Genomic DNA, 144,179 nt, shown 5'->3' with positions numbered 1-144,179 from the left:
CAGGGGAGGGAAGCTGCGAGATTTTAAAAGTGTTCGTTTTGAAATCTTGCAGCTTCCCTTCCCTGGAGAGCTGCCATGCAGAGGGACGAGGGGGGCACGGCTAAGCACAGCTCTCCTTGGAGGTTGCTGCGGGCATGGCCTTCAGGAAGAGCTATTCTTAGCCATGTCCACCTCATCCCTCTTTGCATCGCTGAGCGTGCAAAGCCACATCTGAAAATAATTCCGAACAACAGGCAAGTTGTTTCAGTTCGGAATTGCTCCTCCCACTATTCCCGCATGGCTCGATCAAAAGGTAATTTTAATCCGAATTAATTACGATTTTAGAAACTAATGAACAAATTTACCCAAGCCTAATAATCAGCTTTGTTTTTCTTGACATGAATAGATACTTCCCTTATTCTCCTATCAAACACCATTTAATATTTCAATGTGGTCTGGGGAGAGGGATACTCTTCACCAAGTACCAAACTTTCTACCTTTATCTATGACTTTTGGAAAATCACAAAGCTGTTCTGCATTTTGCAGATTTTTTTGGTTGCGCATATTCATGTCATAGATTCAGTAACAAAACATGAATTAAATACAACTGAAATTTAAACTGAGCAAGCTGATTACTCAAAATACAATGCCAGTGTTGGCTCTGGAATTTGGAAAGGCAGAGAAAGAAGGCTGAGTATCCCTTATCCAGAATTTCAAAATGTAAAATACTCCAAAGTATGGCTGGATGGTGGAGAGAACGAACCCCTTTGGTGGCTCTATGTACACTGACTTTGCTTCCTGCACAAAGCCCCCCGAGCCCCCCCCCCCCCCCGGCTACATGCCTGACCGGTCTTCTCAACCTCCACAGAGGGACTCAGTCCGATTCACAGCAAAAGATTCATAAACAATGATTTAAAACATTGCATCCCATAATTCACTAAAACATTAAAATACAATCATATAATTACATTATGCCAAAACGTCAAAAAGAAGTCAAAAAGAACTAGTGCATTGTACTTACTGTCGTCAAAGTTTTGGTAATAAACAATAAAGTCTTTTGACATTGGTGTTTTCTGAAAAGGAAAAAAAAATGCATGACGTTATTTCTCATGCCGCTAAATAATCCACCGGAATAAATCAATGACCCATACATGTCCTTCCGCTCTTCTGCTTGCCTAGGAAAGAAATCTCATTCTAGGTTTCCCAAAACTGCAATTAAAAACTCAGTCATATTTAGCAAATTTGGATTTTAGGGGAATGTTTCACATGTTCCCCCCTTCTTTTCACTGATCAATTTCATTTTAAGGTCTAAGCCTCCCGGTGTTTCCAAAACGTGTGTTGAATCTAATTTGCAGGCTTCAAATGCAAATCATACCTGTAGCCAATTTTTAAAATGATAATGCTGTAGCGGTTTTTATGTCTACAAGATGTCAGGGCGTATGCGCACAACACCCCCCCCCCCCCCAATCTTTGGGCTTCTTGGTCTCTTCTTCCTCTCCATGTGTCACGAAGGCTCCCTCCCAAATGCCGGATGGTTCTGTCCAGCGCTGGCCCAGCCCCTCCCTCCTCCCCGGTGTGCTCCCTGCCGACCACCGCTGCTGCCTTCCTTCCAGTCCACCCGGGCTGCCCCACTGAACTTCCCCGAGGAGCTGCACAGGCAGAGAGTGAGGCTCCTGGTCCCCACAACCCCAGATTGAGCCGGGGAGGGGGCACCCTCAGTGGGACGGAGACTGCTGGTCGCTTAACATACACCCCCTCCATTTTGTATATGGTTTTGCCCTCCTCAGCCCCCCTCCCTTTGGACATGTTCACCCTTCTTCTCTCTCTCTCTCTCTCCTGCTTTGCACATAGGGGTTTGCCAGGATGTTTTACTATCCTGTGGGAGGTTTCTCTTTATATATCGACTAGCTGTGCCCTGCCATGCGTTGCTGTGGCCTATAGTAAAACTTATCAAAGTTGAGGTAGATACCTGGACTATTATGAAAGAGAGGTCCCTACCTATTCCTTCCCCCTTTTCCTCCCCCTTTCTCTCCTTTCTTCCTTCTCTACCTCTTTCTTTCTTTCCTTCTTTCACTACTTGGTTTCATCCTTCTTTCTTTCCTTCATTCCCTCCCCCTTTCTTCCTTTGCCTTTCTTCCCTCCCTGTTTGCTTCCTTCTTTCACCACCATCATAACAATAACAATAATGCAATGCATTGCCTCTGGGACCTGACACCTCTCCCATTCCCCCTAAAAGGGTCTCAGAGGAACAATAGCATAATAATAATAATAATAGAAATAACAACCTTTACCCGCCACGTGTTGCTGTGGCCAATCTTCCCTCTTTCTCTCCCTCCCTCCCTCCTTCCTTCCTTCCTTCCTTCCTTCCTTCCTTCCTTCCTTCCTTCCCATCTTTCCTTCTCCTCTTCTTTCTCTATCTCTTTCCTTCCTTCCCCCTTTTTCTTTCTCTTCTGCTGTCTCTCTTTTCTTTCCTTCCATCTTTCCTTTTCTTCTTCCTCTAACTTTCCTTCTTTCCTCCTTTTTCTTTACCTCCCTTTCTCTTTCTTCCTTCTTTCCTTCCTTCCTGTCTTTCCTAGATTTTGACAGGGCGGGAAGGGGCGGGGTGGGGTTTGGAGGTGGCCTGAAGTAAAAGGAGGTAAGATTGGGGCAGGGGAGTGATGGAGCGTGGGGTTGCGTGTGTGTGTGCAGCGGCGGGGGGAGTGATGGAGCCTGGGGTTGCGTGTGTGTGCGGCGGTGGGGGGAGTGATGGAGCGTGGGATTGCGTGTGTGTGTGCGGCAGGGGGTGTGTGTGTGCGGGAAGTGGCGCGGCGGGGCTTGGAGTGGGCATGGTTTCCGCAGAGGGAACGTTGGCCGGAAGGCCATGTGCGCGCGCGATGGAACTTGCGGCTGGGCGCCAATGCGCATGCTCAGTTGTTTTGCCGTTTTGTGAGTGTGTTGTGTTGTTTTTCATTTTGAGTAGATATGTTTGTACCTTGTGGGTTGTGTTATGGGCATGGGAATTTTGGTTAAGTTTCGTTGGGGTTTTTTTGAGTTTTGTTCTTTTGCCGTTTTGTGAGTGTGTTGCTGTGTTGTTTTTCATTTTGAGTAGATATGTTTGTACCTTGTGGGTTGTGTTATGGGCATGGGAATTTTGGTTAAGTTTCGTTGGGGTTTTTTTGAGTTTTGTTCTTTTGCCGTTTTGTGAGTGTGTTGCTGTGTTGTTTTTCATTTTGAGTAGATATGTTTGTACCTTGTGGGTTGTGTTATGGGCATGGGAATTTTGGTTAAGTTTCGTTGGGGGGTTTTTGAGTTTTGTTTCCTAGTTGGATGCCCCTAACAAATTTATATATATAGATGGAAGATTCAGGCTGGGAGGAAGGACTCTTTTCTACTAGACCCAAGTGACACCTTGATTAACAATAAAGAGCCTTGCTGCTTCAAAGCCTGGCATCTTCCTGCCTGGGGGAATCCTTCGTTGGAAGATGTTACCTGGCCCTGATTGGTTTATGCTGGAATTCCTCTGTTTTCTGAGTGGTGTGCTGTTATTTACTGTTCTGATTTCAGAGTTTTTCAATGCTGGTAGCCAGAGTTTGAAAAACAGAGAGAAGGAGACACTGGGATCGCTCCCTGGGAGGGCCCTATGGCCTATCTCAGCAGGAAATAACACGCGGACACGGCCAACGAGGAAGCCACACCCCTGCTATTCTCCCCAAAGGGTTAGCGGACAAAGAAAGAGATCAATATCCAGTGGAGCCACCACAAATATTACCTACCCACAACCATTACAAAATCACATCCAGTATATCTGAAACCTCCTCTTTCCCTATCCTTTCTCTTCCATTGAACCTGAGGCAGGCCAGGCAAAAAACACCAACAAAGCCCTCCAGGTTGATGGCCAGCCAGCCACATAGACTCACATGCACACCCATGACAGGTATCACACATCTGAAGAGACCCCAAGAGCCATCCAGCCCAACATTCTTCTACCATACAAGAAGACACCATCAGAACCCTCCAGGCAGATGGCCAGCCAGCCACAGAATTGAAAACACACACACATATACATACCCATACATAGACACATGATAGAGAACATACATCTGGAAGAGGCCCCCAAAGACCATCTACTCCAACCCTCTTCTATCATGCAATAATACACCATCAAAGCCCTCCAAACAGATGGCTAGGCAGACATAGATATAATAAACCATATACCTATCTGTCTCTACATCTCCACAGACAATGGAACATCAAAAACATTGTATACCCACAAGCAATATCATATCACATATATTAGAAACCAGTTATTTCTCTTTTCTTTCTTTCCTATTTCTCCACAAAGTGCCACGACAACACATGGCCAGGAAGGAAAAAGGGAAGAGGTAGAGAAGGAAGGAAGGAGAGACAGAAGGAAATAAGGGAAGGAAGGAAGGAAGGAAGGAGGAGCAAAGGAAGGAGAGAAAGGAGGGAGAAAAAGAGGGAGGGAAGGTTGGTCACACCAACGTGTGGCGGGTACAGCTAGTCATGAAATAAAATGTTAAATTAAGGCTGAGATCTTATTGGAAGCTGGCAGAGTGTACACTTCACTAGCTTATTTATACTGGAAGTCCAGAAAGCTCCTTTTCTCTTAGCTGCCAGGTATGCCCTTGCAGTCAATGGGCATCTGTGTTCTCTCCATTGTAGAGTTGGGAGAAGTACTGTTTAAGGATGTACTGTATACACCTCCTTGTACGTGCCTGAGAAAGTACTAAATTGGCATCAATCGTGGACAGACCATTGTTAACCACCAAGAGGATCCTGTCCTGAGTTTGCCTACAGTTCAGCCTGCAAAACCAGTATTCAAACATAGATTAAAATGTGATCTAAAGCAAAAGTTTCCATGAAAACTGGACAGTTTTGATAGCTTCTGGTAGCTCAAGTTCTTGACCATTCTTGATTTCCACACTTCTCATTAGTTCACTGCCTCTCGGCAAATATTCCAATTAGTGGGTTGTTGTAGGTTTTTTCGGGCTATATGGCCATGGTCTAGAGGCATTCTCTCCTGATGTTTCGCCTGCATCTATGGCAAGCATCCTCAGAGGTAGTGAGGTGACCTCACTACCTCTGAGGATGCTTGCCATAGATGCAGGCAAAACGTCAGGAGAGAATGCCTCTAGACCATGGCCACGTAGCCCGAAGAAACCTACAACAACCCAGTGATTTCGGCCATGAAAGCCTTCGACAATACATTATTCCAATTAGATTTTCTTTCCCAGCATACATTGGTAACTCATCTGCCATATCTAGAATAGTAGTAACTGATCTCAAATGCCTACAAACACAGACCTACAATTTCCAAGTTTTTCATTTCCACCAATGCCTTACAAGAGAGGAATTTCTTAACTGACCAAGGAGATAAAAATGGGCAATTCTACTTACTAGGCGCCTCTCAAACCTCCTCCTTCTTGCTGGCAATTCATAGCTGTCGTCACTACAAAAGAACAAAAGAAGATACTATAACAACACAGAAATCCTCCAGCTGCTTCCTGATAAAGCCAGCAATAGCCCTGCGGTTTTAACTGGTTTTAAATGTGGAAAACCCAGAAAACTGGACAAAAAGTTGATTGGATAGTATTATTTATTAGTAACCTGTTGATGTAAACATTCACATGACAAAGCACTGTGATCCAATTTGTGTAGCTTTCTCAAGACTGATAGGGTAGTTATATCTGTGGTACTTTTGAGGTGACAATTGCTGAAGCTTAATGCAGTACAAACCCTGGGGAAATAACGGTTTGAAAAGTACCTTGTGTTTCTAAGGAATTGTGACCCAATGCACTACAAAGAACTGGATGGTTTCTCGTTTGTTTTGAGACTCCCAAAGATAGAAAGAACACTGCGCCTAGTGCAGTGGTTCTCAACCTTCCTGATGCCGTGACCCCTTAATACATTTCCTCATGTTGTGCTGACCCCAACCACAACAATATTTTCGATGCTACTTCATAGCTGTAATTTTGCTCCTGTTATGAATCGTAATGTAAATATCTGATATACAGGATGTATTTTCATTCACTGGACCAAATTTGGCACAAATATCTAATACACCGACGTTTGAATGCTGGTGGGGTTGGGGGAGGGTTGATTTCGTCATTTGGGAGTTGTAGTTGCTGGGATTTATAGTTCACCTACAATCAAAGAGCATTCTGAACTCCACTAATGATGGAATTGAACCACACTTGGCACACAGAACTCCCACGTCCAACAGAAAATACTGGAAGGGTTTGGTGGGCATTGACCTTGAGTTTGGGAGTTGTAGTTCACCTACATCTAGAGAGCACTGTGGACTCAAAGAATGATGGATCTGGACCAAACTTGGCACGGATACTCAACATGCCCAAATATGAACCCTGGTGGAGTTTGGGGAAAATAGACCTTGACATTTGGAAGTTGTAGTTGCTGGGATTTCCAGTTCACCCACAATCAAAGAGCATTCTGAACCCCACCAAAGATAGAATTGGGCCAAACTTCCCACACAGAACCCCCCATGACCAACAGAAAATACTATGTTTTCTGATGCTCTTCAGTGACCCCTCTGACACCCCCTCAGGGGTCCCTACCCCCAGGTTAAGAAACACTGGCCTAGTGGTGTCTTCTGAGTTTAGGATTCTTTTTCACTACGCGATTGTAGTGCTATGATTTAATTTTACCTGGCATGGATCCATCCAATGGAAATCTGAGTATTTTAGTTTGGTGAGATGCTATATCTCTTGACAGAGAGCACTAAGCATCCTACCCTCAACTGCAGATCCCTGGGTTCCACGGAATATTATCATGGAAGTAAAAGTAGGAATTTAGTGCTATAATTGTTTGGCTTGGTTGAGCCAAAAAAAATGGCTCAAAACCCGTTTCGGATGTAGGGGGCGCTGGTGGTTCGATTCAGAATTGAATTCCGAATTTTTCTTTAAAAAATTTAGAAACTTTCCGAATGTTTTGAAATTTCTGAATTGCTTCGTTAAAGTTGATTTCACACCTTTAGGAGAATATTTTGACTATATGGGATTTGTGGTGTCTTTTCTGGCAATGCAAGGCAAACAAAGGAAACAAACAGCAGAGAGAGGCCTTTGTGGTTTTGGAAGTTGATTTCACACTTTTAGGAAGGATAGTTTGTGTTCAAAGAGTGGCTTGAATTGATGGGAGATCTAGATTATTGAGGCAATGTACAACACAGAGGCCAGGCCAGAGAGACCTGCTACAACGCTGGTGCTTTGTTTCCTCCATGCTGTTCCTTCCTTCCTTCCACCCACCCACACCACGCCACGCACCCTCACACCCCAATATGGGTAATATTGGCCAAAACACCTGGGGACCCACAGGTTGAAAACCACTGCACTAGTACCTCCACTGACTAAACTTGGATCTATGTCATCAAATAATGCAGTTTGAACTGCATTATATAGGCACTGCAGTGTAGACCCATATAATGTAATTCAATGCAGTTCAAACTATAACAGGTTTCCAACCTGTTTTTGACCAGGGACCACTTGACCACCGACCACTCTTCACCATTAGCACCAAAAGGGTTACAAATCAGTTTTTGGTCAACTTTAGATTTAGTTTGGTTATTTGTGATGCTGATTCAGAAAATTATATTGGATAGAGCACATCAGTTCTAGTTTCTGATACAGAACATATGTCATCAAGAAGTGGCCATCTGCTCGCCCACAGAAAACCATATTTAATCATCTAGAGCTAATGTGGTCTATCCAATGCAATTTTCTGAATCAGTAAACCAAATAACCCCAGGAACAGGCCTAAAAATGAAGACACCTATAAATTTTTTTTGTGTTATTATCTATGGATTTTGTTAATGCTCATGTAAAAAAGAAAGGGGAGGGGGCCGAGGTTGAAAAAAAAATACAAAAAGCAGAGAGCAAGACCAAAGAAACTGTCCTTAACAGTCCCTGGGGTTGTAGGGGTCCCCCCACCACCTCTGCTCTTGGGATGCTTCAGAGCCATGGCAAAAGGGAGAGGCACCTGACAAGCAGCCCCTGGACCCAAACATCAAGCCAAGACATCGTCGTGCCAACCAATGACAGCCTGCCCTCTTCCCCATGCGTGGACTGACCCACCGGCTCCACGCTCTTTAGTGATGTGTCTCCATGCCAACCATGGGGCAATTCTCTCCCTCTGCTTCTCTCTCCCCCCCTCGTGCGTGTCACCAGGTGAGTCTTATCTGCCAACCGAGAAAGCACGGGCGAGGGCAATGTGCTGGCGTCTCCTTCCTTCCTTCCTTCTCTCCCTCTCACGGACTTTATTTTAGGTCTCACGGCCCACCTATGGGCTGGGGCCCACAGGTTGGGTACCACTGTACTACACTGACCATATAATGCATTCAAAGGCCATTATTTGGCAATGTAGATCCAACACAGATGCTAACATGCTGCCACTGGAAGAAAGCATGGTCTGTGCTGGAGAGGAGAACATGTGTGTGTGTATTTTCAGTGCTTCTTATTAAAATAGTCCTGCTGTTAAGAATTGTGGGATGTGAAGTTCAAAACATCTGGAGGAGAACAGTTTGAGAAACTCTGCTCTACTACACTGATGACATTTGATGAATTGTCTTGCTTTTCAGGATATGTGTAACAAAATTAAGACGGCTGCAAACCCTGCTGTGAAATGGAGCAACCACATGTTCAATATGATTTTTTGTGTGTTTTCCTCTTGATGTTACCCTTAAAAAACAGTGAGGTGAGTCAGTCTGAAACACAGTCACTATGCAAGGTTCACCTAGTGTGTTTCATGAGCCATCAGGGATTACAACTCCCAAGTACTCCAACCACTACACCACACTCGGACATATCTCAAGAAATAAAATAAACATAATCAAACTATGGTACTGTTCACGCTATTCTAAAAAAATGGGTGTGCAGAAACCTCCTGTATTTATGAAGGGAATGCAATTCTTGGGTGCAGTTCAAATTATTTATGATTTGCTGCTCATCTAGAAAAGAAGGGGGAAGTCATATAAGGGAATACATCCTCTAACTACTACAACAACACATACACATACAAGGTTAAGAAAAGTGTATAAACTTACAGAACCAGCACATCGATGGCGTTGAAATTTTCTTTAATATTAAATTCCTCTAGGAGGCTTGGTGTTTTGCTGGGCTTGCGAGCCATCTGTAACAAAATATAGGGAAATATGTCAGCCCTGCATCAGCATCCCTTGTTATTTTCACTAATTTGTTTTTAAAAAACCTATAAGCTTATATAGGACCAAGCAGGGCTGCCCAGGGAATGAGAAGATAAGGCTGAGGCAATGGGCTCTCACAAAGCAAGCACCCTTCATGCATCACTTTACACATTGATCACCAGAGATGCTCCCAAAAACTTGTAACAAAATGTAGATAAACAAAATATAAAAATCTAGCCAAATTTAATACATTGGCTAATGAATGCACCACTTTCTTCAGCAGTCAGTGAACTGGCAAAAGCCAGCCTGAATAAAAGAGCCTTTCCCTGCCACTGGAGTGGATTTCCATAGTCTGGGAGAGACCACTCAGAAGGGCCTTCCTCTTGTCCATGTGAAATGTGCCTGTGGAGATGCTGGGCCTGAGCAAACCTGAAAGTCTGCACAGATTCATGTAAAGAAATGAAGCATTCATTATCAGCTGTGAACCTAGAAGATGACTTTAGTTGTGTTGTTACATACTTTAGTTGTGTTGTTACATATTAGCCCAACGCGACCATGCCTGCCGTGATCAACAGGGATCTGTTCCCTTGTGAATCAGGAAGTACCTGACTGACATTTCCATTCCCTTTTGTGAGTGACATCCATTATGACATGCAGAAGCAGGGTCCTTGCCTCAATTCCCCTCTCACAGTAGAAAATACCCTAAATAAGAACTGGATGACTTCCACAGTCCCCATATAGTATCTAGATTGAGGGAAGACATGGTGTCCCTCTATTTGGCTTTGGTCAGATTTCACCTAGAGTAGTGTGTCCAATTCTGGGCACCACAGTTCAAAAGTGATATTGATAAGCCGGAAGGTGTTCAAAGGAGGGCAACTCAAATGATCAAACATCTAGAGACCATGCCCTATGAGGAGCGTCTTAAAGAACTGGGCATATTTAGCCTGCAGAAAAGAGGTTGAGAGGCGACGCGATAGGCAGGTATAAAGATGTGAAAGGATGTCATAAGGAAGAGGGTGCAGGCTTATTTCCTTCTGCCCTCGAAACTAGGACTCAGAACAATGGGCTGAAATGACAGGGAAGGAGGTTCTACATGCTCACAAGGAAGAACTTCCTGACCATAAGAAGAGCTGTTCAGCAGTGGAACTCTCTGCCTCAGAGTGTAGTGGAAGCTCTTTCCTTGGAAACTTTTAATCAGATGCTGGATATCCATTCTCTTAGGGGAACTTTCATTGTGTTTTGCCTGAATGTCAGGGGTTTGGATTTGATGGCCCATGTAGTCTCTTCCAACTCAATTATTCTACTATTCTTTGACCCAGTTATTGCCTACTCCCCCCTCTCACCAACAACCCTGCAATTTAGCGGCCAGTGGAGTGTAAGGAAAGGGAACTATGTCCTGGCAGCTAGATGCAAAACAACACCATCCTCAGGACCTCTAGAGGACCCCAGGGGTGCCGTTATCACTGCATACACAGCTATAGAGAAATAGCTGGAGATTTCATCACTACCAAGTTCTCTCCACCAACCACTAAATGGTCATGCCAGTGATGTGTGTACTTCTATAGGTGATGTATGAGTTTCAAATGGTGGTGGTGGTGTGGGGGGAGAGATTACACAAGGTAGGCAGCAAAATCCTCCCTGTTGTGGCTGGCATTGGTCACTCATAGAACACCAGCCACTCGTCCCTTATATGAGCCTGCCCATATTAAATAATAATAATAATAATAATAATAATAATAATAATAATAACTTTATTTATATAACCACTCTGAGTCTTGCCGAGGGGTCTCAGAGCAGTTCCCAGGTAACATCACAAAACATGCAAAGTAAAACAACATAACCATAAGATTAACAAAACAACATAAGCATAAAAATTGTCGCCATAACAGACATAAATTAAAAATAATCCTGCCTGTTCAAGGCAATTTAAAAATTTAAAAGTCCGGGCCAAGATTTGTGCAAGCAACAATAATATTAGGTACGGGTCTGTGGTTGTTCCTTCCGGGGCCGATTAGAGGAAGTGATCTGGGGAATTGGTAGGAAGAAGAAGGCCGTATTCAACAATGTGTAAGACTAAGGTAGAACTGGTCTTGTTGAAACCACTGTTGCAGCTACGGTGTTGCTGCTTTATAGTTGGGGTTGTTTTTCGAACATTCAAACCCCCTTCTTGGAAGCTGCGCCCCGTTGAGAAAAGTAATACAATCCACAGAAGACAAACTTTCTTCCAATAAAGTAAATGTTTATGCAATAGTCACAAATAACAGTTTCAATCCATGGATCCCAATATTCTAGCAAACCTTCCTTGAGGTTTTACAGGAATCTATTCCTCTTCTTCTAGCTCTCATGAGAGTCTCTCATCTCATCATCACCATCAGCATTCTCTACTCCTTCTCTTCTCTACTTTCTACATTCTCAGTCTCTTAATTTGTAGTAGCTACGCTCTCACAGGTGGCTTGACTGTTGCTGGTCGTACAATGACTGGACATGATTCTTACAATCACTTACCCATTTTTCACTTAAGAAATGATCTAAATAATATAAAACTCTGACATCACCAGGTCTTCTAGCTCTTACGAAAGGAGGGGAGGGATGGGGCCTGTCTTATTTCCCTTGGAAGGGCGTTTCAGAGGAGGGGGGCTACCACCGAGAAGGCCCTCTCTCTTGTCCCCACCAACCATGCTTGTGACGGAGGTGCAGACACAAAATATACATGGGCCATTATTCCTAATTAGAACTATGTATGTAAGACGAAGTCATCTCAGATTAATGCAGTACAGTCTGTCTTGCAATTGTGCAGATGAGCAATAATGTGTGAAACACCTTTCATCATCTCAGCATCCGTAGAAATATGAATGCTTCTACCATAATGTGTTTTGCCAAGCTTCTTATCTTATATACCAGACTGCTGAAGAGCATACGCAGAGAGGTGAAAGGGGAGATAAAGTTTTTATGGCACCAGCTGAGGCAATCCAGAGCACTGGGAATGGGGGGGGGGGGGTTAAGGTCTGGTTTGGCTCAGACTGAGAAAGAGTTGGAAGCAATATTCTCCATCTTCAGCTGCACATACATCCCCCCCCCCCCATGCCTGCTTCAAACATATATCCACACATACATTCAACAGTGGAACTCTCTGCCCCGGAGTGTGGTGGAGGCTCCTTCTTTGGAAGCTTTGAAACAGAGGCTGGATGGCCATCTGTCAGGGGTGATTTGAATGCAATATTCCTGCTTCTTGGCAGGGGGTTGGACTGGATGGCCCATGAGGTCTCTTCCAACTCTTTGATTCTATGATTCTATGATACGTCCCATTGAATCATGCAGCATTCATTGGTAGTATTTCAGATTTATGGAAAATTTCAAAAAAATATTCCCCTTCCTTTATTTTCCTTATAACAAAGAAAACCAAAGTTCAGTAGCTCAGTGAATTTTGCAAATGCTCTTTGTCTCTCTCACACATACTCTCGGACTCCTATTTCCCACACAAAGAGAGTTGGTGTCTTTGGAGAAGGAGTCATAGGACCTCTTCACACACCATGCCGTTTCACCAGCAGGTGCCCAGCGTGCCCTCTCTCCTTTCCCCATCATATGGTGAGGATGGGACAAGGCACGTTGGCACCCTGTCCTCATCAGAGGACAGCAGCACACATTGCCCCCTTCCCCATCCCCAAGAGGGGAAAGGGGCCATTAAAACCCGCATGTGAAGAGGTCCATAGAGTCACAGAACTATAGAATCTATGAGTTAGAAGGAAGTTCTAGGGTCATCTAGTCCAACACTCTGCTCATTGCAGACTTTCCCTAGCAGATGTTGAGAGAAGGAGTTCAATGGTCCTGCTCTTAGGCAGAGGTAGGGATATCAAGAAGCTGTTTTAGATGTTGTGAAGGACCAACAAATTAGTTTTTATTTAATCTGCCAATGTTGCATTTACACTTCCAAGGTCTAAGCGGAAAAGTTTGAAGACTTTTTTACCCCACTCTCTGCTCCTCCCCGGTAGCATTTTGGCCATCTTCCGACCTGGGAGCCCCATCTTCCCATGGCATACTGACATATCTCTGGTTGTGCTGGTCCATTTAGTTTTCTTGGCTGGGGTGGTTTGCCATTGCCTTCCCCAGGGATCGCTCTTGGTCTGACCTCTCTGCCATGACCGACCCGTCTTGGGTGGCCCTTCACGGTTTCGCTTGTGGCATCATTGAGGTGCTCAAGCTCCAGCGCCATGACAAGGCAGCGATGCTTTGCCAATTGCATCTTCTGAAATATAGCCTACAGCACATGGGATTGATGATTTAGTGTCTCTCACCCAAGAATGAACCAAGGAGAAAAAGAAGGCCTGAAGGAGAGTAACTATGTTAAATATCCTCCAGCTTGTGCGAGATCACTGGGCCCTGACATTGGTTCCGATTGGATTTGTGGTGGGATGTCACTTTGACAGGAGAAATGATGAGCTTCTTCAGAAACAAAAGCAAATTATATCACAGGGAATTGAAACCTGGAGAAGTCGTCACATGGAGATAATGTTTCAAATGAGATGATTGTGTCATTGAGTGAAACAAAAATTGTTAGTCCCAGGCCATCTATTCAATTCATGACTTTAGCAGGAGCTTAAGAAGTTACTTTTAAGAAGAAACACATAACATTTTTTTCCCAATTATGAATGGATGTCATTGCATTTATTTTTCTTTAGAGTAAAATTCTAAAGTTTGCATTTCTGGAATTTCTTCTCTGGGGACATACACATGAGATCTTTTTTCCACCTTTAAATAAAAAGAAAATGACAACCAGCCTTAAAAAAAAGAAAAAAAAAGAATGAACCAGAACTAATGTCAGATAGATATATACCCAATTTGAGTGTTTGTTTTCCTGTGTCTTTTTCTGACTCTAGAATCATTTCACAAACTAAGACAGGATAGAGCTTACCACTTAAAAGGATGAAACTCTATATCTCCTATCCTCAGAATATTCGCTTTTCCTCAATGGGAAATACACTCCAACACTCGATACACTCGAAGGCAACCAATACACTCGAAGGCAACCAATACACTCGATGGCAACCATCAACTGATATTTTTTTAACTGTCTTTCCGGTGTCATCAGTTTCCATGGCGCTCCAGCTGAGGTCACCATGTGTCATTGTTAAATGCTGTGATTTGCTGTAGTGAAGGGCCAACTGCTTAGGTAGCCCTTCACTCAAGAAGATGAATGAGTGTAAACCAATGTATTTGTTCATTCAGCATATTCAGAAAAACATTGGTACAGCCATGCTTTCAGAACTGACTGGCAGGCAGTGCCCCCACAAACCAGTGCAGAAATGAACTATGAATGAATGATCTTGAGACGAGATGAGATGTTATGATGTTTATTGATTGTTATAATGTTATTCTTTTAACTAGATTTTAACTGTTTTTATCATGTTTAAGTATTGGATTTGCTTTGTTAACCGCTCTGAGGGCTGAGAAGAGTGGCATGCAAATATAGTAAATAAATAAATAATAAGTAAATGTGACTTTCTTTCTATCCCGCCCTATCTTCCTCAGGGGACTCAGGGCAGATTGCAACATACAGAGAGGTAAACATTCAATGCCATATAAAGATGCAAAACAACAGAAACAAAAAGATAAAAACCCAATTTACATTCACACAAGCAATTACAGCTCAGGATGGACCCATTTTTATTTACCGTGTCTAGATCAACAACACATGTGACATTTCTTCACCAGAAAATGGTTTGATCTTATTCTGTGGAAATATTATCTTTTGAAGTAATGTTTAAATCCTGGAATCATGATGTCAGGATCCAAATCTCAATGGATCAGGTCCAGAGGTAGACGAACAGAAGTTTCCCCATAGGAAGTAGCTTCTTGGTTATTTCACCCCACAACAGCCCACGGCTCTCACACCCAGATTGGTTCCGGGGTGTAAGGAACATTCTAGATTTGCAAGTCCAGGATACCGAAATCAAAGGAACGTAGTAGGTGGACAAGTGCCTTTCTAGTCAAGTAAGACAGCTCTGGATTCATATCAGTGTATCTTGTCCAAATATTGACATTGGACTTCTTCCTTTTGAAAGTTAGGCATGAATGAAGTGATTTAATTTTGTTTCAGTTGTGTCACTATTGAAACAAATATTAGACTTTGGTGATCAGATTGCTTCAAATACATTTCACCATCTTTTTACCATAAAGGGGTGACATGCACGTCATCTGACACCCAAGACAGGTAATCTGATTATTAATAATCAATTCTGCTTGGGGTCAGAGGCACCACGACACCAAACTGACATCAGAAGTGACAACATTTCTATTTTCATGTTTGCCCTTTTCACATTTGTGTTGGTTGTACGTGTACTAAGGGAACAAAACTGCTGTATTTTGCAGTTTTGAGAGTCTGGGTCCATCTGGGAATGTCTCTTTTAAAATAACTTGAGCAATTTAAGGGGTGTTTTGAGCTGGATTCAGCAGCTGCCAAATGGGTATAAGGGGATTCATGTAACCCCCATGACACATTTTTCTCACACCATTGTGATCAGCCAGGCATGAAATTTGTTGATAGTTGAATAAACAGATTATTCTTGTGGGCTGTTGTAGGTTATTTCAGGCAATATGGCCATGTTCTAGAGGCATTCTCTCCTGATGTTTCACCTGCATCTTTGGCAAACATCCTCAGAGGTAGTGAGGATGCTTGCCATAGATGCAGGTGAAACGTCAGGAGAGAATGCCTCTAGAACATGGCCATATAGCCCGAAAAAACCTATAACAACCCAGTGATTCCAGCCATGAAAGCCTTCAACCAAACATATTATTCTTGTTATTGCTTTTCCACTGTGATGCATCAGCTCATTATAAAATAAACAAAGTCATACAAATAAAAGTGATTTTTTTCCTGTGTGTTGCCCATCTAATCAATTCAGCTTTGAAATTTAATTATTAAATGGTGCAGGAAATACAAGGGTTGGTCACGAAGTCTATCCCATGAGGGATTCTGTTCAAAGATGAAGTTAGAATAGATTAGTATAGCCAAGATGTAGAATTATAACACTTTTATAACACTTTAACTACCATGGATAAATGATATAGAATCCTGGGATTTGTAGTTTGCTGTGGTACTAGAGCTCTACATAGCTGACAAAACTACAAATCGCAAGATTCTATAGCATTGAGACATGGCTGTTAGTCATTTCAAGATGCTATAATTCTGCAGCTTGGCTACTAAGTGCCTTCTCTTCAACATAGGCAATCTGAAACAATGGGTTGTTGTAGGTTTTTCGGGCTGTATGGCCGTGTTCTAGAAGCATTCTAGAAGCATTCAGAGGTTGTGAGGTCATAGACAGACCTCACAACATCCGAGGATGCCTGCCATAGATGCAGCAAAATGTCAGGAGAATATGCTTCCAGAACATGGCCATACAGGCTGAAAAACCTACAACAACCCAGTGATTCCAGCCATGAAAGCCTTCGACAGTACGTCAAACTAAAACAGTTAACAGCAGTGCACTTTCTGTTTTTGTTATACTTAGAATTGTATTTGATTCAAACATATGTCTTAAAAAACATGATCAGAAATATTTTTTAATTCTCCATTGAGCTAAGAAGCTCTCCGGTTGTTTGCTATCATAATTTTCGGCAACCTAAATTTAGGTATTAGTTCCAACTCACATAGGCTCATAAAATCAAGGGCATTTACATAGGTGTCGACACTGTTGTTTATGTCTTCATATCATTTTCGAGTTTTGTTGACCCTACAGTAAACACATTGGAGGGAACAACCTTGGAAATAGTTGTCCTGAGGGGGTCTACCATGACCTTCCTTTGAGACAGGCTCTCTATCCCAGGATATGTTCCCAGGTTTTCTGCTTTAAAGTGGATTATGTGAGTCTGCACTGCCAGATAATCTGAGATAAACAGAAAACCTGGGATCAGATCCTGGGATAGAGGACCTGTCTGGAAAGACCCTGAGACAGTATTTATTTATTTATTATTTATTTCGGTTACTTCTACCCCGCCCTTCTCACCCCGGAGGGGACTCAGGGCAGCTTACAAAGGCACAATTCGATGCCGGCATCAACATAACAATAGAATAAAACAATATGGCAGCAATTCAACAATTAACACTCAGTTTCTGCATTACAACAATAAACCCAATAAAACCAATAAAACCAGTTTCATCTAATTAACGCTCAGCGTTCGCCATCTCATAGTCCAAATTCCAATTCCACTTTGTCAGTCCTGTCAGTCCAGTCATCTGATTGTCCTTATCTAGTTGTCAGATTGTCAAACTCCGGGGTGGGACGTAGAGGGAGACGCGTTTGGACAGGTACGCTGGACTTGCCAAGGGCCACTCAGTGTGTTTCTATGGCTGAGTGGGAATTCATACCCCATTGTCCTGGGTTGTAATCCAATGCTAAAACCACGACACCACACTGACTCCCAAAAGTGTTGACTTACCATTCAGCGATTGGCTGAAGATGTCTGCTCTACAAGATGACATCATAATATTAATTATAGCAATGCAAACAAAAGTAAATCTCACCCTCTTTAAACACAGGGATTTCTTTCCATTCCCATTTTTATTTTGTATGAAGTTGTGCCACTTTTTTGTTTTGTTTTTGTTTTGTTTTGTGCGTTAGGCAGGCATGTGTACTAGCGCATAAGCAAACGTAATTGTCTTTAACAAAGTAGTGAGTTAATCCCATTGTAAACTGCAAAGAACAATAATTAAGAACAAGCACAGGCTTTCTTTTTCCAAAAAAATAAAATAAAGTTAAGAACCGAGCCATTCAGTAAGCAAAACATGCCTTTAATTTCTGTTCTCAAACAGCTTCACTTGAATCCCTTTGAAAGGGAGAATACAGACAAGGCAGTTGGATGGGTCCTCGGACTCTGTCCTGTGGAGCCCTTAGATCTTCACACTTGGCTCTCAGGGTTTCTGCAGTTAGGTTACTCACTGGAGTAATGAGAAAGCAGCAGCAGCAGCAAGGCCAGTTCACTTCCAACAGCCCCATTCTCCCCTGCCCTTTGAACTGAATGAAGGGGGCATGCCAAGCAAAATGTGTAAAACTCCAAGGTTCATGAAGCCCTTTATTGAAAACTTTTCAACAAGGACAACCCAGTTTTTTTTTTTTTTTGACGACTTGGGTGCTTTACCCACAAACATCAGCAGGAGGGAATCCAGTAATGGGAGTGAGGAGAGACATACCACCAAATTAGTATAGTTTTAATCTAGAGCAGGGGTCCCTAACTTTTTAACTGAGGTTCATGGTCCCTCAGTCTATTTGGGGGGGGGGAGGCAGACAATAGTTAGGAAAAAACCCAATGAATGAATTCCTATTCACATTGCACATATCTTATTTGTAGAAAGAACAATATAATATTTAAAATGAAGTACAATGTTAACCAACATAAACTTCCCAGTATTTCAATGGGAAGTGTGGGCCTGTTTTTGGCTAATGAATTAGTCAAGTCAATTTGGATTGTTGTTGTGTGCCTTCAAGTCATGTGAGACTTGGGGTGATCCAAAGTCTAAAGTTTAGGGGCCGGTGCTGGGTAAATTACCTTGGAGGGCCACATCCGTCATGCGGACCTTAGTTTGGGGATCTCTGTTCTAGGGGAGGATCTGGCAAGCCATTTCTGCGTATTCCTGGACTTAATTTCTTTTCTTTTTTTAAATCTGCAAGTCAATGTGTGATTTAAAGGCACACACACATCACAAATTATTTCAGATCTTGAATTTTAGTGATGCCACCTCCTTGTAAGAGACTGGGGAATTTCAGAGACGTGGTCTGAGCAGAGTATGATTCTCTGACAACAAAGGACAGAAAAACAGAAGAGCCAAAGCCTTAACTAATTGAGGATTCTCTTCGCATAACAATTAACCAGTAGACAAGAGAAAAGATCAGTCCTGCATGTCAAGGAACTACTGATAACCCATTATCCACACGTTTGTTCCACCCTCTTTTACAGCTAGTGCACATCTTTACATCTTGTGACAAACTGCATTCACTCTACAGTGTAGGTGCATCCTAGCTAAAATTATTGAATGGTCCAAAGGCAACCTCCCATCATGTGCCTCTGAAAAATTGGGGTGGTGGCAGGAGGTTTTTTCCCCCCACTTTCGCCATGGAGCCACCTTGGAAGTAATTTTACTGTGTATGATGGGATCTGGTGGACTTTGTGGCAAAGGTGGGGGGAAAAGCCTGCCCCTACTGCCAAAAATAAGCCTGTGCGAATAGGTACCAAGAGCTTACTCAAAATGAAAACCTGCAGCAAGAGTATAACCCCATCCAAAGGCTGAATCCCTATTTCCTGATTTACTTTTTAACTGACTAAAAATCTCCACTTTATTTAGTTTTGATTGCAGTTTTTGCCATCATTCACTCCATTATTACTTATTTTAAGGCAGTCTGAGTCCTTAATGTAACAAATATGTTACTTTTTCCTTGTGAATTAAGGTGCACGACTGTCATACTGTTTGCATTCCCCAGAATCGAACCTGCGACCATCCTGTCAACAAGCTCAGCAGCTCAATGCTTTCACCCACTGCGCCACCGGGGGCTCCATAACAGCATAGCTTTTCAAAAACAATCATCCTTTACAGCTAACATATAACCCCCCACCATCATCGGTTTAAACCTAATAATAATAATGATAATAATAATAATAATACAATATAGTAATAATAATTCCATATAACCCCCTTCATCATTACTTTTGACCTAGTGATAATATAATATTAATATAAGAATAATAATTCCATATAGTCCCCCTTTGTTGGGTTTGACCTAATAATAATAACATATCATCTAACCCCTACCATCATAGGTTTTAATAATAAGAATTCCATATAATCCCTCAGCATCAATGGTTTGATCTAATAATAGTAATATAGTAAGGTAAAGGTAGTCCCCTGACATTAAGTCCAGTCATGTCTGACTCTGGGGTGTGGTGCTCATCTCCATTTCTAAGCCGAAGAGCCAGCGTTGTCCGTAGACACCTCCAAGGTCATGTGGCTGGCATGACTGCATGGAGCGCCGTTACCTTCCCGCTATTGATCTACTCACATTTGCATGTTTTCGAACTGCTAGGTTGGCAGAAGCTAGGCTGACAGCGGAAGCTCACGCCGCTCCCCGGAATCGAACCTGCGACCTTTCGATCAACAAGTTCAGCAGCTCAGCGCTTCAACCCACTGCGCCACCGGGGGCTCTAATAGTAATATACTTTCATATAAAGTCCAACCATCACAGGTTTAGTGTAATATAATGCCCCAGCATCACTGGCTTTGACCTAATATTAATAGCAATAATGATAATGATAATATACATGCATATAGACTCCAACCCTCACAAGTATTAATGTAATATAATAATAATTTCATACAATCCCCCCCCCCCACCATCATTGGTTCTGACCTAAAATAACACCAATAATTTCATATAAACCCCCACTATCATTGGTTTTCACCTAATAATAGTAATAGTAGTAGTCATAATAATAATAATAATAATAATAATAATAATAATAGCTCATCTAAACCCCACCATCATAGGTTTTAACCTAACAATGATAATATAGTAGTAGTAATTCCATTGAGCCCCCGGTGGCGCAGCGGGTTAAACTGCTGAGCTTGCTGACTGAAAGCTCGGTGGTTTAGATCTGGGGAGCAGGGTGAGCTCCTGCTGTTAGGCCCAGCTTCTGCCAACCTAGCAATTTGAAAATATGCAAATGTGAGTAACAGGTACCACTCCGGCAGGAAGGCACTCCATGCAGTCATGCCAGTCACATGATCTAGGAGGTGTCTACGAACAACGCCGACCCTTCAGCTTAGAAATGGAGATGAGCACCACACCCCAGAATCAGACACGACTAGACTTAATGTCAAGGGGAAACCCTTTCTTTTTTTAAGAATCCCATATAATCCCCCACCATCATTGTTTTTGACCTGATAACAACAATATTCATCATCATCATCATCATCTCATTTCATATAAACCCCTACCATCACAGGATTTAATGAAATAATAATATAATAATTTTACAAAATCCCCACTGTTGTTGGTTTGGACAATTAGACCTATCTCTTGCATTAAAAGGGGAGGGAGGAACACAAGAGGAAAAGCCCACTGGATTCAATGGGGACCTAGTTATGTGCTTCCAAGGCCCTTTCCTCACAGCTGTATGAAATCCACACTGAACTGGCTGAGAGAGCGTGCCTTGCCCTACATGCAGATCCCTGGGAAAGTAGACGATGTGATGCTGAGGCGGCGGCACATTGAGGGGCCCGTCGGCGGGCAGGAGCAGTAGCATGTCGTGGGCCTTGGGGGCTCGGCACCCGGCACTTCCGGCAGGCACAGCCAAGGGAGCTTCACCTGTGGAGACACCAAGGAAGAGGAAGGACCTGAAAGGCAGCCTGTCAACACCTTGGTAGGCTCAGTGTGCCATCACAGGTAACTTCGTGTTAGTTTCACACTAGGCAGGCTCAGTGTCTGAGCTCTTAGCCTTTCCAGGTAACTCAGTTTCCTCTTGGCTTCATGCTTGGCGGGCTCAGTGTCCGAGCTCTTGGCCTTCCCTGGTAACTTTCAATTTCCTGTTGGCTTCACGGTTATGTAGGTACAATATGAGAGAGAAGGAGAGAGAAGAGGCATCCTCTCTTCTCTGGGCTCCTTTCCTTCCTCCCAATCTTACTTGCTAGCCTTAGCACAATCTTGAAAGCCAAAGAAGAAATGGAAGGGTGGGAGAGATGTGGAATAAGGTAAGAAAACCATCAAATTCTTCCTGTCTTCTATCTGGCTCTCATTTCCAGTAGAGATTGGGTACACCCCAGTGGCCGTGGTAGGCATTACATTTTCTTGTCATTCATCCACTGCTAGAATTCTTTCTTTCATCTATCTATCTATCCATCCATCCATCCATCCATCCATCCATCTATCTATCTACACACATATATATTACATTTCCATTTTTTCCACACACATACAAGGGGGAGAGGTTTAAAAGTCAGGTGAGAATGAAAAGGGGGAGAAAGGGGTTTGGGAATTCCTGTTAGTAAATTAAATCTTTGGGTTGTTGTAGGTTTTTCCGGGCTATATGGCCATGTTCTGGAGGCAATTTTTCTCCTGACGTTTCGCCTGCATCTATGGCAAGCATCCTCAGAGGTAATGAGGTCTGTTGCCTCCAGAACATGGCCATATAGCCCGGAAAAACCTACAACAACCCATTGATTCCGGCCATGAAAGCCTTCGACAATACAAATTAAATCTTTACCATATATAATATTTCACAGGGGGAGGAGACAAGAGAAAAGGCAATGTACATAGTTATGATTATTACATCTAATTTGTCATTTCCATTACACTCATTTTCATTACTTAAAGCAGGGCTCCTCCAACTTTTTAAACAGAGGGCCAGGTCACAGTCCCTCAAACTGTTGGTGGGCCGGATTATAGTTTGAAAAAAACATGAATGAATTCCTATGCACACTGCACATATCTTATTTGTAGTGCAAAAACATTTAAAAACAATACAATATTTAAAATTAAGAACAATTTTAACAAATATAAACTTATTAGTATTTCAATGGAAAGTGTGGACCTGCTTTTGGCTGATGAGATTGGATTGTTGTTATTATTACGTAGTTTCAAGTAGTTTCATACTTAGGTTGACCCTGAGCGATGGCCGGGTAAATGACCTTGGAGGGCCGCATCCAGCCCCCGGGCCTTAGTTCGAGGACCCCTGACTTAAAGTATTACAAGTTTGTTATGTCCTCTGTAGCAAAGAGAAAAAGGGATATCAATTAGTTTCAGATCTCATAGTTGTTTTCTTATAGGTTCTTGAGGGTTTTTTCGGGCTATAGGGCCATGTTCTAGAGGCATTTCTCCTGACGTTTCGCCTGCATCTATGGCAAGCATCCTCAGAGGTAGTGAGGTCTGTTGGAATTAGGACAATGGGTTTATATATCTGTGGAATGGCACTGCAGACTACTTCAACCAGAGAAGTCAGCCATAGCAGAGCACCTGATGAACCAGCCTGGACACAGCATATTATTTGAGAACACAGAAATGCTGGACCACACCAACAACCACCATGTCAGACTACACAGAGAAGCCATTGAAATCCACAAGCATGTGGACAATTACAACAGAAAGGACCATGAAAATGAACAAAATCTGGCTACCAGTATTAAAAAACTCTAAAATTACAATAGCAAAACAGCAGAGAGGAAACAACCAGGCACATCTTAACACCTCTCAACATAAGATTTTCCCAGGCTCAGCCAGGCCTTCAAATGCTAATGAAGGTGGTCAGTTGAAACATTCACACCTAGCTCCAGCAGAGAAGAGCTCTTTGCCCCACCCCAGCCATTCCACAGATATATAAACCCATTGTCCTAATTCCAACAGATCTCACTACCTCTGAGGATGCTTACCATAGATGCAGGCGAAATGTCAGGAGAAATACCTCTAGAACATGGCCTTATAGCCTGAAAAAACCCACAAGAAGCTAGTGATTCCAGCCATGAAAGCCTTCGACAATACATTGTTTTCTTATATCTTCTTGTATTCTATCATATTGTTCTTTCTTCTTTTCCAGCTTTCCTCTTTCCAAGATCATCTCAGTTATTCTGGTCAGATTGTTTCTTTTAAATCTTTATCTCAATCAAATTATTACTTAAGGAATCTAAAAATTCAAGATACCGGACTCCCCAGACACCAACCACCCAAGGAACGCTTTCATTCAGAGACCATTTCATCCTAGATGTTCTGTTTTTTCTCCAGAATGGACATCCCAATGTTCCTTTCTCTCTCCAAATTTGCATGACCCTGCCCACTGCCTCTCACTTAACCTTTTCCTAACCATTCCTATGGCACACAGCAAACAGGAACTGATCAGCAACTGAACAAGAGGTTTGGGAAGAACTCACCATGATTTAGAGGAGTTGTACTTCACCTTCATCCAGAAAGCACTTTGAACCCAACCATTGATGAATCTGCACCACACTTGCCACGGATGATGGAATTTGCATACTGCCACTCAGTTCCAGAGATTACTGCAACCCCCATGAATGATGGACCTGGACCACATTTGGCACACAGACCGCCCATGACCCACTCACTATACATCCTGGTGCAGTTTGGGGGAGGATGGAGCACAGAGGATGGGATATGCAGTATCTTCACTTGATTCAACTCCAACAGACGACTGCAACCCCCACAAATGACAGACCAGGATCACACTTGGCACATGGACTCCCCATGACCAATAGGTTTGGGGGGGGAATGACCCATCCATGCGGGAGTTGTAGTTGAACCTGAATCCAGAGATATTACCAAACTTCCCATAACAAACTATGCCCTTCTCAAGGAACCCGGGCATTGACGGGTCCCCAAGCTGATACTGTATAAATATAATGGCTCAGAATATGTAACAAAAAGGTCACATTACAAATAATGTTGCAACTGGTTAGTAACTCTGATAAAATACTGCAGTAATAAAGAGTCTCTAATGTAATTACAAAGAAAAGACAAGCAGAAAGGACCAAGGCAACCACAACAATAGAGCCGCTAACATCTTCTTTTTTTAAACTTATTTTTATTGAAAAGAGTTTAACAACATAGACAAACTGACAGACAAGACAAACAAATCGACATACAAGTTAAAAGGGCTACTACCTTGTTGGCAGAGTGCTTTCCTCTATATATATTACATTCCTACATAATTATCCATCCCTAATTTCGCAAATCTTGTTCAACCCTACCTACTTGCCTACCTACCTACCTAACCCAAGCTCGAGGGCAGGATGTCGCCTGTATCCCCCCTCCCCCCCCCCCCCGCCCTACGACGCATTACAATACCTATTCACATATCGACATATATACATATACATTCCTCTTAACTTCCCGGATCCTCAGGCGAACCTGTGTTTTATTTCGTTCCCACCTTATCTTAATCTAATAATTGGTCTTTGACCTAATTTTAACATCAATTCCGGGATTCTTCTTTCTTTCCCCTTTTAACAATATTTAAAATTATTTTTCTTTAAAAAAATTAACGAATTTCCCACTCTATCACTGTATAATGCAAAAAGAATAAATAAAAATGATTAAAAAAATTTTTAAAAAAAATTAACAAACTTGTTCCAGTTGGTGTTATTTGCTATTGTTCTGTTTTTCCTTATTTTCTGTGTTACGAAGTCCATATTCATAATATCCATAACTTTATTGATCCATGAATTGAAGGTTGCTGTATCCTTGGTTTTCCATACACGGGCAATACATATCCTCGCTGCCGTAGTCAGGTAAAAAAAAAAAGAGAGAGCCGTTAACATCTTGAAGTCCTCAAAATAAACAGGCATGTAGAAAATCCCAACTTCTCCAAAAGTAATGGGATTTTCAAGACAACTTAATTCATGCTCATAACGCAATATTTGGTCAACCAATACCATCTGCAGGCTTTGGGCATGAAGTCTCATAGGAGACTTAGTTCCTCTTTGAAGCATATCATACCCCCAACCCCAAATGGGACGAGCTAAACCGTACTTGGGCAGAACTGGAAGATTTTATAGAAATGTTAGAATCGCACTTCCCAAAACCTAATTTAATTGTTACAGGAGACTGTAAAGAGGGGTCGGGTACCATTGAGGCATCATTTTTAGCCAACCTTCCCTTGAGGTTTTGAAGCAGAGGCTGGATGGCTATCTGTTAGGAGTGCTTTGAGTGAGTATCCTGTATGGTAGCAGGCTGGGTTGGATGGCACTTGGGAGCACACATTTTTGCCTTATATTTTTTACTTTGTGGCCTATCTGTAAGGTTGCTCTGAGCCTCCTTCCGGGTGAGAAGGGCAGGATATAAATATGGTAAAGAAATAAAAAAAAAAACAAATGTACCAGTCCAACTTACATATAAATTCAGCTTAAGAACAAACCCACAGAATCTCGTTTGAAACTCAGGGACTGCCTGTACTTGTGTATAATATCCATATGAATACTGTTTCCCGTCTGCCTGAGATGGACATTTCTACCAACGCTATAAAAAATGAAAAGGCAGAAATGATAAGGGCATAAAGAGGAAAGAGAAACAAGTGATAACACCTAACATGTGATCCTGGATTCATCAATGAGCTTGGAGCCCCAGGTCTCGGAGGTGACCAGGGGAGCATTTGCACAGCTTAGGCTCGTGCGCCAGCTGCGCCCGTACCTTGGGAAGTCTGACTTGGCCATGGTAGTCCACGCTCTGGTTACATCCCGTTTAGACTACTGCAACGCTCTCTACGTGGGGTTGCCCTTGAAGACGGCCCGGAAGCTTCAATTGGTCCAACGCGCGGCAGCCATGTTACTAACAGGAGTGGGACACAGGGAGCATACAACGCCCTTGTTGTACCAGCTCCACTGGCTGCCGATTTGCTACCGGGCTCAATTCAACGTGCTGGCGTTGGCCTATAAAGCCCTAAACGGTTCCGGCCCAAGATACCTATCTGACCGCATCTCGGCCTATGAGCCCACCAGGACTTTGAGATCGTCCGGGGAGGCCCTGCTCTTGATCCCGCCTGCCTCACAGGCACGCCTGGTGGGGACGAGAGACAGGGCCTTCTCGGTGGTGGCTCCTTGGCTGTGGAACACCCTTCCCGTGGACATCAGACTGCCTCCTTCCCTGATGATATTCCGCAGGAAATTAAAGACTTGGCTGTTCAAGAAGGCGTTCGAACAAGAAGTGCAATAATTGGTAATGACGACAGGAATGGAACAACAGAAAATGATACTGGATTGTGGTTTAAACGATGAGACGTCGAGATTGGCTTTTTGTATTTTGATATTGTTGATGTTTTTGATGATGATGTTTTTTGGTTATTGCTAGATTGATATTTTAGATTGTGTCTTGAATTTTGCACCTTGTCCTTTCTATGTTATACACCGCTGTGAGTCGCCCCCGGGCTGAGAACAGCGGTATATAAGCAAAGTAAGTAAATAAATAAATAAATAACACCACAGAGGAAGATTTCGCTTTGAAACCTAACAGTAGGTAAGTTGAGGAGGAAGTCTTTCATTTGAAATGCCTCAAGGGTAGGTCAGTGGAGGGCGACAATTGGAACCTGTGAGCCACCCTCCGAGTGGAAACTAACTGTGTAAGTCCAAAAGGAAGACCGAGTCATCTCCCACTCAGTCCATAATCCTGCAACCCCCCCAAAGTTGCCAAAGGGAAAACCTTGCATCTAAAATCCTCTTACCCAGTTCCTCATAGATTTAATTTTAATTATGAATTAAAAACAGGTTTCAAATATGGAAAACCATCCAGCCTTTAATGTTGGCATTCTGCAGGGTGGAGAAAAGAAAACCCTTGCAAAAATGTTTCTTAAGGTGCAGTTGATTTTACAACGATATGAACAGGAACTTATAACCTTCTGTACAGACATAAAAGTTCTATGGATTGGCTATGAAAAACAGCATTTCATCATTTAGGACAACCTTATTATGAATATTAATCAAGAATAATTTCCAAATAACAAAAATTAACATAAAATAAGGCATGAATTTTTTTTCTTTTCCTAACAGCGTATACAATTAATCATTTTGAGAACAGTATCTAGGTCAGGAAAATACATTATATATTTTTTTAAAAAAAGAAAAGAGCAATTGTTGATGTCTTAACACAGTTTATACGTAAAATCATTAGAATGTTGGCATGAATATTTCTAATGAAAACCTTTTACCTATATATCTGCTCTTTCCTAATTAGCTTTGTACCAGGCAGAGAGCAAAAGAAGATCTTATCAGAAATACTTTCAAGATCCTTTGCTCATAAATGTGTGCTTTTCCTAATTGCCTTGAAAAAACAGCTTTCTAATCTCTGTGCTTTCAATTTAAAATGGGAATCCTATAGGTAATTCAGTCTCACTCTCTTTTTGTCAAACAGAAATGTAATCTCCCCCAATGGTTTCATGTAGATGTTAAACAACATGGGAGACAATACTGAACTTTGACCCAATAGGACAATAACTGTGGGACTCAGGAGGTGTCACCCAACAACACCTTCAATGGGTTGTTGTAGGTTTTTTTGGGATATATGGCCATGTTCTAGAGGCATTTTCTCCTGACGTTTCGCCTGCCTCTATGGCAAGCATCCTCAGAGGTAGTGAGATCTGTTGGAACTAGGACAGTGGGTTTATATATCTGAGGAATGACCAGGGTGGGACAAAGGACTCTTGTCTGTTGGAGTTAGGTGTGAATGTTTCAACTGACCACCTTGATTAGCATTTGATGGCCTGGCAGTGCCTGGAGCAATCTTTTGTTGAGAGGTGATTAGATGTCCTAGATTGTTTCCTCTCTGTTGTTCTGCTGTTGTAATTTTAGGGTTTTTTTTTTTTAATACTGGTAGCCAGATTTTGTTCATTTTCAGTTTCCTCCTTTCTGTTGAAATTGTCCACATGCTTGTGTATTTCAATGGCTTCTCTGTGTAGTCTGACATGGCAGTTGTGAGAGTGGTCCAGCATTTCTGTGTTCTCAAATAATATGCTGTGTCCAGGTTGGTTCATCAGGTGCTCTGCTATGGCTGACTTCTCTGGTTGAAGTACTCTGCAGTGCCTTTCATGTTCCTTGATTTGTGTTTGGGCAATGCTGCTGCGTTTGGTGGTCCCTATGTAGACTTGCCCACAGCTGAGAGAGAAACAATCTGGGACATCTAATCACCTCTCAACAAAAGATTGCTCCAGGCATTGCCAAGCCATCAAATGCTAATCAAGGTGGTCAGTTGAAACATTCACACCTAGAGTCCTTTGTCCCACCCTGGTCATTCCACAGATATATAAACCCCTTTTTCCTAGTTTCAACAGACCTCACAACCTCTGAGGATGCTTGCCATAGATGCAGGCGAAACGTCAGGAGAGAATGCCTCTAGAACATGGCCATATAGCCTGAAAAAAACCTACAAGAACCCAGTGATTCCGGCCATGAAAGCCTTCGACAATAGATTGAACACCTTCAATTATTTTAGTGAGATGAGCAGTCATCACAGGGCTGCATGTGAATGTTTCAACTGACCACCTTGATGGCCTGGCACTGCCTGGAGCCATCTTTTGTTGAGAGGTGATTAGATGTGCCTGATTTGTTTCCTCTCTGTTGTTCTGCCACCCACCTCTGCTTTTTTTTTTTTTTGGTCGTGTTAGGAAGCTCAAGTCACTTCTGTTGTGAGAGAATTAACCCTCTGCAAGGACGTTACCCAGGGGACGCCTGGATGATTTTTGATATTTTATCATCCTTGTGGGAGGCTTCTCTCCTGTCCCCGCATGAGGAGCTGGAACTGATAGAGGAAGCTCATCTGCCTCTCCCCGGATTCGAACCTGCGACCTATCGGTCTTCAATCCTACCGGCACAGGGGTTTAACCCACTGCGCCACTGAGGGCTCCACTTCTACTCTGAAAAGACCGCCTTCCTTTCTCGGCTCAGCCCCCCCCCCCTCCCATTTTTCACTTGGCGGGCAGAAGCGCGCGACCGCCAACCGTTACCATGGAGCCATTAGGACCCGCCCTGCCTGCGCTGATTGGCTAAACCCTCCCAAAGGGGGCGGGGGAGAGACGTTTGAAATTCAGCCTTCCGCATCAGCAGCAGCCGCTGAGGAATCCAATGGTAGTGTCGCGTACGGCGGGAAAGAAAGAATTGCGCAGGCGCAAACCGACAGTTTCCTTTTTACTTGTTTATCTTCCACTCTCGGTCGCCACCAGTTTAGAAGTGTGACTGGGCTAACAGAAGTGTGACTGGAGGCGCCTCCTTCTCTCTCTCTCTTCATAGAGGCGCCTCCAGAAGGAAGTAATGTCAAAATGCATGAATTGTACATTATAGGAGCACTCAGAGTCAAAGCAGCGGCAGATTGCGAGGGAGAGGGGCGGTGTGTGGACATCCCGCGGGTGAGGGGTGGGCTCTGGAGCCCGAGTCCGATCCTATTGGTCCCTCGAGATGCCAATCCGGTAACAGCTGGCGCCAAAGGGGGGAGCAAGAGGAATGAGGAAAGCGTAGGTTTGGGCTCGCTTTCTGATTGGGCGGGAAGTTGAGGCGGGGACTCGAGGAACGCCATTGGCTGGAAGTTTTGGCCTCAGGTGGCCGTGCAACGGTTGGGACCTGAGAGCCCGAGGCTGCTTTCGTCTCCCGGTATGGAGCGAGGAGGGCGGCCAGGCGAGGAAGAAGAGAAGGAGGGCGAAGGCAGCCGCCCTCCTCAGGTGCGCCCCTTTCCTCCTGGGTCTGGGGGTGTCTGTGACAGGGAGGGAGGGCTGCGGGGAAGGGAGCCGGGCCACTCACGCGCACACACAGCGCTTCACTCCCATTGGTTGGCATTCTGTGGAGTCCTGAACTGGTAAAGGTGGCCAGAAGCACCAGAGGAGGATTCCAGCACCCAGGATTCCATTGGCTGTTGCCGTGGTAGTTACCGCGGAATCACAGCAGTATAATGGCGCAGTGTGGAAGCACACGGTCTCTTCCTCCAATGAGCTCAGGGCACCTGCAGTCTAGATCTTGGAGTTCAAGTTGAAGAGACCCCCAAGGCCCATCTAGTCCAGCTCTCTTCGGCCAGGCATAAACACACAATAAAAGGACCCAGCCTCTGGGTTGTTGTAGGTTTTTTCGAGCTGTATGGCCATGTTCCACCTTGTCTCTCTCCTGAGGAATCTGTACAAGGACCAAGTATCAACAGTAAGAACTGACCAGGGAACAACAGACTGGTTCAAGATTGGGAAAGGCATACAGCAAGGCTGCATACTCTTACGGAACCTTTTAAACTTGTATGCAGAACACATCATGCGATGTGCGGGGCTTGATGAATGCAAAGCTGGGGTGAAAATTGCTGGAAGAAACATTAACAACCTCAGATATGCAGATGACACCACTCTGATGGCCGAAAGCGAGGAGGAGCTGAGGAGCCTTCTAATCAAGGTGAAAGAAGAAAGCGCAAAAGCCGGGTTGCAGCTAAACGTCAAAAAAACCAAGATTATGGCAACAAGATTGATTGACAACTGGGAAATAGAGGGAGAAAATGTGGAGGCCGTGACAGACTTTGTATTTCTAGGCGCAAAGATTACTGCAGATGCAGACTGTGGCCAGGAAATCAGAAGACACTTACTTCTTGGGAGGAGAGCAATGTTCAGTCTCAATAAAACAGTAAAGAGTAGAGACATCACACTGGCAACAAAGATCCGCCTAGTCAAAGCCATGGTATTCCCTGTAGTCACCTACGGATGTGAGAGCTGGACCTTAGGGAAGGCTGAGCGAAGGAAGATCGATGCTTTTGAACTGTAGTGTTGGAGGAAAGTTCTGAGAGTGCCTTGGACTGCGAGAAGATCCAACCAGTCCATCCTCCAGGAAATAAAGCCCGACTGCTCATTGGAGGGAGGGATACTAGAGACAAAGTTGAAGTACTTTGGCCACATCATGAGGAGACAGCAAAGCCTAGAGAAGACAATTATGCTGGGGAAAGTGGAAGGCAAAAGGAAGAGGGACCGACCAAGGGCAAGATGGATGGATGGCATCCTTGAAGTGACTGGACTGACCTTGAAGGAGCTGGGGGTGGTGACGGCCGACAGGGAGCTCTGGTGCGGGCTGGTCCATGAGGTCACAAAGAGTCGGAGACGACTGAACGAATGAACAACAACAATGGCCATGTTCTAGAGCAGGGGTCCTCAAACTTTTTAAACAGAGGACCAGGTCACGATCCCTCAAACTGTTGGAAGGCCGGATTATAATGTGAATAAAAACATGAATGAATACCTATGCACGCTGCACATATCTTATTTGTAGTGCAAGTATTTCAGTGGGAAGTGTGGGCCTGCTTTTGGCTGAAGAGAGGATTGTTGTCACCTAACAACCTCTGAGGATGCTTGCCATAGATCAGTGGTTCTCAACCTTCCTTAACCCCTTAATACAGTTACTCATGTTGTGATGACCCCCAACCATAAAATTATTTTTGTTGCTACTTCAGAACTGTAATTCTGCTCCTGTTATGAAATATAATGTAAATATATTAAATACAGAATGCATTTCATTTACTGGACCAATTTGGCACAAATATCTGATATGCCGACATCTGAATGATGGTGGGGTTGATTTTATCATTTAGGAGATGGGATTTATAGTTCACCTACAATCAAAGAGTATTCTGAGCTCTACTAATGATGGAATTGAACTAAACTTGGCACACAGAACTCCCACGTCCAACAGAAAATACTGGAAGGGTTTGGCAGACATTGACCTTGAGTTTTGGAGTTGTAGTTCACCTACATCCAGAGAGCACTGTGGACTCAAACAATGATGGATCTGGACCAAACTTGGCACAAATACTCAATATGTTCAATTGTGAGCACAAGTAGAGTTTGGGGAAAATAGACATTTACATATGGGAGTTGTAGTTACTGGGATTTATAGTTCACCAACAATCAAAGAGCATTCTGAATGATAGAACTGGGCCAAACTTCCCACACAAAACACCCATGGCCCACACAGAACGCCCATGACCCGCGCCGCCTGCCCTCTCCCCAGGCCGGGCCTACCTTCTCCCGGCTTCGGGACGGAGTTTCGCCTTGTCCTGAAGTTGGGAGAAGGCGGGGGAGGCGGCAGGCGGTGCAGCTTTGGGCACGCTCCGCCTGCCCTCTCCCCAGGCTGGGCCTGCCTTCTCCCGGCTTCGGGACGGGGTTTCACCTCGTCCTGAAGGCAGGGGAGGTGGCAGGCGGTGCAGCTTTGGCCACGTGCCGCCTGCCCTCTCCCCAGGCCAGGCCTGCCTTCTCCCGGCTTTGGGATGGGGTCTCGCCTCCTCCTGAAGCCGGGAGGAGGCGGCAGGGCGACGCACCTTTGGGGCCGCATTGCCTGCCGCTTCTCCACACCCCGCGGGCCGGATAAATGCCCTCGGGGAGGCGGACCTGGCCCGCGGGCCGTCGTTTGAGGACTCCTGGTCTAGAGGCATTCTCTTCTGAAGTTTCACCTGCATTTATGGCAAGCATCCTCAGATTGACTCAGCCTCTGCTTCAAAACCTCCAGAGAAGGAGACTTTTCCACACTTTGAGGCAGCATATTGCAGTGGATTATTGTTGTTGTTATTATTATTACTAGCCGTCCCCTGTCATGCATTGCTGTGGCCCCGTCTGGTGATCTGGAAAATAAAGTAATGAGAAAGTGTTGGTTTTTAATATATTCTTATTATTATTATTATTATTATTATTATTATTATTATTTACAGCTTTTATATTCTGTCCTTCTCACCCCGCAGGGGACTCAGGGCGGATTACAGTGTACACGTATATGGCAAACATTCAATGCCAATTTTGACATGCAAACATATACAGACATACACAGAGACTATTTAACTTTTTCTGGCTGCCAGGGAAGCTGTCGCTTTCATCGTCCATCTGCGACGCTGGTGAAGCACTTCCGCATTCCCGCATGCTTCTCTGCTGGAATGCTTTGCTGGAGTCTTCTTTATGGCCTCATAAATCAGTTAATTTAGCCTCCCCACACTTTAAGGTGGTACCTAATTTTCCTACTTGACAGATGCAACTGTCTTTCGGATTGCAAAGGTCGACAACAGGCTACACACAATTGGTTGGAAACCCACTCCAACCCAGGCTGGATTCGAACTCATGACCTTTTGGTCAGAGTGATCTTAATGCAGCTGACACTCAGCCAGCTGCGCCACAATCCCGGTGCAGCTATATGTAATTTATTTATGCTTGTGGATAAACAGTATTTCTTGCTGTTCCTTTGTCGGCGTTGATGTGGAGATTGTCTGGTTTGCCTACTCTGGAACATGCAACATATCATTGTCCTTCTTTAGGGTTCCCTTTCAAATCTATGATACTATATCTGTCTGTGTGAATCATATATATCCATCTATATCTATGGCTGGATGGCTCTTTGTCAGGAGGGCTTTGATTACATTTTCTTGCCCTGGTGAAGGGAGTTGTACTGGGCAGCCTTAAGGCAGCATTTCTGTTGGTCATGTGAGTTCTCTGTGGGAAGTTTGGCCCAATTCTCTCGATCTGGTTCAGAATGCTCTTTGATTGTAGGTGAACTATAAATCCCAGTAACTACAACTCCCAAATGTCAAGGTTTATTTTCCCCAAACTCCATCTGTATTCGTATTTGGACATATGGAATATTCGTGCCAAGTTTGGTCCAGATCCATCCTTGTTTGAGTCCACAGTGCTCTCTGGATGTAGGTGAACTACAACTCCCAGCAACTACAACTCCCAAATGTCAAGATTCTATTTTCCCCAAACTCCACCAGTGTTCACATTTGGGCACATTGAGTATTCTTGTAGAGTTTGGTCCAGATCCATAATTGTTTGAGTCCACAGTGATCTCTGGATGTAGGTGAACTACAACTCCAAAACCAAAGGACACTGCCCACCAAACCCATCTAGTGTTTTCTGTTGGCCATGGGAGTCCTGTGTGCCAAGTTTGGTTCAGTCCCATTGTTGGTGGAGTTCAAAATGCTCTTTGATTGTAGGTGAACTATAAATTCCAGCAACTACAACTCCCAAATGAAAAAATCAATTTTTTTTAGTGGTGGTCACTCCTTGGGTTAGTAGGTGTCTTGTGTCCAAATTTGGTGTCAATTCATCCAGTGGTTTTTGAGTTATGTTAATCCCACAAACGAACATTGCATTTTTATTTATATAGATTATTATTATTAGGATTTATAAGTAGAGTATAAGGGCCCTCTGGTGGTGCAGTGGGTTAAACCACTGAGCTGCTGCTGCTGAACTTGCTGACAAAAAGATTGGCAGTTTGAAGCCATTGTTCCTCGTCCTAGTCTCCAGGGCAGCTGAAACCAAGCCTGCTCCCTACTTCCTATGACTTCCCCTCACATATTTATACATGATCCTCATCATGTCTCCTCTCAGCCTTCTCTTCTTCAGGCTAAACATGCCCAGCTCTTTAAGCCTCCTCATAGAACTTGTTCTCCAGACCCTTAATCATTTTAGTCGCCTCCTCTGGACACTTTCCAGCCTGTCAATATCTCTCTTCAATTGTGGTGCCCAGAATTGGACACAATATTCCAGGTGTGGTCTAACCAAGGCAGAATAGAGGGGTATAAACATAGTGCCTAGACCTATAGTTGTCATTAGTGTTACATTCCATATAGCACTATTCCTCAAACGCCTGGTAGCATAGCATTTTTAAAGATTTTTCCTGAATATGAGGAGGGTCTAATGTCATTGGGAAGGGAATTCCATAAACGAGGGGCCATCACTGAGAAGACCCCTGTCTCTCGTCCCCACCAATCGTGCCTCCAAGGGTGGTGGGATCGAGAGCAGGGCCTCCCGGGCAAACTTTAACGCTCTGCCCGGTTCATAGACATTAACTTTTGCCAGAAAAAAGTCTGTCCATTAATAGTGAGGCCTAATTCTAAGTCTGTTAGGATCATTACCATTGATTATTACAACATTATTATGTTACAGTCTCCAGTGGTATAGCATTTACTTTATCTAACTACTGTATTTCTTCAATTCTAAGACACACTTTTCCCTACATAAAAATGGGGTGCATTTTGGCATTGCAGATATATCTTATGTATTTTTAGTGGTTGTGGTAGTTCTGAAATTAGGGTGCATCTTACAATCAGTGGCATCTTACAATTGAAAAAGGTGGTATTATGAATCTGAAGAATATGGAAATGCCAATAGCAATAGCTCAAGAAAAGGGACTGCTTAAACAATTTTTTGTAGCTAAATTAGTGCTTAGTTAATTTCTCCCACCCTGTTTCATCATCTTTTAATTGAATACGAGTTCTTTCTGTATCTTTCTTGGAGAAAACAATACTCATAATTTAATGAAACAGGAATCTGTTGTTTTCAGATTCTCAAACTGATGCAATCTAAGAGATGCCATGTTTCACAGTTCAGCAATGTGTAGAAATTTTTAGAAAATCAGTAAATTTGGTACAGTTCCATTATCTGGACAGAGGCCATAAGAGGGCGCTAGACAGAGAAGTATAGTCCATTTTACATGGGTAGAGTTAAACTATTTATTTATTAAGGATGCTTGCCACAGACGCAGGTGAAACGTCAGGAGAGAATGCCTCTAGACCATGGCCATATAGCCAGAAAAAACCTACAACAACCCAGTGATTCTGGCCATGAAAGCCTTTGACAATACATTTATTTATTTATTTATTTATTTATTTACGCCATTTATATGCCGCCCTTCTCACCCCGAAGGGGACTCAGAGCAGCTTACAAGATATATATACATACAATATATTATATTATTAGCATAGTACAATATCAGTATTATATATTACTATTTTGTACTATACTATTATATTGTAATATTATTAGTAATATTACATGTAATATAAAATATATAATTATAATGTCATATTTTTATTATTATTGTATTACATTATAATATATGTATATACAATACATTATATTACATTACATTATATTATTAGTATAGCACAGGAGACACGGTGGAACTGTCACCTGGTCTCCCCTCCCTTCACTCTGGCTCAGAGCATCAGTTGCTGCTACGGGTAAGGGCCCCTAACTGATGACATATGCTGGAGACAAGATGGAACTCTCCCCTGCCCCCACTCTCTGGCCCAGAGTGGCAATTGGTGCTGGGGAAGGGGTCCCCAGCTGATAACATGTGCAGGAGACAAGGTGGAACTGTCCCTTGCCACCCCTCTCTTCACTCTGGCCCAAAGCATCAGTTGCTGCTACGCGTTAGGGCCCCCAACAGATGACATATGCCAGAGACAAGATGGAACATGTTTTCCTGTTATTCCTCCCAACCATGTAGCTGGGGTCGAAACAAGAATTGCTTATGATATGGAAATGGGAAGGGCGGAATAACCAGCAAAAATGGGGGAAAGTGTTTTCCTCCTTCAACCCCCCCCCCCTGGAATATTCTCTATCTGTCACTCTCTCTTGGCCTTCGCCTGGATAATGGAACAGTACTATACATTTATTATGTAAACAATTTTCAGCTTAATTTATATGACCATGCTAATTTGAAGAACAGACTAAGTTTTACACATAGTGTATTTTATGGGTTGCTGTTAAGTTTTTCGGGTTGTATGCCATGTTCCAGAATATAATAATAATAATAATAATAATAATAATAATAATAATAATAATAATAAAAATAAATTTTATTTATACCCTGCCACTATCTCCCTGATGGGGACTTGGGGCGGCTTACATGAGACCAAGCCTAAGCACACAATACAATAAAATCGAAACACAAAACAACAGCAAATAAAATACATAAAACATAAAAATACAGTAAGCAATACAAATTACAATAAAATCCTTCACAGTTATAGTGACAGTGAGCACACCGCATGGATAAAATACTAAAAGCTAAAACTAAAGGCTAAAAACTCGGGGTGAGACAGAAATTGAGCAGATTGTTTGTGCGGGAGAAGCAAGGGAGAAGCAATATAAGATTGAGGGGGAGCAGCAATATAAGATTGTACGGTTACTCTCCAAAAGTGCAACGAAAAAGCCAGGTTTTGAGATCCTTGAAGGTTTCTAAGGTGGAAGCATTCTCTCCTGGCATTTTTTAAAAATAGTAATATAACTTTAGATTTATAAAGTAATACTATAATAGTACTGAAATTTTTAAAATTTCCCTCTAATTTAACAATACCCCAACATTTTTTAAAAGTCCTGGTTTTTCTCTGCCTTGTAGCCTTAACATTTTCAGAAACTATATTTTTAAATATGAATAATAAAGAACTAGACCAAATTTAGCATTATTCCATCAATAAAGGAAAGAATGGCAAGGCCAAAATTGCAATCTATGGCATTCAGATGGTAGGCAGTCTTACGAATTTCTGCTACCTTTTCGTCCATATAACTGAGGGTTTTGTGAATGCTTAGCTATATAAACGTATATAGGTGAAATATATGTTCTGCAGTGCTGGACCTAATTGCTTCTTTGCAAATAATTTCATTTCAGGAAGAAGAGATGATGGAATTTACAAAAATAAATCTTATGCAAAGTGAAAAGCCGGAATATCAAGAAGAATTGAAAAAGATTGACAGAAATAATATTCATAGGCTACAGCATTTGAAAGATGAACTGGAAGGGTGTCGAAGACAAGAGATTTCCAAACTGGAGGAGACTTATTTAAAAGAAGTGAATACAAAACATAAACCTGATCTTGAAAAAGATCTAACTACTGCTGATTCTGAGGTAGATGTTGAGAAAGTACGTTCTGTAATTACTAATTTAAGTGATAAACTGCAGGTACCCTGGTGCAAGGAGCTTGAAAACTGTTCAGAGGACTTCTTGAGGGAATCCTACAAAATTGAATTAAAGTATAGACCTCCGATAGAAGAAATTATTCTGCAACTTACCAATGCTGAAGTGTGTGATGGAAAGGCAAAAGAATCTAAAAATGAAAAAGAATGCTTACATGAAATTGAAAAACTTAACTCCTTTGTTCAGGAATTAAGTGAGAAATTGCTGCTTGAGGCAGAAAAAAACAAAGTTTCAAGTTGTAAATATGATAAAGCAATATCTGCCTATAACACAAAACTGAAGGATTTAGAAGAAGAAGAGGCATTGTTACAGCAGGTGTCAGAGAGACAGAAGATAAAACTTGAAGAGGTGCTGAATGGGCTGTGCCAGCATAAAGATGAATTAGTTGATCCAAATGTAGAGTTTTCACATACTTTCAGAGTGAGCACATTGGTAAATATGTCAGATGATGTCCAGAAAAATCTAAAGGAACTCATTCTGCAAAATGATTCTATAAGCTTGAAATCTGATAATTATTTGAAAGATAATGTGTCACAATCGGAATTAAGAGCTGTTGAAGATACAAAAAAGTTAGACAGCAATTTTGCGAGGATAGCACGAACAGCGATATTTAACAATTCTGTACATTTGGACCATAGAAATGCTTCATCGAATGTCTCTCACTTTAAGGACATTTTAGGTACTGACAGTGACAAAATAATGTGCTTTGGTGAGCAAATATCTTTCGATGTGTTACCAGAGACTTCCGGTGAAACAGACCTCAATTCAAAATCCAGCACATTTTTGGCATACTGTTGTTTATCACAGAATGAAAGAGAAGAATATAAAGATGCCAGTGCTGGTCAGGTTGACATCTTGAAGAGAGATACTGATTTAATGAATCAAATAAATGTACTTGATGAAGAATATCAAGGAATCCAAGAGAACATGACAGCTGAAATTGTTTATGTAAATGACCAAGAATCTTCTGTTGTTTATGAAGAGTGTGTCAGCCAAAGAATGGAAGAGTTGGAACCTAAAAGTAAGCATGGAAATAAAAGTGATCCGGAACCTTATGTTGAAGAATACAAGAACACAATGAAGGATTCAATATCTCTTATCTGGGAAGCAATGGTCCAGGACCTCCAGCAAGAAAAGGAAACTTTAATGATACAGTTGAAAATGCAAGAGCAATTGGTAAAAGATGTTCAGGAGCAAAAAATGGCATCTGACTCTGTCACCAGTGAAGTTCAGTCTCTGTTTGGACAACAACTGGCTATTTTGCAGAATCAAAGGGATCAAATGGAAGCTCACATTAATAGCCAGGAGGCCAGGAACAAGATGCTTTCTGAACTACTTGGTAAAAAAGCAGTGTTGGAAGAATTATTACTAAAAGAACAGGAAGACTTCATAATAGAAATAAGTAACAAAGAACAATCCTTATCATATTTGCGTAAGGAAAAATCAGCATTAGAAGAAAAAGTGAGAACACTTGATCAGAGTTTAATGTCATCGGAAAAAGCTTTGGAAGAAAATCTTAACAAAATAATGATTCTTGAACAAACAGTTGATGAACTGAGTGTAAAAATTGAAATCATTCAAGAATCACACGAGTTGGAAAGATTGGAGTTTGAAGTGAAACTGCAAAATAATAATTCAGAAATAGAGAAGCTTACCACTGAAATAATCCTAAAAGAAAAGGAATATATTGTAAAGGAAAATGAGCTGAGGGAAGAAATGGCTCATTTAAAAAATATGCAGTCAAAAGTTGAAACCTGCCTAGAGGAGACCCAGCAGAAATCAGTACAGAAAATAGAAGAAATACAGTCAGAAATGGGAAGACTTCACAAGGAAGAAATTAATAACATCCATTCACAGTATCAGTCTGAGCTTACAAATCTGAAATTGCAGCACCAGAAGACAGTAGGTATTTCTTCTGGCAAAAGAGCCAATTCTGATTATTATAGCAGACTGAACATGAAAACTGAACTTTCTCATTGGTGTATTTGATATATCATAATGCATATTTTGTACTTGTATTACATAACTGAGCTAGATACTTCTTGTTTTTGAATAAACCTGTAGCATTTTTAGAGTTGAGCTTTGAAATTATGAATTTCCAAGAAAACGTCTTAAGAAATCATCATTTAATATTAAATTTATTTGGTGGGCTCTAAGTCATTCTGGACTGGGTTTTTGAAAGTCTCTCTAACATACCATCATTTGTAATGTGAGAAGTACTTTGGCCTGTGGGCAGGTTTGAGGTTCCCAGCTTCAGAATTCTTGCTTTTATGAATATTTGTGAGGTACCTCCTAGACAATCCCTCCCCCACCCCGATTTCTCTGCAAAATATCCTCTTTGCCCTTCAAATATTATACAAACTCTAAACAATACTTCTACCATAATAACCTTACTTGATTATGGGAATACAAACAAAGCCAGGGAGGCTTCCCCAGTATAATAGGTGAGGTAGCATATGAAGTCTTAATTCTCATTTCCTGAAGTCCTGCTTTGAAACATTTGACTACCTTATGTTAAAAACAGGATGCTGGAACAAAATTGATCTATAATCTAATCCAGGGGTCCTCAAACTTTTTAAACAGAGGGCCAGCTCACATTCCCTCAAATTGTTGGAGGGTCAGATTATAATTTGGAAAAAAATATGATTGGATTCCTATGCACACTGCACATACCTTATTTGTTGTGCAAAAAACACTTAAAAACAACACAATAATTAAAACGAAGAACAATGTTAACAAATATAAAATTATTAGTACAGTATTTCAATGGGACGTGTGGGCCTGCTTTTAGCTGATGAGATAGGATTGTTGTTGTGTGCTTTCAAGTCATTTTAGACTTAGGTTGACCCTGAGGGCCGGGTAAATGACCTTGGAGGGCCGTATCTGGCCCTCGGGTCTTAGTTTGAGGACCCCTGATCTAATCCATTCTAAACATTTTTATGCAGGGGCTTTATTGTTTGCTAAGACATGTAAAACATGTGATGGATATATCTATATTCTTAAAAGTACAATTTTCTCCTAAAACATTGCATCTCTTTTTAGATTGAAGAATTAAACAGTCAAATCAAGGAGAGAACAGAAGAACAGCAACAACTAGAAGCAGTTAGAAAAGAACAGATTGGAATAATAAAAAAGGTGTTGTATTATTTTACACCCATTTTGTTAATGGCAGCTAGATCCATTATGGAAAAGCAACGTTTATTGATATGTTTTCCTATCCCTGCCTGGAGAAGAAGAAATGGTAAAACTCTCCCTGTAAATGGTAAAACTCTCCCTCCTTGCTATTGTTTAGAAGAAAAAAGATAACCAGAAATCTTAATAGTAAATGCCTATGAATGCTAATCTGTGTTATACCCCATGATCTGTAAGTGTAAAGTGTAGACTGCTACATTTTCAGGGTGCTTTGAGTCCACAGCAGAATCTATGGAGGTCAGCAAGTGTCGGGATGATTTTTTGCCATGTTCTCTTTGTCCTGCCATGTTATGTATGACCATATGGTTACTGTGCATGTCCACCATGCCGTCTATATTATATTGTACTATAGTATGTATTAGTTATTCAGTTATATTTTTATATTATACTGTATGATGACCATATATAGATGTTAAATACTGTAATGCTCATATGCGTAATCAATATTATGGTAATGTTTGAAGAAAATTGTTGCTGGTATGCCCAAAACTTCATTGGTTAGAAATATGAGCCTATCTTGTTTAGGCAGAGTTATAGGCCTTATTATGAGAGCAGTGTAATTCAAGGTTCTTCTCATGTGAATGCCAGAGAGAGTGGGAACAGGAAGTTTTATTGATTACCTGGGCAATGAAAGAAAAAGACTGAAAAGTATGTATATTGCATTTTGACTAATGGGGATTAGCATGTTTAATATTTGAATTGTGCTACCTGTAAATATATGGTGCTTACGATGCTTAGCAGTCCTGATAATGAATGGGATATAGTAACTTGTTTCTGTTTTATTAAACCTTTATTACTGTCTCTAAGTGAACTCATATCCTGAATTGGAGAGGACCTGTATCTGACAAGAGACAAAACTGTGGTGATAGACTTATACATACTCACCAGGCCACAAAAATTCTGTTACAGCTCCTCTGTTTCTTTTCCTGTCTCAATGAATAGGATTTTCTTATAGAACCATAAAATATGTTTTTCCCTTGGGAGTCTTTTTTTTTTGTTCTTTATAGTAGGTTCTATTGGACAAGTGGGTGCTTGCATGCATGAGTAAAGAGTTTTAATGCTTTCTTCATAGGTTCATGAACGAGAACATGATCGTGAAATAGGTGAACTAATAGTTCAGCATGAGGATGAAATGAAAGAGATGCAGACTGAATTAATGAAGGAGCAACAGCAAAAGTTAGACGAGTTGCAGCAACACATGGAAACTACACATCAAGAAGAAATGCAACAAACAGAGGCAAAGTATTAACTGCAGTGATACCTTGGCTGCTGCAAGAACTTTGTACCCATGGAGCTGGTATTCCCAGGTTTTACCTACCCACATCCAACAAAATATGTCTTCCCTAGAAATTTTCTTGGTCGTCTAGGTGATTCTATGGGATGCTTCTGATAGAAGATACCATAGGGTTGCCCTGAAAGACCTGGCAAATTCCTAAATTGGACATCTCTAGGAATCTTGTAAGTCCTCTAGGGCACATGTGTCAAACTCAAGGCCCGTGGGCCCAATCCGACCACCATGATTTTTCTGTGGCCCTCCAGATGCTGGACTATGACTCCTATATTCCTCATCAGAACTGATGGGAGTTGTGATACAGTAACATCTGGAAGGCTGCAGTGGTTCTGTTTAGTCAAGACAGTGGGATTTGAATTTAGATACAAGGCTTTTGAATATGATGCCTGACTTTAAAATGTCCTTCAACCTTTTCCCAACCTCAAAGCCACAAGTGCTATAGGGTACAATCCCTGTTATCTCCAGTACACATGGTGAATAATCAAAAGTGATAGGAATTGTCATTCAGTAACATCTTGGGGACCAGTTTGGGTAAAAACTAAAGAACACTGAGTACTATGTAAAAAAACTTATAGTTGGCTCTCTGTATCCATGGGTTCTCCATCCATTGATCCAGCGTCCCTTTGAAGGCAACCATAAGGCTGATATGGTCCTCAATGTAAATGAGTTGGCACCCTCGGTCTAATGTTTGCTTCCATTGGAACTTGCTTATTTCAATAAGGTTAATAATCCAGTTACTTGCTTCCGCAGTAAATTTAAGAAAGTATCCCTGTGGTTGTGGGGGCAAGGAGGCATACTGTACAAAAACAGCATTTCCCATCAAAAATAATCTAGAAGACACTACAGGGCATGTGTTAAGTAGTTTATATAAACCATATCATCATAATAGTTATCTAGTTCCCACATGATTTGTATAGCCCCCTTATCTTGCTGTGCACTCTCACCATCTGAAACGCGTATACCCAGACAGCAGTTGATACAGTGTTGTGCAATTTTATAATGAGCTGCAGAATTCATTGGAACCATATGGTTCATTTGGATTGTGAGGTACATGGGACAGAATACTGTTTTTCGCTGAGTTTTTTTAAAATTGAATTTCACAAGTAAAATGGTACAAACAATAGATGTTCAAACAGCCTAGGACACAAGTTAACAAAGAAGTGCACATCAAGAATAGAGGATAGAGTTTTTAACATTTCGGTAATTCCAGTTGAAAGAACTGTAAGCTATAGAACATATTTTGCCATTTGATATTACAGCCTTAGTATTATTATTATTATTATTATTATTATTATTATTATACTACATTTATACCCCACCCTTCTCACCCCAGTGGGGGACTCAGGGTGGCTTACAATCCATGGCATACAATGCCACATTACACATATAGTGTAACATAACATATGAATTTAAACAATTAACATATCAATTTAAACATACAATAATAAACATGAGATAATAATTCAAATATAAATACAATAACAAGCTTAGAAGTAATTCAAATAGAAATACAATAAAAAAGCTTAAAAGTAAACATACAATAATTCAAATATAAATACAAAAAAGCTTAAAAGTAAGCATTGAATCCCAACCAAAGTGGGCTGGTGGAAAAAGTGGTCAAAAGCATCAGGAGAGGCAGGGGAACCCTGAAAACGAGCGCCCGCACAGGTTTTCCAATGTCCAAATGATGGGCAGTGTGGCTATGGAGGCACACCGCGCAGCCAGGCAATGGGTGACGTGGCTATTAAAGTAGCAGCACGGCGAGGTTGTGGGGGCCATGTTCTCTCCCTGCTGGGTCAGTTGGCTGGAATGAGGGTGTGGCTGCAGGTCTCCTCGTGGGTAAGCCCAGGGCTGAGCAGCCAGAAAAGCTGGATGGCAATACTCAGGGGCAGGCACAACATAAGAATGTGGGTCAAGTCTTGCCATCAGAGCCTCATTTCTTCTGATGGTCTTACAATATTTTCTGCCTGCAATGGTTTAGGTCCAGTATCAAGGGACTAAGCTGATAATATTCTAAGCCGTCCCAGATGGCATAATTGGACCACATGATTGCACATTAAGAAATTGTTAATAGTTACACAAAAAGACAGGGGTTCTCATTATGGTGCTGTTTTTCTTCGCTGTAGATCCTACATAATCTTAAACTGGAATCTTTAAGACTAAGTGCAAATAATATACACACATCACAGCTGGAGCTGATGCAGAGTAATCTGAGAAAAGAGAAGGAAACTGCCCTAATGGAACTGCGTGAGATGCTCAAAGATAGGCATGCTCAAGAGCTAGCGGTTCTGCAAGGTCAATACCATTTTGAAGTGGAGCGTATAAAGGAACAGAATTGCAAGGAGAAAGAAGAGATGGCTTTAAAGCATCAGCACGACTTGGGTAACAATTCATTAATCTCTGCTAAATATTAAAATTGGTATAACATGTTATAACAGGTTAACTACTTTATAGATGGGTTGTTGTAGGTTTTTTCGGGCTGTATGGCCATGGTCATACATGAGAGAATGCCTCTAGACCATGACCATACAGCCCGAAAAAACCTACAACAACCCAGTGATTCCGGCCATGAAAGTCTTCAACAATACTTGATAGATATTTTACACTAGCCGCCCCCTGCCATGCGTTGCTGTGGCCCAGTCTGTGTATATGTGTTTTGTGTGTGTATATATGTGTGTATATATATTTGTGTATGTGTGTATATATGTAGTTTTGCGTTGTAATGTTTTATTTATTTATTTATTTATTGGTTTTTTAAGTGCCTTCTGCTGTGTTTTTCCATGATTTTTTGTGAGTGATGGTCACTCGTTGGCTTGATAGGTGTCTTGTGTCCAAATTTGGCGTCAATTCGTCCAGTGGTTTTTGAGTTATGTTAATCCCACAAACGAACATTACATTTTTATTTATATAGATTACTAGCTTGAGACAAAATGGATGCCAGTTCAGTCCTAGCCGACCACATATTGAAAATTATTGTATAGTGATGCATTGTACAATATATTCCGATTATGTAATATTTTATTATTAATTAAACAACAACAATAATTTACATTATTTTATGATGTGACTTACTTTTTTCAGAGCACCTGAATAAGATGTTGCCATGATAGTCAAATATTTTGTTTTGTTAATATAAAACCATATTTTAGAAATGTGTAATATGGTTTTATATTAACAAAACAAAATATTTGTTTGTAATACTTTCGGTAAGAAATGTGGATATATCTTAGTCTAGTAGAAGTTCTTATTAAAATAACTACAAACAAGAAATAATAAACATTCAGATCTTTGGAGAAATCAGAATATTTATGAAAATAATGTATTTGAAAGTAGAAAGTTTGCTTTCATGTATGTGAAACTGATTTTCTACTTGTAGTCTTATGTAATCTTTTTAATTTTCCAGATAATGAGAGGAAGGAAATAACTTTGAAAATGGAGGAAAAATATGTCCAGATGTTGGAGGTATTATGTTTAACCTTTTTAAATTGGTAGATCATAAAGAAAACTAATCAAAAATATATACTTGATTGTTAGATTGTCATGACATTTACTTTGTCTAGCCTTTCTCACTGTAGGGTAAGAATATGTCAGTAAAAACATGGTATGTGTAAACATTCTGAGATGTCAAATAAGGCAGTATGTGCTCTGTTTTAAAGGCTACTCACTGCATGATTTAGAAGAGAGCAAATCAGATAACTTCGTTTAGTCAGTCAGTTGTATTGGGAGATTTCTTGGGATCACTCCATAATTTACTTGTTTAGACCCATGATGGTGGGCTGCGACAGAACTATGAAGCCATGTTTTATATAAACTCACTGCTTTATATGATTGTTTGAATACTCCAAGTCCAAAGGTATTAATACAAATGCATTGCCAAATCCTTCTGTATTTGCTTACCCAGGACTAGCTCTAGATTTCTCCCATGTCCAAAGGACTGCAATTTGACAAATGCAAGATTCTCCACTTAGGCGGAAAAAATAAAATGCAAAGATACAGAATGGGGGACGCCTGGCTTGAGAGCAGTACATGTGAAAAAGATCTTGGATTCCTTGTGGACAATAAGTTAAACATGAGCCAATAATGTCACGCAGAAGCAAAACAAAAAACAAAAAACAACAACAATGAGCTGGGCATGTTTAGCCTTAAGAAGAGAAGGCTGAGAGGAGATACAATAGCCATGTATAACTATGTGAGAGGAAGTCATAGGGAGGAGGGAGCAAGCTTGTTTTCTGCTTCCCTGGAGACTAGAACACAGAATAATGGCTTCAAACTACAAGAGAGGAGATTCCATCTGAACATGAGGAAGAACTTCCTGACTGTGAGAGCTGTTCAGTAGTGGAACTCTCTGCCCCGGAGTGTGGTGGAGGCTACTTCTTTGGAAACTTTTAAACAGAGACTGGATGGCCATCTGTCTGGGGTGTTTGAATGCAATATTCCTGCTTCTTGGCAGGGGGTTGGACTGGATGGCCCGTGAGGTCTCTTCCAACTCTTTGATTCTATGAGATTTTAGCCTGCATAAATAGGAGGATAGTGTCTAGATCCAGGGAAGTCATGCTACCCCTCTATTCTGCCTTGTTCAGACCACACCTGGATTCATCCTGTGTCCAATTCTGGGCATTGTAATTTTAGGGAGGCATTGACAAGCTGGGATGTGTCCAGAGGAGGGTGACTAAAATGAACAAGGGTCTGGAGAACAAGCCTTATGAGGAATGACTTAAAGAGCTGGGCATGTTTAGCCTGAAGAAGAGAAGACTGAGAGAAGACATGATGAGGGACATGCATAAATTCATGTGGGGAAGTCACTGGGAGGAGGGAGCAGGCTTATTTGCTGCTATGGAGACTGGGACGTGGAACAATGGCTTCAAACTACAATGGCTTCAAACTACAAGAAAGGGAGAACTTCCTAACTGAGAGAGCTGTTCAGCAGTGGAACTCTCTGCCCCAGAGTGTGGTGGAGGCTCCTTCTTTGGAGGCTTTTAAACAGAGGCTGGATGGCCATCTGTCTGGGGTGCTTTGAATGAGATTTTCCTGCTTCTTGGCAGGGGATTGGACTGGATGACCCATGAGGTCTCTTCCAACTCTATGATTCTATGAATACGCTAGGTCCTCCAGTACAACTCTGTGGTAACTTCTGGTGAAAGCATAACATAGAATCTTCTAGAAGACCTAGAAAAATCCATAGAGACGACATATTTTGTCAGATCCTAGTAGGTGAATAGGTGAAACTGCGGGTAAGGAGACTGTATTGTGGTCACGTTTGCATTTGTTTTTGCCTTGGAACTGTAGACCTTGGCTCCTGCATTTCTCATTCCTGTGATATCTCACTATCTCTGAATTATTTGTTATTTTACTGATCAGTAGCCCCTCTCTCATAGAATCATAGAGTTGGAAGAGATCTCATGGGCCATCCAGTCCAACCCCCTGCCAAGAAGCAGGACAATCGTGTTCAAAGCACCCCCAACAGATGGCCATCCAGGCTCTGCAGACTGAATCTTTATCAACCCTTTGTTGGCTTCTTTGCTTTCACTTTACCAAAGCAATAAAAGCATTTGAGTAAACCTTGAGTTCTCTGCTCAGCTTTCTCCTATTTTTTGCATCTCTCTGTTGTCTCTTAACAGTAATCAACAAGATTTTAACCTGCCAAAACAAGTATCAGACATGTTAGAACCTAACAAGGAAGATGTTCTGAAATCTGCACTCCCTGTTTTGCTGGTTGCTGCCTCCACCTTGGTGCCCTAGGGCCATGCTCACTTTCCCTGCCTCTTTCTTCCCTTCCTACTTTCCCTGTTTTTAAAAGGAATGAGGAGAACAGCAAGGTGCTTCCCTTTGCTCATTCCAATGCCAAAAGCTAATGGCAAGTGAGGAAAGCTGTTTTTCCTTGCTGGTTCCAAAAGTACTACATCTGTGTCTCTCTCACCCACAGCTACTTTATTGCATGTCCCTAGCAGAATTGCCAGATCAGAAGCAGGGGAATAATTAATCTGCCAGCATCTAGTATTATTCAAAGTGCTGTAAAAGTGAGGAAGAAAATAAAGTGTCAGCTCCCACCTCACTTACTCCCTGAATCACCCCCACTCTGGGTGATTCTGGGAGATCTCTGGGTCATACGTTAGCACCAAGCTTAATTTTATGTTTTATTCAGTCATATGATTTTTGAAAGGTTGGTCTAACTGTGTGTGTATTTATTCTACTGCTACCCCTGTTTCCCACCATTTGGAAAGATTCTGCAGTTGCCTAATAGATAAATGGATAAGTGTACAGGTGTTCGTTTCTTGAAAAGCAAGATTTTGTGAAAAACAATCTGATTGGAAGAAACCACTGTCTTCAAAGAGAATGAATAGACATGAATTAAATTAAAGTTGCATCACACTATCTTGATTTCTTTTTAGAATCTTAAAAAAGAATGTGCATTGAAGGCAGACATCGCTTTAAAAGACATGTCTGAAGCGTTATTGGCCAAACATGAGATGGAATTAAGTGAGATGAAAAGAACACTGGAAGTGGAAATGGAAAAACTAAGAGGAGACTTGGAGACACTTTCTCTTCAAAAAGAACAGGGTGAAAGTAGGTACTGTATATATTCGAGTATAAGCCTAGTTTTTCAACCCCTTTTTTAGGCTGAAAAAGTTCCCCTCGGCTTATACTCGAGTCAAGGTTATTTATTACTTTACTTTGTTCTTAGTATCTTTTTATCACATGCGTTATTTTAATATATTTATTATTATTATTACATTATTTTACACTGTTTACTTTTAAGCTTTTTTATTGTATTTCTATTTGAATTACTTCTAAGCCTGTTATTGTATTCATATTCAAATTATTATCTCATGTTTATTATTGTATGTTTAAATTGATATGTTAATTGTTTAAATTCATATGTTACGTTTATTATTTATTAAAATTGGACTTATCTTGAAGTTTTCTTTTGGGATGGCAGGTGGAGCCATTCACTACAATTGGGTTTCATTATTATTATTATTATTATTATTATTATTATTATTAAACTACATTTATACCCCACCCTTCTCACCCCAGTGGGGGACTCAGGGTGGCTTACAATCCATGGCATTACAATGCTGCATTACACAGCTAAAAATTGGGACAGGAGGGGAAAGTTTTGATCATCACTGCAGGTAGAAGAGACTACCATCTCCAGCAATAGTGGGTGGGAAATCAATACATGCCAGGTAGTCTTATGCCTACATATGATAGTATACTAACCATTTTCTATATTATAATGGGAAGCAGATAGTTTCTTTCTAAAGAGATATAATGGTATCCAAAACATCCAGTTTTTTTTCGTGAATTAAACACAGTTTTAGGTCTACAGAAATTGTAGGTGCTCAAAACTGATTTGTACAAGACAATTTAACTTTATTCTGCTCAATTCCAACATCACCACCACCATCATCATCACATGTAGTACTTTCCAATTCACATCTGACAGCAACACTTTTCAAAAATTTGAAATGTGTTACTTTTCTTCTGTACCACTTCAGACATAATTCTGAATTGGAAATGGTTTTCTCACAGGAGGGACTGTATGTTTGTGTGTATTTTGATGGTTTGTAAGAAAATATTCTTCATAACAATCTTATTTTTAGCGGAGCATAAAAAGTTGGAAAACCAGTACCACCTAGCCATGAAAAAACTGCAGATTGAACATGAGCAAGAGGTGAAAGAGATGGCAGAGCAGAATAAGAAGCAAGAAAGAGAATTGCAACTGGAGGTAAATATGAATTTGTTCATGTTGACAGATACTGAGTAATTGACTTTTTTAGACTGAAAGTAGTTTGCTAAAGGTGTGATTTTTCACGTTTGGTTAAAACCTACTGCAAGGTTTTGGCTGAAAACATATACGAAGTAATGATGTAGAAAAGAGACAAAGAGAGGGTTGAAAAGAAATGGTTTATTATTAAAAATAATAATAAAATAAAATGAGATTTTAATTGAGAAAGGAATAATACAAATGTAACAGTAATAATAACAAGAGACAACTTATAATTTGCAAACTCAATTATAGTTGGCCCTCCACATTTGCAGGTTTAGCTTTAGCGGGTTAGTTATTTGCAGGTTGGATTACTATGGTCTCTGTAGGAAAGGTCTAGGCCCTCTAATGCAACTCTGTAGTCAACTTCCTGGAGAAATTGACCATAGAGTAGCCCTAAAGGACTTAGAAATTGGCTGCCAGTTTGCTACCAGGCACAATTCAAAGTGCTCACTTTAGCCTATAAAGCCCTAAATGATTCCGGCCCAGCTTACCTGTCCAAACGTATCTCTCCTTATGAACTACCTAGGAATTTAAGATTGCCTGGGGAGGCCCTGCTCTCAATCCTGCCTTCCTCACAAGCTCACCTGGCGGGGACGAGAGACGGCCTCCTCAGCTGTGAAACTCCCTCCCTAGGGATATTAGATTGCCCCCCTCCCTCCTGACCTTCCGAAAAAGAGAAAAAACTTGGCTTTTTGAACAAATGTTAGGAAGTTTAGCGGAATAAGTAATTATGAAATAGGAAGAATGAACATGGAATGACTGGACGATGCTGCTGGATAATGATTTCAACTGGACGACACTGTTAATTATATATTTTCAAATGGTTTATATATCCTTTTTAAATGTTGAGTTGAATATTTTTAACTATTTTTATGAATGTATGGCACTAAAATTGCTATTTCTGTGAGCCGCCTTGAGTCGCCGGAAGGCTGAGAAAGGCGGGCTACAAATGCCATCAAATAAATAAATAAATAAATTCTTAGATTCTTGTAATGTTTCCATTTTTATGGAACTGGGAAGCCCTGCCACTCGATATTGTAACTGGTGGTCAGCTGTTACCAACAGTGCTATGGATTTTGGAGAGGTACAAAGAGAAGGAGAAACATGCCAAGAGGAAGGCACATCAAGCAAACCCTTGTCGGGGTCACCTTCCGTCTAGAAATATATATCCTCATTCCGAAAGACCATCTGGATCCAGAATAGGTTTTTCCAGTCACTTATGAATCCCCCACCGAGACAATTATGGAAGACAGTTATTCTCAGACACGGATGATTGTCCTTGATTATCCATGGCCAACTTCTGCCAGAGATTCTCAAGAGAACACTTTTCTAGGAATTTCTAAACCCACCAATAGGATTTTTGAGGATTTAGAGATTTCTGAAGAGACGTTCTCTGAGACTAAAAATATAGCAGTTCTTACCTCAGTTTTCCCACTAACCCCTTTTATTGTGGAGAGCTCACTGTAATTTACCCTGTCTTCCATAGATACAGAAACTACAGGCAGAATCAGAACAAGAAATTAAACAGCTTTGGTCCCAACTGGATAGTGCACGGGCGAGTCGACAAGAATTAAGTGGTAAGTTTAGCCATCAGATACTTCTGCAAATTCTAGTCTCAGGTTGTTGGCTTCCTTGATTCAATTTAGGAAAAGCTATATGTCCAAATAACCTTATTTAAACTGCAGTAACATATGTAAATTTAAGATTTATATTCACCCTCTCTCCTGCCAGAATTGAAAGAACAACTGCTTGCTCGTACATCACAAATGGAAGAAATAGAGTGCCTGAAAAAGGATTTTCAGCTCAAGTGGGATAAAAAAAGAAGTGAACATGAAATCGAACTGGAACAATTAAGAGTTTATTTTGAACAGAAATTAAAGTCTGTGGAAGAAAATTACAGAGAAGAATTAACAATGCTGCATCAGAGGATGGAGGAAGCTAAGGATTACTCCCTGTTGGAGATAGAAAACAGCCAAGAACCACAAGTGGAGTACGGGTGACGCTTTCACTTAATATTACTCTATACCATTGCGTTTTCATTGTTGATCCCCATGTTAAATAGCCAGTTAAATATTTCTACATTTATAATAGTCATTCAGCCTATCGATCAGGAAAGGTAGTTGTGAATGGAGTACTCGCTTCTAGTTCTTCCCTTGTGATCTTGACTCTTGCAACTATTCAGGGCTTTGCCTTGTTTGTAACAATACCTATGTCAGTGAGGTGAACTGGCTTTGTATTGACCATGATAACTAAGATTTGGTCAGTTTGGAGTCAGTTTGTAAAGTCATGATACTATTTTGGAGAACCAAGCTAAATCTATATAAATAAAAATTTAATGTTAGTTTGTGGGATTAACAGAACTGAAAAACCACTGGACGAATCGACACCAAATTTGGACACAAGACACCAAACAACCCAATGTATGTCCTTCACTCAAAAAAATGATTTTGTCATTTGGGAGTTGTAGTTGCTGGGATTTATAGTTCACCTACAATCAAAGAGCATTCTGAACCCCACCGATAGAATTGAACCAGTCTTGGCACACAGTTCTCCCATGACCAACAAAAAATACTGGAAGGGTTTGGTGGGCTTGGACCTTAAGTTTGGGAGTTGTAGTTCACCTACATCCAGAGAACACCGTGGACTCAAACAATGATTGATCTGGACCAAACTTGGCACGAATACTCAATATGCCCAGATGTGAACCCCACCAAGGATGGAATTGAACCAAACTTGGCACACAGTTCTCCCATGAGCAACAGAAAATACTGGATGGATTTCGTGGGAAGTGTACTTTGGTTTTGGAGCTGTAGTTCACCTACGTCCAGAGATCACTGTGGACTCAAACAATGATGGATCTGGACCAAACTCTACACAAATACCCAATATGCCCAAATGTGAACACTGGTGGAGTTTGGGGAAAATAGAATTTTGACATTTGGGAGTTGTAGTTGCTAGGATTTATAGTTCACCTACAATCACAGAGCATTCTGAACCCCACCAACAATAGAATTGGGCCAAACCTCCCACACAGAACACCCATGTGGGCGACAGCAATGCGTGGCAGGGGACGGCTAGTCTATTTAATAAAAATAGGTATCTTCTATAGCTTTCTTCTGCACTAGTTTTTCCAGGAAGCGTTTTTGTATTACTTACTATTATGTCTTTTTCCTGGAAATACTAACTTTTTCATTAGTAGGCAAAAAATGAAGCAATAATAAATGCATGAAGCAAACACAAGCTCAACTTCTTGCAGTCTTTAAAAGATTAATTAAATACTAGCCTTCCCCTGCCGCACTTTGCTGTGGCCCAGTCTGTGTATATGTGTTTTGTGTGTGTATATATGTGTTTTGTGTGTGTATATATGTGGTTTTGTGCATGCATTGTAATGTATTTTTATTTTTGGCTTTTTCAGTTTCTTCTGCTGTGTTTTTCAGTGTTTTTATGAGTGATGGTCACTCGTTGGCCTGATAGTTGTATTGTGTCCAAATTTGGTGTCAATTTGCCCAGTGGTTTTTGACTTATGTTAATCCCGCAAACGAACATTACATTTTTATTTATGTAGATGAGGTAGTCTATAATACCTTGAGTGTAGCCATATTGGTTAATCTTGAAGAATTTTTATGGAGCCAGGAGCCATCTTTTGCTTGCTTAACAGCTTGCATAGCTAATGATCCAAAGAGAAAGGAATTCTATCTTAGTAGAATAATTTAATAGATAAAATGGACAAAGAAATGTAAAATAAAGAGGTAATCAAAAAATTTCCAAATCCACAAAAATCTTTATTTTTCAATTAATCGGATTTATTTGAATTAGATAAATGTATTTAGGATCAAAAGCAACTCATTCTAGAGAAATACATTCATGATAGAATGAGTTAAAAATAGAATTAAAGTGTTTTTATTAATAACACACAGAATATTTACAATATAATAAAAAATTACAAACTAAAAAAGAACACACGTGGAAAAGAAATCAAACAGTAAACAGAATGAGAGAAAAAATAAAGGAAGAGATGAGAGAGAAAAAAGAGAGTATATATATTGATTTCCATCTACTTCATGGTGTTGTATTAACCTTTCATAGTTCTAGTGTCTCTTCCTTGCATCCCCTTTCTCTGTATACTGCTTTTTCTTGTATTTTCTTTCTTACTCGTGTTATTAATTTGATCTTTTCACTTTTCAGATAGTTCTTAATAAGTTGCCAGTCTGTTTGGGTTTTTGCTCTTCCTTGATTTATTGTTGCGAAATAAGTCAGTATGTCCAAATTCATAATTTCCATTATTTTAAATAACCATTGATCAATCGAGGTAATTCTTTAGAGCTCCAATTTCTAGCATAGACTATCCTTGCCACTGTTCCTAAATAGTTGAACAATATCTCTCTTTTTTTCTTTCATTTTCTATATCCAGCATTCCCAGAAGGAAATATTTTGGTTCCATTACTTTACATGTAGCATTTTCTGTATTCTATCATAAATTTATCTCCAGTAGCATTTTCACACATCCACGATGAGTGGAAAAACATGCCCGTCCGTTCCCCACATTTCCAACATATGTTTGATGTATTTTTGTAAGAAATTGAACTTCTGTAAGAAGTTTTTATGGAGTGGTGTACCACCAGTACATCATTTTATACCAATTTTCCTTTAAGTCAATTGCATAGGTATATTTAATTTTGTGGTTCCAATTTTTTCCCCATTCTTCTAATTTTATAGGTTTTCCAATATTCACTGCCCATTTAACCATGCAGTCTTTGATTTGTTCTGTTTCCAGAGCCCATTCTAATAGTTTTTTTTAAAAAAAAAATAGTAATTACTTTCTTTTCCACTGTCATTATTTTATCCCAAAAGAAATCTTTTAAAATATTTTTAAACTTTTGATTAATTTTTTATTGTTTTCTAAATTTGTATCCCTATATGTCGGCCAACTTTGTCCATCTAGTTCTCTCCTTTGGCATGCCTCTAATAGTGATATCCGGGGGTGGGAGGGTTCAAATATAGTCTTTCTTTATATTTTTCCCAAGTTTTTATCAGAGAAGTTCGTATAAAGTGATTCTGTTTTTTTCCCCTATTTTTCTTTCTCAGTACCAGATATAGGAGTGCCAATTTTAATCAAGGAGAAGAACTAGTGAAATTTAAGTAAAGTCAATCAGTTTAATGGCTTCCTATTTCAATTTGAAGGGGAAATGGACATAGTAGTTAATGTCATTAATTAATTGCACTATATAATTTGCATTTAGATGGTCGGTTGACATGCTAATTGATAAGTTTGTCAGTTGCACTGTTCTTGTGTCCTACTAAATGTTGGCACCAAAACATACTACAATTTTTGTCAAGAGATTGTGAGTTCTGATAATTTATTTTTCCAGATTAGAGGCAAGCCAAAAATACTGGTTTTCTCAGAGATCGATTTCCCTTTTCTGTATGTAGATATTATCACATCTCACATATGGTCTGGCTCTTAGCTTTGTTGAGTTCATAGAATCATAGAATCCTAGAGTTGGAAGAGACCTCATGGGCCATCCAGTTCAACCCCCTGCCAAGAAGCAGGAAAATTGCATTCAAAGCACCCCTGACAGATGGCCATCTAGCCTCTGTTTAAAAACCTCCAAAGAAGGAGCCTCCACCACACCCCGGGCAGAGAGTTCCACTGCTGAAGTTCTTCCTCATCTTCGGATGGAATCTCCTTTCTTGTAGTTTGAAGCCATTGGGAGTTGGGAGTTTTGGCTTTAGATTTATCCCCATGTTTAATGTTCATAACACTGTCAGTCGTGTTTTTTTTCCTTTGCATTTTTTGTCTTTAAAAATACTAGTTAAAATTGTATTTTGAAACTTCCATCTTCCCGTACAGCCCATCCACCGCACTTTTAGAAGAAATGACTGAAAAAGAGAGACGGGATATATTTGATCAGCTAACACAGCAACTGGAACACCACAAGGTATTGAACTTTGAGACTTCTCCATTACCAGAGTTGTGTGGCTGTCATGCAGAAAATTAAAATATACAATGGCAATTGAATAACAATGAATTGTCAGTACATAATCAAACCAGCAGGAAGATCAGAGTGCTAAAATGTAAGAGCACATTGGTGTACGGGAGAATGAAGGAGCCAAAATGATAACTGACACACACGCACAAATGTTCCTTGAGCTAGTAATATGGTTTTCTTTGCCTATTAAACTACAATGCCAACTTATGACAAAGTTAGAATGGTCTTGGCCTTTTTGATTCTGAAGCCAAAGCGATAGCAGTATTTTAGAGTAGTTGTCAACAACTGCTGAGGATCTGAGGGCATCTCCCCACTCCTAATGGGATTTTTGAGCACTTCAACCCCCATTGTCACCCCCATCATCTTGGAAGTAAATTATTTTTTTTCTTGTTGCTTCTAAATATTCAGCTGTGCCACACACTGGTCATTTTTAGACATTTTGGGTCGTCTCAACTTTTTATTTATTTATTTACTTCATTTGTATACCGCCATTCTCAGCCCTAAGGCGACTCATAGCGGTTTACAACAAGCAAAAACAAGGCGAACAATCAAGGCAAAAATTCAATGCGGCATCAACAAGGTACTTAAAAACAGTTAACACAGAAACAAATTAAACAATTTAACAGTAATAAACATTCAGTGGCGTCTCATAACTAGAATCATGATCCAAACTCATCAGTCGTAGTTCCATTTCCTGAAATTCATTGCACTGCTTATTCAAACGCCTGTTCAAATAATCAGGTTTTCACTTTCCTCCGGAATACCATCAATGAGGGGGCCAATCTGATGTCCGTGGGAAGGGCATTCCACAGCCGGTTTTTTTTTAAGCTGGTGGGTCTCTTTTTGCAAGTTGGGAAGTCATTGTACTTCCTGCTATAGTCACTTTCTAATTTTGAAAAAAGTCAGTGTGGGCTAAAATAATATCTTTAGATCAGGGGTTCTCAAGATTTTTCAGCCCCTTTTTAAGGAAAAGTTTCTTGTAGAGCCCCAATGAATATTATTATTATTATTATTATTATTATTAAACTTTATTTGTACCCCGCTAGCATCTCCCAAAGGGATTCGATGCGGCTTACAACAGGCCGGAGCCCAGCACAACACAATACAACAATACAACAATACATAACATAGCAAATAAAACAGTTAAAGCAGAGAACAGTGGCGATAAACAATACAACAGGACATATTAAAAAGAAACTGAGCCGGCTGGAGTGGGGTACAGGGTTAAAAGTGCTGAAAAAAGTGTCGGGGGATATGAGATTAAAGTATAAGTGCGGTGTGTGTTTTTTATATATTATATAATGTGTATGTGTGTGTGTGTATTTCAGGCATGGGTAAATTTTTGATACAAGGGCCACATTGCATTTTAAAGTTTGACAAACAGACTGGGCCAGTGGCAGATGGATGGAGAATGTGTAAACTAACTGAAAAAAAAAAAAGAACAGATTCCTATACACACTACACATATCTTGTTTGTAATGCAAAAAAGAAAGAAAGAATGAACCATACAATATTAAAAATGAAGAACAATTTTAACCAATATCAACTTAACAGTATTTCAGTGGAAGACCCCTGAGACCATCCAGTCAAACCTTCTCTTGGCAGTTCGGCGGTGGGGAATCAACCAGCCAACTGGTGCTTCCTTTCCCACTGCTGCAGGCTTGCGGGAGGGGGGGGGGAGTGCTGAGGCCCTGACTGCTTCGCAGAGCCCTAGGGCTTTGCGGAGCACTGTTTGAGAACCGCTTCTTTAAAGGGTAGAAATTGTGTAAAAGAAACACAAAAACTTCTCATCTTGGTGACATGACCAGTAGTTGCCTGTCGGTTATTATTGGTGATTTAGGTATAAAAATACTTCTTTCTCATTGGAGAAAGAGCCATCCAGGAATTAGGTAGCCTCTTCTGCTGCCTAGGCAAGGGATCTTGATACCTACATTCAATCTTTTTCATCAAACCCTAGCACCTCCATGCAGATATTTGGTCTTCTCTTTACCAAGAACAAGCCATTAGCAGAAGTCTGTTTCTTGGCTTCTTCATTATTCTCTTTCGTACCCTTTCATTTTGTTTTCATCTCTATGTTTTTTTTAATATTTTCCTTTTATTCAGTTATGCCAGCGTTTCTCAACCTGGGGGTTGGGACCCCTGGGGGGGGGGTCCTGAGGGGGTGTCAGAGGCGACCACCAAAGACCATCAGAAAACACCGTATTGTCTGTTGGTATTGGGGTTCATGTGTGTGAAGTTTGACCCAATTCTATCGTTGGTGGGACACAGTCTGTCCTTTGATTGTAAATCCCTATAAATCCCACAACTAGAACTCCCAAATGTTAAGGTCTATTTTCCCCAAACTCTACCAGTGTTCACATTTGGGCAGATTGAGAATTCATGCCAAGTTTGGTCCAGATCCATCATTGTTTGAGCCCACAGTGCTGTCTGGATGTAGGTGAACTACAACTCCCAAACTCAAGGTCAATGACCACCAAACTCTTCCAGTATTTTCTGTTGGTCAGAGGAAAATACATCCTGCATATCAGATATTTACATTACAATTCGTAACAGTAGCAAAATTATAGTTATGAAGTAGCAATAAAAATAATTTTATGGTTGGGGGCACCACAACATCAGGAACTGTATTAAGGAGTCGCGGCTTTAGCAGGGTTGAGAAACACGTTATGCCTTACTTAAACTCTGTATTTTCTATTTTTTTATAATGGGATGTCAAGGACATCACATTATAAAAAAGTCCCACTCCCTGCCATGCAGGAAAAGCACAATATGTGTGGGAATCCCAACATCCCCCCCCCCTGGTTTCAAATCTGTTTAAGAACATATGTGTTTCTAAGCATGTAGGAGCACTTTTACATGCCTCACCAAGGAGCCATAAAGAGGTATGTCCATTAGTTTTGCATTGCTGATTGCCAGGTGAGAGCTATGCACAACTTTATAAACATTTTAGTATTACACATGAGAATACTCAAATTTAATAAAGTCTACTGATTATATCTATTTTTATCTTCACTTTAGGAAGAACTCCATAGTTTACAGCTTCATTTGGATAAAAAACACAGAAAGGAGCTTGAGTTGTTAAGGTCTTCTCTCTCACTTGAGCATCAAGAGAACTTGATGAAGGTGAAGATGGATCTGTCGGATAGATACATTTCTGAAATCGAGCAGTTGAAAAGAAAACACTGTTTAGGTCTTGAACAGCTCCGTGCCAAAATTTCAGAAGAACACCTCCGAGGTAAGGTGTTATGACCTATGAACTGCCAAAATGACATCTACATGGAAAAAGCTTGTCAATCAGTGTAAAATGGCGGTTACTCTTCAGAAATCACATACATTTTTTTATTTTTTCTTCCCTTTGAAATTGAGTGCAGAGCAATTGAATCAAATAGGATTTCACATTTGGACCCCAAAGAGCAATATTATATTTCAGTGGCATGTTGCACCCCAAGAGGGTGTATGAGCCTGATTTACCATTTTATGGACATTGTTTTCTTCAAAGTGGAATTGTGAAAGGTTTCCGGCCAAACACATTAGATACAAGTGGCAACTTAGGTTCAAAAACAAACTCAGAAGGGAAATGTTGTCAAGCTATACACATATTAAGAGATTTTTTAAAAGAGACACTAAGTTATTAGCACTGCTGACTGCATACGTTTCCATGACACTTACATTTAGAGTTAAAAATGATCACAAGAGCACATTTAAATATGTGCATTGCAGCAGGGTGGAAGGGGTTGTCAACATTTGTGAGACAAGAAAAATTGATAAGTACAAGTCTGCACAGTCAGCGAGATTATGGTACATAGTCAATAAGGTAGATTTGTGGGCGTCCTACCCATTCTAAAAATTGGTAGAACAAACAGACCTCATCATTTTATGTTTATGCATGTAAACATTACGCTTTGTGATATAAAGTTCCTGTGTGGGTTTTATTAACCATTATTTTTTCACTTCTGGGTTCCAGTTATAATAATTAAAAGTTATCAAACTAAATAAGCTCTGTATGATCTAAAACATTTTCCTTCCTTTGGCAAGATTATGGAAGAGTATAAGGTGGATTTGTGGGAGCCTTACCCATTCTAAAAGTTGAATTGATTGCTCCTCTGTGCTATCCAGAAAATTAGAGGCTGTTATTTAATGTGATGGTTGATTCTTTGATGACAAGAGGAGCAATCTACCCGTTTTCATATGTGGCTGCAAAGCAGAATTAGAAAAAAAAGCAAGCTTAGGAATGAAAGAGAAGGTTGTGCAATTAGAGAGGCATTACAACAAAACTGTCAGTGAAGGGAGTATAGTAAATGGAACATAAAAAAACCTCTGGATTTTCAAGTTCTTCATTGTTGGCTGACATTCAGGAAATAGCTCATGAATGAACGGATTGCTCCACCTATCATCCAAGGATGAACTTCCACACTACTTAGCATTGTCATGTCCTTTTTCACCTAAGTTTAATTTTTTATTCTTGAGATTGAAAGTAAAGTGTGGCAAACTGTTTCATTGTTTTCAGAAATTGCTAAACTTCGTCTGCAGTGTGCTCAGGACGCTGCACGGCAAGTTGAAGCAGAAGTAGCTGAACATCTCTTCCAGTTGGAAAATGAATATAAAGCTAAACTTAGCGATCTTCAAACCCAGATGCGGTCTGTTTCTATTCAGCGAGAGGAAATAGAGAAGCTGAGGAAAGAAAACACTGAATTAAAAGAAAGGAATGTATTGCAAGAAATGCATTTGAAGGAAGAGTTTGAACAGGTAGTTTTCATATTTCTAAAATAACTATTTAATATTAGAATTATATTTTCAGCAGAAATAATATTTACCGCCCTGAGTTATGAAGTAAAGATACATAGTAAGCCACATTAAATTCATTTGCATTTTTACATGTATAATAAAAATGTAATGGGCCTTGAGATGTGAAGTGACTTGTTTCTAGCTCTTCTCCTATGGCTGTAACATGATAACCGGAGTTGCCTTGTCTCAGTTCTTCAAATCAGAATTCCTAATTTTCATATAATGATTCTAGTGGCATATTCTAATTTGATTTGTAATTGTGACAAATGCAATATATTGATTGTTGCCTTTTTCAGCTGCTGTCATATAAGAGGACTAGTATAAAACAGGACTGCACAACATGCGTCCCCAGGGTGGGATGCGTCCTCACAAGGCTTCAATACAGCCTATAGAGGCTCTGAGCCTACAGCAATAGGAATTGGAACTTGGCATTCCCTCCTCCACGTGTTTTACCTCTGCACATTTCCTTTCTCTATGCACCAAAGTCCCAAAATAAGCTGTGATAAACGGGGCGCCACCAATAGAGCTGGTTAGGATGCTGGACAAAATGCTGATTCTGTTCAGATCTTGTAATATGGTGTTCCTTTTTCCTACTTCATTCCCAGTACTGAACATCATTTTCTAGTATGTCCTCTCTTATGATATGGTCTCAATTTAGTCATCTTGACTTCTTTGGAGAATTCAGGCCTGATTTGTGCTAGAATCCATTTATGTGTCTTTTTGAGCAGTCCATGGTATCCGCAGACTTCCTCTCTGTGCAGATTTTTTTCACTGTAACAGGGAGAGGGAGCCATGTCAAGTGTCCATATATATTTCTGGTGCAGTAAAAAAAAGAAAAAGAAAATAACAACAATAATGGTTGGTTTTGTTATTATTTGTCAATTGCTGGGATTTCCAATCACGTTATTATTTATTTATTTATTTATTTATTTATTTATTTAAAGCATTTATATTCCGCCCTTCTCACCCCGAAGGGGACTCAGGGCGGAGCACAGCATATACACGGCAAGCATTCAATGCCGGGACACAGATTCACATACAATACATAAACATTTAAAAACATTTATCAAAATATTAAAATACACCATTTAAAACCGTCCTAGCCATCCGCATCAAATTCAATTGGCCCTGTCATCTTTCCTATTGCTGCTTCATTGCCCTGTCCCGAAAGCTTGGTCCCACAGCTAAGTTTTTACCATCCTTCTAAAGGACAGGAGGGAGGGGGCTGACCTAATCTCACCGGGAAGGGAGTTCCACAGCCTGGGAGCAATCACTAAGAAGGCCCTGTCTCTCGTCCCCACCAATCGTGCCTGTGACAATGGCGGGATGGAAAGCAGGGCCTCCCCAGAGGATCTTAATCACCGTGATGGTTCATAGGGGAAGATGCGTTCGGACAGGTCGTTTGGGCCGGGGCCATTATTATTAATAACAGTAGTTTTTTTCCCATTGGTTAATGATGACAAAAAAAGTTATAGATTGCTTAAAATTCCAGGGGAAACACCCAAACGTGGCTGCCATCCCAGGAAAAAAATGCAAAGGAAAGTAATAAACAGTAGTAATTGCAGGGAGAAAACTGGAGGTTTGATTCCCCTTCAATAGAAATTAGATGTGTTATGGTAACTACAGAATCGTCTAGCTTTGTTCACTTTTCTTCTTTTTGATTTTTTCATCACAACATGTGTACTAATCACCCCATTTACATTGGGATATCTGTGCTGCCATTCATTGCTGGTTAATGGCAAGCTAAGGTGATGATAAATGTTTGCACATTATAACACTTCCACTCTTCCTAACCCACTAATTGTGTACTCACCCAAACCATGTGTGTAAAAAACGTCCAAATCAGCACACAATGCATATTCTACTGTAGGTAGTGATGTACAAAAACTTATTGTAAATGAAATTCAATAGTATTTAAGGTGTCACTAGGCACTTGTTTTTGAGCAATAGATTAATATAGCAACAAAACTTTGAGTTTAAAACATTCAAACTTTGAATGGTATTTATGTAAAAAAGCTTTAGAAATTAAAATGTGGAATCCAGGCTTATCAGTCTTCCAAATAAGAACTAGGTGGTATGAATAAAATAACCTGGCCAACCAGGTAACATAAGCAGTCCTATGTAACACACAGCAAACCTTTTGGGATTTCCTTCTGAGTAAATATTTACAGGATTGTGCATGTTAACATCTTTTATCTAATATTAAAAATTATCAGTGTGGAATTAAGCAGCTTTTCATACTCTTAATTGAAACAGAGTTAAGGCTAACTGAAGTTTTAATTGATGTATTTTGTTCATACTCATAGATCAAAATTAAACTCATTGGAGATCATACAGCTGAGCTAAGAAGAAATAAAGAAAAGATCCAGGAATTGGAGCTCTTGCATAAAGCAAAAGCTGAAGAATGGAAACAGGAACAGGAGGATTTGAATATAAAAAATGAGGAGATTTTATCATTGTTACATAAAGATCTTGAAAACAAGACACAATGTGAAAAGCAAGCTTTGCAAAGGCAGTTTGAACTTGAGAAAGCTGAAATGACTTCGCTTCAAGATAAGCAGGCTGCTAGAATTGTAGAATTGGAAAAGTCTCTAAAAGAGCAGCAGAACAATGTTCAGCTACTAGCAGATAGCTTGGCAAATGCACAGAAGACTTTGTCTCAATATGACAGTGAATTCGCATCTTCAAAGGCCATCATGACTGAAGAGTTCGAAAAAGCCAAACAAGTTTTACAAGAAGAATACAATCTTAAACTTAAAAATGCAGAGAACAGGTTTGGAATTTATTGTACTATTTGTAATGTACTGTTTTTATATTTTGCCTGCAATTTCATATATAAAAGCTGCTGGGACCATTTAATAATACTCTTGTGTCTGTGGGAAAGTAGACTTTTCTTCACACTGATCATAGTGTTTTCAGAACCCTGTGAAATTTTGGAATGCTATTTAATGAAGTGAAGTTATTCCATTATAACAGGAGGAATTTAACAATCTGTTGAAAGGTTACTAACAGTAGGTGGAAGAAAAATGTGTTTCCTTTATTGCATCAATACCATGGCAAAAGCTTTCCAATGGGCTCAGGGTCTTGTTCAAACAGACTTGCTCCAGGTTTTCCAGCATCACCACATTAGTTTGTCATGTTGTTTGATTGCTACCAGCTACCTACTAACTGGATGCTATCTTTGCTGCTCTCCATGGGAGGAGGCACTTAAGAACAATTGTGTCAGCGCCCTGGCCATTTCGCTATTTCAGAGATGATGATGATGATAATGATTATTATTATTATTACTATTATTATTATTATTACTATTCGTACCCACCTCTTCTCATGGCTCCAAGCGAGTTACAAAACAATTAAAATACATAAGCACAGCAAAAACACTACAAATACACACACTAAAACGTACCTGCATAAAAATTACACACCACAAGGTATCTCAACAAAATACATACTAAAACACACAAAACAAAGATCAAAGGACACTTAAAATTCATGTTTAAAGACTGTCTGAGTAGGCCTGCCAGAAGAAATAGGTCTTTACACAGTTTTTAAATTCCAGAAGTTCATTTAGCTGTTAAGAGTTCTCCCAGCATGTTGTTTCACATTCGTGGGGCATCCAATAAAAAGATGGTAGTTGCCAGTCAGGTTCTGTGTGGGGTGGATTGTATGGGATAAGGCGGTCCTTTAGATAACCTGGACACAAGCCACGTAGGGCTTTAAAGGTCAAAACCAACACCTTGTACTTTCCCATGGAACTAATTGGTAGCCAGTGGGGTGACTTTAGGATAGGGGTGATATGCTCACTAGATGTTCCCGTAACCAATCTGGCTGCTGTATTTTGAACCAGCTGGAGTTTTCAAATTTGGTACAAGGGTAGCCCAATGTAAAATGTATTGCAGAAGTCCACCTTGAGGTTACCAGTGCATGCACTACCATCTTCTGGTCCTCCAAATCTAGGAAGGGGCACACCTGGCATATCAGCCGAAGTTGATAGTAAGCACTCCTGACTGTTGCATCTTTCTGGTAGTGAGGTTGCTTGCCATAGATGCAGGCGAAACGTCAGGAGAGAATGCCTCTAGACCATGGCCATATAGCCCGAAAAAACCTACAACAACCCAGTTATTCCGGCCATGAAAGCCTTCGACAATACTTTGAAGAGACAGATCCAGGCGCACTCCCAAGCTGCAAACACAGTCTTTCGGGGGAGTGTAACCCCATCCAGAATTGGTTGACACATCTCCATCCCCAGATTAGGACCCTTGATGGCAAGCACCTCTGTTTTGTTTTGATTCAGTGTCAGTTTGTTTTTCCTCATCCAGCCCATTACCTCCTCTAGGCATTCATTCAGCGGAGACACACTATTCTTAGTTGAAGCTGTTTTTGAAGGCATGGAGAAATATATTTGGATGTCATCAGCATACTGATAACACCCTGCCCCATGCCTATGGATGATCTCTCCCAGTGGTTTCATGTAAATATTAAAGAGCATTAGGAATAGAATGAATGGCACCTTGTTGGACACCACATAACAGCTCCTTTTTGGGGGAGCAGCTATCCCCAAGAACCACCATCTGGAACCTCTCTGAAAGGCACGATCAAGCAGGGCTTCTACAGCCCAGGCAACCACAAACATTTCAGGCTTGTCATTCCCATAATAAGCACATAACATGTAACTAATATTTTCAGCATCGTGTTGAAAATGTTTTAGAAATGGATGGTACCACTCTTATGAAACATGACATTGATCAGTGGCACCTAACGTTTGAGTTCTGATGTTTTAATAATGTTTGCTATTGGAAATCAACCCTATCCTGCACAGGTTTACAGTCCTCATCAAGAAAATAGATTGACAGGATTGACGTTAGTTGTAGGGAAGCCCTTCCTCCATTGCCATCTTTGTTTGCCTGCCGCCATTCTCACGATTGTCTCCTATCTCATTATGATGTAGATTGATACTCTCAGGTTTCACCTACTTGTTTTAACAATTTTCCTACCTCATGGTCAGTATATAGTAGTTTGAGTCTTCTCATTTGTTTCTTCCAGATGGAAGATGGAGATATCACGACGATTCTCCATATAGAATAATAAGAGTTGGACGATATCACATGGGCCATCTATTCTAACCCCCTGCCATGCTAGAGATAGAGAAAACTAGAGATAGGTCAATTAAGCCTAACTTTCATGTGTAGAAATGTACTTCTTTTCAGTAAACATTTTTTGCATCTTTGAGACTTGACTGCTCCTCTGATTGCCTAAGTTCATTTTACTCTTCTATTCCTGCCTCCTGCTGTATGAGTAACCTTGCAGGCTTTGTTTTTGAAATCGTTTTCCTTTTGGGAAATTTCCCCAACATTATCTTTTTTCACTTTCTAGATCTATAGAAGAGAGTAAAGCTATGACTGAAAAAATCAAATCAGAGCATGAAGTCCTTCTTCAGGAGCTGAGAGTCAAACATGTTGAAGAACTTGAACTCCAGAGTAAAGAATTGCACCATAAGCATAAGGAAGAAATGTTGTCCCTCACCTTGAAGATGCAGACAAAGCATCAAGCTGAAATTGAAGATCTTAAATCTGCATTAGAAGCAAAGCGACAGACTTGGATAGAAACGTATGTAGCTAGTTTACAGAATGATCATGAAGCGCAGATTGCAGAGCTGGATGCTAAGCATTTATCAGAGTTGAATACCCTTGAATCAACATATCTGTCTGAAATTCAGCTTCTTCAAGATGAGCAGAAGCAGGCCCTTGAAAATTTGCGGATGGATTTACAAAAACAGTTGATTCTGAAGGATAAGGGAAATCAAATGCTTCTGGATCAAGAATTAGATGGGATGAAACAGAAATATGCTAGAGACCTGAAGGTGTGCCAAGACAATCTGAAAATAGAGTTAGCTACTATTCACATAGAAAAACTGAAAACAATGGCTGAAGAACTGGAAGAAGCTCATAAAGTAAGTGGAGAGAGCTAATGAAAGTAATTGATTCTGGGTTCTTACATTAGTGCAGTTCATACAGTTGAATATTGGTCTGGTTTGAAAAGAAATGTGGATTCTATTTCTTTTTCACTTGTGCATAGAAAGTTCCTCTTCTATTTTGTAAATCACAATTAGCAAATTATGACTATTATTCCCAGGTTCTCTAGGTTAATAGAACAAAAAACTAGGTTGAAGTGAGATTCCTATTTTAGTATGGAATCAAATTATGGTCAGGAGTAATCATAGTTTAATCAGCTGAAACAGAAATTGTTCAGTCATAGACTTGAGTGTCTTTGCTATTTGTCAGCTAATTCTGAGTTATTTCTGAGGTCTCTTTATCAGTTTCCTTCCAGTCATCAGAATTTCCAAATCATGATAGTGGTTACATCAGACAGGCCAGATTAACAGCACCACTCCAGTTCAACATTTTTCAGTTTAGGGATTCCTACACATTTCCATTCACTTGGAAAGGAGAGGCTATTATTGTAAGGATTTGTGTGTGTGTGTGTGTGTCTGTAGACATATTCCCCTTACGGATATGACACTGGCTTCTCGCTGGGACCCCTGCGAGAAGCCAGGCGGCAGCATTTTGCACTAGTTTAAGTTTCTGGATCACCGATAAAGGCAGGCCTATGTAGAGGGCGTTACAGTAGTCCAACCTTGAGATGACTGTAGCCTGGATCACCGTGGCCAGGTCGTCTCTGGACAGATAGGGAGCCAGACGCCTAGCCTGACGCAGATGGAAAAATGCGACTCTGCTCTCAGCGGAGGCCTGGGCCTCCATCATCAGCAGAGGGTCTAAAAGAACTCCCAGACTCTTTACCAAAGGTGACGGGCATAATGACACACCATCCAGGGTAGGTAACTGGATCACTCCTCCGTCCAGGCGACCCAATCAAAGGATCACCGTCTTCGCTAGATTCACCCCCACTTAGTGCATTCAAAAGCCCCGAATCTTATTTTTCTATTCAATGCATTAGAGGTCATTATCTAGTGATCACTGTGCCATTAAAAACCACCCACTATCTGGCACCAGGTGTCACAGAATGTACCAACTTATGGATTTATCTCCAGTCAACCTCTGTTTCTTTGTTTATATTCATCTTCAATCAAAAATTGGGCTTTTAAAATCTGTTTTAGGTTTCTGGAGAATACTTGATCATTTCTAATACCATATCTTGTTTGTTTTGAGCTTTCATAGTGTTTATCACATAAAGTAATGTTCTGTGTCATTCAGACAATTTTGCCATGTTTCTATAAAACAAGACAAATGTAGTCTTTCAGTATGGATGATCCAAATACTATATCCTTTGGCTTTGCTTCTTAGGAAATGTGTAGCCTGCTGGAGGATGTCTTGACCATAGAAAGGAGTAGTAGGCTTGCTCAAAGGTGTGAAATCTATAAGCAAAGCAACAAAAATGATCTATATTAATTTAATTCTACTTGGTAAGAAATATCTTCCCGTGCTTTGATTTGGAAAGATTAACTGCCTAAATTTTTTGAATCTGTAGGAAGATTTGACAATAGCACTGGAAAACCAGAAAAGATTGTTGGAAGATGACTACCATAAATCTATGGACATACTGCAAAAAGAAGTCCTCCATATCAAGGAACAGCATAGAAATACAATAGAGGAACTTGACCGTCTCCATAAACTGGAAGTTAAGAAAGAGAAAGAAAAATGGCAGCAGCTCCAGAAAGATACGGAAGAATTAAACTCAATCAGACAACAGGTGATAATTGCTGCGGTTTCTATTTCTTTTTTTACCATTGCATTTGATTCAGCATTTTACCCACATTTGAAAACATCAATTTGAGATATGCTTCTGGTCTATTTGCTTACTATAACATTTACTTAAGGCCACATTTTTATAATTTTAAAAGTATAATATGCTTTTAAAAAATATTAAAAGCATATGATCTATCTTCTTTGTTTTTGAAGTTGCACGGTAGATGGGGTGGTGATGAACAGGATCAACCTCTGCTTATGGGAGGTGGAGGATAACTCTCATTCCTCCCCAGAGGGGAAGTCATTGAAGCCACAGACAGTTCACATATTTAATGTAATAATAATAATAATAATAATAACAATAATAATATTTTTTTAAAAAAAACTTTATTTATATACCGCTCCATCTCCCTGAGGGGACTCGGAGCGGTTCCCAAGTAACATCACAAAACATCAGAGTAAAAACAACATAACCATAAGATTAAAAAACAAAATATAAGCATAAAATTGTCACCATAACACACATATATTAAAAGTAATCCTGCCTGTTCAACACAATTTAAAATTTAAAAGGCCGGGCCAAGATTTCTGCAAGCCCAAAAATTCTAGGGAGCCCAGGAATTAAGTGCAATGCTATGGCAGGCAACAATAATATTAGGTACGGGTCTGTGGCTGTTCATTCCGAGGCCAATTAGAGGAAAGAATCTGGGTAACTGGTAGGAAGAATAAGGCCGTATTAGACAATGTGTGGGGCTGATTTAGAACTGGTCATTTTCAAAGGCTTGTTGAAACCACCAGGTCTTCAAGTTCTTACGAAAGGAGGGGAGGGATGGGGCCTGTATTTATTTCCTTTGGAAGGGCGTTCCAGAGATGGGGGGCCACCACTGAGAAGGCCCTCTCTCTCGTCCCCACCAACCGCGCTTGACACGGTAGTGGGACCGAGAGGAGGACCTCCCCTGAAGATCTTAGAGCTTGTACCGGTTCATAGAAGGAGATGCGATCGCGGAGATAGGCAGGTCCCAAACCATTTAGGGCTATGTATTGTGTGTTGTCTCAATCACTAGGACAAAATAAGATACACAGTAGCTTTTGTAAAAATAAATAAATAAAAAATAGTATCCCCTAACCAGAAAATCATTTAAACTTTATCATCAGTCACCAGAACTAAATTTCAGATCCAGGGAAATCAAGAAGTTAATACTTCCCACTTTTCTATAGTATCGTTATGCGACTTTCTGGATGTCAGTTTTGGATAAATGATGGGATATTAATGCAATAAAAAGTTCAAAACAAAAGATACAGATACATTTATTGAGTATTTTTTATAATTTCTGATCTGTATGTTTTAGTATTTAAGTTTTAGTATTTAAGTCCTGAAATTGACATGATTTCATACTACAATTACAGTTTCTCTGAGAGTTGTATGTAGCAGATGGTTGTAGGATATATATTTTTAAAGAGACAATTATATTTTTATCCAATACCGAATTTTCCACAGCTGGAAGAAAAAAACCTGTGCCTAAGCAAAGAGATCAAAGATGCTAGTACTGAATTGCAAAATCTTCGAAAGCAACAGAACAGAGAGAACCAGGAAGGAGAGACTCTGATAGCTTTGTTGAAATCAGATATTGAACTTTACAAGACTGAAAGGTTAGTACAAACAATTTATTTATTTATTTATTTATTTATTTACAGTTTTTATATTCTGTCCTTCTCACCCCGCAGGGGACTCAGGGCGGATTACAGTGTACACATATATGGCAAACATTCAATGCCAATTTTTGACATACAAACATATACAGGCATACACAGAGGCTATTTAACTTTTTCTGGCCGCCAGGGGAGCTGTCGCTTTCATCGTCCATCTGCAACGCTGATGAAACACTTCGCATTCCCCGCATGCTTTCCTGCTGGAATGCTTTGCTGGAGTCTTGTTTATGGCCTCATAAATCAGTTAATTTAGCCTCCCCATAGATAGATAGATGCAAGGAAGATAGATGCTTTTGAACTGTGGTGTTGGAGGAAAGTTCTGAGAGTGCCTTGGACTGCGAGAAGATCCAACCAGTCCATCCTCCAAGAAAGAAAGCCCGGCTGCTCACTGGAGGGAAGGATACTAGAGACAAAGTTGAAGTACTTTGGACACATCATGAGTAGACAGCAAAGCCTAGAGAAGACAGTTATGCTGGGGAAAGTGGAAGGTAAAAGGAAGAGGGGCTGACCAAGGGCAAGATGGATGGATGGCATCCTTGAAGTGACTGGACTGACCTTGAAGGAGCTGGGGGTGGTGATAGCCGACAGGGAGCTCTGGCATGGGCTGGTCCATGAGGTCACGAAGAGTCAGAGACGACTGAATGAATGAACAACAACAAGCCTCCCCACACTTTAAGGTGGTACCTAATTTTCCTACTTGACAGATGCAACTGTCTTTCGGGTTGCAAAGGTTGACAACAGGCTACACACAATTGGTTGGAAACCCACTCCAACCCGGGCTGGCTTCGAACTCATGACCTTTTGGTCAGAGTGATCTTAATGCAGCTGACACTCAGCCAGCTGCGCCACAATCCCGGTGCAAACAAGAGCCAGTTAGGTACAATGCTTTGAACTAGTCAATGGACTACTGCTCTAGAAGCCAAGAATCCCACTTTGGTTTCCCACTCGATAGCCTTAGTACACAGCAACATCACCACATAAAGATAACAAGACTTCAGATGAATGCATGGCACTGATATAAGCCAATTGTGTATGTGACAGGAGTAGGATCCAGTTTACCCAGTAATAATTAAGGAAGTGGTGTGGTTACTGCTCCAGGATTGGGTTGTTTATGGTTAAGCTTTATCACCAATCCTTGTTTCCACAACAACCGATTTTTTTCAAAATTCAATTGTCACGAGGACAAAAAGATAAGTGAAATCCCCTGAACAGGGACACAGAGACCAAAACAAATGTTACAATGCTGTTAACTCTTCCCTATGCTATCTAAAACTTAAAAATGTTTTTTTGGCTGAAATTACATTAAAAAATGAACCTGCTCCAACTTACATACAAATTCACCTTAAGAACAAACCTATAGAACCTATCTTGTTTGTAACTCAGGACTGCCTGTATTGTGAATCCATCTTCTTATGGCTTTTTTCTACAAGGGTTAGTTGGTAAGAGTAAAACGCGGAAAGCGGAAGAAAGGTTCATTTTCTTCAACCAGCATGGATTAAAATAGCTGCCGTAAGTTAGAGAAGAAGCCACTGTCTAATTAGGTGAACAGAACTGACTTCACCAAAATTTGACACAATGCGAGCAGCTTCTTTAAATTCAGTGTGCTACTTCCTAGATTTCTGCCATTCTAATGTGTTAGCTATTAAACCCTCTTTGTAGGAGATTATGTGTAGAAAGAAATTCCCAGACCTCTTAAGTAATGAAGTGATATTGTTTGGTCAAGTAAGATACAGATGAAAAGGTGAGAAGGAATGTAAATCAGTTCTTCCTTTCTCCCCAGAAATGTCTAGTTGCATGAGAACAAGGGCAATAATAAATGTTTAAAGTGGGATGAAGATATGATAGGTGCAAAGAGTTGTGAAAATGGGCCAAATATGTCCGTTAAAAGTTGAAAGGGAGATGATTTGAATGAGTCAAGTGCAAACTCTGGGGAACAGATAAGAGTGAAGAAAGAGGAGCAGTTTTAGAAAGTGGGTTGTTGTAGGTTTTTCTGGGCTATATGGCCATGTTCTAGAGGCATTTTCTCCTGACATTTCACCTGCATCTATGGCAAGCACCCTCAGAAGTAGTGAGGTCTGTTGGAAGTAGGAAAATGGGTTTATATATCTGTGGAATGACCAGGGTGGGACAAAGGACTTTTGTCTGCTGGAGCTAGGTGTGAATGTTTCAACTGACCACCTTGATTAGCATTTAATGGCTTGGAAGTGCCTGGGGGGAATCTTTTGTTGGGAGTGATTTGATGTGCCTGATTGTTTACTCTCTGTTGTTTTGCTGTTGTAATTTTTGAGTTTTTTAATACTGGTAGCCAGATTTTGTTCATTTTCATGGTTTCTTCCTTTCTGTTGAAATTGTCCACATGCTTGTGGATTTCAGTGGCTTCTCTGTGTAGTCTGACATGGTGGTTGTGAGAGTGGTCCAGCATTTCTGTGTTCTCAAATAATATGCTGTGTCCAGGTTGGTTCATCAGGTGCTCTGCTATGGCTGACTTCTCTGGTTGAAGTAGTCTGCAGTGCCTTTCATGTTCCTTGATTCGTGTTTGGGCAATGCTGCGTTTGGTGGTCCCTATGTAGACTTGTCCACAGCTGGATGGTACACGGTAGACTCCTGCAGAAGTGAGAGGATCCCTCTTGTCCTTTGCTGAACGTAGCATTTGTTGGATTTTCTTGGTGGGTCTGTAGATAGTTTGTATGTTGTGTTTCCTCATCAGCTTCCCTATGCGGTCAGTGGTTCCCTTGATATATGGCAGGAACACTTTTCCTCTGGGTGGATCTTCATCTTTACTCTCGTGGCTTGTTCTTGGTCTTGCAGCTCTTCTGATGTCTGAGGTGGAGTCTCCATTGGCCTGTAGAGCCCAGTTGAGGTGGTTCAGTTCATCTTGGAGGAGGTGGGGTTCGCAGATTCTTTTTGCACGGTCTGCCAAGGCTTTAATGGTGCTTCTTTTTTGAAAGTTTTATAACGTTAGTGAGCTGAGGTTGATAGGGTAAGAAGGCATAATGCAAAAAAAAAAAAAAAAAAAACCCCGAAAAGAGTGCAGTGTCCTAAGTGATAACTGGGTTAATATGTGGGAGAAGTCAGAGAGACAGTATCTCAATGTGTTACGGTTTATTTTAGGGAAAAGCTTCAAGAATCTCTTCAGCAAGCTATGAAATTGCTTCTGAAAATGATGAAATCTACAAAAGATGCAGAAGATCTGATCTGCAAGAAGATTGGTCTTTGTCTTGACGACAGCTTTGCATCGGGAGATTCAGAAGAGAGTCAGAATATGAGTGAAGAAATAATTATCACAAAAAAGATTAAACCTATGGAGAAATGGAGTACAAAGAATAATATTAGAGGTGGTCAAGGTAGTTGTGTACAAGTAAAAAAAGGAATATTTATGTTTTATTATAGAACTCACTGTATTCTTGTTCATGTGAAATGTTTTTCTGCAGTTCATGGAAAATGTACAAGTTTGCCAGTATTATAAGCAAATTCACAGAATGTAAATACAGGATTTCAGTCTGGATGAATCATACTTAAATTCCCCCTCATGTATTTCGCTTTGCTATAACTTATTGAACAATTAGTGAACCCCAGGGTTCATGTAATAATAATAATAATAATAATAATAATAATAATAGCTTTATTTATACTCCGCCACCATCTCCCAGCGGTTTACATGAGGCCAAGCCCAACAGTACATCAATAAACAAAAACAATAAATAAAATACAATTAATATAAATCACATGTAAACAATAACCAAAAAACAGTAACACAAAAAGATTTAAAACCTATGGCCGGGCCAAATGTAATAGTTTAAAAATTAACAAATAAATCCTGGGCATGAACAGGGTGGGATATAACTGGTATAGGGTTTTCAAAGAGAGATGAGAGAACGCAGTCAATCCTAAACCAGTAGTAAAGTGTAGTCTGTTTTCTTATTCCTTCCTCATCATTCATAAAATGTCACTGATTCATTTTAATATATTTTATTGTCGTAGATTGAATGATTGTAAAGTGGCATTTGTATATAGTAATGGTGGGGAACTGCAGAGGGAGCAAGGGCTAATTTTTATCGCTTTGCCTACTAGCAGGCCGCAAAGGTCCCCCCCAAATATTTTTGATGATTTTTGTGTTCCCTTGCATATCTGAAAATACTTGGAAAAAATAGAAATGGCAAGTGAGTGACATCACTTCTGTCTTTGCATTTGGTCAAGTTTTATTGGGGGCAAGGGGTGATCTTTTGTATATACTTTGGCTACATTTGAGAAGCCCAATCTTGATATATTGAAAGTTAGATTACAGCTATTTATAAGGTGTTCTTGCTATTACAAGCAAATCAGATAGCTATATTTGCATCCTACATAAAACCAAAGCAATATAACAGAATCCTTGGATGCAATATGTCCATCTTCTTTTAGGAAAGTAATTCAGAAGGATAGAAGAAAGTAAGAAAGCCAGCACTGTAGCAGTTCTAGGCTATCCTTTTAGAATTTCCACTAGATGATGTCACAGTCTAAAACAATTTCAAAGAAAATTGAAGACTCTGCACTCACATGGAAATGATAAAATAACTAAATATTATAATATTTTAATGTATGATTCACATGGAATAAGTTTCAAACTGCAGTGATATAACTCCATTACTCTCCAAATATGATTATAAGTTATCTGGACTCCCCAAATGTGTTTATAAGTCAGACTCCAACATCAACTTGCATACATCAGAAATCAAGCTATTTCCCCTCTAAGCTTTATAAGGGGAAATTTCATATTGCCCCCTGTGTCATCAGTTGGGAGCCCCCCCCCCCCCTACTAACCGCTGCTCTGAGATTAGAGTGAAGAGAGGGGCCAGGAAGGCAGTTCCATCTTGTCTCCTGCACTGTGCTTATAATATAATATAATATAATATAATATAATATAATATAATATAATATATTATATAATATTGATAATATAATAATGTAATGCAATATAATACTACTACTACTAATAATATGATATTATAATTATATATATTTATATTAAATGTAATATTACTAATAATATTACAGTATAATGTTATAGTACAATGTAATATAGAATATTAATATTGTGCTGTGGTAATAATATTATAATATAATATATTGTATTTACTTTTTACTTGTAAGCTGCTCTGAGTCGTAAATAAATAAATAAAGAGAAAAGGAATAGGGCCACAAAATGAAAAGTGTTTGGAAGGAAGAACTGTCTTTAGCACATAAATATATTGCTAGTCTTGCAGTTGTTTGAATACTATAACAAATTGTTTTTGTTGCTGTGTTCTAAAATCCATAAATAATTATTTTCTTGAATAGGGGAAGGTCTTGCTCTAACTCTTCTAGAAGATAGCCATGACTCCTTGAAGCCCGGTGAATTATCTGAACTCAGTGAGCATCTATGTGAAAGTATTTTCGAAAACCCAGATTTGGTGTTTGCAAATGAAGAGCGAGTTCATCAAATATGCCATTGTTTGCACATTGCTGTGGAAAAGTTACTAGACCTTGTTGCTGAGTCAACCAAACAAGTAATTTTTGATATATGTATAATGCATACTTAAAATTGTATGTTATGTATTTGGATAGCAGTATAATGTTGGGCACTGTTGAGGATTAATAATATCTCAGGCATATCTTAGCCTTTGACAGTAAAGGTCCCCATTATCTCTCTATTTGGATTATTTTTAGCAGTATCGCTGTTGGGAAAATGAGGAAGGAAGACTGAAAAAGCATAGTCTTTCAGCATCAAGTTGCAGCAACATGTTTGCATTGAATAATGTAGTTACTCTTGAGCTAGGATTCAGGTGGAGCTTAGATTACTGTGTGTCTGCCTACAACAGGCTGGATCAACAACAGCTACCTCTAGAATCTCTTATGAACTCTACTTGAACATAAACCTACCACAACAATTTCCTCAAGCATGTCAACAAGCAAAGAGCTGTAATCTTGACCACCAAAATGGGAATAATAAAATTAGAGGCTGCTGAAAGACATCCCTGAATGTATTGTCGATACTCTTGCATAAGTTACAAAACGTTTTAACTCTGTAGAGACCATTTGAAAGCTTCTTCCAAAATGCATCCCTGAATGCATTTTGGAAGAAGCTTTCAGATGGTCTCTATAGAGTTAAAATGTTTTGTAATTTATGCAAGATAGAGCCAGTGTGTCATAGTGGTTTGAGTTTTGGACTACAATTCTGAAGAATAGGCCAAGTCATACTCTCAGCTTCATGGGAAAACAAAGGAAAACCCTCTCTTAAATCTTCCAAACAAAACCACATTATTGGCTTGTTTGCCTTAAGGAAGAGGTGTCAAACTCATTTTAATTGACAGCTACATCAGCCTTTTAAGGGCCACTAAATCCATGGATGGAGAAGCCATGGATACAGATAGCTAGTGATATTTATTTTTACATAGTGGTCAGTGCTCTTTGGTAGAGCCCAGGTTTATTGAACAAAAACTCCTATCATTTCTTATCATCCACAGTGCAGACCGGGGATGATGGGAGTTGCAACCCAACAGCACTTGTGTCTGTGGTTAGGGAGAGGTTAATGGACATTTTAAAGTTAGACATCTTATCCACAAACTTTTGATCTAAATAAAAAGCCCACTCTCCGGACTAAACATAACCAACTGAGCCTTTCAGATATTACTATATCACACATCCATCAGCTTTAGTCATGACATCTAATCATAAGGAATACAGGATTGTAGTCTAGCATCTGGAGGGCTGCATAAAATGACATAATAATAATAATAATAATAATAATAATAATAATAATAATAATAAATAAAACTATTTATACCCCACCACCACCTCCCCACGGGACTTGGAGTGGCTTACATGAGGCCAAGCCCAACAACCATGCAGCAATAAAACAAGAAAGCAATAAACAAAAACAATACAATTAATATAAATCACATATAAACATTAACACACAAAGATTTAAAAACTTATGGCCGGGCCAAATGTAATAATTTAAAATTAAAAAATAAACGCTGGACATGAACAAGGTAGGATATATCTGGTAGGGTTTTTTAAAAAGTGAGGGGAGCACAATCCAGCGAATAGTGTATTCTGAGGACATTTTTCTGGGTATTATTTCCTTATTCCGGGAAGGCACACTGGAACAGCCACGTTTTCAGGCTCCTCCTAAAGACTGCATGCCTGATATCCCTGGGAAGTGAGTTCCAGAGTTGGGGGGCCACCACCGAGAAGGCCCTCTCCCTTGTCCCTACCAATCACGCCTGCGAGGGAGGCGGGAGCGAGAGCAGGGCCTCTCCAGATGAACAAAGACATGACAGGCCAGATTTGTCTTGCGGGCCTTGTGTTTCATACATGTGCATTCAGTTCTTTGCAAGTCAGAAATTAGTTCAAGGCACAACAAATTTATGCAAGGCTTTCTTGGCTTGGTTGTTTCAATTCACATGTGCATATTGTTTGGGTTGGATAAGAAATGTGCTTAAATAAGTTGAGCTACTCTGCTTTGAAATAATATTTCAGTCATCGCTATATTTACTTTTTTATTTTTTTATTTATTTACCATATTTATACCCCGCCTTTCTAACCCCATAGAGAACTTAGGGCAGCTCACATATATATTTTTATTTATTTATTTATTTCGCGCATTTCTACCCCACCCTTCTCAACCCCCGAGGGGGGACTCAGGGCGGCTTACAAAAGGCACAATTCGATGCCAACAACAAACAATAAGATAAAAACATGTATCAATAGCCATTATAAATAATTAAAACAAGCAAGATATATATCACAATCAATATAGGCAGCAATTTGATCCCTTAAGACCACACATCAGTAAAATAAACATATCATCATCATCATTTAATAACTTATTAATCGCCCTCCATCCGAGAATGCTCCAGGCGTTTTACAGCTAAATTACAAAAGATAAAATACGTACATACAAAAGTTAAAAACATATCAAACATTTAAAAAACCACATACTTAAAATCACGCAATCCAGTATCATAGTTTGCAGCCCATTCCAGATTGTCATCGCACTATTCTATGTTCTCTTATAATTAGCTTCTTAATAGTCAGAAATTAAAGACTATAATAAAAAATATATGTATGTATAATAGTCAGAAGACTGGATAAGCATAGCCTGTGATAAAATGTGATGCAGGATACAATGTCTAAAAACACTGCAGATACAATGCTGCTTTTTATTAAGAGTCTTATATCCTTTAATGTTTTGAAGCTGGAAGAAATGCATAACATCCATCTTCATGTGGAAGAGGAATTCATACGCAGGAACTTGGAAGCTTGTCAGGTTGCTAATGAACACCAGGAGCTAGTGGGCTGTCTCAATGAAGAGAGTAATGTAAAAAATCAGCTTATGCTGGAACTTCATAAAACAAAAGGTAGGAAAGTGAAATTGAAATGGTGTTAAAGATCCAGGTGGGTTGTGTCTGAAGGAGGCACGTACCATACAGGCTTAAGAGGGATAATTATCTCAGTAGGATTTGAAAGCAGTACTGAGGACCATACACACCCCTCTGGGAAAATTCCAGGCTTCTTTCTGTTACTGATCTTTTTTTTAAAAAAAAAACAGACTTTTAAACATTCCAACTGAGTATAGGAAATCCTATCCTAATCAATGTAGCTCTAGCAAGCCTTCTAGAAAACCCAAACTGTTAAAAACCTGTGTACTACATGAGTTCTACTGTGAGCTATGTTGGGCTGCTTCTCCTGTATATGATTCTCTTCTGACATCTGAGAGAACTACAAAAAGAAACAGAAATATTAGTGTAATAAGATTGCAGGTGAGTAATACAGATTATAAAACACTATTGTGATATTATAAATATTGAGACCATTTAAAGATTAAAATTATTTTAATTCTGTGTATGGCAAGTTTTCATTTAAGTGTTTGTGTAACTGTGAATACACATAGTGTCCCATAAGTACAGCATCGTAGAGGAGAAAAATAAAAAAAAACAACTAAACAATTTTTTTAATTTACGAAACCTGCGCAACTTAAATGGTTAAACCCCTGTGTCGGCAGGACTGAAGATTGACAGGCCGCAGGTTCGAATCCGTGGAGAGCACGGATGAGCTCCCTCTATGAGCTGAAGCTCCTCATGCAGGGACATGAGAGAAGCCTCCCACAAGGATGGTAAAACATCAAAACATCCAGGCGTCCCCTGGGCAACGTCCTTGCAGACGGCCAATTCTCTCACACCAGAAGCGGCTTGCAGTTTCTCAAGTCACTCCTGACATGCCCAAAAAAAAAACAACCAAAAAACTTAAATGGGCATAATGTTAGAAGCAATTATGTTACATGAATCAATAATATAATGATACACGGTCATGGTCTGTAAAAATATGAAGATAAAGGTAATCCCCAAGTTACAAACAAGATAAGTTCTGTAAGTATGTTCTTAAGTGAATTTGTATCTACAGTGGAACCTCAACTTACGAGTGTTCCAACTTAAGAGCATTTTGAGTTAAGACCCGTCTCGGCCCAGGTTTTGCGTTGACATAAGAGCAGTGTGTTGTGTTAGAAACTAGCGCCAGAGGCATACAGGGTTTCAAGATAGCAGCCTCCATGCCTCGTGCTCTTGTCTGCTTTGGGAGATTGCTGTTTTGAGGAACTTTGGGTTAGTTGATTTTGTGTGGTTTTTATTATTGGTATGTTTGGCTTCATGAAGAGAGAGAGAGAGAGAGCAAGAGAGGGAGGGAGACTAGAATGAGTACAGTATGAAATGATGCCTCTGCCTCTTCACTTTGGCATTGTGCTTCCTTGCCACAACTTTGTGTCTCTACCATTTTAAAGTGGATCTTTCTCTTTCTTTAGTGTTCAAGTGAAAGTGCAGGTTTTGCCTTGTGTCATTTCTTCCTATGCATTTATTTGTTATGTATTAAATTAATGTTCTTATTTAAAAACATTTAACCCAAAAATGGTGTGATTTTCGGGGAATCAGAACGGATTAATTACATTTCAGTGGGACATTTGCTTTGAGATAAGAGTGATCTCAGTTAAGTGCTCGGTCACAGAACTAATTAAAGTCAAGGCATCACTGTAAGTTGGAACAGGTATATTTCTTAAGTGCAACTCTAGCCATATATATGTGTGTGTGTATAAGCTTTGGATAGCATAAGGAAAGGTTAAAGCCCCTGTGATTATTTTGCTGTCTCACCCCTGTTCTTAACTATGAGTCATTTGTGAGTTTAATATTTGTAACTTGGGGACTGTCTGTACATATTAAATGTATGATGCTAGATGTAGGGATACCTTATATTCATGTTCTTTAAAATTTTGTCTGTTACTGTTTTGCATATTTCAACATAGTGCTTTCATGCACCATTTTGGTTTGTAGGCCTTATGGATGGTTATTTAGCAGAGAGACATGCCTTGCAAGAAGCCCTGAAGCTGAAAGAGGAATCTGAATGCCGTCTAGTGCTAGAATTGGAAAGTTTGAAATCGCAGATCCAAGAGTTAAAACAGAAAATTGAAAAACCTGCAGAAGATCAGAAGTTCACAATAAGAGAAAACAAAGTTTTGACTGATGGTGTAGGGGAGCGAGAAGTTGGTAAGGAACCCAACACCAAATTACTTATTTGTATGAAATGCACACCAACCATGGAATTCTAATTGGTTTAAGCAATACCACATAGTTTTAGATATTTTAAATGTGCTGCATATTTTAGTTTCAAACAAGAAAAGGTAATATGCTTGTGTTGGTTGAAACAGGTTGGAAGCATTTGAATCTAAACCTGATATTTCACATGACACGATTACTTCTCAACAAGAGTCCCGTCCCCCCCCCCATGACTTACCAGGCGACAAATTGCAGGATTCTGCAGGATGTGACCGTGCCAGTTAAAGTAGAATGGATATTTTTGTTTATTGCTTGTTATTTTATTGTTGCTTGTTGTTTTTGATGTGTTGTTGGGCATGGCCTCATGTAAGCCACTCCGAGTCCCTTGGGAAGATGGTGGCGGGGTATAAATAAAGTATTATTATTATTATTATTATTATTATTATTATTATGCTCTAATTCTGCAGTATGATCATGCCCCAGGAGTAACCTTTTGAACAGCCATTAAAGCAGAGCTGTTCTGAAAGTTATCTAGATAGTATCTGTGCATAGTGATTCGCATAGCAAAGAGATGGCAGTGGAAATTTTCAAAATGTTTTTATAGTATTGGCATGTGTCTTGAGCAAAATACGCTCTCCTCTGTTGTTGCATCCAGCAGTCTGTGATAAGGGGCAGCATCTGTGGCTCTGAAGCAGAAGCAATATTTTTAAATGTGTCATGATGTATTGTTTTTAATGTTTTACTCTTATTGCTTTAATTTTATTGGTTTACTTTATGAGTTTTATTGTTGTATTTGTTATGTTATTGTTTTATTGAGGGCCTTGGCCTTTGTAAGCTGCACCGAGTCCTTCGGGAGATGTTAGCGGGGTACAAATAAAGTTAATAAATAATAATAATAATAATAATAATAATAATAATAATAATGGGAGTGGGGGAGGGGGTTGTCATTTCATTTTCCCACAGTGTCCCAAAGTGATACTATATTGACATATGGTGGGAAGTTACAATTAGTGCAAAAAGAGGGGTAAAGTTGATACTGAGTCCTGACCAGTCATAGGAATCTGAGCAACTTCCCAGGGGTCTTCCACCGTTCATGCCTGATTTTTCTAGTTCATAGTGATGGGGGAAGGGGTGGATAATCAACATATGCTTATTTGGGATATGCTAGAATGTGAATTTTCCGTTTAAATGCACAACATTCATATTTCTTTGTTTTTTTGAGATTTAATACAGGAAATTGAACACCTGGCAAAAGCAAAATTAGAAATGCAGTGTCAAGCAGAAAAGGACTGTTCTACTTTGAATGCTCAGATAAAAATGTTGGAAATGGAACTTGAAGAACAAATAAGCAAAAATCAGAATTTAACTGTGATGTCACTGGAGGTTACAGATCTGAGGCAACAAATGCAATCTCTTGAAAGACAGCTCAAAAATCAGCGTGATTTTATGGATGTAAGGAAAAATATTTTGCCTGTCGAGCTGGGGATTGCTAGTTCTTGTCAATTAAAATTCTCAGGGATCTTAAACACTTCTTGTAAACATGAAAACAGATTTTCAAATTATTTTATTTGATACCTTTTTTTTGGCAGAAACAAGCTGTTGAACGGGAACATGAACGTGATGAATTTCAGGAAGAAATTCAGAAACTAGAAATGGAGTTAAAACTAACAGCAAAATTCCAGGCTTCTGGGCAGTCTAATTTGGTAAGCAGAATGATTCAATAGGTAACCACTGGAACTTGGGTACTCAAACAAAAGTTACTTCCATTATTATTCTGCTTTATATTCCTCTGGGCAATCTTATGAACTTAACAAGTTGACAGTTAGTTTATACTGCCATAAAATCAGTAGAAGATAATCAAGATCATTCAACTATTATCTTTCGTAAACTATTTCTTTCCCTTATTGTATTGAATGTATATGACCGATTAGAAAAAAATGTCTTTTGGCACTTTAAATTCCCTGTCAGTCGTCTTTCCATATATGAGCATTCTTGAGAAGTAGTGCTTTGGACTGCTTCTTGAGTTTGGTAGTGTATTTAAGAGTTTCTGGTTGTACATTTTCACCAAATCCCATGTTTTTAAAAATATTATTTATGATATCTTTGCATTTGAATTGTATTTCAGACAATTTAGATAAATATGGTATGTTAGTGGCATGTTACCTATTAATTGGTCCTTTCTGTTTTTCCACCTTCATAGGTAGATACTCTCTATGGTGAAATAAAAGAAAAAACAGAAGATTTCAATAGACTCTTTTCAGAGAAAGAGCAGATCCAGAAAGATCTTGTTGCTCAAAAGGAGCAAATAAAAAAACTAGAAGCACAGATCAGGGAACTAGAACTCAAAAATAAGGAAGAGACAAATCATGCCAACCAACTCACACAAGAACTGCAAAAAATGAAAAAAATGGAAGCAGAATTGAAACAAGTAACTGATTTAATGATTTTATATTTTTAATGGAAATTGAGATTGGAACATCGTGTATTGCTAGCTTCTATCATCTCTGCAAGGGATTTTGTAATTACTTGGGGTTCATTCTTGGAGCCATCCAGGAGTCTGGATGCTGGGGTGTTCACTTTATCTACTAGGTATAGGTTCATTTGGAAAGAATGTTTTTGATGGACTGTGAACTAGAGGGCACCTTTTATTCCCTCTTCGTATACAAGGCAGTAGTTTTTGGTGTCAGTGTGTAATGTTGAGGGAGATTGATCTTGTATGTTTTGGATTGCTTGATCAATTTAATCCTGGTGAGATTTTCTCCTTAAACGGAGGAAAACAGCTATCTGAGGAGAAACTTGCCTTGAAAATACTGTATTTTGTGAGAGAGACAGTTCATTATTCCCCATGATTCCCAACTGACTTTCTATCACAGGAAAGAATGCTATCCCACATCTTTACAGGTTAAATGCCTACCATTTTATCTGCTGTGTACTTAAACTCTGAAAAACAATTTTACTGGGCTAGATGGATTTACCCAATTTATCTGTGATGATGAGTAGGACTGAGGGGCATTTTTGTTTCTTGAAGGATAGGCAAGATCCTTTTCATTATCCTACTCAGTTCTAACAGCATTTCTTTTCCAAAAAGTTATTTATTTATTTCCCATAGAATCATAGAATCAAAGAGTTGGAAGAGACCTCATGGACCATCCAGTCCAACCCCCTGCCAAGAAGCAGGAATATTGCATTCAAATCACCCCTGACAGATGGCCATCCAGCCTCTGTTTAAAAGCTTCCAAAGAAGGAGCCTCCACCACACTCCGGGGCAGAGAGTTCCACTGCTGAACGGCTCTCACAGTCAGGAAGTTCTTCCTCATGTTCAGATGATATCTCCTCTCTTTTAGTTTGAAGCCATTGTTCCGCGTCCTAGTCTCCAGGGAAGCAGAAAACAAGCTTGCTCCCTCCTCCCTGTGGCTTCCTCTCACATATTTATACATGGCTATCATGTCCCCTCTCAGCCTTCTCTTCTTCAGGCTAAACATGCCCAGCTCCTTAAGCCACTCCTCATAGGGCTTGTTCTCCAGACCCTTGTATCCCGCTTTTCTCAACCCCGGAGGGGGCTCAAGGCAGCCTTACAAAGGCAACATTTCAATGCCGCATGTATGCATACAGCAGCGATAAACAAAATCATTAAAACCATCCAACGTTCCCATTATTGAACCAAAAGCCTGATCCCAGAGGGAGTTCCATAGATGAGGGGCCACCACTGAGAAGGCCTTGCTCTCGTCCCCACCCATTGCACTTGTGAAGGGGTGGGACTGAGAGCAGGGCCTCCCCTGATGATCTTAGCCCCTGATTGAACAATGTTTAATTTTGTGTAACTTTGCAGAATGCCTTTTTTAAAAGTTGAGATTTCAAAAAAATGGAATAATCTTCTAAAGAATATCATTATGTACCAAATCAGAATGAGTTGTATTTTTCCCACAAAAACAAAACAACCCCTGTGTCTTGTATCTCTCTGTATGAGAGACTCCAATAACGGTTATTTGAGCCACTTGTAACTATCTGGGCTGAATGTAATTCATAGAAGTATGGAATTGTAAAAGCTGTTTCAGTCTATTGGAGTAAGCAAAAATAGTAGGAAGGCAAGGGCAGCCCAGTCCTGGTGGTGCAGTGGATTAAACCCCTGTGCCGGCAGGACTGCAGGTTCGAATCCAGGGAGAGCACGGATGAGCTTCCTCTGTCAGCTCCGGCTCCCCATGCGGGGACATGAGAGAAGCCTCCCACAAGGATGGTAAAACATCAAAACATCTGGGCGTCCCCTGGGCAACCTCCTTGCAGACGGCCAATTCTCTCACACCAGAAGCGACTTGCAGTTTCTCAAGTTGCTCCTGACACAGAAAAACAAAGTCTGTGTTCCGCCATCTTGGCTGTCCAGATTTTGCCCCCTCCTTTCTGTTTGCCTGGTTCTGTGCCCCGTTGTGGGGATGGTGGGGCGGGTTCCTCAGTGGCAGGAGTTTGGGCGAGCTGGCCTCACACATCATCCCTTCTCACTGATGCTGGTGGTGACTGGCTATTTATGCAATAGAGGAGAACTCAACATTCTTCATCCTTAATCAGTTTAGATGTTTCTAATTAATAAACATATTCTGAATATGTGGTGTGCATATATGAGTTTATATTAATGTTCTGCAGGATAAAGAAGCCTTACAGCAGCAAAATCACAATAATTTGATTCAGATTTCTGCTCTGCATTCCAAATTGGATGAAGTAAAACACAAATTGTTTACAGAATGGAACTCAGATCATATACTAAATGAACAATTAAAAGTCCAAGAAGAACTTTTAGTAAGAAAAAGAGAAGTAAGTGTAAAGCAAAATTATGGAGGGGTTGATGGAGGGAAAGAAACTATTTCCTGCTTGTGGGTATTATTACTCCTATACTACTTAAAAGGTATTGCTTACAAATGTCTACTGTGAAATTGGATGGTGTTTTTTTTTTGTTTTTTTTGTAAAATCTTGTTTCTACAATATTGGTTTTCTGTAAAATCTTCACAGGTTAAGATATTAAGAGTTGTTTTATATCATGTTTGAGTGAGATCTACAAGACATGTTGCGGACTCTTGCATGTATGACGTTTTCTTACTGCATTGATAGAAATATTTAACTTTTTGAAAAATCAGATTGTACAATAAAAGTATTTCCTTTTGCTTTTTTGTTTGTTTCAGATTGCAAGTTTGTTAGAACAACTTGAACAATATAAAGTGAATTTATTGAATAAAAATGAAGAAGTCTTACAGCTGAGTTCAAAACTGGAAATGGAAAGGAATGCTAATTGCACTCAAATAATCCAGGTCAAAGAAGAAAATGCACACTTGAAAGTAAATTTAAAAGTTAATTTGAAGGAAAAAAATAATTTGTTGAGAGATTTTGCTTCCAGTGATCTAGGGGATGGCTTCTGACATTACTAATGAAGTATTATGCAGCTATTCCAGTTTATATTTCTGAATGTGTGGGGTTGTTCTAGCTAAACCAGGTCTAAAAAGTCCACTGCATGCAGAGAAGGAGGAGGAGGAAGTAAGCAAATTCTTTAAACATGAATGACATGTTTAAATAAATTTAGTTCAAAAAGTGTGCTGTGGTGAAATATCAGGGCAGTCACAGGAGTGTTGAGATTTCAGAAATAATCTTTTTTTTTTTAATCTAGTCCAGATCAAATATATAGTATGAGGTATTATACTACTTTAGACATGATATATCACTATGTTTATAACTGAAACATTTTTGGTAGAATATAAAATACTGTGCTCCACAAAATTTGGGATGTTTGTGATCTAGCAGTATGTGTTTTTCTTACCCTAAGCCAATTTAGAAAAAGAACAGCAGTTATAGATCTCTCTGTCTAACAATACAACCTTTTCCATTAGGAAAACATTGCAAAACTTTTAAAAAGTCAAAATCCAGTTGGCAGTGAATTTGTTGTCCTGCAGTTCTTGAAGTCTCTGCTTGAAGAAAAGAATCAAGAAACTGATCATTTGAATGAACAAATTATAAGGCTGCAGTGTAAAATAGAAAAGAGCAAGGAGAATGAGGTAACAACAATGGTGTTGCATTGGTTATTTGATAATGCTCGTTTTAAAAATAGATAATCTAGAGATTCTTGCAAGCTAAACAAACCATAGCATTTTATGCAGCCACTCTGTTTTCTTTTATTCCCACTTCCTTTGTGTATAAAGAAAATAATTTATACTGTTTCTAATAGTTGTACTGAAAGCTGCCATGTAGTTTTCTAAATGAACTGTTCATGGAGTTTTCTCAGCTGAGAAAGATGACAGGCCCAAAGTAATCCCATGAGTTTCAAGTATGGATTAGAACCCTCACTGAAACTACTATGCCATGCTGACTCATGTTTATTCCTAGTGAAAGGTAGAAATATGTGCTTGAAAGAAACAAAAAAAAAATGAGACTTGATATTTTGAGAAGTTGAATTGGTTCAGTTATTGAAAAGAGACCTTTACTTCCCAAACTGAAAAACAGAAAACTCAGAAATAATACACAAGCTGTATATATGTGTAAGCATTTCTAGATTGTTGGTGGTGATTATTATACTACTTTAGGCATGATATGTCACTATGATATAATATGTCACTACAATTGGGCCCCAAAGCTGCGCACTATTTTAAAAACAATACAATTAAACACATACAAAAAGTACATTTTTAAATAGAACTAGCCGTCCCCTGCCACACGTTGCTGTGGCCCAAATGTGTTTTGTATGTTTATGTATGTGTATGTATATATTTGTGTATATGTGTAAATACGTTGTTTTGCACATTCGTTGTAATACAATTTTTTTGGCTTTTAAAGCCTCTTCTGCTGTGATTTTCAGTATTTCTATGAGTGGTGGTCACTCATTGGCTTGATAGGTGTATTGTGTCCAAATTTGGTGTCAGTTCGCCCAATGGTTTTTGAGTTATGAGAATCCCACAAACGAACATTACATTTTTATTTATATAGATGAATCTAATTACAATATTAAGACAATTAATTGAAAATGCTTTTTTAAAGCTCCGAAAAACAATTAAGTTAAAACAACGTGTTTGTTAAAAGGTTTTATCAGTTGATTGAAGGGTAATAAGTAGAAGGGCCATTGTGTCCTCTCTAAGGAGGGAGTTCCAAAACCCAGGGGCAGCCATGAACTGTGTTTGTGAAGGTGATGTGCTTCTCCAAGCAAGGTCATACAGGGAGATAGGTTTTGCCAAATAGCTTGGATCTAGGCCATATTTGTCCTTTGGTCCAGAAGAGCACTCCCCTCCCCAAGTACCCTGTATACTTATGTATACGTCTAGAAATTTTAGACAAAATATGAACTGCAGAAAACTGATTCATCTGATCCATGGGTCAATGTGAATATTTCACTCTTACCAAAAAGAAACCATTCTCTTCTCTAAGGCCCCTTCTACACTGCCACATAAAATCCAGATTATCTGCTCTGAACTGGATTATATGGCAATGTAGACTCATATAATACAGTTCAAAGCCTTGTGCCAGCAGGACTGAAGACCAACAGGGCGGCTTACAAAAGGCACAATTTGATGCCAACACAAACAATAAGATAAAAACATATATCAACAGCAATTATAAAACAATTAAAACAATCAATTATACATCACAATCCATAAAACCAGTCTAATGCTCAACGTTTACCAGCTCAGAGTCCGTAAATTCATTCCACATTGTCTAATCCTATCAGTTCAAGTCGTCAATTGTCCTTTGTCTATCTGCCAGATTACCCAAAGGCCTGGTTCCATATCCATGTTTTCAGTTTCCTTCTAAAAGAGAGGAGGGATGTCAATGACCTAATTTCCCTGGGAAGTGAATTCCACAGGTGAGGGGCCACCACCGAAAAGGCCCTGCTCCTCGGCCCCACCAATCTCACTTGTGATAGAGGTGGGGCCGAGAGCAGGGCCTCCCCAGAAGATCTTAAACTCTGAGGCGGGACGTAGAAGGAGATGCATTCGGACAGATACGGCCGGAACCGTATAGGGTTTTGTAGGTCAAAACCAGCACTTTGAATTGTGCTCAGAACTGGATTGGCAGCCAGTGGAGCTGACATAACAGAGGGGTGGTATGCTCCCTGTATGACGCTCTGGTGAGTAATCTGGCTGGACTAATTGAAGTTTCTGAACAGTCTTCAAAGGCAACCCCACGTAGAGTGCATTGCAGTAATCTATTCGGGATGTAACAAGAGCGTGGACCATTAATGCACAAAATAGAAAATATATTCTGTATCAGAACTCAGTCTTATATATTTTGATGTTTTAGATCCTGGAAAGCCAAGCACTTGAAATTCAGAATTTGAAGTCAATTGTAGAATGTCTTCACAATGACAAGGAACAATTGCTAAAGGATAAAACAGAAGAAACAGAGCAGCTGAGGGGAATAATTGAGACACTACAAAAGGAATTAGAACTTCTTATACCCACGTGTCAAGAGGCTAATAACAGCCAAAACAGTATTAATAATTTTGCAGTAGTGGAGCAAAACGATATTAAAAATAAAATGAAAGAAGGCTCACTAAGTCATCAAGTGAACAGGGACAAAGATGTCCACGGTATACCATTCAGTTATAACCAAAACCAGCTGCAAGGTCAGATAGAAGCAGTTTTAGCTGACAGAGAAGCTTTACAGCAGTTGCTTGAAGAAAAGGAATCTCAGTTTAAAGCAGAAACTGAAATCCTCAAACAAAATCTTCAAGAAGTTCTGGAGTCTTCTAGACAACACTTTATCAGGCTAACAGCTTTGCAGCTACAACATGAAGAACTGGAGGAAGAGCACAAGCTCCTACAGATGTCATTAACACAAAAAGATGTGGAAATGACTAAGGTTACCATTTGTATTCAGGAACTTGAAGATAAGCTGAGAGCGAAAGAGACAGACCTTTTACAGAAAGGGCTACAGCTTCAAAGTATGTTAGAACAGAATTCAGAGCAGGCAGTTGAAGCACAGCAGATGAAAGCAAAGGTTGTGCAACTTGAAAATGAGCAGCATGCCTTGCTCCAAGCCCTGCATGTCAAAGAGGATGCTTACCAGAGAGAGGTAGGAGAACTTCACACTGCTCTTGCAGAACTCAAGCCTCCAATTGACAAAAAGAGGGAAGAACTGGAAATACTGAGAACTGAAAGAGATTTTAACCCACAGTTGAAAACCAGTATGGAGAAGGATCAAAATAATGATAACATTATAATTCATTTTAATGAGCTGGTTCCAGACTTTGGCCATTTTGTCTCTCACAAAGAAGTAAGAAAAGAAGAAGAGAGAGAACCAAATGAAAAGCTGTCTGCATCACCTAAATTCTCTTGTAGAGACAATTTGGTATGTATTTTTAATGCTCAAATTCTGGTTGAAGCTATCAGGATGTGCAGTGATTATAGAGCTACTCCCCATTAGCTATACACTGATGCCATTTAAAGCTGTCCAGCATTCTGTTTTTTTCTGGGGACAGGATTGACAAGTTTCACCCAATAGTACTCCCAATCTTTCAGCTGGCCTTAGAAATCAAGGTATGCTTGATGAGTTGATACTACAGGCCGTCCCTAGGACTGTAAGAGTAAGAGTAATTTCGGCCAAAGCTTCCATGTCCCAAGTATCTCTCAAAAACCCAGCTAGTACTTAGTAATGCTAAATATGCAAGGTACATTCTTCTGAAAGGAATGCTACTTATGCAGATTTGCTGTATAAGTAGCATGGTTTTGGCTTTCCATTCTTCACCACATGTACATTGGAGCCCCCGGTGGTGCAGTGGGTTAAACCCTTGTGCTGGCAGGACTGAAGACTGACAGGTCACAGGTTCAAATCCCGGGGAGAGCGCAGATGAGCTCCCTCTATCAGCTCCAGCTCCCCATGCAGGGACATGAGAGAAGCCTCCCACAAGGGTGATAAAACATCCGGGCGTCCCCTGGGCAACGTCCTTGCAGACGGCCAATTCTCTCACACCAGAAGTGACTTGAAGTTTCTCAAGTCACTCCTGACATGACAAAAACACACACACACACACACACACACGTACATGAGACTATGATTAAAATGGGCTTTCCAGCCAAACCAAAAATTGTGTCCAGCAGGTTGCTGCTGCTACCCATGCCCTCCCTATCTGTAATTTCTACAGATTTTTGTGCCCAGTCAGTGATAAGGTTAGAAGACTGGATGTCATCTGCCAGCAAGTACTTTCTATTAAACACTTGGATTGTGACAACTGTAATCAGCTGAATTCACAGAATTCATTGTCATAGAATAACCAATATAACAATGAATTCCATGCCAAATCATTGTAACTCTATAACCAATAATGTATTTTTATTTTTGACTTGCTGTACCCGCCACATGTTGCTGTGGCCAGCCTTCCCTCCCTCTTTCTCTCCTTCTTTCCCTCCTTCCTTTGCTCCCCCTTTCCTTCTTCCTTTTTTTTCTTTCCTTCTCTACCTCTTGCCTTCCTTCCCCCTTTTTTTTCCTCCCTCTTTCTCTCCTTTTTTTCCTTCCTTCCCTCCCTTCCTCTCCTTCCTTCACTCCCTCTTTCTTTCCTTCCTTCCCTTTTTTCTTTCTTTCTCTCCTTCCTTCCTCTTCTATCTCTTCCCCCTTTTTCTTTTCCTACTTCTTTCTTTCCTTCCTTCCTTTGCTCTTTGCTTCCATTCTTCCTTCTCTCTTTCCTTCTTTCTTGCCGTCCTTCTTTCTCGCCTTTCATTCTTTCTTTCTCTCCTTTCTTCTTTCTTTACCTCTTTCCTTCCTTTCTTTGCTCTTTGCTTCCATCCTTCCTTCTCTCTTTCCTTCCTTCTTTCTTTCCCTCCCTCCCTCTTTCTCCCCATTCTTTCTTCTCTACCTCTTTCCTTTCTTCCTTTGCTCTTTGCTTCCATCCTTCTCTCTTCTCTCTTTCCTTCTTTCTTTACCTCCCTCTTTCTTTCTTTCTTTCTCTCCTTTCTGAGTGATGGTCACTTGTTGGTCTGTTAGGGGTATAGTGTTCTAATTTGGTGTCAGTTCGTCCAGTGGTTTTTGAGTTATGTTAATCCCACAAACCAACATTACATTTTTATTTATATAGATGCTTATATTAGCATCCATTATCAGAAACATATTTGAGGGTACCACTCAGACCCTTTAACATTTCAAGGTAAGGGAAGATACCAGTTTCCCTCCGATGATTTTTCTTTTAGAAATAATGACAATCTATAGATTGACCAAGGGCACAATGATTCTTATTTTAACAACCTACTTTACAATTAGAGCAAACATTAAACATGATCTGTTGTATCATAATAGAATTTATTACATTTTATAAATGGAAACAACTCCATACCTGCTTTACAGGCTCCTTCTTTGGAAGCTTTTAAACAAGAGGCTGGATGGCCATCTGTCAGGAGTGATTTCAATGCAATATTCCTGCTTCTTGGCAGGGGGTTGGACTGGATGTCCCATGAGATCTCTTCCAATTTTTTGATTCTATGATTCTACAAACAACTCTGTGGCTTCATACAGGGTCTCAGGGGTCCCTGTGTCGAAGTCTAATTTGGGAAGAAAGGCAGGGAACCTCAGTTTTCTTCCCTTTGAATGAATGAGGACAGAAAGCTCCTGTCACTGGGAAAAGTAAAGCATGGAGGATATCCAGTTTCCTATCCTTAGCACAAGGAGAAAGTGATGATAATCCTGGTGAAGGAAACTATTTTGTGTTTATAAAAGTGCAGACTTAACTTGTGTCATCTTTCAGATTAATTGGGGGGAAAGCAATGTGTGTACTCCTTGAATAGTGGAGTCACACACTTTCACTAGGTTTGATGGCTTAGAACTGTGAAAAAAATATTTTTATTACTTTATATGGTTTACAGTTCTACAAATTACTAAGCCAATCTTTTGCTTTCACTCATTTCCCCCCACATTTGAATGTCTCTTCCCAAATACTTGAAGAGAATGGCTTTTCCTGGGAGACAGTGTTGGCTCAAAGCATCCTCTCCCTTTTGTGTCACCAGAATATTCAAAAATGTCATGACAAGTAAACAAATGTTTTATCTCATTTTTTTCAGGAGAAAGAGATTGCTACAAGCAATTTGAATGCATTCAATCAATATCTTAACCAACAAGATAAACATCTACAGAGTGTGTTTTGTGTCGAGGAAGGCAAAATAATAAATGATGACAAAGAGGAGCAAGAGCCACACTCAACTTTTCAGCAGAGGTCTCAACTTAGTGATCTTTCCAAAAATACACAACTCATGCAGAAGATACCAAAAAACTTCCAAAGTATGGTTATGGATGAAACTTCATGGGACTCACCTGAGATTTTAAGAAAGGAAAATAGCTTGGAGCTCCATCCAGGTCCCTTCTCAGATCTTGACAGTAGCACCCTAGGCTCTGAGGGCCTTTGCTCAGAGAATTCAGTCATCCAGGGAATTTCCCAGGGAGGGCTGGAATGGCCTGTTTCCTATTGTAATGGCAATGAAGAAATAGGAAATAATCTTCTACTCCGGACTATAACGTTTCCAGAATCTACTTTCTCCATTACCGAATATGATGATATTCAAGAAAATATTTCTGTAAGTGATATTTTAACTAATTCATATTGTGTTATTGCTGAGTCATGTCCTCCATTGTTTCCATGGAAACTCAATGAGTGAAGAATAATAGCTTCTGTGTCATAGTAGCTTATTGCTTCATCATGAACTCCAGTCAGTAAAGTAAAGGTAAATTCTAAGATGCATTGTGATGTTCTTTTAACAACCAGTTACATGTAAGTGAGTAGATTTCTTAAAAGTAAACAGATTGCTTTAAAATAAGCATGGGATTGGATGGAATGTCCCTTGGAAAGATCTAATCTGAGAAATGTTGTATTCTAATACTGGTATTGTAGGATCACTCTGTTGGGAAAATAACATTTCCATAGAGGATGGGGTAGCAGTATTATGAGTTATGAAAGCATCCCATGGAATCCAGTCACCTCTTGTGGAAAGGTAAATCTCAGGGAGGAAGAAAAAGCACTTTGGCTTTAAGATCTAGATGTTTATCTCTGTCCCGCCACATCTTCTGTTCTTTTTGTGGAAATGATTGAGAGAGCCTTCTCAGTGGGTGCTCCCAGACTTTGGAACTATAATAATAATAATAACACTTTATTTTTATCACGCTACCATCTCCCCAAGGGACTCGGTGTGGCTTACATGAGGCCGAGCCCAAACACAACAATGCAAGCAATTAAAAACACATAGACAATAAGATACACAACATTATCAATAAAACAACACATAATTAAAAACAGTGGGAAGGCCAAATGTAGAGTTAAAATTAGAAAAAATGCTGGGACATGAATGGAAGGTGATACTGGTGTTTGTGGAAGGGCATACGAGCAGACTTAAAGAAATGTATAGTGCTTTGGAGGACAAAGTGCTATGGGGTCATTATTCCGGGAAGGCACACTGGAACAGCCACGTCTTCAAGTTCCTCCTGAAGACTGCCAAAATTGGAGCCTGTCTGATGTTTTTAGGGAGTGAGTTTCAGAGTCGAGGAGCCACCACCGAAAAGGCCCTCTCTCTCGTCCCCACCAATCGCGCCTGCGATGGTGGTGGGATCGAGAGCAGGGCCTCTCCGGATGATCGAAGGGATCGTGTGGGTTCGTATACAGAGATGCGATCACGCAGGTAGGCGGGTCCCAAACCATTCAGGGCTTTGTAGGTGAGAACCTGCACCTTGAATTGGGTCCGGTAGAGAAAGGCAGCCAGTGGAGCTCCCTAAACAGGAGGGATGACCTCTCTCTGTAAAGAGCCCCTGGCTGCCGCCCGTTGGATCATCTGAAATTTCCGGGCCGTTTTCAAGGGCAGCCCCACATAGAGTGCATTGCAGTAATCCAGTCTAGAGGTGACTAAGGCGTGGACCACCTTGGCCAGATCCGCCTTCCCAAGGTACGGTCGCAGTTGGCGCACGAGTCTTAATTTTGCAAAGGCCCTCCCGGCCACCACCGACGCCTGAGCCTCAAACATAAGTGAAGAATCCAGGAGGACCTCCAAACTGCGGACTTCAGGGGGAGTGCAACCCCATCTAGCACAGGTTGCCACCCTATGCCCTGGTCTGGTTTACGATCGACCAGGAGGACCTCTGTCTATCACTATCACCTCAGGGAAGCCAGGGTGGCTCTGTGCCTGTTTTTTTTTCTCTCTCTCTGGAAAGTTAGAACATACTTATAAACTGAGTGGGATGTGCTTTTCATTATGTGCTGTGCTGTTTTATGGTGTTCATAGTCATTTAATGGGTTTAATGTTTGAATTTCATAAACCGTTCAATTGTCTTTTAAATAACTTATACTTCTATTTATATTTTTGTATAGCTTTTAATTCACATTGTGTCAAAATAAGCCACTCATTATAGAAGAAAAAACGGATCCATGTGCATGAATAAAATCAAATAATTTAATGGGTTTCTAGGAGTTGATTTCTGGTGGGGTCCAATTTGCTTGTGCACCATTATTGCATGTGCTTTCCTGCTCCCTTATCATGTTATTAGAATCACCTCCTTTGGTGGTGTGCTTGAGTACAGTATTTGAAAGTGTGTGTAAATAAGAGAAGTTTCTTTAGAAATAATTAATATTAGAGCCTGATGTCCTTGATTGTCATTTGAATTTTGAGCGTTGCAATATTCATAACTGATACAAGAAATGAAAATGTATTGTAAGTCTCAATGGCTTACATTTATTTCTGTGAAAAAGGTAAAGCATCAGTTTGCTCAGGTCCTTACTGCTTTAAAACATTTTAAATAAAACTGATAATCTATTTTCATGTGTTTATTTCTGAATAGGTAAGCAATGCTGAAGGTTTCAATCTGATGCCACCTGACTTGCAAGATGATTTAAGAATTACCATGTCTAGACTTGAAGATGCAAGCACTGAATATCTCAGCAGTGAGTTAATGGGTCTATGCTTCCCTTATTTCAGTGTGCCTTTTTGTTAGTACCGTATATTCCGGTGTACTAGACGACTGGGGCTATAAGACAACCCCCCAACTTTTACATACAAAATAGAGAGTTGGGGATATACTCGCCATTTAAGACGGCTCCCAAAATCAGCCAGGTGGTTTCTGTCCTCGGGCCTCTGGGCTGCTTCCTGAGCCACTTCCAGAAGGGCCTCCCGTGCTGCTCAAGCTGCTCTCCTTCTTCCTGCCCCCACTCTGCCGCCATCACATCTCTGCCTCCCAGCCCCGCGAGAAGCGCCTCTTCTCCCGCGAGACAAAGTTGTCTCGTGGGAGAAGAGGCGCTTCGCACAAGGCCTGGCCAGGCAAAAGGAGAGTGGCCTGAGCAGAGCCTGCTTTTTTTCTCTCTGATCAGGCCACTCTCCTTCTTCCTGGCCAGCCCTTGTGCGAAGCGCCTCTTCTCCTGCGAGACAATGCTGTCTTGCTGGAGAAGAGGCGCTTCTCGCGAGGCCTGGCCAGGAAGGAGAGTGGCCAGAGCAGCGCGGGAAGCAGCCCAGGGGCCTGGCCACCAACAAAGGAGAGACCTGGGCCTGAGCAAGGAAGGCAGCCAGGAAGGGAGGAAGGACAGGGAGCCTGCCCGGGAGGCCACCATGAGCCAAGGCAGAGGAGGAGGGGAGCCCGAGGCCAAGGCAGCCATAGTATGTAATTTTATTATTGTTTTAATTTTATACATGGCGTACTAGATGACACCCAAATTTTTATAAGATTTTACATGCCTAAAACGTCGTCTAGTATATGCAGTAATTCTTTTAGAACATATTTTGGGTGGTATCCACATAATCAAACAGCATTGGAAAAAACACATTTCTGCTCACAGCCTTCTATAAGGCATGTGTGAGAAAGGGCTGTGATCATGTTGATCTTGTCAGTTTCTGTTTGCCGGTCCCAAGGCAAGTAGCTTGCAATAATGGAGGATGGAGACAGGCATATCCAAGCCTTAGCAAAGCCTTTGCTGGATGGAGGCTACAGAGCCACTTTTTTCTCATATCATCATTCTCATCAGAAAGTACATGTTGGCCCAAAACCTATGATGAGAAAAGTGTTTCACACAAATAATTGTTGCAGCATGTCCATTTCAACCTTACCTGATCTCAGGCATGGGCAAACTTCAGCCTTCCCGGCGTTTTGGACTTCAATTACTACCATTCCTAACAGCCTATAAGTGAGGCAGAGGTAGGTATGCCTAGGCCCTACCTAGAACAGCAGTTGTTTGCAGAGATGTATTTTAAACAAGGATCATGCAGTATTCAACTATAATTCTTCACCTCTGCCTATTCTGGCTAGACCTGATAGAAGTTGCAATCTAATACCTAAGGAGCATCATTATTCCACTCATAAATTAAAACAAACACTTGACTCTCCTGAGGGAAAAAAAAAGTGTGTGTGAGCATTCCTTGTTATCTATCTAAGCTAATCCGGTATTTGTTTAAAATGTTTCTCACTGTCTTGATTCCTTTTTATATCCCATTGAGTCCTGAAAACGCTGAATGAATTAACATATAAGATCAAAAATCATGTAGCTATGTTTCAGTATTGGAGACCAACTTAGTACCAATATTGGTCTTATTCCGAGATCAAAAGAATACTCTTGGAATATAACAATATCATCCAGTTCTTATTCAGACATGGTTTTATATTGTTTAATACAGAAGCCCTTCAACTATGACTTTTATCATTTGTGTTTCAAATTTTTCTAGTGATTTTGTAACCTATCCAAAGATAGTTATTATCATTTATTTATATAGCTCCATCATGATACATGGCACTTTGCAAGTAAAAGACTAATTAAACTGTTTCATTCCCTTAGGCTGACAGTCTAGCACGATGGGAGAAATTGTGTAAATAACATAATAAATGAATAAAACAAATACAGACAGCTAATTCAGGAAATATGAGCCAGTAGTTCCCCTCATATTTTCTTACATATCTCAAATTCTAAGTCTCTAACTCAGGGGTTCTCAAACTAGGGCCCGGGGGCCAGATACGGCCCTCCAAGGTCATTTACCCGGCCCTCGCTCAGGGTCAACCTAAGTCTGAAATGACTTGAAAACATACAACAACAATCCTATCTCATCAGCCAAAAGTAGGCCCTCACTTTCCACTGAAATACTAATAAGTTTATATTTGTTAAAATTGTATTTCATTTTAATTATTGTATTGCATTTAAGTGGTTTTTTCAGTACAAATAAAATATGTGCAGTGTGCACAGGAATTCATTCATGTTTTTTTCAAATTATAATCTGGCCCTCCAACAGTTTGAGGGATTGTGACCTGGCCCTCTGTTTAAAAAGTTTGTGGACCCCTGCTCTAACTCTCTCTATGGAAAGATTATGGAAAGTAATCTTCATAGAGTATAGTGAACCCCTAATCAGAGAGCCCATGTTTCACCCTAGTTCTTTCAAACAGTTATAATCTATACTTACATAAATAAACCTTGTATGGAAGTGTTGGCTTGAGATTCTTTTTATTCCCTTTTGTGAAACATGCTTGCTGTTGTTGTTGTTTTTTAGACACTTGTTCAGATTTAGTGCTTCAACTTAATCAGGAAGAAAGCAAAACTAGAGTCCAGCAAGATAGCAGTGTCATGACTTATCTGCAATGTTTTGGAATTGTTCCAGACATCACTGAGCCAGCAATAAAAGAAAAAGACATTTTTTCGCAACAGTTGAAGGTAAGACGCGATGGAATAAATGCTAAACGTCATACGTTTATGACGGGGTACATAACCTGTGAGTCCAATTTTCTTTCCCTTGGACACTTCAGGGTTCTCAGGGTCTTCCATAAATGCCTAATAATAGAAAAGACAAAGCCAGCAGTGCCCAAAAATCCATTAATGGATTCAAAAACAGATTTATTTATTTTTTACATTTGACTGCATAGGAGGGACCCTGCTACCTTTTAAAATTGTGTATCTCTACTAGAAGATTCCAGGTCATTCTACCTATTTGTGCTAAAGATAAGAGCATTTCCAGAAATTTTAAAGTAAAGCCATTACAATTGGATTTTCTTTTCCAAAAATAACAAATTTAAGAGAAGGTGAAAAAGTACAACATGAGTCCCCTTCAAATAAATATCATTGTTACTTTTGCAATTAAAATGTGTTATATTTAAATCAGTTTGGTGAACAATTGCCGGTTTTTGAAATATGAAAACTATGGTTTATTCAAACAGTACCGGTCCTTGATGACCTTCCACTACATGTCTTCAACACTGGTTTTGCCTTCTGTAAACATTGCATCCATCTTTCTGAACTTTTTGACAACAGCAGTACATCCTTCTTTGGTGAAGAACTCCATGACTCCCCGCATTTGCCTGTTGGACTGCATCCATGATTACTGTTTGTCTTGCTCCTGCCTTGGCTCTGTTGTACACTTTTGACTTTGTCTTGTATTCATCGTTACTCCGGCTGTGTGCAGCAATTCTGTTGTTTTGGCCAGACTTCGAAAGATTCAAGGCTTTAGTTTTCATATTAGTAAAAATGATTTTGGCTTCTTTTGTGTTTGTTCGAATAAGCCTTAGCCCTTGATACCAGGATAGCACCGGCACACGACAGATGGCTAACTCAGTGACTTGCAATGGATTGGTTTCTCCTCCCTCCAACAGCAGAAATGTCATGTGAGCAGAACTTTGATTAATTCTCTGCAATTGTCCTCAGAAGCATTTTACTACCTGTTGGGTTGGTCTCCCTACATTATCTTTTAAAATCCCTCTGCATAGATACATCCTACCTCTGTTCACGCTCAGTGTTTATTTTATTTTTTTTTAATTTATTACATCTGGCCCGGCCATAAGGTTTTAAATTCTCTGTGATATTGTTTATATGTTGTAGTTGTTTTGTCATGTCAGGGCAACCAGTCAATTATATTACATTTCTAACAGAACAAAGCAAACAAACAGACAAAATACAAAATTTGTGAGTTTGGTAGTTGATTAAATGTCCTTTGACCAGTAGCTGGCCATTTGGAGTGCTTCTGGAGTTGCTGTAAGAAGGTCCTCCGTTGTGCATGTGGCTGGGCTCAGGTTGCATTGCAGCAGGTGGTCAGTGGTTTGCTCCTCTCCACACTCACATGTCGTGGATTGCACTTTGTAGCCCCATTTCTTGAGGTTGGCTCTGCATCTTGTGGTGCCAGAGCACAGTCTGTTCAGCGCCTTCCAAGTAGCCCAGTCCTCTGTGTGCCCAGGGGGGAGTCTCTCATTTGGTATCAGCCATTGGTTGAAGTTCTGGGTTTGAGCCTGTCACTTTTGGACTCTCGCTTGCTGAGGTGTTCCAGCGAGTGTCTCTGTAGATCTTAGAAAACTATTTCTAGATTTAAGTCGTTGAAGTGGTGGCTGATACCCAAACAGGGAATGAGCTGGAGATGTCTCTGCCTTGGTCCTTTCACTATTGGCTATTGTTTATATGTGAGTTATATTAATTGTACTGTTTTATTTGCTTGCTGTTTTGTTTTTATGATGTGTTTGTTGGGCTTGGCCTCATGTAAGCCGCCCCGAGTCCCCTTGGGGAGATGGTGGCGGGGTATAAATAACATTATTATTATTATTATTATTATTATTATTATTATTTTCTGATAGGGTGCTTTTCGCTATAAAACAATAACAAGGATACAAGCCACTGCAGGACAGTAGAACAGATGGCACATGTCTTGCTGAAATCTGGGATTACTTTTGTCATTTGCTACCATGGTGTTGTTCTTTTTCAGAATGTGCTCAAAATGGTGTATGAAGAAAGTTACAAAATACTGGTGTTGTCAGAAAAATCTAGATCTGGTTATGACAAAGATCATATTCAAAAGGCTCCATCAGTGGAAAGATGGCAAAGAGAGAGACTAGGTTTGCTTGATACCGTAGAATCACTCAAGGATTATTTGAGCAAAGTACCAGATAAAGAAAACAAGGTAAGCAGAGTTTAATTTTCCTTTATATAAAACCTATTTACACTTCTTTACATAAATTCAGTGTTTGTCTCTCAGGCACTGGAGAAGGAACTGTTCAATTAAAATGAAGATAGACAGATAGGAGTTAAATGGTTGTCTTGGAATATCCCACCAGTTAGTGAAGGTGACAAACAACAGAAAGACAGTAAAAAGAGGAAATGGGGATACCAAAATGAAGCTAGATCTTACAGAGACCTCTAAATGAGAGAAAAATCTTGCAGGAGCAATGAAAACGCAGCAGGTCAAAGTGCCATGTTTAAAAATGCAATTCTAAGGTGATGGGAGAGGCTGCTTTGAAGCAGTCTGAACGTGCCCAGTGTTTCCAGGGTCAAAATTGAATGCCTCAAGCTGTAGAGATGTCTTAAAGACTTGGGCAGTACAATAATATCTAAAGAGCATATAATGGTAGAATTTATGAACTATTTAAAAACAATATTTCAAGAAGTTTCAGCACCAACAGGTGAAACAAATGTTATAAGGTAGTCAGAATCGAGCCTGGTTGCAAGGAACAGTACATTAGAAGAACAGATTAGCACAATGAAAGATATATTTTGTTACTTCTAAAATAAATTGGAGACCAAGGAATGGACCATGCGATTTACAAAATGTTATTAGGGAAGCTATATCAAATAAAACAAAATCTCTAATACTTTTTAATGATTGGGAAATTGGATTCTGTGAATTATAACTCAGTGGAAAGTGAATTATAATATAATGCAATGAATTCTGAGAATATCAATTAGAAATAGGTGGTGCATTTGAAGGAAAAACAGCAGAAGACAATATAACTAAGAAGAGATGATGAACTGATATAGTCAGCAATTAATAACAAGAAAATCAATCATGTAGGAAAAGGAAGATTAGTGCCAAGGTGGATTTTAGAGAAACAAGGAAATAAAATGCATTAGGAAAGAAGATATGAATTGAAACTGAATAGATCCTTTCAATCTGAACCATAATATGTTAGATCATCAAACAGAATTAATATTGTTTGGGAAGTGATACAGCCTTTAGGATTTTTGCCCTCTATCCTATTGCAAATAGAGTTATGCGAACTTGTCTGTATGTTGTATATCTCCCTTCCATGTTGGTTAGAGGGGTAAAAATATACTTACTTTAGGTGGTGCAAGTATGTATGAATGGAACACAGCATAATGGAGTTGAAGATCCTCATTTCTTAGATAGGAAGCAGCAGCAGTCACACCTTTATAGATCTGGGAATTTTGTTTTGTTTTGTTTTTGTAGGAAAATGCATCATCCTTTTTTGATTGGAGGGGAGAATTACTTCAAGCAATCCAGTGTGTTTTGGAAAAGGAACGACTCATGTTTCAGAGCTATCTGCAATCACATTTCCACAATCCTGGTTCTGGAAATGAAGGAACATTAGTGGAAAAACTGGAACGTATAATGGAACAACAAGTATGAAAATGTTCAAATGTTTACAACAAAATATCTAGCATGTCTAAAAAGCTCTTTGAATTACTCCTTATTTTCAGGTTTTTTTTTTTTTAAAAAAGTAGCTTGATCTAGATTTTAGAACAAAGTTAACAAATTGAGAAGAAAAGTTTCCATTTGTCTTTGGCTCCACTACCTTTATGCTTAGTTATGTGACCTTCAGTAGGCATGGTTAGGTCCAGTCGGAACTCTTGGAATTCGGAATTAATTCGGATTGAATACCTTTTGGAAATGATTTTGAATTTTTTTCTGAAACCGGAAGTATCCTTGCCCTTCTGAAGCCAGTGTCGCCATTTGGAAGTGAGTCAGAAATGAATCATCATTTGGAGGCAAGCAGCAGCTTATATGCTGGGATGCTTGCCTCCAGCCAATGAGGGGAGAGCATGTATGGAGGGGCATAGTTTCGGCACGGCAGCCATCTCTATATATAAATCTGTTAGGTTGGTTCAACGGGACAGCAAAACTCCACAACCCCCCAACGAAACTGCACCAAAATTGCCATGCCCATAACACAACCCACAAGGTACAAACATATCTACTCAAAATGAAAAACAACACAACAACACACTCACAAAACGGCAAAACAACAAAACTCAAAAAAAAACCAACGAAACGTAACCAAAATTCCCATGCCCATAACACAACCCACAAGGTACAAACATATCTACTCAATATGAAAAACAACACACTCACAAAACGGCAAAAAAACAAAATTCAAAAAAACCCAACAAACTTAACCAAAATTCCCATGCCCATAACACAACCCACAAGGTACAAACATATCTACTCAAAATGAAAAACAACACAACAACACACTCACAAAATGGCAAAACAACAAAACTCAAAACACCCCCAACGAAACTTAACCAAAATTCCCATGCCCATAACACAACCCACAAGGTACAAGCATATCTACTCAAAATGAAAAACAACACAACAACACACTCACAAAACGGCAAAACAACAAAACTAAAAAAACCCCAACGAAACTTACACACAAAACACACACACACAAAACCCACGCTCTATCACTCCCCCCGCCGCCGCACACACACACACACAACCCCATGCTCCATCACTCCCCCCGCCGCCGCACACACACCCGCAACCCCACGCTCCATCACTCCCCCCGCTGCCGCACACACACACAACACCCCACGCTCCATCACTCCCCCCGCCGCCACACACACACACACACACAACCCCACACTCCATCACTCCCCTGCCCCAATCTTACTTCCTTTTACTTCACGCTACCTCCAAACCCCACCCTGCCCCTTCCCGCCCTGTCAAAATCCAGGAAAGACAGGAAGGAAGGAAAGAAGGAAGAAAGAGAAAGGGAGGTAGAGAAAAAGGGGGAAGGAAGGAAAGTTAGAGAAAGAAGGAAGAAGAAAAGGAAAGAAAAGGAAAGATGGAAGGAAAGAAAAGAGAGACAGCAGAAGAGAAAGAAAAAGGGGGAAGGAAGGAAAGAGGTAGAGAAGGAAGAAATGTGAGACAGAGGGAGGGAAAGAAAAGGGGGGAAGGAAGGAAGGAGAGAAGGAAAGAAAAAAGGGAATGAAGGAAGGAAAGAGGGAGTGAAGGAAGGGGGAAGATGTAGAGAAAGAGGGAAGGAAGGAAAGAAGGAAAGAGAGAAGGAAGAAAAAAGACCAGAAGAGAAAGAAAAAGGGGGAAGGAAGGAAAGAGATAGAGAAGGAAGAGGAGAAGGAAAGATGGGAGGGAAGGAAGGAAGGAAGGAAGGAAGGAGGGAAAAAAGGAGAGAAAGAGAGAAGGTTGGCTACAGCAACACGTGGCGGGTAAAGGTTGTTATTTCTATGATTATTATGATGCTATGATTCCTCTGAGACCCTTTTAGGGGGAATGGGAGAGGTGTCAGGTCCCAGAGGCAATGCATTGCATTATTGTTATTGTTATGATGGTGGTGAAATAAAAGGAAATAAAAAGAGAAAGAAGGAAGCAAACAGGGAGGGAAGAAAGGCAAAGGAAGAAAGGGGGAGTGAATGAAGGAAAGAGAGAAGGATGAAACCAAGTAGTGAAAGAAGGAAAGAAAGAAAGAGGTAGAGAAGGAAGAAAGGAGAGAAAGGGGGAGGAAAAGGGGGAAGGAATAGGTAGGGACCTCTCTTTCATAATAGTCCAGATATCTACCTCAACTTTGATAAGTTTTACTATAGGCCACAGCAACGTGTGGCAGGGCACAGCTAGTTGCACTATAAAAAGGGTTGCGCATGCCTCAGGGGCTCATTGTGAGCCGGGGGAAGTGAATGTGAAGAGAGCTTGGGTGGGAAGGGTGTTTGGGAAGGGAACAACAGGCAAGGGAAAAACTGGGAGCAGGCCTGTTGCCTGCAAGCCTTGCAGTCTTTCCGCTTGTGTGTTGCAGCTGACTGGGGGGGGGGGGGGGGGCTGGGCAGCAGACAACATTGCAAGAACAAGTGTTCTCTTGCCTGCCAGTGCCTATTTCCCTTTCAGTAGCTGTGAAATCTACTTTTAAAAATGCCTCATTCCCATTTTGCTTTGAGTTTGTACTTAGGTATACCAAAAATCCCCTTTTCTCTAAGTACTTCCCTTGCAGAATCAGTGAATTAAACTTTCAAGACCCCTCATTCCCATTTTGCTCTGAATTTGTACTGAGTTATATTACAAATCCAATATTCTCCAAGTATTTTCCCTTGCAGAAGCAGTGAATTCAACTTTCTAAACCCCTCATTCCCATTTTGCTCAGAGCTTGTACTGAGTTATACAACAAATCCCATATTCTCCGACCTTATTACTTAAATTACTTAAAAAATTGTCTAAAACCCATGGATCGTCTGAACATGTTTAAATTTAGTATGCTAACAGAGGAGGATGTTTTCTACCACAATGGCAAGTTTTGTCAGTAGTGGTCTAAAAATGAGGGAGAGGGAATCCCCAGAAGTCTACCCTGTTCCGTTTGCAGTTTTTCATGTATTGTGCAATCATGCCCGCCATTAACAAAGTGATCCGGAAATTTCGGAAAATTCAAACTTTTTTTGGAAAAAATCGGAAATCAATTCCAAACTTACTCGTCAGCACCCCCTACATCCGAAACGCGTTTTGAACCATTTTTTCCTTGATCAAGCAAGCCTAAACTTCAGTGACCACTTATGATTAGCTGCATAGGTTCTGTGCCTGAAATCCAAAATGTGTAATAAGAAGACCAGATTCTTAATTTTGAATATCCCTTAGTCAAATGTCTTGCTTCTGATTAAACTAAAAGCTTTGTCATGTAGATCTATAGTAGCTATTTTCCCCAATGAGGGAGGCAGGATCATGCTATTCTCGCCCTATGCTAGAGATTTTCCCCCTTTTAAAATGTTGTGAGCAAGTAATAACTGTAAATATACATTATTTTAAAATGTACAGTATGCTTTTGTAAAATGTGAAAGGATTTTGATTTCATTTTAGGAACAGCAGCAAAAAGCAGTTCTGGAGCATCTTCTGTCTTCAGACAGGAACAGCTTGCTTACTGAAATACAGGACCTTGAGGCTCAGTTGCGACTTATGCATCTTCAAAGTCAGGAGAAGCTGCAGCAGCTCCAAGAAATGCTTATTAATACAGAAAACCACGGGAGTAACCAAGAACATCAGCTTCGAAGACAAGGTAATATTTTGTAGAATGTATTATGTGATTGATTGATTGATTCATGGGATTTGTAATTGGACTAATCTAACAGTAGAAATGGTTAAGAGGCAAAATGAGAGGATCTTGTTTAGATAAAATTAGAGAAAGAGTAATGCTAAAAGTTTGCTAATGAAGATTATACACACACGTATATATTCCATTGAGATTTTGAATAGTGTGTCTATATATGTGTGTGTGAATTTTGATTTTTATTAATAAAAATACTTTATAGAAAAGAGGCTGGTGCTTTAATATATGAGAAAAGTATTGTAACTTCTTATACATTAATGTAGCTTGATCACCGCTGAAGAAAAGATTGGAAGTCACTTGGATCTTTGCTTTCTCTTTTTTCTTCTTCTTTTGTATCTATCATTTTTCTTTCCTTGTAATTTTTCTCTGATTTTTATTGTTTTATATATATTGGTATTTTACCTTATATATTTGAAAATCTTTAATAAAATACTTATTTTAAAAAGGGGTCATACTAAGATACAAAGAAACTAGTGCCTGAGACAGTTTGTTGGATAATGCATTAAAGAAAACACACAATCTGCATCAAATATATACACTAATTTTGCTGTATTGTCGAAGGCTTTCATGGCCGGAATCACTGGGTTGCTGTAGGTTTTTTCAGGCTATATGGCCATGTTCTAGAGGCATTCTCTCCTGATGTTTCACCTGCATCTATGACAAGCATCCGCAGAGATTGTGAGGTCTGTTGGAACTAGGAAAAAGGGTTTATATATCTGTGGAATAATGTCCAGGGTGGGACAAAGGACTCTTGTCTGTTGGAGCTAGGTGTGAATGTTTCAACTGCCCACCTTGATTAACCTTTGATGGCCTAGCAGTGCCTGGGGTAACCTTTTGTAGAGAGGTGATTAGATGTGCCTGAATGTTTCCTCTCTGTTGTTTTGCTGTTGTAATTTTAGATTTTTTTTAATACTGGTAGCCAGATTTTGTTCATTTTCATGGTTTCCTCTTTTCTGTTGAAATTGTCCACATGCTTGTGGATTTCAATCTGTAGCCTGACATGGTGGTTGTGAGAGTGGTCCAGCATTTCTGTGTTCTCAAATAATATGCTGTGTCCAGGTTGGTTCATCAGGTGCTCTGCTATGGCTGATTTCTCTGGTTGAAGTAGTCTGCAGTGCCTTTCATGTTCCTTGATTCGTGTTTGGGCAATGCTGCGTTTGGTGGTCCCTATGTAGACGTCCACAGCTGTATGGAATACGGTAGACTCCTGCAGAAGTGAGAGGATCCCTCTTGTCCTTTGCTGAACATAGCATTTGTTGGATTTTCTTGGTGGGTCTGTAGATAGTTTGTATGTTGTGTTTCCTCATCAGCTTCCCTATGCGGTCAGTGGTTCCCTTGAAGTATGGCATGAACACTTTTCCTCTGGGTGGATCTTTGTCTTTACTCTCGTGGCTTGCTCTCGGTCTTGCAGCTCTTCTGATGTCTGACAAGAGTTCTTTGTCCCACCCTGATCATTCCACAGATAGATAAACCCTTTTTCCTAGTTCCATGCAGGCGAAACGTCAGGAGAGAATGCCTCTAGAACATGGCTATATAACCCGAAAAAAACCTACAACAACCCACTAATTTTGCTGTTGCAACGTCAATTGCAATAGCAGTTTCACATTTTAATCTAGTTTGATTCTGTGCTGCTTTTATTTATTGTGCCATCATTTATATTAATGTAAATTATGCCATTTAGCACACTCTGGTCTTTGAAAGGTCTAAAAGAGCAATAAATAAACAATAACAAATATATTTCTAGATTTAGTATGCATTTTGATAATAATTTACTCATTCTCAGTTGAATTACTAGAATATAAACTCCAGCAGGAGAAATCCATTGCAAGTGACTTACAAGCTTCTCTAAAAAGTGAGCAAGAGAAGGCTTCTGAGATACATACACTACTGAAACAGCAGCACACAGCAATTTTTGACTTGAAGTCAGATCTCTGTGAAAGCAAACAAGCAAATGAGAAACTACAAAAATCATTGCAAGAACTTCAAAAGGAAGTGGTTAAATACAGGTAAGGATATTGAAGTGAAGAATGCACAAATGACTATTATCTCACTTGAACAATCTACTAAATCGGCAAAGAAATCCCTCAGTTAGCATAACAGCTTTGTAGTGTAAACATTTATAAGGGTAGATAGAGAATACTTTGTGCCCAAATGTACCTGTTCTACTAGATGTTCAGATACATGCACCGGGATTGTGGCGCAGCTGGCTGAGTGTCAGCTGCATTAAGATCATTCTGACCAAAAGGTAATGAGTTCGAAGCCAGCCCGGGTTGGAGTGGGTTTTCAACCAATTGTGTAGCCTGTTGTCGACCTTTGCAACCCGAAAGACAGTTGCATCTGTCAAGTTGGAAAATAAGGTACCACCTTGTGTGGGGAGGCTAAATTAACTAATTTATGAGGCCATAAAAAAGACTCCAGCAAAAAGCACTCCAGCAAAAAGCATACAGGGAATGCGGAAGAACTTCATCAGTGTCGCAGATGGACGATGAAAGCGACAGCTCCCCTGGCAGCCAGAAAAAGTTAAATAGCCTCTGTGTATGTCTGTATATGTTGTATGTCAATTGGCATTGAATGTTTGCCATATATGTGTATCCTGAATCCCCTACAGGGTGAGAAGGGCGGAATATAAATACTGTAAATAAATAAATAGCCTTTAACTTTTAAATTTGATCTAAAATTAATGGAAAAAGCATTAATGAAGTAACACTTGCTTTCATCGGGTTCTGCCTGCAGAAAAAGCAGAATAATGTGAAGCAGCACATGATTTCTTTAAGATAACACTTAAAACATTTCTGTTTTTGTAGTTCTGATCTTGAAAGTAAGGAGAACACCATAACAGCTATACTTCAAGACTTGCAGAATGAAAAACTTAAAGAAAAAGAACTGCAGAATATGTTGGATGATCAGCAGCAGCAAAATACATTAAGAGAAGACGAGAAGTCAAAAGCAATTGAGGTAAGATATTCCATAAAACCACAAACATTTGTAGGCATGCAAGTTTATGTATTCTGTCCTACTGTGTCTCCAATCCTGCTCCAAGGAAACACTATTTTTATTTATTTATATACTCTATTTGTACCCCACCTTTATCTACCCTGAAGGATACTCAAGGCGACTTTACATATGGCAACTATTCCATGCCTTTGGACAACAAACAGTTAGAATACACTTAAGTTAAAAATTTAAATTAAATGCACATTAGAACATATAAAACATTGCATTCACTATTAAAATCACCCCATCCTCAATCAAAATCCGGGGCTATTATTGCACTATAGATTAATCTCCAAACATTTGAGCCAGGTTTTCACTTTCCTTCTGAAGGCCAGGAGGGAAGAAGATGCTCTAATATTTGTGATTCTTTTGGATGAACTGATTTTTGCTGTAATTTGTATGAAGTGTATTTTTAAGTCAGCTGTAGAAAACTTACAGTGATCCCTACTGCCTGACAAGTGAAGCTGAAGTGATAAGAAGGTGGAGAGAGTCATATTGCATACTACAGATGTGTCACAATGGGTCTGATTTTTGTTAACCTGGTTAGAATTTGCGAAAGGATGGAAAACCGTTCCTTAAATGTAATATATGCAGGGATTGCTGGAAGTGCTCTCAAGCAGTTTTCTTAATATACTCACCTGTACATTTTCCTTCTCTTGTACAGGAGTTGCAAGCTGCCTTGGAACTACAGTGCATTCAGAACAACCAGTTATCTGTGGCCTTAGAGCATGAACAGTCTGCAAATAGTAATCTCCGCAAAGAACTTCAAATTGAGCATTCTCGCTGTGAAGCTTTACTATCCCAAGAGCAGAATAAACTGTTAGAACTGCAGAAGACTATAGAGGTGGAGAAGAACCGCAACTTAGAACTTTTAGACGCTTTGAACCATGAACGCCTTTTGACCGAACAACTGAGCATAAAAATAAATGAATGTGGGTCTTGCAAGCATAAAGGTTCATTGCGGGAACTGCAAGTCCAGCTGTCTTTAGAAAGGTCCCATACTAGGGAACTTTTAAGTGTAATTGAGAAGACACGACAGCATCTTGATTCTAAAAGAGAAATGGATAACACCATGCAAATGTACCATGAAGAACCTGAAAAAGAACAAGACCTCCGACCACTGAGAAGTCCCGAGAATTGGACAGAACAAGCAGTAAGAAGTCGAAGCCAAGAATTACGAACAGAATGTTACAAAGTAAAAGAACTGCAGAAAGCTCAAGAAAACCAGGTATTTGTTTATTTTATTTATTTATTTACAGTATTTCTATACCGCTTTTCTCACCCCTAGGGGGACTCAAAGCGATTTACACATACAAAACTCCAATGCCGTACATTGGACACTGACACGATGCCAAACCATAACAACCACAATAATGAAACATAAATCATAATTAGACAGTACATAAGCAATCATTAAAACAATAAATAATAAAAACAGTCTCGCCAGTCGTATTGTCATTCTAGTCCATGTCCTTTAAACTCTATAAATATCTACTGTCCGAAGGCCTGATCCCAAAGCCATGATTTTAATTTCTTTCTAAAACCCAGGAGGGAGGGAGCAGATCTTACCTCATTTTGGAGCGTGTTCCATAGGCAAGGGGCCATCGCCGAGAAGGCCCTGTCTTTCGTCTCCGCCAGACACATTTGCGCAATTGATGGAAGCGAGAGCAGGGCCTCCCCAGATGATCTTAGATTACGAGATGGAATGTAGGGGCAGATGCGTAAGGGCAGAATTATTTATTTATTTATTTATTTATTTACAGCTTTTCTATTCCGCCCTTCTCACCCCGCAGGGGACTCAGGGCGGATTACAGTGTACACATATATGGCAAACATTCAATGCCAATTTTGACATACAAACATATATAGACATACACAGAGGCTATTTAACTTTTTTCTGGCCGCCAGGGGAGCTGTCGCTTTCATCGTCCATTTGCGACACTGATGAAGCACTTCCGCATTCCCCGCATGATTCCCCGCTGGAATGCTTTGCTGGAGTCTTCTTTATGGCCTCATAAATCAGTTAATTTCGCCTCCCCACACTTTAAGGTGGTACCTTATTTTCCTACTTGACAGATGCAACTGTCTTTCGGGTTGCAAAGGTTGACAACAGGCTACACATAATTGGTTGGAAACCCACTCCAACCCGGGCTGGCTTCGAACTCATGACCTTTTGATCAGAGTGATCTTAATGCAGCTGACACTCAGCCATCTGCACAATCCCGGTGCTATCTTTCTGTGGTGTGAGCTGTGGGATAATACATTTTATAGGACTTCTTTCATTTATTTATATATAAAATTTTTATTTACCCAAAACTCTGTCCTAAGAATCAAGAAAAAATACTTGTTGGGTTGTTGCAGGTTTTTCGGGCTATATGGCCATGTTCTAGAACATGGCCATATAGCCTGAAAAACCTACAACAACCCAGTGATTCCAGCCATAAAAGTCTTCGACAGTACAAAAAACTTGTTGTGGTTATTACATTATATTATATTTCCCCAAAATTGGGACTTCTTCATTGTGGTGTCTGTGAAATCACATACATTGTATTTCCTGCGCAGTCAGTTTGGAATCTTATAGAGCAGTTGTTCTCAACCTGGGGTCCCCAGATGTTTTTGGCCTACAACTCCCAGAAATCCCAGCCAGTTTACCACCTGTTAGGATTTCTGGGAGTTGAAGGCCAAAAACATCTGGGGACCCCAGGTTGAGAACCAATGTTCTAGAGCTCTAGGAGTACCTCTTTCTTGTCTGGATTAAATTTTAGTTTGCTTGCCCTCTTCCAGTCCATTCCTGGTTTAGGACCAAAACAACCTCCTTGGATTTGGTGTTATCCAAATATTGGTGGCAGTGCACCATAAAACTCCACATTACATCTCCTAGCAGTATATGTTAAACAGTGTGGGGGACAAAACAGCCTTGAGGGATCCCAGAGGGCAATAGCCAGAGGCTTAAACAGGACTCCTGACACATACACTCCCCATCATTACCTTCTGGGTTCTCCTCAAAAGGCAGCCTCAAAAGATACTGTGGTTGATGTCATCGAAAGCACCCATGAAATCTAGCAGGACCAACAGGGACACGCTCCCCCTGTTCAGTTCTCTGTGTAGGACATCTACCAAAGGGGCCCAAGCTATCTTTGTCCTGTAAACGGTCCTGACGCCAGATTGAAATTAACTCACAATTTGATTTACTAACCTGGCTTTTTCATTTTATTTTAGTCTTTTTTTATAGAGTGACTATGTAAATGTAGTAAAGGCTGGACTGTGTTAAGGAATTCTACTCTCAGAATAGTTTTATCAGCAAAATACACATTAGTAGTTTATTTTAGTTAATTTGCTATACTTGAAGCAAAAGACTTTGTAGTATTTGGAGAGAGGAAATATTAACTTATTTAGAATATATGTGTATTATCATTTTGGATATGTTGTAAATTGTTATCTTTTTCCTCATTAGCATGAATTTGATGTGCACCAATGCCAAAATGTTGGAAGAATCAAAGAATTGCAACAGATGCTCAAAGACTTGAAAAAACAGGGGCAACACTTTAATTGTCACAAAAATCAACATAAACCCGCTGCTTCTCCTTCAGACAATAATTACACAGCTGATTCCATAATGCTGTATGTGGAACAACAGAAATTAGAGAACATCAGAGAGCAGTTGCTCTGTGCTGCTACTTATCTTTCTGAGTTCATATCTAAAACTATAGATAAGTAAGTATCTTACAACATTTTTCTTAATGGAAACCATTTTTTGTATCCCTTATTTGAAAATGACTTGAAATGGGGCAACATATTTTATTATAACACACTAACTCTTAATTCATTAGAGCTTTTGGATTAAGCAGGAATGTGAACTAGATCTGTGTGGAAATTGTTAAGTGTAATTAGATAGTAAGGCCTGTATAGCTGCAATGTTAGCCGTGCTCATGTAGAAAGTTGTCTTGCACCAACCTTTCCATTAATTGCCTCCATTAACTGACATCTACTTCAAAGTTTTCAGAGGATTATTTGTGGAAAAGGAGACATTTAGGATGGGTTAGCTCCACCATTGCTGGAGGTAAAAGGGTTGGGTTCCTTTCAAAAGTCCTTCAGCAGTAGATTTTTTCCAGAAATATATAAGTGAGTTCATAGCTGATCTCTTGGAGCCCCCGGTGGCGCAGTGGGTTCAACCCCTGTGCTGGCAGGACTGAAGACCGACAGGTCGCAGGTTCGAATCCGGGGAGAGGCAGAAGAGCTCCCTCTATCAGCTCCAGCTCCTCATGCGGGAACATGAGAGAAGCCTCCCACAAGAATGATAAAAACATCAAATCATCCGGGCGTCCCCTGAGCAATGTCCTTGCAGACGGCCAATTCTCTCACACCAGAAGTGACTTGCAGTTTCTCAATTCGCTCCTGACACAACAAAAAAAAAAGCTGATCTCTTGAAAAAATACATTTGCAGCCATACAACTTCTCCCTTTCATGGACACTGTAACATATAAATGGAGAGGTTGCATGCCTGTAAATCCCTCACAAAATTTTTCATTGGTATTTTTATTCTAGGCGGCTCATAGTTCAAATATAACACCAGGGTTATGTTTTCTGTCCCTGTACTTGATAGAACTGTTAACTGGCCTGCCTCAAACAATGAAGCGGTTGCTGCATTGTTACATATCCTTGAACTGAAAGCGGAATTATTGGCTTCTTCTAAACCTATGGTAAGAATGTGCATTTGTTTTTCACAAACCATTGCTCATACTTCAGTTTATGCTTGGAAACAATTACATGGTGTAATTTTAAAGGAGAAAAAGTATTTGATCGATTCAGCTTTAAAAGGAAGTAACATGCTAAATAACATCTTCAATCGCCCAAACCTACTTAGAAACAACTGCTGTGAATTTCTTTACCTGAATGTTAGACATCTTAGAAATACAATTCAGAAGAATTTGCAGAAGATTACTATGCAAACAGGTGTCATATCCAAAGGATGTTTTGTGTAGTTAATCCCCTAAATCTCCAAACATTTATAAAAAATAACATGTTCAGTAGTCTTTAGTAGTTACGTTTTATGATTTAATTGATAGCTTTATGTTGTTGTTTTACGAGGGGTATTTTTTAAGTAAGGTCCGTTTGAACATAAGTACACAACGAAAGTTTATTTCAAAAAAGTAAATTTATTTTCAGAAAGTACCTACTTCACTCTGTTTTTCCACATAGTTGCCAAGTTTGTTCAAACACTTGTCATACCGCTAAACCAATTTTAAAATACCCTCTTCATAAAAACTTGCCGCCTGCTCCGGTAACCAAGAGTTCACTAATCAAAGAAGGGCGACCGGAGCGGTCCTCATGATGGACGTTGTCACTGCCATCTTTGAATTGTCGTATCCACTTATACACATTGCTTTCACTCATAACAGTATCACCGTACACTTCACAAATCTGTCGATGAATTTCTGCAGCAGGCAGGTTCCTTGCTGACAAAAACCGTATCACTGAGCGAACCTCACATGCGGCGGGTGAGTTGATAGTCTTAAACATTTTTAAAGCACAGAACAGAACCGTACAGGTTAGCTACAGAGCGGAAACTGAGCACAGTTGTTCCCGAGGCATGCTGGTATACGACGCACGCGCTCGTTGCGGTATGCGCATGAACTACTAGTGTCTACAACAAACGGACCTTACTTAAAAAATACCCCTCGTATACTAGGTTTTCATGTTTTGTAAGGCATTGAATTTTTCCATGACTATGTTGGAAACGACTTTGAGTTCCCCCCAGGGGTGAGAAATTAATTGCAAAGGCAAGACTTCAGAAACTATAAGTAATCAGATTTCCAAATTCTGTGTAGCATTATTTACAACTTTTCCAAACATGCTAAAATCCTTTAAATTCATTTTGTAGCAAGCTGACTATGTATACAATAGGTTTTCATTTTTTAATATGGGTATTGAGTGTTGTTGAATAAAAATGAAATGTCAAGTCATGAAGAGCTTAACCATTTATTGTTTAAATGTCTTGTCTAGGTCATCTCTACATGTGTTACAAACTTGATAAAAGAATCAGAGGAGCTAGCTTGTCAGGAGGGTAAACATGTTTTCCAGAAGGTTTTGAAATCAACAGATTACGAAGCAAAAACTCCAAATTTTGTGATGGAAACCAAGTCAACCATAGTATCATCCAATCTGAAGGTAAAATTTATCAGCTGTTTTGGTCCATATCAGCAGTAGCATATGAAGTAATATTTGGCTGAAAATAGGAAGAGAGAATGGATGAAAGGTGGAGTGCTATGAGCAAAGAGGAGTTCTGAGGAAGAGAGAGTCTGGAGCCACAGAATAATCTATTAAGTAGTACTCAACAGCCAGGAAGCGAAATCCATACCAAAAAATCCAAAGCCAGTCTCTCTCATTCACAGGAAAAAAATGTCCTCAAATCCAGAACGCCATGCACTCTTCAACTTTTTATATCAGTCCCGTTTCCTCATCAAATTCCATGTTTTTAAATAATACTTTTCTAATTTTTTTCCAATACAAGTGCAGCCTCACTTATCCAGAAATCTGAAACCCTCCAAAATCTGGAACTTTTTGCTTTTAGCTTTTGTAATTGATTTCTTAATGCCTTCCTTTTAAGCAAAATGCTCCATCCTTTTTTTCATTTTTTTTCCCTTTTACTCAGATGCAGAAGCTATATAAGAAGTATCTGAGAGCTGAGAGTTTTCGGAAAGCTCTGGTTTATCAAAAAAAATACCTTCTGCTGCTCTTGGGTGGATTCCAAGAATGCGAGCAAGCAACACTGTCTTTGATCGCTCGTATGGGCATTTATCCTTCCCTTCCTGATATAAATGCTTCAGAATCACGCAGTCGCTTATTCATCAAGTTCAGATCTACAGTCAGAGTGGCCATTGCAATATCAAGGTAAGAAACCTGTAGTGCATTTTCCCGAGGATATTTTAACTCCCCCCCCCCCCCTTCATAAGAGCTGTAGATTTTTTTTAACATGGGGGTATAAAAATAAATGGTTAAAATAATTAAAACCTTTATTGGGTTGCTATGAATTTTCCGGGCTGTATGGCCATTTTCCAGAAGCATTCCCTCCTGACGTTTCATCCACATCTATGGCAGGCGTCCTCAGAGTCTATATTGTTTTGCTTATTAAAGTGTATATTTCCCTCTCTCAGATTAAAGTTTCTGGTGAAAAAATGGCATAAAGTAAGCAGGAAAGACCAGCCATCCACAGCCATTTCTCCTAGTACGGGATACAACTCATGTAAGTTGATCTGAGGAATCCTGTGACCCCTTTGTTAATAACTTATCTTTATGCACAAGCAAATCAACTGAGCTAGTAAAGTAACGAGATAAATTGTTGTCCTGTGGCCGCTATTCCTTCCAAGTCGCCATATCATCAATAGCTTTGCTCAGGTCTTGCAGACTCAGGGCATGGGTTTTTTGATTGAGTTTATACATCTACTAGCTGTACCTGCCACGTGTTGCTGTGGCTAACCTTCCTTCTCTCTGCCCCGGAGTGTGGTGGAGGCTCCTTCTTTGGAAGCTTTTAAACAGAGGCTGGATGGCCATCTGTCAGGGGTGATTTGAATGCAACATTCCTGCTTCTTGGCAGGGGGTTGGACTGGATGGCCCATGAGGTCTCTTCCAACTCTTTGATTCTATGATTCGATGGTTCTCTCTTTCTCTCCTCTTTTCTTTCTCTCCTTCCTTCCTTCTCTACCTCTTCCCCCCCCCTTCCCTTTTCTTTCCCTTCTGCTTTCTCTCTTTTCCTCCTTCTCTACCTATTCTTGGACTGCAACTTCCAGTAGTCCTCCTGATCAATCAATCTGTCTGTCTCTATCTATCTGGAGGATTACTGGGAGTTGCAGTCCAGGAATAGGAAACTGGAAATATGCAGGGATTGGGATGCTCTCAAAGAAATCCAAGGAGAAGAAAGTTTGCAGCTTGGAAGCAGTGCATTTGGATCATCCTCCCCCTCCTAAAGGGCCTGGTCTAGGGGATTCTGGGAGTTGTAGTCCAGAAGATAGTGTAGATATGCTATTGTGTGTTCTGTTTGCCAGGGGGAGTCATTTTTGCTCATGCGCTGTAGCATCATTTTGCTTTTTTGGCCTTTTAAGTCCTTTCTGTTGTGTTTTTCAGTGTTTTTTGAGTGATGGTCACTCGTTGGCTTGATTGTGTCCAAATTTCATGTCAATTCGTCCAGTGGTTTTTGAGTTATGTTAATCCTCCAAACAAACATTACATTTTTATTTATATAGATAGTGTGCCCTTTCTCTTTTCCCTGATACCCACCTTGCCAAGTATTAGGGTCATTTCTAGTGAGCCATGTCTTTTCATAATATAGCTAAAGTACAACAGTCTCAGTTCAGACATCCTGGCTTTTAGGAAGAATTCAGCCTTGTTTTCTTCTGTTTATAGCCTTTTGTATTCTATATTTTGTTAAATAGACAAAGATTAATTAAAACCTTTACACATTATGCTATCTATTTTCCTACCTTAAATGTGGTTATATTGGCATAATGTGGTTATTAGAAGACAGTCTTCCAAGGTCCCATGAGGATCCAGTATGACCTTCCAACAATTCCCCATCATGTTGTGAATATTTAACAGTGGAATTACTCTTTATGCTAAAAACAAACAAACACAAATTCCTTTCATTCAATTATTAAGAAAATAAGATATAAGAATGTCTATGCTGTGAATTTCAAAGGAGAAACTTTCTCTTAATAATAGTAATCTTTATTTATACCCCGCCACCATCTCCCCAACGGGGACTCGGAGCGGCTTACATGAGGCCAAGCCCAAACAACAAATTTAAATAAAATAAAACCGAAAACGCAAACAATAAACAACAACATAATTACATAAATCATGTGAATACATAGCAATATAAAATTACAAAAGGCACAATCACAATTGCAATGGGTGGGCTACATGTAATGATTAAAAGAAAAACTGATTAAGACTAATTAAAAACTCGGGCGAGATAAAAGAGAGACAGATTATTTGCGGAGGAGGACTCATTATAGTGGGGATTGTGGAATCAGGCTTTCCCCCGGGGGGGGGGGGGCATATACTCCAATGGTAAAAGACGTTGAGGTTAAGCAATAGTATGAGATTGTATACCTACTCATCAAAGGTGCAGCAGAAGAGCCAGGTTTTAAGGTTCTTTTTAAAGGTTTCTAGGGTAGGGCCTTCCTAATTTCTCCAGGTAGTGAGTTATAATGTTTAAATGGTTGACTACTTCCTGAGGGAGTACTAATGGCATGGCTTTTGTATTCAGTTTTTTTTTGGTTCTAGACTATATTGGGTTTTTTTCTATCATATACCTATTTGCATAATAATTTTTCCTTACTTGGCCGCAGTTGAGGATGGTTTCTGCCTTTATGCAGAATTCAAATACAAATGAAACACTATGTATTGTCCATTTCAGATCATCAAGTGAGACCAGAGGCAATAAAGCTACAACAGCCTTTCTCAGGTGATGCAACCCAAGAAGATGGATATGACAGCAGAAAGAACCTCGTGAGACTTACAAACTCTTCACCTAAATCACCACAACACCTACATGACAGGTTAGTGTAGAACTTGCTTTCATGCCTGTGTTTTTCACACATGTTCTTTTCCTAACAATTCTCTGGATCTCTGGAGGAGCAATCTACAAGTTATTTCAGAGGGAAGACTTGATGGGTTTTTTTCCAGTTGTATCCACTGACTCTCCCCCTCAATTTACATTTTCTTTCCTTCCCAGCTAGCAGAATTTAGCTGTTCTCCATACTTTTTCATGTTCTTGTCACTTTGGTGTATATTTACTTTTTTCCCTTTTCTATCTACTGCAATATCTGCCACATACTCTCTTTCTGTCTATATTTTCCTGTTTTCTAATAACTCAATTCATTCTAGATTAATCTATAAATCAATTTTACAATTTTATAGCTCTCTCGGTAAAGCGGCAATACATTTGTACATTATTCAAATACCGTATATTCTGGCGTATAAGACTACTTTTTAACCCAAGAAAATCTTCTTAAAAGTCCGAGGTTGTCTTATACGTGGGAGTAGCCTTATACGCAGGAGTCGTCTTATACACTGGGAGTCGTCTTATAGAGCGAGTTCTGAAACTTCCAATCTGGATTGGAGAATCTGAGGTTACTGCATATGGTGGGGGGAGCTCAAAATTGGCCGTGGCCGTGTCCCTGCTGTATGCAGTGACTGTATGAAAGCATTAAGGGAGACGCTGTATAAGTATGGTAGAAGAAAATCCATTCATCAGGATTCGTGGACTTAATGCGGTCCCAATGGTGAGGTGAAAGGGTGTCTCACTGGGAAGGTGTAAGTGAAGGGCGGAGCAAGCTGCAGGCATCCGGGGCGTCCAGGGTATCGAAAAAAGAGATAGAGTGGCTCTGGGCCCAGACAAACACACCTCTTTTTCCTGTCTGGCCCGCCCTTGTATCCTATTACCATACCTCCTCCTCTGCCTCTCAGATCTCGCTCCTGAAGACTGCAGTGAAATGGTGCAGGTGTGCATGTGTGAAATCTGAGAGGCAGAGAAGGAGGTACATTAATAGGAAAATTACCATATTGAAATCAAATCTGATACTTTTAAAAATTTTATTTGGTGTGCGTTGGAAGAGGGGTAGTCTTATACGGCAAGTATATCCCAAACTCTATATTTTAAGTGGAAAAGTTAGGAGTCGTCTTATACGCCCAGTCGTCTTATATGCTGGAATATACGGTACTTCTTTGTGTTTGTCTACACCAGCCATTTTTGCGTAATTGCTATAAATGTGAGCTGCAGAGAACTTGTAAAATCTGTACTTGTTTTTTAATTGTTGTTGCACTTCTTGTTTTTCGATTAGTCAACTAAAGTATTTGTTTGTACAAAGGTTTCTTATTCAGAATGTACTTAGATTCATATTATTCAGATATTTTCTGAGGGGTCTTATAGATTTGATGTTGCCAAATTCTTTGTGACCCCAGTGTTGAGCTAAGGGGAAACATTTTGGGTCAGAACCCACACTTTCAGAAGCCATGGCTTAAGACACATTTTTTCCTTCATGCTTATATCACTATGCTTGGTTAACTGACTGTTTTAAGTATTGACTAGGAAGATTTTAATATTTTAAATTAAAAATATTCAAGCTTCATCTGATGATTTTAATTTTTCTGTGTCAAAAAGGTTCAGTACTTCTCGAGCTTCATCTAAAGATCCTGATAAGTCATTGACTGAATACATTGCTCATCTGGAGGTCATTCAACAGAGGCTAGGAATTCTTATGCCAGGTAAGAGATGCTGAATTTGAAGGCAGGTGTTTTGTTCTCTTTCCTTTTTACGTGGAAACAAGGTTGTATTTCTTTCCTTCACTAGTTGGTGGCTAGTCAAAGAAACATTTTCAAAAAAAAATAAGAAAATGTTCACTTTTGAAATTAATTCTTTTACAACTAAAATTGATTATATGTAGAATTGTCTTCCAGGACTAGAGGTGATGGCATTTAAAATCGTTGAAGTTAAGGGGTATTTATTTCAGAATATTTTATTTATTTATTATTTGAACTTATATGCCACCACTCCCCTGGGGCTCGGAGCAGCTTACAAGAATAGCTAAAATCTAACAAAATTTAAAAGCAATTTTAAAACAATTTAAAAACAACAATATCAAACATTAAAAGCCTGTCGAAACAGGTATGTCTTACATGCCCTGCGGAAAGCTGGTAAGTCCCGCAGGGCACGGACTTCAGGTGGCAGAGTATTCCAGAGTGATGGTGCCACTGCTATGAAGGTTGCTGTTAGACGCAAGGTCTTGACACTGGGGACTTCCAGTTGATCTTGGTCCTCAGAACGGAGGGATCTCTGGGGTTGGTAGGGGGTTGTGTTGTATTTGCTGAATTTGTTTCTAGATAAGGCTAGACAGCCATTATTATTGTACTTTTATCATTGTACTTTCTAGTTTTAAACAAATTTTAAACTAATTTAATGTATTATTCATTGGTAATCGCTGTATGTATTATTTGTTATGTAGTGGCATTGAATTGTTCCTGCTGTAAGCTGCCCTGAGTCCTGCCTCTGGGGGTTGAGAAGGGCAGGGTGCAAATGCTTGAAATAAATAAATAAATATGCGTATATACACAAACACACACACACACACAATGGGCTCTTAATTCCTACTAGATTTTGATTCCATTACCCTTTTCTCCATGGATACCAAAATCCATGGAATCGCTGGTGTATGAGCTACCAGCTACCACCTTGCAAGACACCTTGTTCTTCCTTCCGTCTTCATTTCTTCCAAAACAGGAGGAGGAGGTGATGCATAAGTGATGAGTCCAAGAGGGCACCCAAACTGTGGACCTGTGACTTTACATAATCACATACAACAAATCACATAATCACAAGTCATATAGCCGTTTCCAATTGTCATAACAATCCTATTGTCCGGGTTCAGTGTCTAAAGTGCTGCTGTGCTCACTAGCCAAAGGCTTGACTCCAAAACCACGACTTTAGTTTTTTCCTAAAAGAAAGGAGAGAGGACACCGATCTAATTTCGCTGCGGAGCAAATTCCACAAGCGGGGGGTCACCACTAAGAAGGCCCTGTCCCTCGTCCCCACCAGACGCGTTTGGGACGCTGGAGGGACCGAGAGCAGGGCCTCCCCAGTAGATCTTAAATCACGAGGTGGAACGTAGAGAGGGATACGTTCGGATAAGTAAGCTGGGCCAGTACTGGCTCTTCCGCTTCTCTGTGGAATGGATCCAAGTATCTTCATACAGTGCCTCAAAATTTTGCCCTCATCCTAGCCAAAGGTCGTATCAAAACACACAATTTTGACCCCCAAACCTGTCTTCAACTTATTCACGAGGTTGGCTTATGCATGGCTATATACCACTCATGGGCAAACTACCGAGTGTTAGGAATTGTGGGAGTTGAAGTCCAAAACACCTGGAGGGCCAAAGTTTGCCCATGCCTGCTATATACAATAAACACCGCATTTATTCCCAGTCTTCTGAAGTATGATTTGGTATCTAAATGCCTCCATTTAAAATATCAATTTTCTGTTTAGGATTATATAACGCTAATAGTTCATTGTAGTAATAAACTACATGACCTGCTGCATCATATTATTTAAATCTGATGTCTTACACAGAAAATTGTGCCAGGTGTTTCAGGTTAGCATTTGTAATGAAGTCATTTTAAACCATGTAATTTTAAAACCAAAGACCGTATAACTGATTTTTGAAACGATATCAACTTTTTATCTCGCCTGCACTCCATATAGCCTGTGTCATTAATAAAGTCAAATCTTAGCTTCTTAATTTCTCTTTCTATGAACTTAGGGCAATCTCCACAAAAAGAAGCACTTTAGATGGACTGAGAGCAACTTCCATCCCCGCTTGATTCTCCAACCAACGCCTTCAACAGACCCCGTGCCTGCATGGACAGCATCGCTAGACACCAGTGTTCAGTTGAATAATAAAAGAGTCAGTGTACATGATAGTTTGAGCATCAGATATTTATGTAGAATGGTTTGCATATTTTGGTATGATTGTAGTTTTAGCTTTTCCATGTGGAAATAATTGATCAGAGTTTTATATTTGAATTACCAGGAAGCATAACTTTTTGACAGGTCTGCATAAATGTATTATTCATGTTAAGTGCCATCATGCCTCTGTCAGTGTTTCTTCTTGGATTTCAAAAATAATTATTAAATGCATATGGCATTTACATTCTTATTTAAAACTGCTATAATTGTATTTTTAATAACTTAGATTTTGCCTATCTTTCAAAGGGGGAGGGCATTATTTTGAGGACATTTTCTGCCTTGCTATACTTATGTCAGGAACATTTATTTCAGTGAATTTGGAAATAACTTAGCTCCCTCAGCTCTTATCTTGTATTGGTCCACATAGTGACATCTTGCTGAATTCCAATTTAGCAAGACATGAACTTAGTCTCTCTGTGGGTTTGTCTGCTTCTCCGCTCTCTATCCTTCAGCCCTTGTGATTAACCACAATTTGTTGTTCCATTTGGTTGCTCTGTTCAAAAAAGCCAGTTGCAGTCTCTGGCTACTGAAACTAGCTCGTTTAAATTTAACTATAAATATTGTATTGACAATGATGCTTGGGAAAATGGAAGGAAAAAGTTTATTTATTTACGGCATTTATATGCCGCCCTTCTTACCCCGGAGGGGACTCAGAATGGCTTACAAGGTATATATTACATACAATATATTATATTATTAGCATAGTACAATATCAGCATTAAACATTGCTATTTTGCACCATACCACTATATCATAATATTATTCGTAATATTACATGTAATATAAATATATAATTATAATATCTTATTATTATTATAATTATTATTATAATATTGCACTAGCTATGGCCAACCTTCCCTTTTTTATCCTTCTTTCCCTCCTTCCTCTTCTTCCTTCCTTCTCTATCTCTTTTCTTTTCCACCCTTTTCTTTCTCTTCTGCTCTCTCTCTCTTTTCTTCTCTCTTTCCTTCCCTCCCTTTCTCTACTTCTTCTCCCCTTCCTTCTCTCCCTCTTTCCTTCTCTAACTTTCCTTCCTTCCCGCTTTTTCTTTCCCTCCCTCTTTCTCTCCTTTCTTCCTTCTCTACCTCTTTCCTTCCTTCTCCCTTTCCTTCTTTCTTTCACTCCCTCTTTCTTTTCTTTTCTTTCTTTCTTTTTTCCCCTTCCCTCCCTCTTTCTTCCCTTTTTTCTGTATTGCCATTTAGCTTTTTGGGGCTTTTAAAGTCTCTTCTGCTGTGTTTTTCAGTGGGGGTTTTTTTTTTTGAGCGAAGGACATACATTGGGTTGTTAGGTGTATTGTGTCCAAATTTGGTGTCAATTCCCCCAGTGGTTTTTGAGTTATGCTAATCCCACAAACGAACATTACATTTTTATTTTTATATATTACATTATAATATTATAAATATTATATGTATATACAATATACTATATCATATTATATTATATTATTACAATAGCACAGGAGACAAGGTGGAATTGTCCCCTGGCCTCTCCTCTCTTCACTCTGGCCCAGAGGAAAGTAAATAAAAAGGAAGAGGGGCCAACCAAGGGCAAGATGGATAGATGGTATCCTTGAAGTGGCTGGCTTGACTCTGAAGGAGCTGGGAGTGGTGACAGCCAACAGGGAGCTCTGGTGTGAGCTGGTCCATGAAGTCACAGGAGTCGGAAGCGACTGAACGAATAAACAGCAACAACATTGTATTGAAGGATCTGCTTTCACACACATAAAGAGGCTCAGAATTTACCATTGTAAATCTAACATGAATATAAAAGAGATGGAACCGCCCCCTCCCAGAGGATATTTGGTGATATGTGCTTTTCCTGCATAGCAGGGGGTTGGACTAGATGGCCTGTGTGGTCTCTTCCAACTCTATTATTCCATGATTCTATGTGGTCCTACCAAAGTTGTTAGATTTTGATCTAAAATAAGAGCTTCTAGGCTTTTAATTCTGGGCACCACAATTGAAGAGACAAGCTGGAATGTGTCCAGAGGAGGGCGACTAAAATGATCAAGGGTCTGGAGAACAAGCCCTATGAGGAGCAGCTTAAAGAGCTGGGCATGTTTAGCCTGAAGAAGAGAAGCCTGAGAGGAGATATGATAGCCATGTATAAATATGTGAGCGGAAGTCACAGGGAGGAGGGAGCAAGCTTGTTTTCTGCTTCTCTGGAGACTAGGACGTGGAAGAATGGCTTCAAACTACAAGAAAGGAGATTCCATCTGAACATGAGGAAAAACTTCCTGACTGTGAGAGCTGTTCAACAGTGGAACTCTCTACCCTGAAGTGTGGTGGAGGCTCCTTCTTTGGAAGCTTTTAAAAAGAGGCTGGATGGCCATCTGTCAGGGGTGATTTGAAAGCAATATTCCTGCTTCTTGGCAGGGGGTTGGACTGGATGGCCCATGAGGTCTCTTCCAACTCTTTGATTCTATGATATGTGTGCTCCAACAACTTCCACTGTACTCATTTATTAAGAAGGTTTGACCCAAATACGACTCCCTACATTTGTTAAGATTTCAACACTCTTACAAAGTGATTGCACTTACTTATCGGGAGAGGCAGCTGGCAGGCATAATTTTGATATCTCTTCTTGCAGCTGGCTAAATAATTAACACTTCCCTTTCTAATTGTTAGACCTTCTGCTTTACATGAGCTTTTGCAGACACACACATTTCAACTGGTCCTTCTAAGCACAATGACAGACAACCCTTTCACCTCTGTACTTTTTCCATCAGCTGTTTTAAGAGACATCTGAGAAAACCATTCTGGATCAGGCTTCAGAAAAGGTAAGAATGGTTTTGGTGTGAATTGTAATAGGAATTGCGAAAGTTGCTGAAAAGCCAGTCTGGGCCAAAATATTTTTTTTCCTTTGAAACATGGAGCTCATGCTGTTACTGTTGTTTAATATACTATTAATGTTTTCTTACATTCCACATAGTATGCCTTGTTTGGGAAAGCCAAACAAAGAATGAGACTAGAGTATGTTGCAGCCATTATTACAAATGAGTACACACTGTAACACAGAAATACATGCTCAAGTTTTGTTGATTTACTAGCCGTCCCCTGCCACACATTGCTGTGGCCAAGTCTGGTGATCTGGAAAATAAAGTAATGAGAAAATGTTGGGGTTGTAATATATGTAATTTCTTTATGCTTGTGGGTAAACAGTATTTCTTGATGTTTCTTTGTCAGTGTTGATGTAGAAATTGTCTGGTTTGCCTACTCTGGAACATGCAACACATAATTGTCTTTCTTTAGGGGCCCCTTTCAAATCTATCATACTATAGCTCTCTGTGTGTGAATCATATATATCTACCTATATGGAGCCCCCGATGGGGCAGTGGGTTAAATCCCTGTGCTAGACGGACTGAAGGTCGCACGTTCGAATCTGGAGAGAGGCAGATGAGCTCCCTCTATCAGCTCCAGCTCCTCATATGGAGACATGAGAGAAGCCTCCCACAAGGATGATAAAAACATCAAATCATCCAGGCGTCCCCTGGGCAACGTCCTTGCACACGACCAATTCTCTCACACCAGAAGCGACTTGCAGTTTCTCACGTCGCTCCTGACATGACAAATAAAATCTACCTATATCTATGGCTGAATGGCTCTTTGTCAGGAGGGTTTTGATTACGTTTTCTTGTCCTAGTGAAGAGAGTGGGACTGGATGGCCTTAAGTATGGGGGTTCTGTGTGGGAAGTTTGCCCCAATTCTGTCCTTGGTGGGGTTCAGCATGCTCTTTGATTGTAGGTGAATCCCAGTAACTACAACTCCCAAATGTCAAGGTCTATTCCCCCCCCCTCCCCCAAACTCTATCTGTGTTCATATTTGGGCATATGGAATATTTGTACCAAGTTTGGTCCAGATCCATCATTGTTTGAGTCCAAAGTGCTCTCTGGATGTAGGTGAACTACAACTCCCAAACTCAAGGTCAGTGCCCACCAAACCCTTCTAGTGTTGTATGTTGGTCATGGGAGTCCTGTGTGCCACGTTTGGTTCAATTCCATCATTGGTGGAGTTCAGAATGCTCTTTGATTGTAGGTGAACTATAAATGTCAGCAACTGCAACTCCCAAATGAGAAACTCAATTTTTTTTGAGTGAAGGACATACATTGGGTTGTTAGGTGTCTTGTGGCCAAATTTGGCAGCAATTCGTCCAGTGTTTTTTGAGTTATGTTAATCCCACAAACAAACATTACAGTTTTATTTATATAGATTCTGCTCACTTGTAGAGACTTACAACTCAAGTGTGAGGTTCGTAAACAGAGGGAAATTTACTATTTTAAATATGAGAGCAGATTCAAAATACTCCTCCTTTTATTTTACTGTGTAAAACCATGGACAATAAAAACAGAAAAAATTTAAACAAAATGTTATAGTTGCAAACTGAATTGTATGGTCATGGACCCACTAAAATGCATAACCTGTGATCACATTTTGCTTAAGAATATAATCTGTGTTGGAAATACAGGACAATATTCAATGGTGATTACCTGCTGGTGGAACAACAGGAGTCAACAGAACTGAGGAGGGCATCATTTTTCTCCATGGCAGCCCATTGTGAACCCCTAAAACCAGACCTAAGAGGCTGGAAAATGATATGAAGCTGGTTTACAGGTGATATGGAGGGCTCCAACAGAATGGAAATTTCTGTTTCAAGCACAACAAGATTGGCTGATTTGAGCATTTGGTTATTGTCGATAACTTGGTGTATGGTATTATATGGACAACTGCCATAATTAGCCAGGAGAAAGTATGCCCCTGTCAGTTTCAAAATGTACATCTCCAACTAGAAGTGATGCCCTTTACAATCCCCTTATTTGAAAATAAATTAAAAATATCTTCTTTAACTTTTTAATATATTATTAAAATTTTCTGTATCACTATGTGATAAACCACAATCCTCTGCCTCCTTCTGTGCCCTCATTAAAATTAGCCTTCTATTCCAATACAAAAGGATTGGCATACTTATCGAATCTTCTTTTTGTAAACATTTATGGTGAAATAAAACTTATTCTTTGTCAGTGAGATAACTCACCCTGGAAATGTTTTTTTTTTCTAGTTTGTTGGGCAAATTCAGACATATACATATACATACATACATACATACATACATATATATATATATATATATATATAAGCCATCCTCTGCCACGCGTTGCTATGGCCCAATCTGGTGATCTGAAAAATAAAGTAATGACAAAGTGTTGGTTTCTAATATATGTAATTTCTTTATGCTTGTGGGTAAACAGTATTTCTTGTTGTTTCTTTGTCAGTGTTGATGTGGAGAGTGTCTAGTTTGCCTACTCTAGAGCATGCAACATATTATAGTCCTTCTTTAGGAGTCCCTTTCAAATCTATGATACTTTATCTCTCTCTGTGTGTGAATCATATCTATCTATATCTATGGCTGGATGGCTCTTTGAAAGGAGGGCTTTCATTACGTTTTCTTACCCTGGTGAAGGGAGTTGGACTGGATGGCCTTAAGTATTTTCTTAAGTATTTTCTGGGGTTCTCTGTGGGAAATTTGCCCCAATTCTATCGTTTGTGGGAATCAAAATGCTCTTTGATTGTAGCTGAACTACAAATCCCAAATATCAAGGTCTATTTCCCCCAAACTCCATTTGTGGAATATCCGTGCTAGATTTGGTCCGGATCCATCATTGTTTGAGTCCACAGCGCTCTCTGGATGTAGGTGAACTACAACTCCCAAACTCAGGGTCAATGCCCACCAAACCCTTCTGGTGTTTTGTGTTGGTCATGGGAGTCCTGTGTGCCACGTTTAGTTCAATGCCATAATTGGTGGAGTTCAGAATGCTCTTTGATTGTAGCTTCACTTCACTTCACTTCACTTTATTTCTTAATTAGTCGCTCTCCATCAAGGTGCTCCGAGCGACGTACAGTCTAAAATAGCATTTACACAATATAAAAAAATTCAACATAAAAACATTCAACAGTGTCTATTTTGCAAATTAGATCTGATTCCTTAAATGCACAACCAAACAGCCAAGTCTTGAGTGCCTTTACAAAAGGTCACAGCTCCGACATTGCTCTAATGTATAGAGGCAATGAGTTCCACAGAATTGGAGCATAGATAGAAAAAGCTCTATGCCTTGTAGCTTCCAGGTGTACCTCCCTAGGGCCCGGTACGTATAGGAGATTTTCCTGGGTGGATCGAGGTGACCACTGATGGAGAAAAGGAATGAGGTGGTCCCTAAGATATAAAGGTCCTTGGCCATTTTGAGCTCTAAATGTCAGGATCAGTATCTTGTAAGAGATCCGATTTATAGCTGAACTATACATCCCAGCAACTACAACTCTCAAATGACAAAATCACTTTTTTTAGTGAAGGACACATTGGGTTGTTAGGTGTATGCTGTCCAAATTTGGTGTCGATTGTCGCACTGGTTTTTGAGTTCTGTTAATCCCACAAACGAACATGACATTTTTGTGTATATAGACTAGCCATCCCCTGCCACGCATTGCTGTGGCCCACATGGGGGTTAGGTGTGGGAGGTTTGGCCCAATTCTGTCATTGGTGGGGTTCAGAATGCTCTGTGATTGTAGATGAACTATAAATCCCAGCAAGTACAACTTGCAAATGTCAAGATTCTATTTTCCCCAAATTCCACCAGTGTTCACATTTGGTCATATTGGGTATTTATGTAGAGTTTGGTCCAGATCCATCATTGTTTGAGTCCACAGTGATCTCTGGATGTAGGTGAACTACAACTCCAAAACCAAAGGACACTGCCCACCAAACCCTTCCCGTATTTTCTATTGGTCATGGGAGAACTGTATACTAAGTTTGGTTCAATTCTATTGTCGGTGGGGTTCAGAATGCTCTTTGATTGTAGGTGAACTATAAATCCCAGCAACTACAACTCCCAAATGACAAAATCAATTTTTTGAGTGAAGGACATACATTGGGTTATTAGGTGTCTTGTGTCCAAATTTGGTGTCAATTCCCCCAGTGGTTTTTGCGTTCTGTTAATCCCACAAACCAACATGACATTTTTATTTATATAGATAGGTATTTGATAACAGTCTTAATGTATATTTTATGGTCTATGTTTTTAATTGCTTGTATTGTTGTTATTATTGCTTGTATTGTTGTGTTTGGGCTCGGCCTCATGTAAGCCGCACCGAGTCCCTTGGGGAGATGGTAGTGAGGTACAAATAAAGTATTATTATTATTATTATTATTATCATTATCATCATCATTATTATTGGCAGAATAGACTAAATGCAAATATGAATTGTGCTGCTTTTTCTCAATTATATTTTTGTGTTGTCTCACAGGAATCAACGAAGTACAGAAGGAAGCAGAAGATGTATTTCCATTACGTCATCTGCCTCTGGATTCCTCTTTCTCTCGGTGACTCCAAAATACAATATGCGTGTCAAAAAAACTGCTTTTGTAAAGATGGGGCAAGGTTTGTGAACTGTTCAGGAGTCAATGTAAGTTATAATGTCATGTTCCCTTCTGAGGCTGAGCACTTGGACCTGTCAAATAGCAATTTGCATTCTGTTCCATGGAAAGGTCTAAGACACCTATGGAAGCTACAAATTCTTCTCTTGAGCGGAAACTACATCTGTAACATTGAAGACGGGGCATTCGTCTCCCTGGAAAGACTCCATAGGCTTGATATTTGTAGGAATGAGATTTCCTTCCTTGGAAACGGTTTCTCAGTGGGGCTCATGTCACTCCACGAACTCATTTTAGCCTATAATAGGCTGCAGGACTTGCAGTACAAGAGCTTCCAGCACTTTGAAAATCTTCAGAAGCTCAATCTGCAAAATAATAATATATCTTCAGTCGAAACAGGCGCTTTCCGCAGTCTCACTCGCCTGAGACACCTTTTTCTTCAGAACAATCGCCTCCATGCCTTGCACAACGGTGTTTTTTCCATGCTGCAACACTTGGAAGTTTTGAATTTGGAGGGCAATGTTATCAAAACCATTGCTCCTGGTGTGTTTACTTCTTTAAGCAGCCTCACTGTACTTAACTTGGTCCACAATAAAATCGAGCATATTCGATTCAAAACATTGTTATCTCTGCAGACACCTGGGACTCACATCTTGCTGTCAAACAATCCGTGGTTCTGTGACTGTGACCTTCAAAGAGTTTTTGCAAAACTGCACAGTGTCAGGAGGCTGATCTTGGACGACTACCACAATGTGACATGCAAGGAGCCCCATATTCTGAGCAACCTCCCTCTTTCCTCTGTGGATACACAGTTGTGTATTGCTGAGACTGTCACCGTCCTTGTCATAACTTTTACGGTTTTTGTTACTGTGGTAGCTGCCATTGTCATGGCCGAAAGAAACAGGAAGAAAAGGACAGGCAAACACTGGAGTGAAGACAGTGAGATCTCCTATGATGCTCATAACTAACCTAATTCTAGATATGTGGTTGAAGGCACTCTTAGGTTAGGTAAAGGTAAAGGTTTTTCCCCGACATTAAGTCCAGTCGTGTCCGACTCTGGGGTGTGGTGCTCATCTCCATTTCTAAGCCGAAGAGCCAGCGTTTTTCCGTAAACACCTCCAAGGTCATGTGGCTGGCATGACTGCATGGAACGCCGTTACCTTCCCGTCGGAGTGGTACCTATTGATCTACTCACATTTGCATGTTTTCGAACTGCTAGGTGCTGAACAACTACAGACCTATCTCCAACCTCCCTTTTCTGGGCAAGGTGCTGGAGCGGGTGGTCGCCTCTCAGCTCCAGGGATTTCTGGATGACATCAGCTACCTGGACCAGTCTGGTTTCAAGCCTGGCCATGGCACCGAGACGGCTTTGGTCGCCTTGGTGGATGATCTCCGTAGGGAGCTGGACAGGGGGAATGTGACCCTGTTGGTTCTCTTGGACATCTCAGCGGCTTTCGATACCATCGATCATGGTATCCTTCTGGGATGACTTTCCGAGATGGGCCTTGGGGGCACAGTTTTTTCGTGGCTCCGTTCCTTCCTGGAGGATCGGTCCCAGATGGTGAAGCTGGGAGACACCTGCTCGGACCCCTGGCCTTTGACCTGTCCCGCAAGGCTCCATTCTGTCTCCCATGCTTTTTAACATCTACATGAAACCGCTGGGTGAGATCATCCGGAGTTTTGGAGTTGGTTGCCATCTCTATGCAGATGACACACAACTCTATTACTCTTTTCCACCAAACTCCAAGGAAGCCCCTCGGGTGCTGGACGAGTGTCTGACTGCTGTGGCTGTCTGGATGAGGAAGAACAAGCTGAAGATCAATCCTGACAAGACTGAGGTCCTCCTGGTCGATCGTAAACTGGATCAGGGTATAGGGTGGCAACCGGTGCTGGATGGGGTTACACTCCCCCTGAAATCACAGGTTCGCAGTTTGGGTGTCCTCCTGGATTCATCACTTACGCTTGAAGCTCAGGCGTCGGCGGTGGCCGGGAGGGCCTTTGCACAATTAAGACTCGTGCGCCAACTGCAACCGTACCTCGTGAAGGCAGATCTGGCCAGGGTGGTCCACGCCTTAGTCACTTCCAGATTGGACTACTGTAATGCACTCTACGTGGGGCTGCCCTTGAAAACGGGCCGGAAATTCCAATTGGTCCAACGGGCGGCGGCCAGGTTGTTAACTGGTGCTCCATACAGAGGTCAACCCTCCTGTTTAAGGAGCTCCACTAGCTGCCATTCATTTTCCCGTCCCAATTCAAGGTGCAGGTGCTTACCTACAAAGCCCTAAATGGTTTGGGACCCTCCTACCTACGTGACCGCATCTCTGAGTACGAACCTACACGATCTCTTCGTTCATCTGGAGAGGCCCTGCTCACAGTCCCACCTGCGTCGCAAGCGCGATTGGTGGGGACGAGGGGTAGGGCCTTCTCGATGGTGGCCCCTCGACTCTGGAGCTCTCTCCCTAAAGACATCAGGCAGGCCCCGTCGCTAGCAATCTTTAGGAGGAGCTTGAAGACATGGTTGTCCCAGTGTGCCTTTCCAGAATAAGGAAACTCCTAGCATTATGTCCCAATACACTTTATTAGAGATCTAGGATACCTATATGCCCACCCCCCTCCAAACACCCCACCTGGTCCCGCCCAGCACTTTTTAACTTTTCATTACATTTGGCCCTGCCATTGTTTTTAATTGCATCATTGTGTGTTGTTAATGTTATTGCTTTGTCTTTTTGAGTTATTGCTGTTGTTATTGTTTTACTATTGTATTTGGGCTCGGCCTCTTGTAAGCCACACCGAGTCCTTCAGGAGATGGTAGCGGGGTACAAATAAAGGTTTATTATTATTATTATTATTATTATTATTATTAGAAGCTGGGGCTGACAGCGGAAGCTCACACCACTCCCCTGAATTGAACCTGCAACCTTTTAGTCAACAAGCTCAGTGCTTTAACCCACTGCACCACCTTATCTGTTTACACTCTTATCTGCTTACTATTATCATTAGTAATTTCGTTTTGATTTTTCATCAATTAGAAAAAAATAATTCCAAAGTTTATGCCATTATGACAAGGTAAAACAGACAATGCTCAAAGAGTTTAAAGTTACATGAGAAAAAGAAAGTTAACAGCTATGACAGCATTGTTAAATCCGCAGCACGCATTCCAGGGAGATATATTCTCAATATACTCTCAACAGCAATCTTAGAAGTCACTTAGGGCCCATCCAAACAGGGCCCAAAATGCGCACGCTCTCATGCTTTTACCAGAGGTGTCCAAACAACACCTCTGTAAAGGAGGAATCATTTGTGACAAAGCAGGAAAAACCTGCTTTGTCACAAATTATTTAGATACTGCATTAGAACCAGGGCTTCCTGAAAGACCTGAGTCTAATGGAGTATGGGTCCCGTGGGTCTGGAGAGTATGGGTCCCGTGGGTCTGGAGAACCCACCCCCTCCCCAATCCCCCCCCCCCCCACACACACACACACCTTACAATAAAATAAAAACTTCATGGGCCACCATTATCCTCTCTGGAGACTTCCCAGTGCATATCAATGTTGTGCTATGAGGCAGGCCAAATCATTCATTCCCCCCCCCCCCTTTCCTCGGACACTATCGGTAAGTGGCAGGAAGCCTCCAGAGAGGCATAATTAGAATAGCTTTATTTGTCATTGTACTACTACACGATGAAATTACATGCCTTCTCCCGCACACACCACAAAACAACACACCCATCCCTTCACACCCCAACTACCACCACTGCACAGCTCCAATGCCATATCAGTGCAAAACCACAGAGTTCAACATAGCTACAGCTCTAGGAAAAAACTATCCTTCAGTCAGCTTGTCCTCGTCTTTGTCTCCCTGTACCATTTGCCTTAGGGGCCATGGTGACACAGCAGGTTAAACTGCTGAGCTGTGGAACTTGCTGACCAAAAGATCGGTGGTTTGAATCTGTGGATGGGGTGAACTCCCATAGTTAGGCCCGCTTCTGTCAACCTAGCAGTTTGAAAACATGCAAATGTTAGTAGATCAATAGGTACCCCTTCTGTGGTAAGGTAATGGCATTCCATGTGGTCTTGCCAGCTACATGACCTAGGAGGCGTCTACGGACAACACTGGCTCTTTGGCTTAGAAATGGAGATGAGCATCACACACACACACACACACACACACACACACACCCCTCCAAGTCGGACTCAATTAGACATAATGTCAAGGGGAAACCTTTACCTTTACTTTACAGTCTACCTTATGGCAATATATTTTTTTAAAAGCCAGGTGAGATGGATCCCCAAGAATGCTTTGAGCTTTCTGAAGGCTGTGGGGCCTATAAAGTTCTTCCAAATAGGGGAAAGGGCAACCAACTATTCGCTGTGCAGAAGTGGTGATCCTTTGGAGTGCCTTCCTATCTGTCATTGTATAGCTACCAAACCATGCAGTAGGTTAGGACACTCTCTATAGCACAGTGATAGAAAGTCACCAGCAGTTTTTCTTTCAGTTGTTGGTTCTTTAACAGTCTTAGGTAGTACTCTGCTGGGCCCTCTTCACCAACGTTTCCGTATGGGTGCCCCATGTCAGATCCTCCTTCACAGTGACACCCAGGAACTTAAAACTGGCCACTTGCTCCACTTGGTCTCCATTTATGACAAAGGGCTGAATTTCTGGTCTGTTCTTCCTATAATCCACTATAAGCTCCTTGGTCTTGTTGATGTTAAGAACTAGATTATTGTCCCTGCACCACGAGCGCAATAAATCCACCTCATCCCAATAGGCAAATCAGAGAAAAGAACTGGCAAAACCATCTCTTAATTATTTTTTGCCTAAGAAAATCCCACAAGATTTCGGTTATCATTAAGTCAACAGGACACACAAAGTCATGGACCCAATGCACTTACATTGATTGTCATCATCAAACATGACCATTTCACTTCCAACCATATCTCCAGGTATTAAATCAGGAGAGTGTAAGAGTTAATTTCTGCATATTATAATATTGTAAGAATTGCTACATTAATATTATGGAAATGTAGGTATCTGAGATGTTACAGACAGATCTTACTTTTTTTTTCTTTTGCTTGACAACTGTACTTATTAGTGTTTTTATGTACCAACTTTTTAATTTATGCAATTTATTATTTTGTCATTGTTTTTGTAATAGTCGGATTCCAGTGCACATGCTATGCTCCTGTGATTGGCTGGGTGGACTTTAAAGGAGGACAGGATGGGTGTTTGGGATTGGAGATGATCTGCTTACCTTCATTGGAATCAAAACCTCTCCTGGGCTGAATACCCACCAACTACCAAAGGAACTGGAAACATTAATTTCTCCTCTATCAGCCTCTGGTGGCAATTTGGAAAATTACATCGAATGTGCACAGACTGAACAGAAATGGCAGGCCTGATATTTTGTCAGAGAAACTTTCCCCACAATTTGCTTTTGTATCTCATAGCCGTCTCCAGTTTCTCTCTCTCTACGTAATAAACAGTAACTATATTGCAGACTGGATTTGTGAAATGAGGTGAGAGGAAACAAGCACGGCATTACACCACTTTCTAGTTTTCCTATTGGGAAGTCTAGGTGTTATACTTTTTTCCTTCCTCAGCATGGCAGAACGGGATTGCACTGGATGGCTCCTGTTGCATCTCAGAGTAGAATCACATTGCTGAAGAACACCAAACTGCACACAGCCCAAAGTCTTTATGGTTTATTGAAAATAAAAGGTTAAAAGTTCTTAAAAACAAAAGTAATGTTTCAAAAGATCAGGATAACATAGCACTTGAAGCATAATCCAATAGGCATCAGGAAAGCAAGACTGTGGTGGTACAGCTGTACCAGAAGCTCCCACTTTATTTGCTTTGTATTAAATGTTTGCTTGCAATCCTAGGCTTGGGATTCTGCAGCAGGGTGGCTTCCTGTTAAAATTTGCAGTCATAGGGCAGGCCACCTGTTCATCATCATTAGGTTCTCTAGTCCCGCCCCCTTAAGGGAACTAGGGAAGGGAACCATTTTTTAGTTAGTCTCTGCAAGAATAGCTAATGTACAGGACGTGTACAGACTTTCTCCTGTATAAAGGCTTCAACCCTTAAGACTTCCTGGGGGAGAACAGTCTTAAGAGCATCTAAAGATTCCCAAAGGTTCCAGGGAAACAGCCTTACAGCCCTGAGGAATTTTGGAGGGAATAACAGCTTTAAACAGCAAGAACTCCAGCTGAAGTGATTACAGGCCTACTGGTAGGTCCACTCGGTTTTGAGATGCAGTTCAGCCCGGTAGTGGATCCACATCAGTTAGGTTTAGGTTCACAGCCTGGGAGGAGCTATAAAGGGATTTTCCTTTAAAGTAAAGCAAAGAAACAGTTAGAAGCCACCAGTTGCTTAAAGCCTGGAAGCATTTGTTTAACCTTTGAAGACAAAAGAAGTTCCTGTTTGATTGTTTCTTCAATAAAAGACTTTGTTGTATTTAAGCTCAAGTCCTCTAAAGACTGATTATGGGGGGGGGGGGATCTCTAAAAGCTTCTCTTAGGGCCCCCTGGCTTCCCGTTGGGCTCAAGTTGCACATCCTGTCTTAAAAGCACTTCATTTTAATTTCAGCGGTGACAGAACAAAGACCCAAGAGAACATGACAAAGTCCTGGAACCCTGAACACAAAGACTGCAAGGTAAATCCAGCCTAGTTTAGGCAAACTCCTTAGGTAAACGCAAAAGTTGCTTTGACAAAGATCTGGTCTCAAACCCCCTGTTTAATGCCCTTTGCAAAACATGAAGGTGTTTCTTTAGCCTCTGGCCTCCCTCCTGTTAGCTATCCTTTCACTCCTTCGAACACAGAATTCTAACCGGGTGGTCCTATCTAAAGTTCCCGTATCATCAAGGTCAATCTGCTCGTTAGCAGCCTGTTTTTCTGCTTGCTCATTATCAGGCTGAAAACCAGGCGAAGAGCTATCTTCTCGTTCGGAGTCAATCTGCACCTGGCTGCTATCTTCAGTATCATACCTTGCTGTGGGAAACTGCACTTCAGGTTTTCAGCCTGATCTATAGCAGGGACATCTTGAACCAAACTGTGAACCTGAGTCCCATCATCCTAATCAGAAACACTCTCTGATTCCAACTGTCACAACAGCTCCTGGGGTTGCTATTTTTTTTTTTGTTCAATAGCATTTAATGCCCCCCTCAAAAATATAAAAAAATGAATACAGGAGCAAATAATAAATGTTGAAATGGGCAGAGATTAGATGGACAACAGACCAATTTCATTACTTACCAACAATGATAAAAGCGATGCTCCTCCGCCATAAACTCCGCTGGACTGGCCACGTCCAAATGCCTGATCACCATCTACCAAAGCAGTTACTCTACTATATTGTCGAAGGCTTTCATGGCCGGGATCACTGGGTTGTTGTAGGTTTTTCCGGGCTATATGGCCATGTTCTGGAGGCAATTATTCTCCTGACGTTTCGCCTGTATCTATGGCAAGCATCCTCAGAGGTAGTGAGGTCTGTTGGAAGTTGGAAAAATGGGTTTATATATCTGTGGAATGACCAGGGTAATGTTTCAGCTGATCACCTTGATTTGCATTCAATGGCCTGGAAGCGCCTGGGGGGAATCTCTTGCTGAGAGTGAATTGATGTGTCTGATTGTTTACTCTCTATTGTTTTGCTGTTGTAATTTTTGAGTTTTTTAATACTGGTAGCCAGATTTTGTTCATCTTCATGGTTTCCTCCTTTCTGTTGAAATTGTCCACATGCTTGTGGATTTCAATGGCTTCTCTGTGTAGTCTGACATGGTGGTTGTGAGAGTGGTCCAGCACTTCTGTGTTCTCAAATAATATGCTGTGTCCAGGTTGGTTCATCCAACCTGGACACAGCATATTATTTGAGATGAACCAACCTGGACACAGCATATTATTTGAGATCAAGGACAGCTACCAGCAAGAAACATACATGCTTTCTACATTAAAAACAAACCAGACAAAAATGACAAGTGTCCTAGCTCTGAACATTTTGTTGACTCACTTCCCCTAGTTGTTGTTTTTTAATTTAAATTCTTTACCTTGACCTAATATGGCAGTAAAGGAGGACAGGAATTTGGGTTGTTTCTGGTTCACACACACAGAGGTATACAGTGCAGCCAATTAAAAACCTTGTGCAGTGGTATCTAATTAATTTTTTAATGAATAAAGCCCAAGCTAAATTAAAAATAGGCTATTATGATAGTTTATCTGAGGTCTCTGTGCCCTGCCTTTGCATTCATTGTTGTGCATGTGTGTCTGCATACCCCCTCCCTCTTTAATGGTAAAACGATCACCTTGACATTTGTGGAAGATTTGGATGAGCCCAAGGACAAAGTGCTTTCCAGTTTGATCAGAGGTGTCCTCACATTGTTTGAATGTGAGAGGTCAGCTTGCCAAGAAACAGATTTGTACTTTATAAATGTGTGCGCTCCTTTTCTCATTCAACCATTTCTCTGTGAGAAGCAGCTATTGCAGCTTGAAACCTGCTACAAAACAGGAGCTTTTTTGTTGAGTTTCAGGGCCAAAGAAGCAGATGGCGGAAACAGAAGAACGGCCTGCGTCAGGGAAGCGTGCTCGCTCCATTCATGTTCACCATCTACACAAATGACCAGCCACTGCCAGAAGGGACAGAGAGTTTCATCTATGCTGATGATCGTGCCATTACTGCCCAAGCAGGGAGCTTTGAGATGGTAGAAAAAGAAGCTCTCCAAAGCTCTAGGTGCTCTTACTGCCTATTGCAGGGAAAACCAGCTGATCCCTAATCCATCTAAAACACAGACATGTGCCTTTCATCTCAAGAACAGAGAAGCATCCCGAGCTCTGAGGATTACCTGGGAAGGAATCCCACTGGAGCATTGCAGCGCACCCAAATACCTGGGAGTCACTCTGGACCGTGCCCTGACCTACAAGAATCACTGCTTGAACATCAAGCAAAAAGTGGGCGCTAGAAACAATATCATACAAAAGCTGACTGGCACAACTTGGGGATCACAACCAAACACAGTGAAGACATCTGCCCTTGCGCTATGCTACTCTGCTGCTGAGTACGCATGCCCAGTGTGGAACACATCTCACCACACTAAAACAGTGGATGTGGCTCTTAATGAGACATGCCGCATTACCACAGGGTGTCTGCGCCCTACACCACTGGAGAAATTACACTGCTTAGCCGGTATTGCACCACCTGACATCCGCCGGGAAGTAGCAGCCAATAGTGAAAGGACCAAGGCAGAGACATCTCCAGCTCATCCCTTGTTTGGGTATCAGCCAGCATGTCAACGACTTAAATCAAGAAACAGTTTTCTTAGATCTACAGAGACACTCGCTGGAACACCTCAGCAAGCGAGAGTCCAAAAGTGGCAGGCTCAAACCCAGCACCTCAATCCGTGGGTGATACCAGATTAGAGACTCCCCCCTCGGCACACAGAAAACTGGGCAACTTGGAGGGCGCTGAACAGACTGCGCTCTGGCACCATGAGATGCAGAGCCAACCTTCAGAAATGGGGCTACAAAGTGGAATCCACGACATGCAAGTGTGGAGAAGAGCAAACCACTGACCACCTGCTGCAATGCAACCTGAGCCCTGTCTCATGCACAATGGAGGACCTTCTTGCGGCAACACCAGAGGCACTCCAAGTGGCCAGATACTGGTCAAAGGACATTTAACCAACTACCAAGTTTGCAAAATATGTGCTTTTTATCTGTTTGTTTGTTTTGTTCTATTAGAAATGTAATACAATGGTATGGTTGCTGATGACACGATAAATAAATAAGCTTGAAACACATTAGGTTTCAATATAAACATTTTCTACATTCATATGACCAATTCCCTATCATATTTCAATTTTTTAAAAATAACTTGGGCGTATGTATTGGATCAGCCCCAGACCTCTACCAATCTCTGTGATCGGCTGAGACTGGCCAGAGATGAGCTCTTGTTCAATGTTCGGTCTCCCCAGAAATGAATATGGAAAATTATTAAGAGTTCCAGCTATCATCTTAGGACTTTGTATGGGATGTTTTTCTTCAGATATGATTCTTGCAGAGTTTCCCCTTCCTTGTAACAAGTTTAGTATTGTTTTCCTGAGTGCTGTTGCCATGAAACAACCGTAAGGTTTTGGAACATTTGAAGGGCTGGCATTTGTTTCCACATTCCCCACCCATGTTCATACTGGTTTCCTGAGCTTCTGAAACTCGCAGCTATTACTCACAGAGGGTGGAGAAGAAACTCCTCAGTAAAGTTCCATTACTTATAGGCTTTGATGAAAGCGAATAGAGATTATGCAACTTAACCTCAGAATGGCTAGTGTTCAGACCGTTAAGGGAAAGTAGCCTGGGCAACATTTCCCCCTTCCCCCATGAAACATTCCCCCTTTTAAACCTAGGTTGTATTATTTACCTGAATACTTTAAACCCAGGTATAGCAAATTCTAAATTATCTCATCACAGGGTTTTGATAGAAAAACACATTGAGAAGTGGTTTACCACTGCTTTCTTCCACGGCACCGAGATGGCTTTGGTCGCCTTGGTGGATGACCTCCGCAGGGAGCGGGACAGGGGGAGTGTGACCCTGTTGGTTCTCTTGGACATCTCAGTGGCTTTCGATACCATCGATCATGGTATCCTTCTGGGACAACTCTGGGATGGGTCTCGGGGGCACGGTTATGTCGTGGCTCCTGTCCTTCCTGGAGGGTTGATCCCAGATGGTGAAGTTGGAAGACACCTGCTCGGACCCCTGGCCTTTGACCTGTGGGGTCCCGCAAGGCTCCATTCTGTCTCCCATGCTTTTTAACATCTACATGAAACCGCTGGGAGAAGTCATCCAGAGTTTTGGAGTTGGGTGCCATCTCTACGCAGATGCCGTGCAATTCTACTACTCCTTTCAACCTAATTCCAAGGAAGCCCCTCGGGTGCTGGATGAGTGCCTGGCCGCTGTGGCTGTCTGGATGAGGATAAACCAGTTGAAGATTAATCCCAACAAGACAGAGGTCCTTCTGGTCGATCGTAAACCGGATCGGGGTATAGGGTGGCAACCTGTGCTGGACGGGGTTACACTCCCCCTGAAGTCACAGGTCCACAGTCTGGGTGTCCTCTTGGACTCATCACTTACGCTTGAAGCTCAGGTGTCGGTGGTGGTTGGGAGGGCTTTTGCACAATTGAGACTCGTGCGCCAACTGCGTCCATACCTTGTGAAGGCGGATCTGGCCAGGGTGGTCCATGCCTTAGTCACCTCCAGATTGGACTACTGTAATGCGCTCTACGTGGGGCTGCCCTTGAAAACGGCCCGGAAATTCCAACTGGTCCAATGGGCGGCGGCCAGGTTGTTAACTGGTGTTCCTTACAGGGAGAGGTCAACTTTCCTGTTCAAGGAGCTCCACTGGCTGCTGTTCATTTTCCGGTCCCAATTCAAGGTGCAGGTGCTTACCTACAAAGCCCTAAACGGTTTTTGACCCGCCTACCTACGTGACCGCATCTCCGTATATGAACCCACACGATCTCTTCGATCATCTGGAGAGGCCCTGCTCATGATCCCACCTGCATCGCAAGCACAATTGGTGGGGACGAGGGACAGGGCCTTCTCCGTGGTGGCCCCCGACTCTGGAACTCTCTCCCCACGGACATCAGACAAACCCCAACGTTGGCAGTCTTTAGGAAGAGCTTGAAGATGTGGTTGTTCCAGTGTGCCTTCCCAGAATAGGAAACTCCAAGCATCATGTCCAAAATGCACAAAATGCACTAGAGATTTAAGATTGTCTGCACACCGCACCTATCTCCAAAAACCTATTTCACCTGTCATTTCCAGCATTTTTAAATTTTTTAATCATTACATTTGGCCCGGCCTTAGTTTTAAATGCGTCGTGGTGTTATTGTCTAATGTTTATGGCTATTGTTTTAATGTTTATTGCTTGTTTTATGAGTTTTATTGTTGTATTTGTTATGCTGTTGTTTTATTGATGTGTTGGGCCTTGGCCTCTTGTAAGCCGCACCGAGTCCTTCGGGAGATGTTAGCGGGGTATAAATAAAGGTTTATTATTATTATTATTGCACTACTAACCAAAATTATATAAAATGCCTCTGCTTCTGGGACAGTGCCCCCCCCCCCCCATGAGTGTTGTTGTAATACAGATTCATGAACTCAATCAAGGAAGCCACAGTCATGAGTTTGAAGATCTGAGCAGGACTGCTGGGATGACAAGGTGACTTAGAGGTCTCTCATTCGTAGGGTTGTCATAAACTGAAGTCAACAATAACAACTGCAAACTATACCTAATCTTTTGAAATCCCATATTACATACCAACATTATTTGCAAGGGAGGCGTCCAAAGCCTTAAAAACAAGGTGTTGGCAATGCCATTTCCTTGTGAACTAGCTGTATTTGTTTTGTACACAAGATTGGTTTGGGCCTGATTCTCATTGAGGTGGAGCATCAATAAGTGGGCTGTAACAGGAGGACATGGAGCTGGTTACTGAACTAAGATGCCTTACTCACTATACCAGCACTCAGGTTAAGGGGGTTCTGGGCCCAGAGCAGCCCTGCATCCAGAACGTATTCCCAGAATCCAGTCTCAGTGCCCAAACAAGCTGGGATCAACTCAGCCCCACTGGACTGTCACTTTGCCCTTTGTGTCATTGCTGCTACTCCTAGCTAGTAACCAGAAATCTCTGTTCATCATGAAGACTGCCAGCAGTGCATTCACAGTGAGTACTGTCTCTTAGCATTCAGGACCAAAGACAGGAAAGAGAGAAAGGAAGGAAGGAAGGAAGGAAGGAAGGAAGGAAAGGAAGGAAGGAAGGAAAGGAAGGAGGAAAGGAAGGAAAGAAAGATTTTTTTGTCATGTCAAGAGTGACTTGAGAAACTGCAAGTCGCTTCTGTTGTGAGAGAATTGGCCGTCTGCAAGGACGTTGCCCAGGGGACGCCTGGATGATTTGATGTTTTATCATCCTTGCGGGAGGCTTCTCTCATGTCCCCGCATGAGGAGCTGGAGCTGATAGAGGGAGCTCATCTGCCTTTCCCCGGATTCGAACCTGCAACCTGTCGGTCTTCAGTCCTGCCGGCACAGGGGTTAACCCACTGCGCCACCAGAAAGAAATGGAAGGAAGGAAGGAAGGAAGGAAAGAAAGAAGAGAGAGAAAGAAAGAAAAGAAAGTAAAGGAAGGAAGGGAAGGAAGGAAAGAAAGGAAGGAAAAAAGGAAAGAAAAGAAGGAAGAAATGAAAGAAAGGAAGGAAGGGAAGGAGGAAAGGAAGGGAAGAAAGGAAAGAAAGGAAAGAATGGGAGGAAGGGAAGGAAAGGAAGGAGGGAAAGGAAGGAAGGGAAGGAGGGAAAGAGAGAAAGAAAGGTAAGGAAGGAAGGAAAGACAGGGAATGAAGGAAGGAAAAGAAGGAAGGAAAGAAAAGAAGGAAGGAAGGAAGGAAAGAAAGAAAAGGAAGGAGGAAAGGAAAGGAAAGGAAAGGAAAGGAGGAAGGAAAGGAAGGAAAGAAAGCCAGGCAAGGAAGGGAGGGAAGTTTTCCGAGACGCCCCATTATTATTATTATTATTATTATTATTATTATTATTACTACTACTACTACTATTCTTCTGAGGGTTGGGGCGTGCGAATGCCCAGCATGAAGGCATTCCAGGCGGCGGTTGGCCGGTTGAGCGTTGGGGTTCTTGATCGTTGAGGCGTTCGGGTGTGTGTCCGTCGGTGGATGGAGGAGAGCCCCTCGTAGTCCTTGCGTCGTCCCGGGTTCACTCTCGCTCGCGGAGTTCAGGATGGGCTGCACGGGGAGCAAGATGGACTTCTTCTCCTGTTGCTGCTGCTGCTTTCCCAGGAGAAAGGTCAAAGGCACCCCGAGAGGAGGAGGCGGAGGGAGGGAGGCGGGCGGGCGGGCTCGCGTCCGATTGGTGG

The 144,179-nt window shown here is 40.5% G+C and overlaps 1 protein-coding gene, 1 long non-coding RNA gene and 1 pseudogene across 4 annotated transcripts in view; 2 read left to right on the top strand and 1 right to left on the bottom strand.

Moving 5' to 3' along the window:
- LOC137095931 (uncharacterized) overlaps positions 1-1,055 on the bottom strand; it is a 10,974-nt gene extending 9,919 nt beyond the window's left edge. Inside the window, exon 1 of the long non-coding RNA XR_010909079.1 lies at positions 1,001-1,055. This is a non-coding gene — a long non-coding RNA (uncharacterized lncRNA). The remainder of the gene's footprint in view (positions 1-1,000) is intronic.
- A 12,393-nt stretch (positions 1,056-13,448) lies between these two features.
- On the top strand, positions 13,449-13,761 carry LOC132761963 (NADH dehydrogenase [ubiquinone] 1 beta subcomplex subunit 1 pseudogene; annotated as a pseudogene).
- Positions 13,762-30,167: 16,406 nt separating this feature from the next.
- PCNT (pericentrin) lies at positions 30,168-122,985 on the top strand. Of its 3 annotated transcripts, none has more exons than XM_060781819.2 (45): positions 30,168-30,316; positions 38,052-38,288; positions 41,400-41,492; positions 42,622-42,786; positions 44,967-45,222; positions 46,244-46,302; positions 49,230-49,404; positions 50,445-50,569; positions 52,098-52,188; positions 52,343-52,607; positions 56,463-56,550; positions 59,620-59,836; positions 61,109-61,347; positions 63,693-64,159; positions 66,760-67,336; positions 68,872-69,093; positions 70,588-70,739; positions 73,911-74,143; positions 76,116-76,324; positions 79,018-79,180; positions 81,140-81,352; positions 82,584-82,813; positions 82,951-83,064; positions 83,562-83,789; positions 85,997-86,164; positions 86,530-86,682; positions 87,229-87,393; positions 89,627-90,676; positions 93,373-93,882; positions 96,128-96,230; positions 98,809-98,969; positions 100,999-101,193; positions 102,478-102,651; positions 106,108-106,303; positions 108,138-108,360; positions 109,159-109,309; positions 110,013-110,576; positions 112,803-113,062; positions 113,952-114,048; positions 115,352-115,516; positions 116,001-116,239; positions 116,503-116,591; positions 118,764-118,905; positions 120,510-120,613; positions 122,662-122,985. In XM_060781819.2, the coding sequence occupies exons 1-45, from the start codon at positions 30,251-30,253 to the stop codon at positions 122,688-122,690; spliced, it is 9,822 nt and encodes a 3,273-aa protein (XP_060637802.2). In that variant the 5' UTR covers positions 30,168-30,250; the 3' UTR covers positions 122,691-122,985. The 3 variants fall into 3 exon arrangements, with proteins under 3 accessions (XP_060637802.2, XP_060637786.2, XP_060637778.2); XM_060781803.2 differs by having other exon boundaries at positions 38,052-40,259; positions 52,343-52,601; XM_060781795.2 differs by having other exon boundaries at positions 38,052-40,259.
- Positions 122,986-144,179: the final 21,194 nt, after the last annotated feature.

Source organism: Anolis sagrei, chromosome 1, assembly GCF_037176765.1.
Source record: "Anolis sagrei isolate rAnoSag1 chromosome 1, rAnoSag1.mat, whole genome shotgun sequence".
In the NCBI taxonomy this organism is placed as follows: domain Eukaryota; kingdom Metazoa; phylum Chordata; class Lepidosauria; order Squamata; family Dactyloidae; genus Anolis; species Anolis sagrei.
The sequence above is the reverse complement of the archived record's forward strand: the minus strand, read 5'-3'. Positions and strand labels throughout refer to the sequence as shown.

Bases quoted from the DNA above. Each gene is read 5' to 3' on its own strand.
- PCNT (XM_060781795.2), top strand. From the start codon at position 30,251: ATGGAGCGAGGAGGGCGGCCAGGCGAGGAAGAAGAGAAGGAGGGCGAA. The intron at 110,577-112,802 runs GTATTTGTTTAT...TTTCCTCATTAG, and splicing joins AGAAAGCTCAAGAAAACCAG to CATGAATTTGATGTGCACCA. The intron at 116,240-116,502 runs GTAAGAAACCTG...TCCCTCTCTCAG, and splicing joins GTGGCCATTGCAATATCAAG to ATTAAAGTTTCTGGTGAAAA.